Here is a 144,179-nt window from a genome sequence, read left to right as displayed (position 1 = left end):
AAGGATCAGAGCAAATTGTTCAAGTGCTGTGAGAAGAACTTTTCTTGCAATTTGTTTATTAACTTGCTGTAAATAGAAACTTTACAAATTGATTTTAAAGGACAGCTGTGTTTCTTTTTATGCCCTAAGACATACCAACTTCTTGCCTTCTCTGCTTTTTTCTAAACTGAGTCCTTACTAGTGGGTTTCTTTTGGTTACCATCTATACATCGTGACTATAGGAGATTGATTTTTTTTTTTTGTCTTCTCTAAAGCAAGGGTTGTGTTTGTTTGGATGCTGGGACTTAAAATAGATTCTTCCTGGGTAGCACAATATCACTTATTAAGCTTCGAATCTGTGTGGCAAGGGCACTGTGTAAACATCGCTTTTTTTTAAATTTTATTTTTTGAGAAAATAATATATATTTATTTTATTTTTTAACATCTTTATTGGAGTATAATTGCTTTACATTGTTGTGTTAGTTGCTACTGAACAACAAAGTGAATCAGCTATACGTATACATATATCCCTATATTACCTCCCTTTTGTGTCTCCTTCCCACCCTCCCTATGCCAGCCTTCTAGGTGGTCACAAAGCACTGAGCTGATCTCCCTGTGCTATGCAGCTGCTTCCCACTAACTATTTTACATTTGGTAGTTTATATATGTCCATGCCACTCTCTCACTTCCTCTCAGCTTACCCTTCCCCCTCCCTGTGTCCTCAAGTCCATTCTCTACGTCGGCATCATTATTCCTGTCCTGCTCCAAGGTTCTTCAGAACCATTTTTTTTTTTTTTAGATTGCATATATATGTGTTAGCATACAGTATTTGTTTTTCTCTTTCTGACTTACTTCACTCTGTATGACAGACTCTAGGTCCATCCACCTCACTACAAATAACTCAGTTTCATTTCCTTTTTTGGCTGAGCAATATTCCATTGTATATATGTGCCACATCTTCTTTATCCATTCATCTGTCGATGGACACTTAGGATGCTCCCATGTCCTGGCTATTGTAAATAGTGCTGCAATGAATATATTGGTACTCCAAAGAAGATGTACAGATTGCCAACAAACACATGAAAGGATGCTCAACATCACTAATCATTAGAGAAATGCAAATCAAAACTACAATTAGGTATCACCTCACATCAGTCAGAATGGCCATCATCAAAAAATCGACAAACAATAAATGCTGGAGAGGGTGTGGAGAAAAGGAAACCCTCTTGCACTGTTAGTGGAAATGTAAATTGATACATCCATTATGGAAAACAGTATAGAAGTTCCTTAAAAAACTAAAAATAGAACTACCATATGACCCAGCAATCCCACTACTAGACATATACCCTGAGAAAACCACAATTCAAAAAGAGTCATGTACCAGAAATATTGCTTTTTAATAACTATTGTGTGAGCTGTATGAGAACTACATTGTAATAAGTACACTGTGTAGGGAAAAGATAATAATAGTTTGTAAGACTAGTAATGGTTTTGAGAAATTACATAGAGGAGAAAACAAGTTGGGGAAAGGATGTATTCTAATATATACATTTATATTCTGTTTTTTTAAATAGAGTAACTGACACTTCTTAGTATAGAATAAGAGCTATGGAAATAAATCCACTGTGGGAAATAATTTTATTGCAGGGGTTGCTAGTTACCTACCCAATATGAATTCTCTCCTTTTCCTTTAGTAACAAAACCACAGTTTTATGGGGTGTTGTATGTACCAGTTTAAAAATTGCATTTCCCAGAAACTCTTACTTGTGTGGCCACGTGACATCATTCTGATTGATAAAACATTGAGAGTATCTTTGCTTTCCACATACGCACACCATCCCTTCTTCCCTGCTACCTAGAACAGTGATAGGATATTGGAGCTGAAGCAAGCATCTTGCAACTAAGCAAAATGCAAGGAGAATTTCAGAGACCTCACCTGAGACCATGCGACCTCTCATTATGTAACATAAACAAACCTGAAAATTTTTATAAACTAGTGTCCTCTAGTTCTCTGTTACTCACAACTGAACACAATTTCTGTGTGGATATTGTTGGAATTTCACTTAACTCTATCCATAAAATATGTTCACCTTACTGATGAATATATATATTACATCTTCTTTACTCATTCATCTGTAGATGGACATTCAAGTTCCTTCCATATCTTGGCAATTGTAAATAATGCTGCTAGGAACACTGGGTGCACTGTTCAAATTAGTGTTTTCAAATTAGTTTTTTTTTTTTTTTTGATAAATACTTAGAAGTGGAACTGCTGGGTCTTATAGTTTCTTGAGAAATCTCCATACTGTTTTCCATAGTGGCTGCACCATTTTGCATTCTTACTAACAGTGTACAAAGGTTCCCTTTTCTCCACACCATTGCCAACATTTGTTATTTCTGGTCTTTTTAATGATAACCATTGTAGTTTTAATTTATAGTTCCTGACAGTTAAAGATGTTGAGCATATTTTCCTGTGCCTGTTGGCCATATGTATGTCTTCTTTGGAAAAGTATCTATTCAGGTCTTCTGCTCATGTTTTTAATTGGGTTGTTTGTTATTTTTGATGTTGAGTTGTATGAGCTATTTAAATATTTTAGATAGTAACTCCATTTATATAACAGTCATATTATTTGCAAAATTTTCTCCCATTCAGTAGGTTGTATTTTTGTTTTGTCAGTTGTTTCCTTTTCTGTGCAAAAGCTTTGAACTTTGATGAGGCTCCATTTGTTTATATTTGCTTTTATTTCCTTTGCTTTAGGAGACACATTCAAAAAAAATTGCTACAATTTATATCAAAGAGTGTTCTGCTTATGTTCTTTTCTAGGAATTTTATGGTTTCCAGTCTTACATTTAGGTCTTTAGGTAGATACCATTTTAAATGGTTTATTATATATTGATTATTTTTTCTTTTCAAAATAAGGTACTATACATGGATGAAGTGCTGGTTTAGGAGGCCTGGATTTAGTCCAATTGTTGTGTTCATTATGTAACCTTGGGAGAGTCATATATTCCTAGGTTCAGCTTCCAATTCAAAAATTGTCATGCTAGGTCAAATTATCTACATGTATTAAATGTTTTATTTTGCCAATTATTCAGTGAATAATACATAATACATTTTTAGGTTGTTGGAATTACTATTAAAAAACTTAAATTATAAATTTCAAAATGAATATAAGTAATGAAAATTTTACCAATGGAAAGATTATTTGTAAAAATTTTGGCTGACTTTAATTAATGAACTTTTAGAAATACAGATGAAAAGCACTTACATAATTACAATATTTAAATTAGTTAAAAATACTTAAAATCTCATATTAAATCTCTAAAAAAATGTTTTAAGTGTTTATCTAGGTTTTGAGGTCCCAAATCCATTTCTACTTTCCTCTATCCAAGAGATGATTGTGAAGTTTTGAGAAAGTTAATGCAGCTTTCAAGGATGAATCTTCATGAACCATAGGGAACACCTCAGTGCAGTGAAAGCATATCCAAACTTTAGAATCAATATACATTCTTCAAGGCCATGTTTGCCTTTAAGGGAGCCATGGTCTTTATAGCAGGACTAAATATTTTATTACTTCTATTGTAAAAGCATGTTGTTTGGACTATGGTTAATTCATATATGGAAAAGATGCCCACTAAATTTTTCATGAGGTTTAGCTACTGTGTTTTTATGTTATATGAAATTTAAACCATGACAGAAAATAAAGTCTATGCAGGCTAAGAAATGTTAAAGTTTTAGTAATCAAAAAATATTTTTCATCATTAAAAATATATATAGTATTTTTTTTAAATGAGGAGTTATGGTGTTTTTGAGGTATAACCTCATAAAAAAGTAAGAGTAAAATGATAAAATGAAAGAAACAGGAGAGAAATAACACTGCAAGACTCAGTGGAATTCAAGTAAAGAAAACAGTAAACGTCACATATATATATTAAAAGACAAAAACCCCTATATCAGTCATTTCATAGAAATATTTCAAGGTTAATATAAAGGCAGATATTAACAAATTTTTTATCTGGCATCTAATTCCTGATTCTTTTAGCTCTCTGAGCTTTATGTTATCAATCATAAAAATACCCTCTGCCCAGGCCATAAAATGAGATCTAACGGAAAACTCTTGAGATAAATTGAATTAAGTAAACTATATCTATTAAGTAAACTATATCTATACATCTATATGGCATATAGAGTTTACCATATGTAATATATATTGTATAAAGTATTTTATTATAGTGATATAAGTAAGCTTTATATATAGTGATCTTATAGTAATCATGTTTTAGTACCATTTTCACTTAAACTAGAAATATGTAGGTGTGTTATTCAGTATTTGAAATCATAAAATTTTTATCCTTGTTAATATTTTATTGTTTAAGAAAACAATGCCGAGAGGCTGAGTAATGATAAGTTTAAGATGCTGTCTTAAATAATGGAGCTCCAAAGAAGTTATGGCCAGAAAGGAGACCAGAAGGTGCAAACAGCTGTGTGGAATTGCAGAAAAGAAACCAAAGCCTCAGCAGCAGATTGAAAGTCAGCAGCATGGTGATGAGGAGTTACTAGGGGGAATACTTTAAATAACAGCAGAGGGAGGGAAATGCACACATGAATAAAGAAAAGGGAAAAAGAAAGACACCTGGTTGGACTTGTTTTTTAAGTTGGATGAACAAAGAGATTTACAAAGGTCAGATATTTAATGAATTGACTGCTGTGATAGTGAAACAGATCTGAGCTGTCAGAATTAGATGTCTTAAAACTCAAGAGAAGGGTTGCAGCACAGGTAGGTGTAAACACAGAGAATTCCAAAAATTTTTAATGTCTTTGAAAATATGCACTATTCAAATATGAATTACAAAGCCTTATTTCGTATAAATGATCAAATTAAAGTTGGTATTTGTCAAGGGTTGAAAGTTCATATTTTAATAGTTAATCACACATGTTTTTAAGATACCTTGAGAATACATTTTCTTTTAATTTTAGTTTCTAAGCTCTCTGAAAAAAATAAATAACTACATACAAACACTAACACATAAATATACATTCATTATGGAAAATTCAACACAAGTATATGTAGAAGAAAGTCAACTGTTCCCCTTCACCATTCCTCAATTCCTCTCCCCTGAATGAAGATAACAATTTTTTAAATATGTATTTTTGGAGTATCCTTCTGGATCTACTTCTATATAGTTTTTACTGTGTATTTTTATATGTGTATACATGCACATATAATTTCAGGTTTTATACTATCATATTATTTACATAATTCTGCAATTGTTCTGTTTTTATTTATTTTCTTTAATAAGTTTCTACATCAATGTATATAAATCTACCTCATTCTTTTTAACCCCTGACTAGAATTGTAGAGAATAAATGTATCACAATATATTCTGTCTTCTATTAAAGGATACTTAGGTTGCTTACATATTTTTTACCATAAGAAGTATAATTCCAGAGATTTATGATAAAACAAATTAATTTTTTAACTACTATCCTCAAGTTAGTGGCAAAACACTGTTGAATGTTTGTTCTTTCTTACCTTTCAGAATCATTTATCCTCTGCAAAACTCCTATGATTTAATTTTCACTGCTTGATGTTGGATTAAATGAAACTAATTATGAGAGAGGACTGTTAGGGAAACTGAAAATATGTAAGTATATTCAACAGACACATGTTTTCCAAAATTCCAGTTTGATTTCAAATGTTATGATCCTGATGAACCACTTTATAAAAACAGTGGCATAGTGAACGGAGAATAATTTAGCATTAAGGCTAAAGTGTGATTGAAGTTCAGTTCTAATCAGGAACACTCCGCATGACATTTTGTGCCTTAGGGTCCTCATCTGCAGAGAATAATAATAATATCTACTTTTATTTGATACTGTGTGGATAAATAAGGGATGTTTCTCACCCAAAGATGTATTAAATAAATTTAGTTCCTTTTTTCTAATAGGCACTCAATTAATGCAAAAAAAATGATGTTGAAGTCTGTTGGTTTAGGTTTGTGTGTGACTCTGTGTGTTGTTTATTTGTATGTCACCCCCCAAAAATTAAAATACAAAATACTTCTATTAACGCATCCAATATATCCTTAGTAAAGGGACTAGAAATTAAAATTGGGAAACTAAACTAAAATCTGTCTGAAGAGTTTTTTTTCTCAGTATCTGGATCAGTCAAGTAATCACTTTGACCACTTGCTGTCTTAACCATGAAAACCAAAGCTAGATTGTTATTAAATGTGTATATCAACGAGTAGTTTTCAAAGTGTGGTGCACAGACTAGCAGCATCTTCTGGAATGTTATTGGAAATGCAAATTAAGCTCCATCCCAAACGTACTGAACCAGAAACCTTAGGAGTTGAATACAGCAACACATTTCAGTGTGTCCTCTGGGAGATTCTGATGCGTGCTCAAAGTTGATAAACACCACTGTATATCTTTAAAACATAAATACTAAAATGTGAAATGTTATTCATTTCACTACTTATAACTTTACAAATGAAATACATCCAAGCAGTATATTTTAACATGTCAAGTGAAATTATGAATATTATAATGATAGAGAACTCAAAATAGTGATACACGTTTGGTCTTGCCAAATTTCCCTCCAGATTAGTCTGTTACCTGTGCTTCCTTTTATCCAGGTTTCAGAAATGGCATTCTTACTAAGTATTTTCAGATGCTTATCAATTAGATGAGAGGTTAAATCTGGAATTGTTCTCAGCATCTTCCACACAGCGTTGTGTTCAAATGGCGTCCTGTGAATGGGCCTTAAAAAAACGATTGCAATGGTGTGTTAGTTTCTGCTTTATAACAAAGCGAATAAGTTATACATATACATATGTTCCCATATCTCTTCCCTCTTGATCTCCCTCCGTCCCACCATTGTTCACCAAATTGTTATCCTCTTGCTCCCTGGGCACACAGTTATATGACATATCCAAGCCTTCCTTGAACTTAGATACAGCTATATGAAACTGAGTTCCGTTCAATAGAATATGGGCAACAGTGATGCCTGACATTTCCACGCCTGTCCTTTAAAAGATCTCTCCTGTGTACAACCATCCATTCTGTTTTCCCATCCATTGGCTAAATGGGGGGGACTCCAAGAACTCAGAGAAGGGAAGATGTGAAAGAGGCAGAATGATCTATGTCCTTGAGTTGCCATTTGGATGAGAAGTGACCAACAATGAGTTGACTATTGACTATTAAATAAATTGTAAATGTGTTAAGGCTCTGAAAAAAAAAAAAGATTGCAAACTGAGAGACTACTGCATAAATACAAAGAAACAAACAAACCAAAAAATCCTCAGTTTTTGGGCTTCCAAATTTGTATTTCCTTTTTTTTCAGCATTGCTAAGGATAAGTGATGATGTTCTATTTTGTCTTAGTAATCTTTATAAGTTGTTCTCATTCCAAGATAAAGAGGTACCTCCATGAAACTTTAAACTTTAGGATATTACATAGTGCCTTTACCTTCTTTTTGTATAAAACTAAGTGCTTCAATTTTAAATCTCTCATTATTAGTTGTTATAATAATAAAGACCTCTTTTAGACAATAAAATGATTGACGTCTTATTTTATTCTTGATTTTTTAGGTACTGTTAAAGTTAGAGCAAATGAATATGTAATTTAACATTTGAGAATATAAATTTTAAGTGAAAATGTATATTTAATTTTAAATAAAACATAGTTTTCTTATGATGGATGATACTTATTTACTTTTAATCATTAAATTCACTATTTAATAAATATAATATGATAATCAAGAAACAAAATTCATGTTGATTCTAAGTTTTCAAGGGACTAACCCAGCTACCATGCCATTGCTAAATGTTCAGTATTTTTAAAAAATCTATTGTGAAAAATCAGTTTAGCAGTAGAAAGGGAATTCAGAGTACTCAAATATATGTAGGTTTGCCAGAAACAGTCCCAGTTTAGACGTAATATTCTGCTGGCTCATCTGTTATGCATGTGTTTATGCATGCATGTTTACCGATCACATTATAAATTGGGTTTGCTTGTTTGTTTCTTTTGGTATTGTTGTGTGTTGTAGCAAAAAAAAAAAAGTTGGAAATGCACTAATTTAGTAGATAATTTTAAGAAATACTTTTGAGAAAACTAGCTCCCCACTTAATATCATTTAAAAGTGTGTACCTCAGATGTAATAATAAAAAATTAGTATTCAGGAATGGCATGGTATTATAACCAAATCCTAAAAAAAGTCATTGATTTAGCAACCAAACAGGGGATGATAAGGAAATAATATCACAGATTTTAAAATGGACATACATTTTTAGTGGCAAAACATTTGAAATATCAGTTGCCTGAAATAATTTGGAAGGAAGACCAAGTGCCTAAGAAACTGGCTGCTTCACAGAAAATAGTTGGAAAAAGTTAGAAAGTTATTCGGTTTTGTTTGCTCAATGTTAGTCATTCATAACAATGTATTCTTAGCTGGATAAAACTGACCAGTTATCAAACATAAATGAAAAGGAATAGAGAAGATCCAGAAATGTGTGACATGATTTTAAAAGCCATGTCATTAGATGAATATAATAGTCATTTTTACCTGTATGGATGAGTAGACTAATGTTTTTCATCAAATTGGGAAGTTTTGGTTATTCTTTCTTCAAATATTCTCTGTCCCTTTTCTCTCTTCTCTCCTTCTGGGATTCCCATTGTGTTGATTCTGGTATACTTGGTGGTGTCCCATAGGTCTCTGAAGCTCTGTTCATGTTTTTCATTCTTATTATTTCTCTTCTCTGACTGGATAATCTTAATTGATATATCTTCTTCAAGTTTGCCAAACTTTTCTTCTGCCAGATCAAATCTGTTGTGGAACCTCCAGTGAAGTTTTTATTTCAGTTATTGTACTTTTAAACTCCATAATCTCCATTTGGATCTTATTTTGCACTTTCTTTTTTTCTTTTTTTCTTTTTTTTTTTTTTTTGCGGTACGCGGGCCTCTCACTGTTGTGGCCTCTCCCATTGCAGAGCACAGGCTCCAGACACACAGGCTCAGCAGCCATGGCTCACGGGCCTAGCTGCTCCGCGGCATGTGGGATGTTCCCAGACCGGGGCATGAACCCGTATCCCCTGCATCGGCAGGCGAATTCTCAACCACTGCACCACCAGGGAAGCCCTGCAGTTTCTTTTTATTGATATTATCTATGTGGTAAGACATTATTGTCATACTTTCATTTAATTCTATAAAGTCTGTATTCCCTGTGTGCAGCTACCTAAATCTCTGTTTATTTCACTTAGTAGTCATCTAGTAATTGTTTGAAAATTTTCTTAAATGCCTGAACCATTAAGTCCCCCAACTTTTGCTGATGGGCAGGCTTTGTGTTTTCATGCTCTACTTTAATTCATTAGACACTGTCTTCTTTATTTATTTGAACCTATTCATAATAGTAGCTTTAAAATCTTTGTCCTACTAAGTTTAACATTTGAATCTTCTCAGGACATTGTTTGCTCTTGACTGTTTCTTTCCCTACATACGGGGCACACTTTGTTGTTTCTTTGCATGTCTCATAATTTTTGTTTAAAATTGAACATTTTAATTAATGTGGCAAATTTAGCAATAACCTTTCCCCTCCTTCCCAGGGTCAAATAACAACAATACACAATAAATGTGTTTTTTTAAGGGAGTTGCCAGACAAATCACAGTGTGGAAGTGCTTTGGGAGTGGGTTTTCTGAGGATCTCCTAACCAGTCTGCCCTTTTAAGAGCTGCAGAGCTGTTAGTTCCAAAAAACTGTTACAGAATTGGAGACAGGAGGATTAAAATAGGTCAAAATAAAAAGCTACAAACCCTGCTAATTTTCTTGAATAAAAACTCTTCATGTGGTTTCATGCATCTGATTAATTTCAGAGTTCTGATAAAATTTGTTTTGACAATCTTTGTCAGTATTTCATTGTTTTTATGAAGGAGCAGATATGCAGAGGTCCTCACTCTGCCATTCTAGAAGCCCTGCACTCCACATAGAATCTTAAATCCTCTGATCGATAGCAACACCCCTAATTTCTTCCCACAGATCAAAGTCAACATAGATGACAAGCAGTAGGAAGTTCATGTGACCACTGTGAGTGGGACAATCAAAAATAGATTGGAAATAAGATTACTAACAGAAGACATTAAAAGAAATAGTGTTTAAAAGTCTGGAAGTCACTCAAAAATTATAACTATTAGCTTGAAAAAAGAATGGGCTTGTAATTTACATATTCTGACTAAAAATGCAAAACATTTTTTCCTTCAACTAACTTAATCTTGCTCTGAAAATCTTATTCCTGTTAAATTCCTATTTTTTAGTTTACTTCTGCCTTTCCTACATGGACACTCAAGAACCTTCAAATACTTGGATTACCATACTTGGAACAGGAAGAAATAAGAGGAATTGTAACATACTGCTCTAACCTCCTATTACCACCATTCTTACATTGATTTTGCTGCCCCACTTGGGCACTGGTCTTAAGGATGTCTGAGACTCTGCCCTGACAAATGATGTGCAGTTCTGAAATTCCCCAAAAATTATTCAGTGGAGTCTAACATACACCCCTGTGATGGCAAACCAAAATATTCAGGTCTGAAAACTTGGCCTCCACTTCCACTCTTTAAACAGAACTTCACTTTTCTTTCGATCTCTACATTTTTTGTTTGGCAGGAACTTTTACATACATCATACCCACTCCTTCTTACCAGATCTTCCTGACCTACTCTTAATGCAGTGAAAGAAACTAGATTAACAAAAAGGGAAAAATTCATATATTGAGAAAAACTGTAATGTTCAAACTATTACTAGTAAATATAGAGTTGTTTAATAGTGTTTTTCTTATCATTATCATCATTATGAATTATCGGACCACTTACAATGGTGTGAAAAAATGTTATTTCCCTTGTATTTTCATTTACTCACCTTTATTTCTATTTCTAGCCCCAATTCCAGTTGATGGCAAAAAGCAACATTGTAAAATATTCCAGGTATTTCAGGCATTACACATGGAAATAAAATAATTATAGGATTCCTTTTCTACTCCTTTCTCTCCTGGTAATCATCTCAAACCTAGGAGCTTATAAAGAGTCATGATAAATTGGTAACTGACTTCTGATCACCAGCATTTATGTGCATTGACATCTGCTGAGTTCTAACTATTATGAATAGCCATTGGAATCCATGCTTTCACTGAATTCCTAAATGTTTCAAGTTGTAGGTACATGTGATCTATATTTTGTAAAGCTCTTGTAAACCTGTTGACTTTTTCACTCTCCACTAATTCATCATACTTGCAAATAAGGAGAGAGCTTGATTGTTTCAGGAAATATCTTTGCAGCTGTGGGAAAATGGTTAGGGCTCTCATAAAGTCTCTATCCCCATAATATTAATAATTTACTCAGATGTGTAGATTAAATGGAGTTTCTGAATTTTTTCTTCAATTAATCTAGTCTTTTTTTAGAATCCTTAATCTACTAGGTTGAAGAGTAAAACAAAACAAAAACATCCTTGCACTGTCTCTTAATAATATGGCAAATCTTGTAATATACTCTCTATTCAATTTAAATATTGAGACTACACGAAGTTCCAACTCTGGATGCCTCACATGGTCTTTTTCAAAGACTTAGACTCTTTAGTAAAACTGCTTAGTTTACCAGAGTTACTCCACTCACAATACTTCTCCCCAGGAAGGGATTCAAGGGTATAAGGGGATTTATTGGGTCCTTGTGGCAGTCGCTAGAGGAACAGTTGGACAGCATGTGCTGAAAATTTTGCTGAAGAAATAAAATCAACTTATATTACAGGGCACATAAATAGAGCCATTTAACTTGCGTAAGAAGTTTCTCAATAAAAAAGTGGTGAATTGGAACACTCAGGTGCAAGTATGGAGAGAGAGAAAGTAGTGGAATATGCTATAAGAAGCAATATTTAGGAACCAGTCCCCTCCACCATGAATCCTACACAAGCCACTGAACCAAACTGACCCACTGGGGGCAGACACCAAAAACAACGGGAACTACAAACGTGCAGCCTGCCAAAAGGACACCACAAACACAGTAATTTAAGCAAAATCAGAAGACAGGAAAACACACAGCAGATGAAGGAGCAAGGTAAAAACTCAACAGACCAAACAAATGAAGAGGAAATAGGCAGTCTACTTGAAAAGTGATTCAGATTATGATAGTAAAGATGATACAAAATCTTGGAAATAGATTGGAGAAAATACAAGAAACGTTTAACAAGGACCTAGAAGAACTAAAGAACAAACAAACAATGATGAACAACAAAATAAATGAAATTAAAAATTCTCTAGAAGGAATCAATAGCAGAATAACTGAGGCAGAAGAACGAATAAGGGCCCTGGAAGATAAAAGAGTGGAAATAACTATTGCAGAGCAGGATAAAGAAAAAAGAATGAAAAGAATTGAGGACAGTCTCAGAGGCTGCTGAGACAACATTAAATGCACCAACATTCGAATTATAGGGGTCCCAGAAGAGGAAGAGAAGAAGAAATGGGCTGAGAAAAAATTTGAATGGATTATGGTTGAAAACTTCCCTAATATGGGAAAGGAAACAGTCAATCAAGTCCTGGAAGCACAGAGAGTCACATACAGGATAAATCCAAGGAGAACACTCCAAGACACATATTAATCAAGCTATCAAAAATTAAATACAAAGACAAAATATTAAAAGCAGCAAGGGAAAAACAAAAAATAACATACAAGGGAATCCCCATAAGGTTAACAGCTGATATTTCAGCAGAAAATCTGCAAACCAGAAAGGTGTGGCAGGACATTTTGAAAGTGATGAAGGGGAAAAACCTACAACCAAGATGACTCTATCCAACAAGGATCTCATTCAGATTCGATGGAAAAATTAAAACCTTTACAGAAAAGCAAAATAAGAGAATTTGGCACCACCAAACCAGCTTTACAACAAATGCTAAAGGAATTTCTATAGGCAAGAAACACAAGAGATGGAAAAGACCTACAAAAACAAACCCAAAACAATTAAGAAACTGGTAATAAGAACATGATTATTGATAAATGAATGTAAGCATAAATGGATTAAATGCTCCAACCAAAAGACATAGATTGGCTGAATGGTTTCAAAAACAAGATCCCTATATATGCTGTATACAAGAGACCCACTTCAGACCTAGGGAAACATACAGACTGAAAGTGAACGGAAGGAAAAATATATTCCATAAAGAGGGAAATCAAAAGAAAGCTAAAGGAGCAATTCTCATATCAGACAAAATAGACATTAAAATAGATGATTACAAGAGACAAAGAAGGACAATACATAATGATCAAGGGACAAATCCAACAAGAAGATATAACAAATGTAAATATTTATGAACCAAACGTATGTACACCTAAATACATAAGGCAAATGCTAACACCCATAAAAGGGGAAATCGACAGTAACACAATCATAGTGGGGGACTTTAACACCCCACTCTCACCAATGGACAGATCATCCAAAATGAAAATAAATAAGGAAACACAAGCTTTAAATGATACATTTAAAAAGAGGGACTTAATTGATATTTATAAACATTCAAAAACAACAGAATACACATTCTTCTCAAATACTCATGGAACATTCTCCAGAATACATCATATCTTGGGTCCAAATCAATCCTTGGTATTTTTAGAAAATTGATATCATATCAAGGATCTTTTCCGACCACAGGCTATGAGACTAGATATCAATTCCTGGAAAAAATCAGTCAAAAATACAAACACATGGAGGGTAAACAATACAGTATGAACTAACCACAAGATCACTGAATAAATCAAAGAGAAAATCAAAAAAATACCTAGAAACAAATGACAGTGAAAACACAATGACCCAAACCAATGGGATGCAGCAAAAACACTTCTAAGAGGGAAATACGTAGCAATAAAATCCTAACTTAAGAAACAAGAAACATCTCAAATAAACAACCTTAATTTACACCTACAGCAATTAGGGAAAGAAGAACAAAAATACCGCAAACTAAGCAGAAGGAAGGAAGTCATAAAGATCAGATTAGAAATGCATGAAAAAGCAATGAAGGAAACAATAGCAAAGATCAATGAAACTAAAAGCTGTTTTTTTTATTAGTTTCTGCTTTATAACAAAGTGAATCAGTCATACATATACATCTGTTCCCCCATCCCTTCCCTCTTGCATCTCCCTCCCTCCCACCCTCCCTATATCACCCCTCCAGGCAGTCACAAAGCACCGAGCTGATCTCCCTGTGCTATGCGGCTGCTTCCCACTATCTATCTACCTTACGTTTGGTACTGTATATATGTCCATGCCTCTCTTTCGCTTTGTCACAGTAAAAGCTGTTTTTTTGAGAAGATAAAATTGATAAACCATGAGCCAGACTCATCAAGAAAAAAAGGGAGAAGACACAAATCAACAGAATTAGAAATGAAAAAGGAGAAGAAACACCTGACACTGCAGAGATACAAAGGATCATGAGAGATTACTACAAGCAACTCTATGCCAATAAAATGGACAACCTGGAAGAAATGGACAAATTCTTAGAAAAGCACAAACTTCTGAGACTGAACCAGGCAGAAATAGAAAATATAAACAGACCAATCACAAGCACTGAAATTGAGACTGTGCTTAAAAATCTTGCAACAAACAAAAGCCCAGGACTAGATGGCTTCACAGGCGAATTCTATCAAACATTTAGAGAAGGGCTAACACCTAACCTTCTCAAAATCTTCCAAAATATAACATAGGGAGGAACACTCCCAAACTCATTTTATGAGGCCACCATCACCCTGATACCAACAGCAGACAAAGATGTCATAAAGAAAGAAAACTACAGGTCAATATCACTGATGAACATAGATGCGAAATCCTCAACAAAATAGTAGCAAACAGAATCCAGTAGCACATTAAAAGTATCATAGACCATGATCAAGTGGGGTTTATCCCAGGAATGCAAGGATTCTTCAATATATGCACATCAATCAATGTGATACACCATATTAACAAATTGAAGGAGAAAAAACATAGAATCCAGTCAATAGATGCAGAAAACGCTTATAGAAAAATTCAACACCCATTTAAGATAAAAACCCTCCAGAAAGTAGGCATAGAGGGAAATTACCTCAACATGATAAAGGCCTTATATGAGAACCCACAGCCAACATTGTTTTCTCACCACTATTATTCAACATAGTTTTGGAAGTTTTAGACACAACAATCAGAGAAGAAAAAGAAATAAAAGGAATCTTAATCAGAAAACAAGAAGTAAAGCTGTCACTGTTTACAGATGACATGATACTATACATAGAGAATCCTAAAGATGTTACCAGAAAGCTACTAGAGATAATCAATGAATTTGGTAAAGTTGCAGTATACAAAATTAATACACAGAAATATCTTGCATTCCTATACACTAATGATGAAAGATCTGAAAGAGAAATTAAGGAAACACTCCCATTTACCATTGCAACAAAAAGAATAAAATACCTAGAAGTAAACCTACCTAAGGAAACAAAAGACCTGTATGCAGAAAACTATAAGACAGTGATGAGAGAAATTAAAGATGATACAAACAGATGGAGAGATATACCATGTTTTTGAATTGGAAGAATCAACATTGTGAAAATGACTATACAACCCAAAGCAATCTACGGATTCAGTGCAGTACCTATCAAATTTCCAATGGCATTTTTCACAGAACTAGAACAAAACATTTCACAATTTGTATGGAAACACAAAAGACCCCGAATTGCCAAAACAATCTTGAGAAAGAAAAACGAAGCTGGAGGAATCAGGCTCCAGGACTTCAGACTATACTACAAAGTTACAGTAATCAAGACCATATGGTACTGGCACAAAAACAGAAATATAGATCAATGGAAGAGGATAGAAAGCCCAGAGGTAAACTCACGCACATACGGTCGCCTTATTTTTGATCAAGGAGGGAAGAATACACAATGGAGGAAAGACAGCCTCTTCAATAAGTGGTGCTGGGAAAATTGGACAGCTACATGTTAAATAATGAAATTAGAACACTCCCTAACACCATATACAGAAATTAACTCAAAATTGATTAAAGACCTAAGTGTAAGGCCAGACACTATCAAACTCTTAGAGGAAAACATAGACAGATCACTCTATGACATAAATCACAGCAAGATCCTTTTTGACCCACCTCCTAGAGAAATGGGAACAAAAACAAGAATAAACAAATGAGACTTAATTAAACTTCAAAGCTTTTGCACAACAAAGGAAACCATAAACAAGACAAAAAGACAATGCTCAGAATGGGAGAAAATATTTTCAGTGAAGCAACTGACCAAGGATTAATCTCCAAAATTTACAAACAACACATGCAGCTAAATATCAAGAAAACAAACAACCCATTCCAAAAGTGGACAGAAGACTTAAAGAAACATTTCTCCAAAGAAGACATACAGATTGCCAACAAACACGTGAAAGGATGCTCAACATCACTAATCATTAGAGAAATGCAAATCAAAACTACAATGAGATATTGTCTCACACCAGTTGGAATGGCCATCATCAAAAATCTACAAACAGTAAATGCTGGAGAGTGTGTGGAGAAGTGGGAACCCTCTTTCACTGGTGGTGGGAATGTAAATTGATACAGCCACTATGGAGAACAGTATGGAGGTTCCTTAAAAATCTAAAAATAGAACTACCATAAGATCCAGCAATCCCACTACTGGGAATGTACCCTGAGAAAACCACAAATCAAAGAAGTCATGTACCACAATGATCATTGCAGCTCTATTTACAATAGCCAGGACATGGAAGCAACCTAAATGTCCATTGACAGATGAACAGACAAAGAAGATGTGGCTCATATATACAATGGAAATTTACTCAGCCTTAGAAAGAAATGAAATTGAGTTATTTATAGTGAGGTGGATGGACCTAGAGTCTGTCATGCAGAGTGAAGTAAGTCAGAAAGAGAAAAATAAATACCATGTGCTGACACATATGTGCAGAATCTAAAAAAAAAAAAAAATTAAAAACAATATTCTGAAGAACCTAGGTATAGGACAGAAATAAGGACACAAGCATAGAGAATGGAATTGAGGACACAGGGAGCGGGAAGTGTAAGCTGGTATGAAGTGAGATAGTGGCATGGACTTATATATACTACCAAATGTAAAACAGATAGGTAGTCGGAAGCAGCTGTATAGCACAAGGAGATTAGCTCTGCGCTTTGTAACCACCAAGAGGGGTGGGATAGGGAGGGTGGAAGAGATATGCAAGAGGGAGGAGATATAGGGACATATGTATATGTATAGTTGATTCACTTTGTTTTAAAGCAGAAACTACCACACCATTGTAAAGCAATAATACTCCAATAAAGATGTTAAAATATCAATCAATCAGTCAATATAAAAAGAAAGAAAGAAGCAGTATTTAACTGAGAAATAAAGAGTTTTATTTCTTCAAGGACACATAGCTAATGGTGATTAGAAAGAAAATGAAATACTGAAAATTGCTAAGTGAAGAAGAAATCATGCTAACACAAACACACACACACACACACACAGAGAGAGAGAGAGAGAGAGAGAGGAGGAATTCTGAATGCAAGAAAGATTTCATTCAGGAGGAGTTACCAAAAGGCCCATGATGGTCTCCAAAATTGAAAGTAAACTTCAGAGATGCTGATTAATTTTTACTTCTCAGTGACCTATAGATATCAAAGAAAGTATCTTTAGGTCCTATCATAAAGCAATCAATTTTTAACTGGAATTAAATATATTTGGAGATAGAGTTGATTCATATATCTGAAGAGCTGTCAAATTAAAGAGGGATTAATATTATTGTGTCTGGCATTTTGTGTAGAAGGTATAAAGAAGTCACTTTTTTCTAATTAAAAAGCACAATTAAAATATTAAAGAAAATAAAACATACCCTTGGGCATGTATATACAAAATTCAAATATTAGCTCCCTATCAAAGTCCTCCTGCTGTTTGAGTTCAATTTTTCTTTTAATAATAGTTAAAAATAACCAACCAAACAGAAAGCAACAGGGAGCTCAGTCTCATGTACTGTAGGAAACTTGATAATCATCTAATATACCTGAGAATTGGGGGGAAGTTTATATTTCTTTCAATTGTTTCTTGTTGTTCTCCTATTTTCACTGAATACTTAAGCTCTGTTCTGGACAGCAGAATGTGCTGTGGTCGGTTTTAATTTATTTTTACTTTTAAAAAACATTTTATCTTTCCCACATATGATATATCAGATAGAGAACAGATTACCACTTGTTTTTAATTTTGAATATTTTCACTAATGTTATCAAGTGATTCTTTTACAAGGATTGGACAAGAGCAGTGGCGTTCAAACACACACACACACACACAGTCACTTTGTTCAAACTAAATCTTACATAGACTGTATATAAATAAAAGCAGACCTACACTAGTTTAAGGGGTGGAAGGATAGGTCAGTTTCCATATCAGACCCTGTCTCCCCCTACACATCTGAAGGAACAGTGAGAAATCCACAGAGCTGATATAGAATTATAGGAAAATCAAGGTTCCTTTCAACATGGATGTTCTATTATTTTATTTAGTTGATTGTCCAGTGTATTTTTAATTCTTTATATTATCATACACTTACAAGGAATTTTATTTTCTAAATCCAACCTCCTCCTTTTAAAGTAAGAAATCTGAGGCTTAGATATGTTAAGTAAATTGTTCAAGGTCACACAGATAATAAATTGTAGGGCCATGTAGTCTCACTCTGGACCCTCAGGGCTCCCAACCACTTAGCCACCACAGTTAGCCAAATCTTCATTATAGTCGTTTTCATTTTTTTGAGTTATTGGGCTAATTGAGTTAGGGCAGATTCTATTCCAGGTTTTGCTGAGTCTGACAAATAAAATAAAGAACATAAATTTATAAATTAAAAATTTGGAACAAACGTGAATATTTATTTAGAAAGGGAAGTAAGAGTAATAAATTATCATTACATATTTTTAAAAGCTACAGAATTTCAAAACACCACAAAATCCAGAAAAATAATATAGTATTTTTATTAATTAGTTGTATATGCATTATATTTAATTTTCTAAAATTTTTACTACATTTCTTATATATTTTTACCTCTGTATGACACCAATTTTATATCATTTTTATTGAAAAGAATATTCTCTCAAGCTTGGTTGGTAAAATGTTTTTAATTATTCTTAATAATTTAGAAATGCCCCTTTTTTAAACGTTAGAATTCCTGTCATATTTAGGAAAATCTAAGTCCACATTTCTTTCATGTGTGAGCTTTAAGATTTGGAAAGCTCTTCCATGGATTCAATTATCTCGTCATACATTTCGAAGTATGTGCCATTCGACTGCCAACATGTTTCTGGTATCAGGTTGCCATAGGATGGTTGTATATGGTGATGACAGCTCTGACCCGTGTCAGGATGCTCTTGGGTCCACTCAGTGAGTGATAGGGTTAATCTTGACAGCCATTTATACACTAGGAAAGCGAGTAATAATAACTTGAATGTACAGCAATGACTAAGAACCAAAAATTAAATCCCACTAGAACAAAATGAAAACTATCTTTAACTCAAATTTCCCTAAACTGAATCCACAAAATGCCAGAAGCCACTCCAATGCCAGGTGTCATGAATGTGTAAGAAAAGTAAGTTGACAGGTTAAGAGAAAACAATTGATTAAAGTTAAAATGTCTTCCTTTTGCAAACGTTACAAAAAAATTATGAGCATGTGAATACATTTCTAAGGCCTCTCTCAGGTCCGTGGAAGGAACTTAGGCAAATCAAATGACAGGCCTAAAGCTTAAGCTTCATTACCTTTAGGTTATGGTCTGAGTTAAGGTCTAGTCATTAAGCAAAAGAAAGAGTAAAAAGAAAATAGCTTTATAATCAGACTGGATTAAAAACTGAAGGCTTTGAATCTGGAGTGAAAAGAGGTAGAAATTTTATAAAGGCATGAAAGCGAGGAACACAGAGCAAAGTAAAGGTATGAGCCTGAATCAAAGGCCATGGAGGAATTTGCTCAGATTTACAATTTGGGGGAAAAAATGTTGGAAATTATAATGTGGATTATCAGCTGGGAGTAGAATACCAGGGAGTGTGTTCCATTTGTTTATATTTGTCCCTAGAGCACACACCCTGTGCACCAAGCCATCGGAATTCCTCAAGGAACCTAGAAACTTGCTGTAATTTGATGGTATTATGTGTGGGAATACAAAAACATTTTCAGAAACTTCACAGCTAAAATTCCTAAGTTTTAGCAAGAATATAATATTTGATCAAATGTTCTGTGAACCACAGATTATTGGGATAGAAAAATCCAGCTGAAAAGGTCACTTTAATTAAAGGATGCCCACACACATACACTTGGACCTCCTTAATAGTTTTAAAAGCAGCATTTATGACAATAACTATATTATTTAAAACAGTTAAAAATGTGATTTTTCTCCAAATGTCATTTATTTTTATACATTTTCCCCTTACACTTTCAAGTAGTCCACTATAAAATTATTTTCCTGGAATCTAGTGTGTACCTGAATTTTTCTTGTATCATTAATATGTACATCACCTTCTGTCTGACTTTGAATTGCCTAATCAGTCAAGAATGAATGAACAGAATAACAATATATTTTATTTGATTATCCAAATTCAGATGACAAATGTTGATCATTATCAGTTTTTCCAGAAATTAGGTTTGGTCATTCATGAAGAGCAGACATCAGAATTACAGTATGATTTGGATTATCTTTGCTATTCTTATACACAGTTGAAAATTAAATGATTAGTGACAGCAACTGTAACTCTTCTTTTCAAGCTATATATATATATATATATATATATATATATATATATATAATGATTAGAAAATAGATATTTTAAAAAATGTCTCTCCTTGTTGTTTGAAGTGGATGAGCTGGGCTTTTCCATGGGAGAGAATTTAAAAGACATGTACTTCCAAAATAAAATAGCAAATCCCCTTTCATTTCACAGGGACACGATTGAAGAAAATAATAAACCAGTCTGTTGATTGAAATTTTTAGGAGAAGGGATCATAAAACAATTTTCAAAGAACTTAATTTATCTACATATTTATGAATCCAACACCAAATTTGAGAATTTTGAGAATCCTCAGGAAAGGTACCTCATCAAAGAGCACTTTCTTTCACACACTCAGTTCCTGAGACCTGAGTGGTTAACAGTAGCAACACAAAAAAGGGCATAAGTAAGGCCTCAAAATATTTCAAAAGTCACCTGCATTCTCACTTCATAAACCCAGTCAGCATCAGTAAATAAGATAACCATGGTTTACCAAAATAAACAGATGTTTAGATACTCTATTTTAGGTTCTCTACATCTTTTGTCCTTACATATTTGAAAGAGCTGTTTCTAAGACACAAAACTGATGTGATGGATTTCTGTGTAAGAGAGACAGACAAGCAATTTTATCAGGAATCTTAATTATTCTTAACTTAGTCACCTTATTTCTCTTCTTGGTGCTCAGAAGAATGTAATTACTACAAGTCAGAATCAGAAGGCAAGAAATAGCTTCTATCCACATTTGGATTTTTGAGGTCAGCTTAAAAAAGAGCCCCCATTCTTTGGTCATTCATTCATTTCTTTATTTAGCAAATAATTTTGTGCAATGATTAATTTTCAGGTATTATTCTAAATGTTGGCATACAGCAAAGAAAAATACAAATATGTTCCTTGCCTTACACAACATAAAATCCAGTGGGGAAATCATATATTAAAAGAAACTTATATCTGTGAAACTTCTATAAAACTGCTATAAAAGGTAGAACACCATGTTCTATGGAAAGTAATAGAGAGACATATCTAGTCTAGTTGGGTCAAAAATATTCCCCAGAAATGATAGCAATATAAACTGACACCTGAACAATAAGTTGGGCAATGGGGAAAGGGAGGATATCAGTGTAGAAAGTATAAGGAATTGCATGTCCAAAGGTCCAGAGTCAAGTATTCAAGAAACACGGAAGGCCCAGAGGAATCAGATCAGAGAGGTCAATGAGGAAATTGGACAATAAGTGAGGCCCAAGTGACAGGAAAGGCAAAATCCTAGGGGGCATTGTAAACTCTGTTAAGAATTTTAGACTGTGCCATAAGAAAAGGTAAAGTCATCCAAGGGCTTTCACTAAGAGTAATAACTACAGGGATTTACATTTTTGAAAGTTCACTCTGACTATACAGAGGAGGGTGGGTTAGAGTATTGCAAAACTAATGCACTGAGATCAGTTAGAAGGTTATTACAGCAGATTGTACAATGAACAATTCCATCTAGCAGGTCAAGTTTTTAAAATTAGTTTGGAATATATTTAGTAAGCTTAATAAGTCAAGGAAAAAGCAGTATAATTCCATGTCAACAACACTCTTCCATGGGAGTATCACTGATATCGCCAGTAGTATCAATATAATAACTGGGGAGACTCCTTTTGTCAGGATGACTGACTGATAATTCCAGTTTAAAATTTTTTCCAGTCCAAAATAATCTGTTATGTTTAATGCCTTGAATTTGTGACTACATTTCAGTAATTATCAAAATGTTAGCTGGAAAAAATAAAATATAAGAAATACTCTATCATTCCCCACTTTAGAAAATATTTTAGAATATTCTCTATCCTCATCTAATGTTAGGAACAAGGAAATCTACAAACTTAAATTTTATTATGTTAGTTCTAACTTCCATAATCAGAGGGAAAGTATATGCTTAGCAAAACCACAAATAGTTATATGTATCAAATGGATGGATGGGCAGGTAGATACACAGACAATAGACATATATATATATATATATATATATATATATATATAATATTTATATACCTGTATTTCACTATCTATAGATATATATGTATATATCTATATATCTGAAGTAGATGTATATAGATAGATATTGAAATTGAAATTTATATCTACATATGTAATTGAAATCTATATATATATATATTTACAAAATATATACATATATCTGTAGATAGCTGCTATATAAATGTTTTAATTTTAAAAATTAAAAATGTTTTTTGAAGACTGATAATAAAAATGACAATATGGAGAAAATCTCTTAGGTTAGGCATTGAGTAAAAGAAACTCAAATGCATGAGGTTGTCAATTATGTACTTCAATATTTGCTTTCTGGCAGAAAATATTTGACACTGGAATTGATTTTTTAAACTGATGATAATTAATGCATTTCTATTTCTTTCTAGGATGCCTAAAAATGCTTGAGCTAAATTTAATACTTAGACATGGCAAGTAAGTTAGCTAAGGTGGTTATTATGTCTTCTTTCCTAAACTTTGCTTGCTTGCTTCCATTGTAACAACCTTGTCATATGCATGCCTTTAGTAGAAGCCACACAAAACATTTCTGTAATATGGCTTACACTATAAATTTCAATAATAAATTTAAAATAAGAATTTATTTAAATAAATTAAAAATAGGATAGGAATTCAAGACTAAATTTTAAATAGTAATCAAATTTATAGTAAATTTCAAATGAGAACATTGTATTGTGGTCCTTTGACTAAAATGAGATTTAATGGACAGATTTTATTTGGTTTTGTTTTTTTTTCCCAGCAGTGTTATACAATGTTTTTAGAAAAATTCCTCATTTTTTGCGGGAGTTTTTTGTTTTTTTAATTTTGGAGAGAATTGAAGTGGAAATGAATATAGTGTAATGGCTTGGACTATAGCATAAAATGAAGTGGATCAGGAAGTATTTTTGGTTCTTGATTAGATTGGGCAAAGAGAGAGAAAAAATTATTGTAAGACCACCAGTTTCCTGACATAAAATTATAAGTTGGCAGAATGTATTGAGATGGAGAATACTTTAGAAGATGAAAGTTTGGTAGAATGAGCAAGGGTTCAGTTTTAGATTTAGAAAGTAAGATATACCAAGTGAACACATCAAGTAGGTAATGAATTATAAATAAATCCAAAATATTACAGGAAAAAAAAGTAAATAAATGTTTGTAGGCATCTTATGTACTAACAAGGACTAGATTTACCCTCCTACCTGAAACAACTAAAAAATATATATATAAAGTAATGGCTTTATATATATTGAGCATCAGACAAAGGGAAACAGTGACCCCTGGAATCAAGATACAAATGAAGGTAAGAAGAGGGGGATATCACAGGCTTGGGGATTCTCCCTGGTGAGTGAGGGTTTCAACCTACATATTAAGTACCCCAGCCCTATGGTCTGACACTGAGAAGATGAGCCCCTCTTAGCTGGTTTAAATACCAGTGGGGTTACTGGAGGGCTGTAAGAAACTGAGACTCCACTCTTGAAGAGTTCAGGCACAAACTTGCTTACTCCCAGTAACAGCAAAGAAGCAGCAGTTTGAAAACTACCTGGGGCTTTAACCAGATTGCCCAGACCACACCAGCCAGCCTCCAGCCTGCACCAGCCTGCACCAGGCTCCTGCTCCAGTCTCTCTTGTTCTGGTGCTGCTACCCACAAAGGCAGATGCTGCCTTTGCCAATAAGAGTGTGCATACTTGGAGGGAAATGAGCTAGCTTAGACCTGCCTCTGACTAGGGTGGGGGAAACTACCACCCCAGGAGCACCCATCCCTGCACACACTTAGAAGGGAGCAAAACCAGATAAGTAGCATTGCACCAACCCCTCTGGCCCCAGTCTAACCTCTAATAAATGCATGCACACGAGGGAGTGGGGGGGGCAGTGAAAACGATACAGAATTGCAACCTCAAGTCCTCAAGCCCTGACCATTACCTCAACCAAGGCAGAGACTGTCATCACACTCTAGAGGAACAGAACTCCCTCAGGGTTCTTGCTCCTGTTCCTTGTACACTGACCCTACCACCAATAGGTTAGTGATGGCCATTGAGCATACAGTAAGCCCCTGCTTGAACTTGGCTCTGGCTCTAACACCTTCAGCTCCATCCCTACCTCCCACTAAGTCAGTGGCTGCCAGCACACCCCAGGAGAAGATGCTGCCCATGCTCACTTCAGATTTATCTCTCCCACTAAAGCCACTGGGTACAAACAGACTGTATAGGGATTCTCCTACACAGAACACACCTTCAAGACCAGGATAGCTAACTGATTCACCTAACTTCATAGATAGAAAGTTAAAGAAAATGAGAAGACAGAGGAATATCTTTCAACTGAAAGAACAAGAAAAAAATACTTAAAAAAAAAACCCTGAAGAAGCAATTTACAGAGGTAAGCAATTTACCTGACAAACAGTTCAAAGCAATAGTAATAAGAAAGTCAATTGAACTTTGGAAAAGAATAGATAAACACAGTGAGAATTTTAACAGAGAATTGGAAAATATAAAAATGAACTAGTCAGAGCTGAAGAATACAATAACTGAAATGAAAAGTATGCTAGATGGAGTTAATAGCAAATTAGGTGACATAGAACATGTAAGTGATCTGGAAGATAGAATAAGGGAAATTACCCAATCAGAACAGCAAAAAGAAAAACAAATTGTTAAAAATGAGAATAGTTTGAGGGACTTCTGTGATAACATTAAGTGTACTAATATTCACATTATAGGGAATTCCAGACGAAGAGAGAGAAGAGGGTCAAAAAAGTATTTGATGAAATTACAGCTGAAAACTTCCCAAACCTGAAGAAGGAAATAGATATCCAGGTACAGGAAATATAGAACTTTCCAACAAGATAAACCCAAAGAGACCCACACCAAGATATATCATAATTAAAATGACAAAAGTTAAAGATAAAGAGAGAATTTAATGGAAGTAATATACAAACAAAGTCACGTACAAGGGAACCCACATAAGGTTATCAGCTGACTTTTCTGGAGAAATATTGCAAGCCAGAAGAGAGTGACATAATTTATTTAAAGTTCTGAAAGGAAAAAAACTACAACCTGGGATCCAGCTAGGTTATCATTTAGAATTTAAGGAGAGATACAGAACTTATTAGGACAAGCAAAAACATAAAGAGGTCAGAGGTCATCAATACTAAATAATCTTACAAGAAGTGTTTAAGTGTCTTCTATAAAAAAGAAAAGGCTGGTAATTCCCTGGTGGTCCCCTACATTGGAAAGTTAAGAACCCACCTTCCAATGTATGGGGCATGGGTTGGAACCCTGGTCGGGGAACTAAGATCCCACATGCTATGGGGCAACTAAGCCAGTGTGCCACAACTACTGAGCCTGTGCACCACTACTAGAGAGGAGCCCGTGCACTGCAACTAGAGAAGCCTGGATGCCACATGGAAGAGCCCACATGCTGCAATGAAAGATCCGTCATGCAGCAAAGAAGATCCTGTGTGCTGTAACTAAGACCCGATGCAGCCAAATAAATTTAAAAAAAGAAAGAAAGAAAGAAAGAAAGAAAGAAGAAAGAAAGAAAAAGAAAGAATGAATGAATGAAAGAAAAGGCTACAATGAGAAAGAAATTATAGGAAAGGAAAAATTTACTGATAAAGGCAAATATATAGTTAAAGCTGTGGGTCAATCACTTAAATAAACTAGTATAAAGGTTAAAAGACAAAAAATTGTAAAATCTACTATAACTACAATAAACAGTTGATAGACATGAAAATGTAAAATATGACATTGATAACACAAAATGAGAGAGGTGCATAAGAAATGTAGAGCTTTTAGAATGCATTTGAACTGAAGTGACTATCAGCTTGAAACAAGTAGATATAATTCTAGAGCAACATATATGAGCTCCATGGTAATCACAAATCAAAACCTGTAATAGATACACAAAACTGAAGAGAAAGAAACACAAATATAACACTAAAAAAAATCATCAAATGACAGTGAAGTGACTAAAAGAAGAAAAGAATGTGGAAGAACTACAAAAGCAACTGGAAAACAAATAAAATGGAAATAAATCAAACTTATCACCTATCAGTAATCACTTTAAACGTCAATGGACTAACCGCTCCAATCAAAAGACATAAGGTGGCTGACTGAATTTTTTAAAATTTCCCTATATGCTACTTCCAAGAGACTCACTTCAGAGCTAAAGACACAGACTGAAAGTGAGAAAAAGTGAAAAAAGATATTTCATGCAAATGGAAATGAAAAGAAAGCTGGGGTAGCAATACTCATATCGGACAAAGTAGACTTTAAAACAAAGTCAGTAATAAGAAAAAACAAAGAAGGGCACTATATAATGATAAAGGGGCCAATACAAGAAGAGGATATAAGATACATAAACATATATGTACCCAATATAGGAACACCTAATTATGTAAAGCAAATATTAACAGACATAAAGGGAGAAATTGACAATAATACAATAATAGTAGGGGACTTTAACATCCCAATTACATTAATGGACAGGTCATCCAGACAGAAAACCAATAAGGAAACAGAGGCCTTAAATGGCACATTACATCAATTGGACGTAATTAACACTTACAGGACATTATGTCCAAAAACAGCATAAAACACATTCTTTTCAAGTACACATGGAACATTCTCCAGGATAGATCACATGCTAGGTCACAAAACAAACCTCAACAAATTTGAGAGGATGGAAATTGTATCAAGAATCTTTTCTGACCATAACAGTATGAAACTAGAAATCAATTACAGGATGAAAAATGGGAAAAACACAAACACATGGAGACTAAACAGCATGCTGCAAAATCTGGACATAGCTGTGTTAATCATTCTCCCCCCAGAATGACTCTTTAAAATAGGAATATAAAAACAATAACAAAACATCAAGGAGATAAGGGGGGGATGTCATCAGTTAGCAGATAAGAGGATCCATCAATTTTCTATGGGAGAGGGAAAAATGTATGGAAGTGTAGAGACAAATGAAGCACAGTGGAGAAATACAAATCCTAGATCAGTCATAGGAGAGGCAGCTGCATCAAAGGAGATGATCTGCATGCTTTGTAGAACTCAAAGAGACCCTACCCTAGAGATGTCTCTAGCAAATAAAATGAAGGAAAAAAATAGAAGTGGAGTTGCAAACAGAAGGGTTAGTTGAAGGTCATTATTCAGCAAATTATTTCTTAAACTAGAATGAAAACAGAAGGATGCATGTAATTGGTAGGAAGTCATAATTGAGACATCACATAACATAACATATTTGGTGTCATTTTTAAGAAATATTTTCAGAACTGAGGCAAAGTGGTAATTCAGTGATAGTTGTTAACCAAAATGTACAATGTGTTTTCCAAAATACATGTTAAAAATGTATCTGTAGAATAAATTCATCATTATTTCTGGAAACAACCAACTTGTATTTAAAATACAGTAAATAAGTTGTTTTCCTTCACCCTATCTTTCCTAATATTTTTAGAAAATATTATAATCTGTGGGTTTTTTAAATTTCTACATGCCTTTCCTGGCAGTCTCATGTTTGCCTTGATTTCTATTTTCAGGCAGTGACTCTGAGATGTAGGTTTTCACCTCTTCTCTCTCTCAACTATTTTATAGATTTTCCTGCTTAGCTGTCTTACTAATTAATCACAAAAAATAAATCATTCATGTCAACTCTAAATTGCTTACTTTGGAGCTGTTTAAGCATGTTTTCTTTTTCTTCATATTCAGAGTAGAACTACATTTAATCTCTTCTTTAAAAGAGCAAAAATTTAATTTAGTCGATTTTTAAATCTCTTCAAAATAATTCTTTCTCTTGAAAACTATAATCATAATATTTTAATAGTCTTCATACTAATATCTGATGTTTTAAAATGCAGTTTCCAAAGCAAATTCTATACATTCTTATTAACATCTTATGGTTTCAACTAACACCAAATGTAATAAAATTATTTCTTCAATGTTTCCTACTTATTTAAACTCAATTATTCTATTGAAGTCTTTAATCCTTCTGCTTTATGGAAACTAATTATTCAGGGATTTAATTACTTTTCTAGAAATGTTCAAGACCTTGGTTCTAGTTATTTACTGCCATTGAACTGAATCTCCATCTTAGGTTTGGTGAAACACTAGTGCCTTCTGGGTATATTTTGAGGGTAGTGTCTAGAGAATATGACCAATTCTTATACTTCACTGTTATGAATATGATCCAATCCTTATCTTTCTTCTGGATTAATATAATATTTTTGTAAATGTTCCCCCTATTTCACCCCTGCTCCATACTGCAGACAGAAGAGTCCTTTGAAAATATGTCAAGTTTTGTCCTTGGATTCCACTAGGCTCCAAGTAAAAGTCCAAGTCTTTTACAATAAGCCAAGCTATCTCTTTAACCTCACCTTCTAAAGTCTCAAATTCTTCATTACCATTGGTCTCTTTGGTACCCTTCAAACATGCCAAGTAAACTCCCACCTTAGGGTTTTTGCATTTCCTATTTCCTCTGCTTCAGATGTTCTCTTTCAAGGTATCTATATTGTAATGCTACCTCACTTCATGTTTCTCCTCAAATGTCAGCTCCTTAGTAAAACTTTCTCTGAATACTTCTAGATATGATTGAATTATCCACCCCAACTCCTACTAAGACCCATAACTCCCTAATTTTTGTTCATAATACTAATTACATTCAAATACATCATGTATTTTTTTTTTTTTTTTTGCTGTTGGAGATCATCTCCTATTAGAATATAAGCAAAGAAAGGCAAGTTTTGTATTAGGTTCTGTACTATGAACAGTGCTAAGATGCTCAATATATATTTGTGGAATAAATGAATTATTTCACAGTTTTCTTAGGCTACTTCTGCTTACTGATGCATTCTCCAAATTGCTTTCAAGCTTCATGTCTATCAGTTTGCTTAAAGCAAGTGAATTTTACATTAATATCTATCATTACCACATTATATTACATATCTCTCTATATACCTTTCTATAACTACCCAAATTCATGCCATCTAAATCCAAATCTTTTATTTATTCAAATTATCCTCAGAGCTGTCTTCTTTCTAGTATACTAGAAAACTCTGATCATTTTTTATAATACATGTAATTCTACTACACTATAAGGTTTTATAACTTCATTTACTATAACATGATCAATTAATTAAGGAATATGAATTGTATTTATTTCACAATTACCAGTTACAATGTGAATAAAATAGAAAGCCAGAACTTATGGGTAGTAATAAAACTTTAAGTGTTTTGTGTTTTTATAAAAATGTGTGATAAAAATGATAACAATGTAGATTTGTTCAGTGATGTGATAGGATTTAGAATTGTGTAATTGTACTATAAAAAGCAAAAAACCAAAAACTCCAGTATTGGCATTCCTATAGGAAAATATCACCATTATTTTGAGGATAAAATACGCTAAATCCCAATCTTTCTCTTCATTGGAACAATGATTTTATAAAATGATTTTCAATGTTCTGAGGTTTCTTAGGAATAAAACTATTGTCATAGCAAGAGTCTATTCTTAGCAGAACTAGCCATACTATTACAATTAGAATCATGACAATTACTTCTTAAATATTCCCTTTACATTATACTTCCACTTTATATCCCTTTACTGTTTCCTACTCTCTCCACAGGAAAAAAAAAAATTACATATAGGGCTTCCCTGGTGGCACAGTGGTTGAGAGTCTGCCTGCCGATGCAGGGGATATGGGTTCGTGCCCCCGTCTGGGAAGATCCCACATGCCGTGGAGCGGCTGGGCCCGTGAGCCATGGCTGCTGAGCCTGTGCGTCCGGAGCCTGTGCTCCAAAATGGGAGAGGCAACAACAGTGACAGGCCCACATATCGAAAAAAAAAAAAAAAAGATTACATTTAATAATAAAAATAATTAACATCTGAATAGCATTTTGACATTTTCAAAGCAGTTTTACTTATATCGCCTCATTTAATGTTAACAACAATGCTGTAAATTGATATTATTTTCATTATTTAAAGAATGTGGTGAGCCCCCGATTTCAAGATAATACTGATAGTGTCAGACACAACTTAAGCCTAGTTCTAGATATCATTTTTTCCCTGCCCTGTCACTCTGCTTAAGAATAGAGAAATAACATGTTTTAAAATAATTTTATCCAAATGACTGTTGTTTATGGTTATCTTTATTTTTCATAATCTATGAAGGCATCAATGATAAGGTGAATAAATAAATAATATCTGTTGTATCTTGTGTTACAAATATTAAATTAAAACTGAAAAGTCAGGAAATATTCCTAGTAAGAATTTTGAAAAAGTAAGTTTTAATCTGAATTAACAAACTGACATAATCCTTGACAGACTGCCTTCAGTGTAAGCAGGATTTAATTAAGGTTATTACTGGACTAGGTATTCAAATAACTGAAGACTAAGGGAACATTAATAAAGATATACAATCATATTTTCTGGATGAGTAAATCACAATATATTTATTTAGCACTGTCATGTGCAGCTATATTGGAAATGAAGCAAAAAGAAAAATATGCCCCCTGTATATATACTTACCAAAATACGTCCCCATATTTTGAGCCAAGTGGAAAATATTAATAAAAACCTCTATAAAAAAAATTGAGTATGTGTAAAGCCCTGCATTCCACAATCTGTTCACACACCATTGTCAACCTTCATAAATCCACCTAGCAGGGACCCGACCACCAAGTGGTTCAGAAACTGTGGGAAGATGGAAAACAACAGTACTTGTCATTGAACAAAAATGCACCATCATAACACAAACCAAGAAAACAAGTCTGTCTAGTTAAAATTTTGATATTTTATCATAGATTCTTACATTAATTTTTATTTTTCAAAATACTGCATTTAAGATATTTTATCTTGTTTACTGAGATTTTTGGTACACACCCTTCAATCTGGCACCTCATCTTAATCTCAACCTTGTCTCTAGGTACATTTATAAGTATCACGGAAAAAAAGATGACTGAAAAGCTGTAACTATAGATTGAAATAATCTACCTCAACAACAAAAAGTGCATGTTCTATTACACCATAGCATATTAAGCTAATGAGTTCTTATGTCACACTTCCAAATCTAAATCTTAACTTCACAACTTAAGCAACATCACAAGGATGATTACCACAGCATAGTTTGGAGAATATGTCTCTCAACTTGGAGATTATTGTTAGAAATACTATAGATACATTACAAAGAATTAACTCTATAACCATAAACCTGGCAACATTTCCATGATATAGTAGGTAACTGAGAAAAACAATCCAAAGTATATCAGTATTATGCTAATACTGTAAAATTAATGATAATAAATCATTCTGATTATACACACATCTATATAACAATGTGTGACATTTTAAAAAGTTATATTTGAAGAGAAAAAGAGGAAGAAAAGGTGGAAATAAGCCAAATTTCTAAATGACATTTTATAATAAATGTCCATACAAACAGAGCATGCATGTTATGATGTCATTTATATAAGTGTAAATGTGTTTGAATATGGTATTGAAGAGATACTTGAAATGATGGTCACAAAAATGTTAATTGTGATAACATCAAAGTTGTGGGATTTAAGGTAAACGTTTTCCAAGTAAATGTTGAACTTTTCACAATTAATATATATTATTTCTATGACCAAAAATTTTACATAGTTTATAAGATTACATAGCAGCAACTGCATTTGAGCTTCAAAAATGAATTTGAGGTCTTTGTTCAAAATGACAGACTGAGCATGAGCTGTAATTCCCTTAGTATTAAAAAATAAACACAAAATGCATAACTATATACTCTGTTGAAAAAGAAAAAGTATTTTGTGTGTGTGGTGAGGATGCAGAGCTCTTGACACTGGTTGCTCATGGGAAGCTTCTCTCAGAGAAGAATATTTAATGGTAAACAGAAGTATGAGGAAGAGCCAGCCATATATTTTTGTGACAAGAATAGTTGGGAAAGAACTGTCCAAATAGAAATAAGCACATGTGCAAAGATCAGAAATCCTGAGGGAGAAAAGAGAAGCTGACCAGAGATTTGGATAGCCAGAGAACAATGAGAAGGCTAGACTTTGGGAAGAATGGGCAGGGCCAGATCCCCCAAGGTACCTGTGGACTTGCTAAGGAGTTTAGTTTGTTTGTTTGTTTTTGAGTTTAGATGCTATTAGAAGAGCAATGGTAAATCAGTAAGAAGATTTAACTGGAGAACCAATGAACTTCAGTTTGTGCTTTGAAAAGAGTATTCCAGCAGCTATGTAAGTACCAGACTGGAAGGCAGAAGCAGTGGACACTGAGAACCTACAAAGGAGGCTATCACAGTGCCCAAGTGGGAAGTTATGGTGACTTGCTCAGAGATTGACGTCAGTGTGAAGGGGATGAAGCAGACAAAACCAAGATATATTTTGGAGTTAACCCTGAAAAGACTTACTGATATTCAGGTGTAAAAGGGATAGAAAGTATTATGTATAATGCCTACGTTTGTCACTTCAATGAATCCTCGTCTGATTTATGGAGAGAGAAGGAAATGGAAAAGAAACAGCTTTAGAGTAATTGGGAATGAGGCAGGTGGACAAAGGAAACTGAGAGTTCTAGTTTGGGTATGGTAAGTAGAAGATGCCAAAAAGATGTCTCAATACATGAATGTAGAGTTCAGAGAAAGTCATGGTTTATTTGTTTTTGTAATCTCCCAATGGCTAAAAACTAATTTTGTTTCACAAGTTCATAACATTTTACTTGGAAATTTTAACTGTAGAAAGTTCTATTTAGGAAATAAAAGTGTGGACGTAAATTCATTTATAATAATTTCATCATACATGATAGCAAAGAAATTAGGTGAATGTGCATATATAATAAACAATACTACAAAGAAAAGTCAGACGGGATTTGGTGACTTGTTCGATGGTGCTAAGGGCATTGTTTTATGATAAAGTTAGTATTACAAGCTAGAGTTGAAGAAAAGTGTATTATAGAAAGCTCTTTGTACTTTTTCCTTCCTTCTGTTGTTTATACCTATGATAAACAATATATTTACATATTTTAATACCATATTTCAGAAAAATATAAAATTTTTGTATAAAATTAAAACACATAAGGGTTTGTTCTAATAAATAACATTTGGAAATGAATTTTTTATAATACTATTTGCATAAAAATAACTTGAAATATAGAAATACTTCAAAACGACAAAAGTTAATTACCTTATTTTTTTATCCATTCATCCACCCTCTCTTTTGATTGGAGCATTTAGTCCATTTACATTTAAAGTAAATGTATAAAGTATATGTATAGCTGATATGCTTTGTTATAAAGCAGAAACTAACAGACAATTGTAAAGCAACTATATCCCAACAAAGATGTTAAAATAAATAAATAAATAAAAGGAGGAGACCACTGCAAAAATAATAAAAAATTTTTAAAAATAAAGTAAATGTTGATAGGTATGTAATTATTTACATTTTTTTACTTGTATTCTGATTATTTTTGTAGCTCTTCTCTGTTCCTTTCTGCTTCTCTTTTTATCTTCCCTTGTGATTCTATAACTTTCTTTAGTGTTATGTCTACATTTCTTTTTTCTTTATTTTTTGTATATCTGTTACATTTTTTTGTTTGTTTTGTGGTTACTATGAAGGTCATATATAACAACTTGTGTATATAGCAATCTATTTTAAGTTGATAGTGACAAATTTGAGTGCATTCTCAAAGCAACACATTTCTACAGCCCCTCCATCATTTAATGCTTTTGATGTCATATTTTACATCTTTTTATTTTGTGTGACTCAACCATTTTAGGGATAAATGATTTTACTGTGTTTGTCTTTTAACCTTCATGCTATTTTTATAGATGTTTGATCTGCTACCTTTAGTGTATGTTTGCTTTTATCGTGAGAATTTTTTCTTTCATAAGTTTCTTTTTTCCAGTTATGACCTTTTCTTTTCTATTTAAAGAAGTCCCTTTAAGGTCAATCCCCTCAGCGTCCACCACCACGACCCCTCTGCCAGCACTCCAGCACCACCGTGGGCTGGCAATCCTCTATGGGAGGGGGCAAAGTGGCCAGTGTCTGGATGGGTACCTGACGGGGACAATGGGGACAGCAGAGGGGCAGCCTGTGGTCCTGCATACTGGAAAGTGACATCTCCATGGGACCAGCCTGTAGTATCCATGCATTCTAAAGTGGAGAGCAAATTCTGTGTTTATCAGAACACTTCCACTGCTGTACTGAGGGCACATGCATTTTCAGTGGGACTTGAAATTACTGGAGAACTGCTTTTGGTAAAAAGCTGGCAACAATTTCTTTAATATCCATGTCTTAATTTTCTGTTTTGTTGTGTTTTAGAAAGACATCAAGAAACTATGAACAACTTTGGTAATGAACAGTTTGACTGCCATTTCCTGAATAAAGGCTTTACTGCAAGGACATTCTGGACCAAAAAAAAAAAAAAATTAATGAAATTTCTTGTTCTGATGATAAGGCTGCCTTCTATGTTGTAGACCTGGGAGATATTCTAAAGATATAACTGAGATGGTTAAAAGCTCTTCCTCTGGTCATCCCCTTTTATGCAGTCAAATGCAATGATAGCAGAACCACAGTGAAGACCTTAGCTTCCATCAGAACAGGATTTGACTGTGTCTGCAGACCGAAATACAATTGGTGCAGAGTCTCATGGTGCCTCCAGAGACATGCGAATTCTTGTAAACAAGTGTCTCAGATTAAGTATGTTGCCGATAATGGAATCCAGATGATGACTTTTGATACTGAAGTTGAGTTGATGAAAGTTGCCAGGGCACATCCAAAGGCAAAGTTGGTTTTGTGTGTTGCCACTGATGATTCCAAAGCAGTCTGTCACCTCAGTGTGAAATTTGGCACCAGAGTCAAAACCAGCAGGCTTCTTTTGGAATGGGCAAAAGAGCTAAATATTGACGTCATTGGTGTCAGCTTCCACATGGAAAATGCCTGTACTGATCCTGAGACTTTCATGCAGGCCGTCTCTGATGCCTACTGTGTCTTTGATATGGTAGCTGAGGTTTATTTCCACATGTATTTGCCTGATGTTGGTGGTAGCTTTCTCGGATCTGAGGATGTTGTGTTTGAGCTGATTCCTTCAGGCATGCTGCTGGGTGGGGTTGGCTACAAAGCCCAGCCTCAACTACTGCTATTTTGCTGGTCGGAGGGACTAGCCCCGAGCCAGCTGTCTACGAGGCCTGGCTGTAACTGCTGCAGCTGTACTGATAATGCAGGGCTGGCCCCTGAATGACTGGCTGCAAGACCTGATGACATTTGTCACAGGAACACTGGTGTGGGGGGCTGGCCAGGGTGGGAGCTACTTTGGAGGGAGACCAGTGCTGGCAGAGGCTGCCCACCAGGTGTAGCAAGGCTGGATCCCTGGAGCAAGAGCCACGTTGAAGAGGCACTAGTCGTAACCAGGGTGGCCTGCTGGGTGGGGGGGAGGGGGAGTCACTTAGGAGGGGCTGGCCAGGGTGGATGGTTTGGGTGGGGGAGTCCTCAGGGGAATACCAGGACCGAGCACATGGTGTTAGGCTGATGAAGAGTGAGAGAAATGGTACCCACCAGCACCAGGCCAGCTAGGCAGATGGACTGTTCCAAAAAAATGGAGGCTGCCAGCATTTTTGTCCATGGAGAAAGTCCCACCAGATCCCTGCCCTTCTGGCACACTCCCTAAAATTAGCAAATGAATCTCCTTCTTATATGACCTGGATGTTTTTACAAGCCGTTGCCCCTGTGCTGGGACTTGGAGTAAGTAAGTTTGTGTATAAGCCCTTCCAGAGTAGAGTCTTGGCTTCCCACAACCCTCAGGCTCCCCCAAATATAAGCCCCATATTTTTCAAAGGCAGAAGTATGGGGTCTCATCTTCCAGTGCAAGTCTCCCCTGGTAGGGAGCTCAACATGGGGCTAGACCCCTTGATCTTCGGGGGACCTCTGCAGGTCCTTAATTGTAGGAAATCTGTCTTGCTAGTCTTCAGGTTGTTCTCAGAGACAGTTGTTCTATATGTAGTTGTAGTTTCCATGTGTCCTTGGGATGACATGAGCTCAGGATCTTCCTACTCCACCATTTTGATCCAGACACTCTAGTATCTCATTTTTTAAATTTCTCTTTTTTATCAGTAGTTAGGTTAACCTTTTTTATAATGTATTTATTAGCCCATGAATTTTTAATTGTGAATGTACTTGTGAATCAGTGTTGATTTTTCTTTTTTTTTAACTTTTGATCCCCTTCACTAATTTCTCCCACCCCCAACCCTTGCCTCCAGCAACCACCAATCTGTAGTCTTTATCTATGAGCTTGGATTTTTATTTTGTTTTGTTATCTTTTTATTCCATGTATAAGATAGATCAGATGGTATTTGTCTTTCTCTGTCTGACTTATTTCACTTAGCACACTATTCTCTTGAGCCCAAAGCATAGAGAAGAGTTCCCTTGTTGTTGTCTGTGTTGGGCGTATATATGGGTTTTTTTTTTTTGACCTATTAAAAATATAGGCACTCACTTTTATTTAAAAGTACTATTATGTCATTAGTTAGAATAAGGGTATCCTAGTGCAGTGCCTTGATCACAGGAGGCTCCAATAGCCAGAAGTAAGTGCATAAGTAATTTGGGAAGCAAAAATACAGAACTAAGAACCAGTGGCCTTGGCACAACCATGATGCTTTGAAGAAATGGACCAACTGCCTTGGGTTACTTGCAGAGGTACTCTTCAGATGTCATTAGAAACTGTTTCCAGGAGGACAACTTCCACACTATGGCAGATGAAAAAGATAGTCACCTGGCATCACAACCTCAAAAGGCATGACAGAAATTTGTCACATACCCAAGAAGAAGGCAGACATAGAAGTGAGAAGTCCTTCAACTACCATCCTACTCCTACCTCACAAAGCCACAAGGACAGAAGATCCACAGCCAAGAGCCCTGCCCCCCCTGCACCATGCTGCATTTCATCAACTGAGACTGCTTTAATTTCACTTCCTGTAGAGACTAGAAGAATAATTTCTGAATCAGTACATTTTTATATTTTCCATGAATATTTATAGAACTTATATGACTTTTTTTTTTTTTAATGTACAGCTTTGGGACTAAACTAAAAAATATTCTTCTGCTTCATTTAAATCAACAAAGGCCACTTGTGCTTATAAGATATAGTTTGAAAGATCATGCACTGGAAAGGATTTTGGCAAGTATGGATAAAACCTGATTCTATACTTATTTGGAATTCAGCACTAACCTTTCATAATCTAAAGCAAATAAACATCTATTGAAGTACAAGTAAAATGATACACTCAGTTTCTACTGTAAAACTTAGAGTTTGGCAGCTCGTTAACTACAAAGGAAAAAAGATTACTAGAAGCTTTTGAAATAATTGAAAGGAGTAATGGATGCCATAAGCCTCCTCAAATTGTGTAAAAGATTTATAGTTTGATCCTGCCAAATGATAACTGGCACTCTATTAAACTGCGTGAAAAATGAGATATGTTATTTTCTGCATAATGTAACTTGCATAACAATGAAAAGTGTTTGCTAAGGAATGCTTCTGCTTTAGTTCTTGTTCACTCTCTTTAACTCCAGAAAGTGTGTTTAATGTAAACCCTTGGATTGATATTATGCTGACAATCTTCATGTAGTACTATGAACTGATTAGACTAAGCACAAGACTCAGAGTAAAATGTATTTAAATACAGTACCAGAGTATTCATTACTTTGCTGCATGACTGCAGACAGCTCTGTCTTTGGACAGACCCCCAACTCTCCAATTTATCTTGATAATTAACATAACTTGCTATTGAGCATAAACTTCATTGGATAAAAATCAAGCTCTCATTACAGTTTCCCATGATATCTTTGACAACACCACACAGTGATGGTAATTTTGATATATAATATAATCCATTTTACCAAAAACATTTATTGAGGGTTCCACATGTGTCTAGAGCCATTCTAAGAGCTTTACTCATTTAATCTTCTCATGAACCTAAAGACGAGATCCTATTATGAACCCCTCTTTGGAAAAGAGGAAATTGAGCCAGAGAGATGTTATGTAACTTTTCCAAAGTCAAAGCTGGTAAAGTGTGAAATCTATATTTTATGCCAGGCAGTTTGACTGAAGAGAGATCAAATCAAGGCCAAATGGATAGTACTCTAGGCACACTCTGTTCATCTTTTGAGGATCAGACTCTGTCCTCAGTACTTTGCACACAATAACTCATTACATTTAGTAATGAAAATAAAAACAAAAATAAACAAATGGGACATAATTAAACTTAAAAGCTTTTGCACAGCAAAGGAAACCATAAACAAGATGAAAAGACAACACTCAGAATGGGAGAAAATATTTGCCAGTGAAGCAACAGACAAAGGATTAATCTACAAAATATACAAACAGCTCATGGAGTTCAATATCAATAAAACAACCCAATTAATAAATGGGCAGAAGACCTAAATAGACATCTCTCCAAGGAGGACATACAGATGGCCAAGGGTCACAAGAAAGGATGCTCAACATCACTGATTATTAGAGAAATGCAAATCAAAACTACAATGAGGTAGCGCCTCACACTGGTCAGAATGGCCATCATCAAAATATCTACAAACAGTAAATGCTGGAGAGGGTGTGAAGAAAAGGGAGCCCTCTTGCACTGTTGGTGAGAATGTAAATTGATACAGCCACTATGGAAAACAGTATGGAGGTTCCTTAAAAAACTAAAAATAGAACTACCATATGACCCAGCAATCCAACTACTAGTCATATACTCTGAGAAAACCATAATTCAAAGGACACATGTACCCCAATACTCATTGCAGCACTTTTTACAATAGCCAAGACATGGAAACAACCTAAATGTCCATCAACAGATGAACAGATAAAGAAGATGTGGTACCTATATACAATGGAATATTACTCAGCCATAAAAAGGAACAAAATTGGGTCATTTGTAGAGATGTGGTTAGACCTAGAGTCTGTCATACAGAGTGAAGTAAGCCAGAAAGAGGAAAAACAAATATTGTGTATTAACACATATATGTGGAATCTAGAAAAATGGTACAGATGAACCTATTTGCAAGGCAGGAATAGATTCACAGACGTAGAGGAAGGACATGTGGACATGGCGGGGGAGGAGAGGGTTGGACAAACTGAGAGATTAAGATTGATATATATACACTACCATATGTAAAATAGGTAGCTAGTGGGAACATGCTATAAAACACAGGAAGCTTAGCTCAGTGTTCTGTGACAATCTAGATGGGTGAGGTAGGGGGGTGGGAGGGAGGTTCAAGAGGAAGGGAATATATGTATACATATAGCTGACTCACTTCATTGTACAGCAGAAACTAACAAAACATTGTAAAGCAATTATACTCCATTAAAGAAAAGTTTAAAAAAAACCTATTACACAGAATTAACCCAATTTCAGAATTTAAAAAACAAAAAATTATCAGATGTTTAGTAACTTGCTTATAATCATATTATGCAATAATTAGCGAATCCTGAATTCATCTGCCTGATTCAAAAGCCCATGCTATTGACAGGGAGAGTGTACAGCCAGCTTCAGTTTACTCCAACTTTATGAGATGTATTAAATAGAGAAATCACAGCTATTTACACAAGTCAAACTATTTTTTTCTTTCTTTTTTTTTTTTTTGTTTTGGATATCAAAAATCAAATAGACTGCACAGTAAAAGGAAAAATAAACAAATGTGCTAGGAATGAAAATATATCAGTTATACAGACTCTAAAATTACAACCAAACCCTCAGGGTGTTGAAATCCCTCTGGCCCGCCTGAGCTTGTTTAAGAGGAATACTGGTCCTGGGAGTCCATTCAAGCCTCCAGGCAAAGCTCCCTGTGTATAGGCACTTCAAAAAGGAGATGGGGAAGGACAAGAGAAGAACATCAATTTTTTTTTTATGTCAGCCAAAGCACTGTCTACTGCATGCTGCAGAATGCAAAATAAATCAACTGTATCTCTATATGTAGTCAGTTATCAAATATTCCAGGTAACAGTGCAGTCATAATGTGGGGTACCAATGTATCTCTTAACTTTGGCCAAAATGGTCACCTTATCACTGTTACTTTTGGCCTGCATTTTGCAATTACAGCTGACATCAAGTCACCAACTGGTGTTAAGGTTTTTTTTCCATGTTGTTTCCCACTAGGTAAGCTCCATATTTATTTTTCTATTTTCAGATTTTTTGGAATGTATATATATGTACACAGAAAAGAATTCTTTTTGCATAAATTATTCAAAGTCAGCCAGACAGACCAATAATAAAAAAGCTGATTAGAAAAAAAGACTATTGTTAATCAACTTTAAAGTTCAGAAAGCAAATGGTGCATAAACAATTGCTGATAACTCTGCAACATTAACTTGCTTTTTGGAGTAGATTGTTTTTTAAGATAGTGTTCATCTGCTGGTACATCTGCCATTAAAGCTCATGGATACAGAGGCTTTCTCTAAGCTTTACTATCCAAATAACTCCCCCTATGCCAGGGGTCACAAACTCATTTAGCTCTGTACCTTAGACTTCAAAGTAAGTGATTTTCATCAAATTCTAGATCTTGGACCACTTCCTTCCCCCAAATGCACATAGAAAATAAGTATATTCTTCCTCTTTTTCGTACTTCCTGACTAGAATTCAAGCAGGGAACTGCGTTTCTGACTCATAATTGCTATAGCAGTATTCTTCTGAATTTTACCTTTGATAGAGAAACAAAAAGAGAATGACAGCACCATGATTTTCTATTCTTTATTCCCATAACAGACTGAAAAACCCCAACCCCGATTAAAATTAAATTTGTCAAAAGGCATTACACAGCAACATTCTTTGAATATATACCCCTGCAAAAAATAATTTCAATAGCAAACCACAAAGACATATCTATGTGTCTGATTTCAAGTGTATTTTATCAGATACATTTAAACTATCATTGGAATAATTATGAAGCAAACAAATTATTAGTTGCAAAACAAGTGAGAACTTTTCAGTTTCATTTGTAAAATAATGGTAATATTATTCACCTTAAAGAGCTATCATGAAGATTAAATGAGACATTGTGTGCAAAGTATTTAACATAGTGCTGGTACACACTGGGCACATAATAAGTGTTAAGTATTGATACTGAGTAGGACTGTTACCCACACAATCTACTTAAGAGTGATTGACACTATGACTTCAAGTACCACTAAATATGAACAGCTTCCACGTGTGCATTTCTAGACTACAAATATCTCTGAACTTCAGAAAAATATATATGTAACAACTGTCCCTCTCTACTTGGATGTTTCTAAATCATGAGCAGCTCAGTGTGCTGGAAATAGAGCTTTACATTTCATCAAACCAAACATAATTCACCTCCATTCAAAAATCTGTGAGTTGTCCTAGATTTTCTCTCTTTTACATCACACACCTAATGTCTCCTAGTTCTGTTGATTGAACTTTCTAAATATATTCCATGTCTATATCTCCTTATCCATATTACCACTGCCATTGGTGTAGTTCAAGATCTGATCATTTCTTGCCTGGATTCTTGCCATCCTTTTTAATTGTTTTTTCAGCTTCCATGTGTGCCCCCTTCAGCATATCTTCTACACTGCCAGTAAAGCTGCCAAATGTAAATCTGACCATGTTACTCACTGGTAAAATACTTCAGTGACTCCCAATTACCTACAGAATAGAGATCAAATTGTTGAATGTCTGGATCTCTTGGAAGACAATAAATATCACCTTCTTACCTGCCAAATTGGAAAGGTAGTAAGAAATAAAATAAAAAAATGAGAAATATGTAACTAAAGCACCTCATTTATTACTGAGGAAGCTACAATGAATATATAGTTTATACTTGCAGTCAAGTGTGTCTCTTAACCTTGAATCCTATAATCAGAACATTTACCCTTCTAGCCCCAGGCAGATCTAAACTAGAGCAAGTCTTCCTACCCTGGAGAAGGTGCTCCCTGCTGGCAGTACACTTCAAGAGAAGAATGGTTTACCCTAGGAGTTTTACAATTTCAGATCTTATGTTTAAGTCTTTAATCCATTTTGAGTTGATTTTTGTGTATGATTTAATATAAATATACAATTTCATTCTTTTGGATGTGGATATCCAGTTTTCCCAACACTATATGTTGAAGAGACTATTTGAGTATTCTTCGTTCCCTTGTTGACTGGTGATGTACACCTGAGTTTATTTTTCGGCTGTCTATTCTGTTGCATTGATCTATATGTCTGTCTTTATGCCAGATATTAGTCTCGGCAATGACTTCTTGGATATGACACCAAAAGCATAGGTAACAAATACAAAAAAAATAGATTAGTGGGACTGCATCAAATCAAAAAGCTTCTACAAAGCAAAGAATGATGAACACAATAAAAAGGCAACCTATGGAATGCGAGAAAATATTTGCAAACTATATATCTGAGAAAAGGTTAATATCCAAAACACACGAGGAACTCCTCCAACTTAATAGTAAAAAACATAAGTGACACAATTTTTAAAAATGGGCAGAGGACTTTCTCAAAGAAGATATACAAATGGTCAACAGTCACATGAAAAGATACTCAACATGACTAATCATCAGAGAAATGTAAATCAAAACCACAATGAGATATTACCTCACACTTGTTAGGATGGCTGTTACCAACAAAACAAAACAAAACAACAACAACAACAAAAGAAATGACAAGTGTTGATGAGGATGTAGAGAAATTGTGCACTGTTGGTGGACATTTAAATGGTGCAGTCACTATGGAAAACAGTATGGAGTTTCCCCAAAAGATTAAAAATAGTAATACCATAGGATCCAGCAATCCTAATTATGGGTATTTATCCAAAACAAATGAAATAACTGTCTCAAAGAGATATCTGCATTCCCATGTTTCCAACATTATTCCCTGTAGCCAAGATGTGGAAGCAACCTATTATCCATCAATGGGTGAATGAATAAAGAAAATGTAGTATACATATCAAATGAAAATACATAATATATATATATATATATATATATATATATATATATATATATATATGCCCTGAAAAAAGGAAGAAATACTGCCATATTTGGCAGTATGGATTAATCTTGAGGACATTATGCTAAGTGAAATAAACCACTCATTGAAGGACATACTGCATGATACCACTTATATGAGGTATCTAAAATAGTCAAACACATAAAAACAGAGTAGAATGGTGGTTTCTCAGGGCCGAGGGGGGGGGGAATGGGGAGTTGGTTTTCAATAGGTATAAAATTTCAGTTATGCAAGATAATTAGCTTTTAGATATCTGCTGTATAGCATTGATTCTATAGTTGACAACCCTGTGTTTTGCACTTAAAAATTGTAAAGAAAATAGATCTTTACCACAGTGAAAAATCTTATGACAGTGAAAAAAAATTAAGTTTAAAAAGAGGAGGAATTGTGAAGATATGCCAATACTTCCATTTAAATATATCTAAATTTACCTCTCAAAGAGGTGGTTCCACACAACCTCCTTAGAGTAGAGTGAGTTAGTAAGGCTGGGTATGTCACCCGGTGGAGCTCCTGTCACTTGGAAGAAGAATCCGGTATGCTCTTCCTTAACAAGGAGTCTGGCAGACCAAGGCCTTTTTGATCTGGCCTCTAGCAGCTACTCCTATAGCCTCATCCTCTGATACTCCCTGTCACTCAGTGTAGGTTCTGCTATAAATTTCAAAGTGTGTTTCATAGATTGTTAAAAGGTTATAAAACAGGGCTTCCCTGGTGGCGCAGTGGTTGAGAGTCCACCTGCCAATGTAGGGGACAAGGGTTCATGCCCCGGTCCGGGAAGATCCCCCACGCCGTGGAGAGGCTGGGCCCGTGAGCCATGGCCACTGAGCCTGTGCATCTGGAGCCTGTGCTCCACAACAGGAGAGGCTTCAACAGTGAGAGGCCCACGTACTGCAAACAAAAAGAAAACAACAAAACAAAACAAACAAACAAAAAAGTTAGAATCAAAAAAAAAAAAGGATGGTAATAGAAGAAATTCTGTGATCAAGAAATTTTGCAAAGTGCTGGATCAGATAAAGAGCTTTCTTCACTGTAGGTATTTTCAGAACCTTTAATATGCTAATGGGTATTGTGACTTTCCAAGAAGGGGATAGACAATACATGTGTTACCAGATCATCTTACAGAATGTTTTCTGAGGCATACTTTGGAAAATGCTACTGTAGTAAAAACATTTGACTCACAGTTCTGAATATATCTTGTTCTCTCATGTCTCTAAACCACTGGACATGATGTCCCCACTGCTTCTGCTCCTTAACCAACTCCCCACAGCTCTTTAAGACTAGATCCAAGAATCACCTCTTTAACCTGTTTCAGTTCTTAGACTTTCCTCCTTATTTTCCTACTTATGTATTTCTTTAGAGCTTCAGGCTCTTACAGTCATATGAATTTTCACTTTGTATTACTGTTGGTTTCATTTGATTTTCCATCTTACCAAATTGAAGATACTGGAGTGTAGAAAATATTTTATCTTTGTATCTTAAAATGTTAGGCATTTGATAAACCACTGTAGAAAGAAGAATGCACTTGGACTTGGGTGTCAGTTCTAATTTAACATGATGCTCTGTGCCTGCTACCTGCTTGATTCCCAACCCTTGTCTCAACCCCCTGCCCAGTGCCAAATTCCAGTCACCCTGAACTTAATTCTGCTCAGCCCTGTTTCTTTTCTCTCTGGCTTTCCCATATACTGTTCTCTCTTTCTAGAACCCCTTAAATCTTCTGTCCACTGAACCCCTTATTTATTTTTCATGCATTTTAGTCCTTCTAAGATCTCCCAATATGAGATAAGATGTTCTTGTACAGGTCTCAAAGTACAGTATATCTATCTCTAACATATGTTATTGCAATTGCTTATTTAATTGTATATTCTATGTAAATGCAGGGACCATGTCTATCTTGCTCACTAATCTGTCTCCATTGCCTAGCACAGCATCTGATACATTGTAGGTGAGCAACAACTAGTCATTAAGTGAATGAACAATTAGTTATGCTTCTCACCCAGGCTCCACACAATAGTCAGAAATGTTATGACATTTATTTCATCAATGTCCCACTACACTGTCTGTTCTTAGGTAAGGTGATAGGTGCATATTTTACTTTTCTTTTTTCTTATTCCCAATGCGTCTGTCCATAATTTGTCACCTGCATACTGGGATATGACTTACAAATCAGTCCCTACTTCTTCTATGTCATGCCGCAGTCTTTCTCTACAAATTATAGTTTAAAGTTCCCTCAGGTTAACTAGAGCATACAAAAGGCTGAGAAACTCTTCAACAGCTTGTTTCCACTGATGTTAAAATAGTAGGTCACACTATATCCAGAAAATTCATGTGGAAATGGCAGTCTGATATATTTCTTCAGAGAGCAAAACAATTACAGACAAGGAATTTTCTTTCCCAAGAGACTAGTAAAATGCTTTCCCTATGTCACCTTCCAATATTTTATGTTGTGATGAGTGACTACACCTTTTCTATCCAATTAGACAGACCTTCAACAAGCTGAATAGTAAATAGCTAACCAGTCAAGTTAGAAACATACATGAGCATATAACCCTGAACCACTGTTTTTCAAAATTGGCCACATATAAGAATACTATGGAATACCTTCCTCAATAAATGTGAAGGGAATCCTATTAATATATTTATTATCCTTTTATCCAGTGTTTATTGTAAATCGTTTTGATATTATTTTAAATGAGGAACACGGTTAGGTTAAAAACCTTAAAGGGGATAAAACTAATAGGACACAATTTCCTGAAACCACAATGGTTCCCACAAAGCAAAAATATACTGCTTTAGTTAAACTTGAGACCTTATTTTTTATTATATGTTTATTAATGAAAATTTGTGAAATAAAATTCATCTGAAAACCCACTATAGAAATGTTAGAACCATGTGGGGCTGGAATTATGTGTACATATTTGGAATACATAGCAAATAGATGATTTAGTATGGAGGTGGTTGAGAGCTATCAAACTGGAGCTTTCTTGACAAGGAATATAGGATTAGTTCTATACAAAATAGTGAATTAAGTGAAATTTTTATTATCCTAATTTCCAAAATGTCTCCTTAGCCTTCTTCTTTAACTAAGCCTTAATAATTCCTTCCTTCTGTAATTACACTTATATCTCCACCCACCCATGCCATGGCCAACTCCAGATTCTCCCCACATCGATTCACCCTGCATATAACTCACAGATTTTATTTTTCAAAATAAATGCTATGGTGGTAGTCTTCACATTAAACACATTTAAATCCGCTATTGTCAACTCTTTGATATACATACTAGGTCTTTGATATTCTAACCTTGACTTCTCTAACCTAAGTTTTCAGAGTTTAAATAAGACAAAGAAAATGAACTCACTGAAGCTCTAGAAATAGTTATTGTAATAATAACTATTATTATGATGATGATGTTAGATAAATCTTTAATTTTTTTAAATTCCAATTATTAAAGTGAAAATAATATGATGTTGGATGAAAATTTACAATGTACAAAAAGATATATAGAATATGGCCCACACTCTCCCAACCAAAGTTAACCACTATTAATATGTTGTAACACAGCTTTCCACAATCTGTTTTTCATACGCACTTATGTAGTCTAAATTAACAAAGGTATTTAATTTAAAAGGGGCAGAAACACATTTATGATAATTTAAACAATGAGAGTGTATGGGGCACAGAAATATATATGAAAAGTACATGATAAACAGTAATTTGTGTATTTCCGCACCTCATAATGGTTCCCTCGTACTTGGTAATTACCAATATAAGGGTCCTCCAATGTGGCTAGGGGACCATGCATTGGGCATATGTGACTGTGATAGGTAGAGACTGTATATTTCCTTTCCTTGATTTTAATTTTCTTTATGGCACTTAACACCATTACCATGTTCTCAATGTTTGTGTCCCCCCAAATTTCACATGTTGGAGTTCTAACTCCCAATGTGATGGTGTCAGAAGATGAGGCCTTTGGGAGGTGCCTAAGTCATGAGGATGGAGCCATACTACACTTTTTTTGCAGCTTTATTGAAGTATGATTAAAAATAAAAATTGCATATATTTAAGGTGTACAGTAGGATGTTTGGATATATGTATATAGGGTGAAATGATTTCCTCAATCAAGCTAATTAAAATATCCATTACCTCACATAGTTACCATATTTTTGTGTGTGTTGTGAGAAAACTTGATATCTACCTCTTAGTAAATTTCAAATATGTGATAAATTATTAACTACAGTCACCATGTTATACTTTGGTCCCCCAAGAACATGTTTATCTTATAACTAAAAATTTGTACCCTCTGACCAACATCTCATTTCCACCACCAGCCCAGCCCCCAACCCCTGATAAACACCATTCTAGTCTCTGTTATGAGTTTAACTATTTTAGATTCCACACATAATGGAGATAATGCAGTATTTATCTTTCTGTGTTTGGCCATCTCACTTAGCCTAATGTTCTCTAAGTTCATCCATGTTGTCACATATGGCAGGATTTTTCTACTTTTTAAGACTGAATAATATTCTACTAGGTATATATACTACATTTTCTTTATACTCACCTGTTGACGAACTCTTTGGTTGTTTCCATATCTTGGCTATTATGAATAATGATTCAAAGAATGTGAGAGTTTCAGATATCTCTTTAAGATACTTGTTTTATTTCCTATGGATATATACCCAGCATGGGTTCGCTGGATCATACTGTAGTTCTATTTTAATTTTTGAGGAACTTCCATACTGTTTTCTATAAAGGTTGTACCAGTTTACATTCCTACCAACAGTGTCCAATGTTCCTTTTTCTCTATGTCTTCATCAATCTTTTTGTTTTTTTTCCATTTTGTTTTAAATGAAAGTCATCCTAAGAGGAATGAGGTAACATCTCATTGTTGTTTTGATTTGAATTTCCCTGACGATTAGTGATGTTAAACATATTTCATATACCTGCTGACCATTTGTATCGCTTCTGTGGAAAAAATGTCAGTTCACGTTCTTTGAACATTTCTTTTCGGGGTACTTTTTATATTGAGTTGTATGATATATCAGATATTACATACATACATATATATATATATATAGCATTAACCCCTTATTAGATATATGGTTTGAAAATATTTTCTTCCATTCCATAAGTTGCCTTTTCCTTTTGTTGATTGTTTCCTTTGCTGTGCAGAAACTTTTTAGTTTGATATAGTCCCATTTCTCTATTTTTCTTTTGTTCCTTTTGCTTTTTGGTGTCATATCCAAAAAATCTTTCCCAAGACCATACAAAGCAGCATTTCTACTATGCCTTTTTATAGAAGTTTTATAGTTCAGGTCTTATGTTTAAGTCTTTAATACATTTCTAGTTCACTTTATGTATGGTGTAAGATATAGGTCCAGGTTCTGTCTTTTTCTTGTCATTATCAAGTTTTCCCTATATTGTGTATTGAAGAGACTATCCTTTCCCAATTGTATATTCTTGGCTCCCTTGTCAAGTATTAGCTTACTGTATATACACATAGATTTATTACGGGGCTGTCAATTGGGTTCCATTCGTCTAATTATTTTTATGCAAGTACCACACCATTTTGATCATTATAGATGTTAAATATAGATTGAAATCAGAAAGTGTGAGTCCTCCAGTTTTCTTGTTCAGGGTTACTTTTGTTATTCAGGGTCTGGTGTTGTTCCAAGCAAATTAAAAAAAAAATCTATTTCTGTGAAAAATGCCATGGAAATTTTAATAGGAATTGCATTGAATCTACAGATCGCTTTTGATAGTATGGGTATTTTAACAATACTAATTAATCCCCTCCTTGATTCAATTCATTCCCAAGTATTTTATTATTTTTGATGTAATTGTAAATGGGATTGTTTTCATTATTTCCTTTTCAGATAGCTCTTTGTTAGTGTATAGAAACACAACCAATTTAGGGGGGTTGATTTTGTATCTTACAACTTTACTGAATTTGCTCATTAGGTCTATCATTTGTGTGTTCGTGTGTGTGTGTGAAATCTTTAGGATTTTCTTTGTATAAGATTATATTCAGCAGATACTGCTTTACTTTTTTCTTTCCAACTTGAATCCCTTTTATATCTTTTTCTTGCCCAATTGCTCTTGTTAAAACATCCAGTATTGTTAATAGGAGGGGTCAGAGGGACATCCTTGTCTTGTTCCTGATCTTAGCTAAAAATCTTCCAGTTTTTTACTGTTGAGTATGGTAGTAGTTGTGGGCTTTCCTTATATAATCTCTATTATAGAAGGTATGTTCCTTCTATATGCACCTTGTAGAGAGTTTTTATGTTGAATTTTGTCAAATATTTTTTTCATAATCTATTGAGATACTCATATTTTTATCCTTCATTTTGTTAATGTGGGGTGTCACGTTAATTGATTCCCCATCCCTGCATCACACTTGATTATGTTGCATGATCCTTTTAGTGTGCTGTCAAATTCAGTTCAGTAGTACTTTGTTAAGGATTTTTGTGTCTGTATATATCAGAAATACTGGCCTGTAGTATTCTTGGTTTGTGGCATCCTATCTAGCTTTGTTATCAGGTAATTCTGGTTGTACAAAATGAGTTTGAGAGTGTATCCTCCTCTTCCGTTTTTTGAAAGAGTTTGAGAAGTATTGGTGTTAATTCTGCATTAAAGTTTTGTTGGAATTCACCAGAGAAATCATCTGGCTCTAGACTTTTCTTTTTGGGAGGTTTCTCATTACTGACTCAGTCTCCTTACTCACTATTGGTCTGTACAGATTTTCTATTTAATCCTGATTCAGGCTTGTTAGATTGTACGTTTCTAGAAATGTATACATTTCTATTAGGTTATCCAATTTTTTGGTGTATAATTGTTCACAGTAGTAACTTATGATTCACTGTATTGTGATATCAGTTGTAATGTTCTTTGTCACATTCCTGAATTTGAGACATCTATCTTTTTGTCTTAGTCTACCTAAAGGTTTGTCATTTGATCATCTTTTCAAAAAAACAACTCTTAGCTTCATAGATTTATTGTATTTTTTTTTCTAGTCTCTATTTCATTTATTTCTGCTCTGATTTTTATTTCCTTCCTTCTACTTTCTTTGGGTCTAGTTATTTTTCTAGTTCCTTTAGAAGTAAAATTAGGGTATTTGAGATCTTTCCTTTTTCTTACTGAAATTTTTTATTATAAACTTGTGTCTTAGTACTGCTTTTGTGCATCCCATATGTTTTGGTATGTTGTGTTTCCATTTCTGTTTGTCTCAAGATATCTTTTAAGTTCTCTTTTGATTTCTTCTTTGATCCATTGGCCTTTACTAGTATGTTTTGTTTTCTTTTCTTTTCTTTTCTATTTGTTATAATTAACATACAATATTATATTAGTTTCAGGTGAACAACAGTGATTGAATATTTTTGTGTATTATGAAATGATCAAAGCAATAAGACCAGTTACCATACTGCAATATATAAAATTATTACAATATTATTGACTCCATTCCTTAAGTGTACAGTACATCCTCCTGACTTATTTTATAGCAGAAAGTTTATACCTCATAATCCATTCACCTACTTTGTCTGCCCCTCTACAACTCTCCTCTCTGGCAACCACCAGTTTATTCTCTATAACTATGAGTTTGTTTCTGTTTGGTTTGGTTTGGCTGGTAGGTTTGGGTTTTTAGATTCCACATATTAGTGAAATAATATGGGATTTGTTTTTTCTCTGTCTGATTTATTTCATTTAGCCTAATACCTTCTAGGTCCATCCATGTTGCCGCAAATGCCTGAGTAATATTCCATTGTATATATATATATCACATTTTCTTTATTCACTGTTTTGCTTTCCATATGCCTGGAGAATTTGGAGTATTCCGCCCCCCTTCACTTTAAGCCAATGTGTTCTTGAAATTTAAATGAATCTCTTGTAGGTAGCATATAGTTTTTTGTTTGTTTGTTTTAAATTCATTCATTCAATGTCTTGTGATTGGAGAACGTAGTCCATTTACATTTAAAGAATTATTGCTAGGTAAGCTCTTTTATTGTCTTTTTGTTAATTTTTTTAGGTCATTTGTTTCTTTCTCTCTTGCTGTTTTCCCTTGTGATTTGATGATTTTCTATAATGACATACTTCAATTCCTTTATTTTTATCTTTTGTGTGTCTGCTATAGGTTTTTGGTTTGTGGTTAACATGACACTTTCATAAATGTCTTGTAGTTGTAACAGTCTATTTTAAGCTGATAATAACAACCTCAATTGCATATGAAACTATTTTACTTCTGCTCTATTTTGTTTATGATGGCACAATTTAACATCTTTTAAATTGCATATTCATTAACAAGTTATTATAACTGTACTTTTTTCTTTTCAAGTCTATACTAGTATTAAATGTGATTTACACACCACCATTACGTTAAAAGAGTATGTTGAATTTGACTATATACTTGCCTTTACCAGTGAGTTTTGTACTTTTGTTTTCTTGTTACTAAATTAGCTTCATTTCAGTTTCATTTCTCCCTTTTGAATTTCTTTTAAAGCAGGACTAGTGATGGTGAACTCCCTCAGCGCTTTTTCATCTGAGAAAGTCTTTATCTCTCCATTTCTGAAGGGCAACTTTGCCAGCTAAAATATTCTTGCTTGACTTTTTTTTTTCTTTCAGCACTTTAAATATATCATTCCACAGTCTCCTGAACTGTAAGTTTTCTGCTGAGAAATCCACTGGTAGTCTTTACAGGTGTTTCCTTTTGTGTGATGTGTCTCTTTTCTCTTGCTGCTTTCAAAATTCTCTGTCTTTTGACAGTTTGATTTGTCAGTGAAATCCTCTTTGAGTTGAATATTATTTTGCACTTTTGATCTTCATGAACTTGGATGTTCATATCTGTCTCCAGATTTGGAAAGTTTTCAATCATTATTTCTTTAAATAAATTTTCTGCCCCTTTCTCCCTCTCTTCTACATCTGGAACTCCCATATGTAGTTCACTCTATGATATACTATAAATCTCACAGGCTTTCTTAGATTTTCTTATTCTGCTTGATCAAATCTGATGTTGACACTCTATTCTATTTTTCATTTCATTCAATGTATTCTTCATCTCTTGAATTTCTATAATTTTAACGATTTCTATTTGTCTGTTGAACTTCTCATTTTACTCATGTATTCTTTGCTGGTTTCACTGAGTGGTCTATTTGTCGTTTTTTTGTAACTCATTGAACTTCCCTAAAACAATTATTTTGAATTCTTTGTCAGGTACTTTGTAGATTTCCTTTTTAGGGTGTGAGTTACTAAAAAATTACTGTGTCCCCTGTGTGCCTTTGGTGGTGTCATATTTCCCTGATTGTTCATGTTCCTTAAAGTCTTGCATTACTGGCATAACATTTGAGGAGGCAGTCACCTCCTCCAGTCTTTACTGATTGGTTTTGGTTTTCATAGAGAAATACCTTCACTAGTCAGCCTGGCTGGAGATTCTGAGGCTTTCTCACACCTTATCTATGAAAAGACCTGCTCCACACCTCTTGTTGCCTCTTGAGAGGGAATTTTTTAATTGTATACCTTCTCTCAATCCTGCAAAGCCAGACTGGATATTGAGAGCCTCCCATTTGTTTTCCTTAGGGCAGTGCCTGAAATGCTTAAGTGTGTGTGTCTTCTCCCAATCCCACAGAGCTGGCCAGCTTTCTGTGCATGCTTGTTAACCATCTGCAAAGGCTTGCTATCATTGTCCATGGGCCACATGGAGAATTTAAAATTGGGGTAAGGGTGAGGAATACAAGTATTAAGGGTGCTCATGTGCCAGTTGGAAGAGTCACAGGTGAGGCATCCTAAGTGGCTCATGGGTGGGCTTTTTGATGGAATCCACAAACCTTCTGCTTGCCCTTTGATGAATTCTGAGACCAGCATCTTTCTCCCTTTTATAAGCTCAGTATTCTGGGTGCAGCAAGAAAGAAGTGAGCCTCTTTAGCAGCATCCTGCACAGCTGGCAGAAAGGCACTCATTCACTAAGTTCTTACACTCCCCCATGGGAGAAATTACATGGCACTGTGCTCGGCTGCCTTGGGAAAGGGATGATGCAAATGAAGTGACCCTCTTCAATGCATCCATTCTTACATTTTTGGCTCTAATGGTATGCTGGAACTTCTCTGCTAGACTCCTGAACTCCCAAAAAGGTATTCTCACCTTTGGGTGGTTGACAAAATTGATGTTCTGTGGGGAAATGATAATAGAAAATTACTATTCCACCATCTTGCTGATGTCACTCCTAAACATTTTGTTTACTTATTTTGGTCATTAACTGTTGCCTTTCTATGGATTTAAGTATAGAGGATTTTGAAACTTTTCTTCACTGATGAAAAACTTAGTGTTTAGAAAGTGTCTGGTGCATTGTAGATACTCAATAAATATTTGTTGAATAAGTGAATGAATATATGTGCACCCTATCTAAACTGGGTCGAAATGATGCTCTTGGTAGTTTTCAAGTAACTGCAAAGATACAGCAAAGATCAGCCAAGAGGTAGCTGGAAGTGTATTATCTTCAGGATGGTGTTTTTGGAGAACACAGATCTCTTGCTGCCAATGTTACTACAACTTTTCTGCTCCTTGCCTTCCTAAAGCTTCGTTGTCAAGATTTTAAATCTTTGAATACTCAGGTAATTGACCAAGAAGGCCTTAACAGTCCCCTCAGCCTGACTAAATTTTAGACAGGTTTATTCCTGATGATAGACCCCTAACTCCTTTTTTAGAACATTCACTTTAGAAGACAGTAACTGTAAATTCTTTGGACTACTCTTTGAGATGCAAATCTCCCAACTTCTTGCCTGTTTTACAACCCAGGGATGTCTTTCTCAAGGACCTTTAAGCCATCCCTTTGAAATGTAATCAAGAAAGATAGAGCCCCTATCTCCCAGTCTCTGTAGGAAATTAGAAGTCTAACTTCAGTAAGTGCCATTTAGCAAAGACCAATTGTCTCATCAAATTGACAACCTCTTACCAATGCCCTCCAACACTTTTTCACTAGCTCACCCCAGAATTTAAAAACTCTCCTACATCTGTTTCAGAGAAGTTAAGTTTAATCTCTCTCCTCTATCGCGATGGTCTTGACCTCTATTTCAACTGAATGAAGTATTCCTTGCCTGTTTGATTCTGTCCAGTGCAATTTTGCTTTGGCATAATCTTGAAATGAATTGTGTATTTTGCTTAAGCTATTCAGACTTAGTTTTCTTACTTAAGAGAAAGGGAACATAATTCACACTTAAAGAGACAAAGAATCTTAATCAAATATGGTTGCACCCCAGAGGAACTAGAACTGGAATCCCATTTAGAATTCAAGGGACTCTAGGAACGACAGCAGAAGTGGAAACCCATATAGATCTTCACTCTATAGCACAGTCATTTTATGACTCAGTGTTTCTCTATTCCTATTGCTATGGGATTTGTAAACAAAATGCTTTTATTTTTCTATTCTGTATAGCTGATCTCTACTCCATGATTTTTCCTTATTAAGTTACTTCTGTTCCCTCACGATTCTGGCTTATCAATGGTCCTTGATGTTCTTACTCTGTTAATTTACTGCATCATTTCAGCTTCTATTCCCATTACTGCCTGATTCACACTACCATTTTTCTAGCTTGAATTGTCAAGAGAAAGACTCATTTTATCCCTTCACAAAGATCCACCTTGTGCCCTGTTGGCCAGTCTATGGATTGGCTGCCTTTGGATTGAGTTCTACCCCCCAATCCAATTACATATGCTCAGAGGAATCAAGGCACATGAAAATAACACATGTTTAGCTATGGCTACTCAGTCAGGATAGTGTGTGGCGTATGACAATGGGAGACACTCTGGTGGGCATATGTAGTACAGTTCATCCTTCAATTTCCAGTTGTACATACCTTTCCTTTTTACACGTACTGTGTCAAAGATGCTCCCTACCTTACATGATCTCTTATCATAATTCAACTATAAATACATCGCTACTACTCTCAATCAAGTAATAATGCAAAATCATACAAGTCTTCTTCAGATAGAGAAAATGCCATAAATCTACTTGAAAAGGTTCTTGCCAGTAGTCTTATGCTCCTAATCCAGGGGAGTCCCATTTCTCCTCTATTACAGTTGTAATACCACTGATATGTTATTTTTTTTCTTTATTCTGAAATCAGTGAACTCAATGCTACATGTAATTACAATCAACGCATACTATATATTTAGTAGCAATAACAAATAAATAATATGTTCTACCTAAGCATAGAAAGAAAAACAACCTGCCCCTAGATTTCTAAGTACAGGTGTTCAGGCTGTGGACAGGGCGCAGAACAAGAAGAGTGTTGGTTCAACACATATAAGATATTCATGGAACAGCACCACATACTTGTAATATGGATTCTCATGACTGTGGTAACTGGGAATGGTAAGGAGACAGATTGGGGCCTCACTCCGTTTGCAGTGAAATGAATCGTTTGGTCAATTAGATTGTCTTAGTTTCCCATGGAAACTGATCCCCTATGATTAGCAGCTGACTGTCACAGCACTCCACTTCAGGGTGGTATTATCTAGCTTGCAGAGACTTCTGAAAATATGGGCTCAAATTTGTTGTTTTTATACTCAGATCTGGAAATTGTCTGAGTGACTGAGGACATATACCAATTATTATGAGTCAGATTCAGATTCCTCTTCATCAGGACTAGAGAATTTTGGCAGTACATGACTCACAAAAGCATGCTGGGCTATATGTCAGTATTCTCCACAGAGATTCTGCAAGTCTGTAAATTAAAGATTGCAGCATGTTAGTCTATTCATGCTTCTAGATTAGTATTCTTCCTTGGTTGCCACATAACATTCTGATTTCAAATCTAATTCTGCTTCTTCTTAGTTTATGTCTTAGAAAGCTCATTAACCTATTTGAATCTCTGTTCTGTAAAATAAACAATATTGATAAATCTATTTTACAGGATTGCAACAGGGAGTGACCAAAATTAAATGTATAATTATGTATTCATATTTATTCATCATGTCCAACATGTAGTGATCCAAATTAATTTAATGACAAAACAAACCACCTCTAAGGCAAGGAAATTTTTGAAAAATGTAAATGTTTTTATAAAAAACTACTACCTAACATGAAACCAGAGTGGAAGGAAGATAAAATCCTGACATGTTTGCAAGTAAGAAATATAACTCATTTACATAAATTTAATTTTTAAATGTACTATTCAGAATAATAAAATATTTTCCTACAGTACTTACACAAAAGTGAATCTGTTGGCTATTCAAATATATATGAAAGTTACCTATTTGATAGTGTTTTTCCTTCAATATAGTGTTACAATTTCAAGGAAAAACTATTTGGACATGTTAAAAGTAAAAAAAAAAATGGGGGATTGGGATTGACATATATACACTAATATGCATAAAAGAGATAATTAATAAGAACCTGCTGTATAGCACAGGGAACTCCACTTCACTGTACAGTAGAAACTAACACAACATTGTAAAACAACTATACCTCAATTAAAAAAAAGTCTAGAAATTTCAGATACCCTTTTCAGAAAAATATTCTGCATGAAATAGATAAAGAAAATTTATACTGAAAATATAAAACAAGAAGAAGAATTGTTCCACAAATAGTAAAAAAGTGAAAACTTCAGAGGGTAATATAGCTTTAAAAAACACACTTCTATCAATCCTTCAATGCAAAGGAATTCACTTATAAATGCATCTGCCCTGACATTTTCATTTTTTTGTCTAGGGTGATCAAAATTAAAAATTTATCATTCTAGAGGTTGTTCAGAGTTCCATGTACTAAAAAATAAGCCAGATTGTATCATGTTTGAATTCTGTTTGACTTGATAGATTATAAATAATTTATAATCTAAGTAATTAGATAACAATGATAATGATAAATTATTATTCATGTGAAGTTTTTTGAATTTCTAAAAAGAATTTTAGAATTTCTCAAGGTTCAACCAATCTAATAGAAATTACTCAGAATTATTTCAGAAAGTTTTAAGTTAATTCAAAAACTTAATAAGACATTGATAAATGTAGTTAGAAATATACATTGAAATTCTTGGATGATAAGACCACCAGCTGTTATCAATGAACAATCATATTAACAAAATTTGTCACAGAAATAAAAAATGTAATAATTAAAAATGGCAGAAAAGCAACTTTTGTACACACAATGGATATTTAATGAGCAATATACACAGGGCAGATAAACCAATGAAAAATAAATATGAGATTGCTGCTCCCATGGATTATATTTTATCCTGAAAATATTGTATTCTGGGAATGGTGGTTAGAAAATATTAGATAGATAGTTCAATAGATAGATGATAGCTGGATAGATAAACAGACAGGTATACAGAGAAGAAAATATCTGGTAACTCAACATGTTATGTAGAAAAAACTGATTGACTTTGATAGTCAAAATGTCTCTAAAATGACATTAGCCTGAGATACAAATAGTTCTAATGTTAGTCTTATAAAGATAAGGGAAGAGAATTTCAGGAAGAAGGAACAGAAAACACCAAAGGTATAATGGTGTTGGAAGAGATGGTATGGGAGGGAGTATTTTGTAGACATGCAAAAATTTTGGACTTTATTTTAACTGTCATAGTAAACCACTAGAAGATTTAAAGGAGAGATAAACATAATTTGATTTGCATTTTATTTTTAATATTTATTTATTTATTATTATTTTTTTAATTTTTGGCTGTGTTGGGTATTCGTTTCTGTGCGAGGGATTTCTCTAGCTGCAGCAAGCGGGGGCCACTCTTCATCGCAGTGCGTGGGCCTCTCACTATCGTGGCCTCTCTTGTTGCGGAGCACAGTCTCCAGATGCACAGGCTCAGTAGTTGTGGCTCACGGGCCTAGTTGGTCCGCGGCATGTGAGATCTTCCCAGACCAGGGCTCAAACCCGTGTCCCCTGCATTGGCAGGCAGATTCTCAACCACTGCACCACCAGGGAAGCCCGATTTGCATTTTTAAAATGGACTTTTAAAAAATCACTGTAACTACTTTGGTAAAAATGGATTAAGGGAAAGCAAGGGTGGAAGCTGAGAAAAAACTAGGAGGCTATTACAGTGACATGGGTGAGAGGTGATAGTGACTTTCACAATGGTAGTCATAATGGAGATGAAAAGAAATGAAAGCACTGAGGACATTGTTTGGACATATATTTCATAGGACTTGCTAATGGAGGCAAAAGTAAAGCAAAAAGAGGAATGCAGGAATAACTCCTATGCTTTGCCTGGAGCAAGTAAGATGATGGCACAATGCTGACTACAAAAGTGGAGAAGAAAGGAGTACAGGACTGGTAGGAGAGGGAAATTTGCTTCGGTCCTTATAGGTTTATCAGTATAAAGATAACATTTAAAGACATTGGATGCAATGAAGGCACTAAACAACATATGTGCAGTTGAAACTACAATTTAAAACCTGAGACTAAAGATGGAGAAATGACTTACAAATAGCCATTTCATTATTTCAGGATACCTTTTAAGAAAAGTTTCAAAATCACGTATTAGAAAATTGAAAAAGTAAAAACAAAAATAAATATAAACTGATAGCCTAATTCTGGTGCAGATAATTTGCTTAATATTTTTTAAATGATTTAATGACAGTATATAGAAATGGTGTTTACATGAAAATATATTAGGAATTTTAGAAGAGTGAGCAGTAGCAACAGAAATTTTATCTCTCTTGGAAAAAGAAAAAGTCCATTATAATAATTATAAGATGGAGAGTGGTCACTGGACACTGTTATGCTTTGGTAATACATAATCTAAATTTTATTTATATTTAAACAAAATTCCAAAATATTGGGGGACATGACTCCACTTTCCAATGTAGATGCAAAGGGGGATTAGAAAATAACATTTCTAAGTTTTCACTTCAAGACATGTACTACAACCAGAGAATTTTCTATTTTAATGATAAGGTAGCTGAGGTAGCCAATAATAGACAGAGAAGTAATATCCTATAGTCTCTTAACTTACACTGAATACAGAGCCTCACCATTGTGATTAAATATTAATTGGGTCTTTTTGAGAAAATCTGGTACCCATGAACTGGAATGGAAATTAAAGGAAAGATTCACAAACTTTGAGAACTGAGAAATCCCAAAACCTTCTCTATAATTTGTTCTTTCTTAATGAAGATGTAATAATCTCTATTCATTGAGTTTAATCAGTATCTTAAACCCTCACAAATAATTAAAAGGATTTTCAAACACTTTAAACCTACTCAACCTTCATCTTACATAATCTTGTTTACTTTGTTTTTATCCCTGTATATTTAATTGAAGATTATTATTCCAATAATGATTATTATAACTTTATACAGATAATATTTTATTTACATGAATTTTATACAGATTATTTGCCTATGAGTTCTTTCATCTTAAACCTGGAGTCTGGGATTATTTCACTTCCTCCTAAAATACATCCTTTAAGAGTTCCTTTGGTGACCATGTATTGAATTTGATGTGTCTGAAAATGTCTTTATTTGGCCCTGATCCGTAAAAGATATTTTTGATAGGTATAAGTTCTAAAGTTGAAATTAATTTTTCCTTGAAATTTAGAGGTTTTTTAGCCTACTATTCTTTGGTATCCATTATGCTTTTGAGATATCTACCCTCAGCCCATGCTTTTTTTTTTTTTTATTGAAGTATAGTTGATGTACAACATTATATAAGTTACAGGCGTACAGTATAGTGATTCATAATTGTTAAAAGTTATACTCCATTTATAGTTATTATAACATATTGGCTATATTTCCTGTGTTGTATGATGTATCCTTTAGCTTATTTTATAGATAATAGTTTGTACTTCTTAATTCCCTGCCCCTATGCTTCGCATCCTCCCTTCCCTCTCTCCACTGGTAACCACTAGTTTGTTCTCTGTATTCGTGAGGTTGCTTCTTTTTTGTTATATTCACTAGTATGGTGTATTTTTAGATTCCGCATATAAGTGATATCATATAATATCTGTCATTCTCTGTCTGACATTTCACTAAGCATAATACGCTCCAAATCCATCCATGTTGCTAAAAAATGGAATCTTTTTCATTCATTTATATGGCTGAGTAGTATTGCATTTGTATATATATACCACATCTTCTTTGTCCACGTACCTGCTGATGGACACTAGGTTGCTTCCATATCTTGACAATTGGTAAATAATGCTACTATGAACAACGGGGTACATGTATCTTTTTGAATTAGTGTTGTGTTTTTCAAATATACACCCAGGAGTGGAACTGCTGGGTCATATGGTAGTTCTATTTTTAGTTTTTTGAGAAACCTCCATACTGTTTTCCACAGTGGCTGCACCAGTTTACATTTCCACCAAGTGTACATTTCCTTTTCTCCACATCCTTGTCAGCATTCGTTATTTGTATTCTTTTTTTATGATAGCCATTCTGACAGGTATGAAGTGATATCTGTGTGTGTGTGTGTGTGTGTGTGTGTGTGTGTGTGTGTTTAACATCTTTATTGGCTTTACAATAGCGTGTTACTTTCTGCTTTATAACAAAGTGAATCAGGTATACATATACATATATCCCTATATCTCCTCCTTCTTGCATCTCCTTCCCACCCTCCCTATCCCACCCCTGTAGCTGGTCACAAAGCACCAAGCTGATCTCCCTGTTCTATGTGGCTGCTTCCCACTAGCTATCTATTTTACATTTGATTTGCCTTTCCCTGATGATTAGCTATGTTGAGCATCTTTTCATGTGCTTGTTGGCCACCTGCATGTCTTCTATGGAAAAATGTCTATTCAGGTTTTCTGCCCGTTTTTTTAATCAGGTTGTTTTTTTTTTTTTTCTGTCATTGAGTTCTATGAGCTGTTTATATATTTTGGATATTAACCCATTATTTGTCATCTTATTTGTAAATATTTTCTCCAGTTAACTAGGTTGTATTTTTGCTTTTGTAGATGGTTTCCCTTTGCTGTGTAAAAGCTTTTAAGCTGAATTAGATTTCATTTCTTTATTTTGCTTTTCTTTCCTTTGCTTTAGAAGAAAGATCCAAAAAAATATTGCTCTGATTTATGTTACAACGTGTTCTGCCTATGTTTTCCTCTAGGAATTTTACAGTTTCCAGCCTTACATTTAGGTCTTTAATACATTTTAAGTTTATTTTCATATATGGTGTTATAGAATGTTCTAATTTTATTCTTTTACATACAACTGTCCAGTTTTCCCAGCACCATTTATTGAAGAGAATTTTCTCTTTTGAATATCCTTTCCTCCTTTATTGTAGGTAAATTGACCATAAGTGTGTGAGTTTATTTCTGGATTCCCTATTCTGTTCCAGTGATCTAAGTGTCTGTCTATTTGTGTCTTTTGTGTTTCCATAAAAATTTTAGAATTATTACCCCTTGAAACTGAACCACATAATTTATTAATTCTCTATTAATATTTATTTGTCTTACATTTTCTCCACCTTGTGAGCTTTTACTTCTATAATTATTATTATTTTTTAAATTTCTAAAATATCTATTGGGATATTTTTCCAAATCTACCAAGACGTTTTTCTACTGTTCCCTGTATTTAACTACTTTATATAACTTTTTATCCTTTTAAATCTTTCAGTCAAAGTAATTTACATCTTGAATCTGACATTACAATCTCTGAAGTCATTTGAGGAATAAATCTATGGTTATTGTTTCCCTATATCTCAATAATGGTGACTTGTTTCCTTAATTGCTTGGTGATTTTGTTTTTTAATGAAAGTCGAATTTTTAAATTTAATATAGGTTGCTTTAGGCCTGAATTGAGGATGCTGTCTTTTTTTTTTTCTGATGATAAGGGAATATCAAAATTGATTTTATTCTATTTTATTTTATTTTTTTAACATCTTTATTGGAGTATAATTGCTTTACAATGGTGTGTTAGTTTCTGTTGTATAACAAAGTGAACCAGCTATACATAAACATATATCCCCATATGTCCTCCCTCCTCCGTCTCCCTTCCACCCACCCTATCCCACTCCTCTAGGTGGACACAAAGCACCAAGCTGATCTCCCTGTGCTATGTGGCTCCTTCCCACTAGCTATCTATTTTACTTTTGGTAGTGTATATGTCCATGCCACTCTCTTACTTCATCCCAGCTAACCCTTCCCCCTCACCGTGTCCTCAAGTCCATTCTCTACATCTGCATCTTTATCCCTGTCCTGCCGCTAGGTTCTTCAGAACCTTTTTTTTTTTTTTTGAGATTCCATATATATGTGTTAGCATACGGTAGTTTTTCTCTTCTGACTTATTTCCCTCTGTATGACAGTCTCTAGGTCCATCCACCTCACTACAAATTACTCAATTTTGTTTCTATTTATGGCTGAGCAACCTAAGTGTCCATTGACAGATGAATGGATAAAGAAGATGTGACCCATATATATAATGGAATATTACTAGGATACTGTCTTTTAAAGGTGTATCTGCATTTTCTTCCCGAGTTCCAGGGAATATAGCCAACCTAGGAATACTTTTGTCTCTTCAAGTTTCCCAAGCTTAATGGAAAAATGTCAGTTCAGCTCCCAACATTTCTGAACTCTTTTGGACTTTTCTTTCCATCACACCATTGAATAGCCACTTTCTCTTCTTATTTCTCACAATTTTATTACTAGCTTAATCCTTAGATTTCTCTACTCTGATATTGCCTCACTTTATTTTATTTTATAATTTTATTCTATGAGAATTAACTTATTTTAGCAACACTTAAAGTGCATTAAAATTTATATTTTTTTATAATTTACCCATGATATGTTTTAACTTTTCAGAAGAATACTTTAGCAGTTATTTTATTGGGAGTATCTATTCTGAGGCACTGAAATAAGTAGAACTAGACTGTTGTCTTAAAATTATGTTTTAAAAACCACAAATAGAAATAAATTACTTTTACTTGACTGATCTAAATAGAAATGTGTGTGTATGACTGATTCACTTTGTTATAAAGCAGAAACTAATAAAAAAAAAAAAAGAAAAAAAAAAAAAGAAAGTGAAAAATAAATAAATAAATAAATAAATAAATAGAAATGTGTGCATGTTTAATAGTAAGCACTAGAGCATATTTATGAATACTGATTTTTAGAGTCCTTGATTGAGCTAAATGTGTTGACATGGGTGCCTTTAATAGACAACCTGCAGGCTTTATGCTATGCTTGGTTAATTAGCACAAACCTAGAACCAATACTTAGAAGAACTGAGATTCTGACACCCCTGGACATATTATGCACAAAGGAGTATGAAGACTTGAAGTTAGGCATTAAGAGTTGGGTATATCATGGCTACAAAAGCAGGTGGAAAATATTGCAAATGAAATGGGTTTCCTATTTCTAATGAGACTTTAGTAACCCTAGGTGAAAATGCCACGTAACAGCTACTCCTCAAAACAACCATACCACTCATTTCTAAAGGTGACCCACTGGTCTTACTTTATTAATTTGTAACCCTGTTTCTTACCTTTGCTCTCTCTTTCCAAATAATTGGATTCCAATGAATGTTGACAAATATATTTATAAATAGACACATTGAAGTGAAAATAAAGACAACTAATGAAACAGCAAAAAGTGAATGCTCCAATTCATTTTATGCAATTAAATTTGTTTCATGGCTAGAGTTTTTGTTTTTTTAACTTTTGCCACCAGATGAATCTATCCAATTTTAAAGAAATAATTACATCATAAATATAATTTATGCACATGACTGGTATTAAAAATATGAAATATTTAGCCCTGAGTACTGTAAAATTTAAAAAGAGATTGTTTCTATTTTTCCAGAATATAAAATATAATTAGACATAAAGTCAAATTTAAAAATTTATGAGTGTTCCTATAGGACCTCTACTAATTGATCTTGTTCTTCATTTTATACATTTGGTTAATAGTATATCTGCTGCTATTCATTTATTTAACATTTTGAATATTTTATATTTTCACCTTTTAGAACCATTATTATTTGAAAATATTATACACAAACACCAATATAGAATCAGTTACTGAAATAAGCTATACTTATGAGGACTTACAAAATGTCTAAACCCAAAGAGTACTAAAAATGTTGCTTCCATGTCCTGGCTACTGTAAATAGTCCTGCAATGAACATTAGGGTGCATGTATCTTTTCAAATTACCATTTTCTCTGGGTATATGCTGAGGAGTGGGATTGCTGGGTCATATGGTCGTTCTATTTTTAGTTTTTGAAGGAACCTCCATAATGTTCCCCATAGTAGCTGTACCAATTTGCATTCCCACCAAGTGTAGAAGGGTTCCCTTTTCTCCACTCCCTCTCCAGCATTTATTGTTTGTAGATTTTCTGATGATGGCCATTCTGACCAGTGTGAGGTGATACCTCATTGAAGTTTTGATTTTCATTTCTCTAATAATTAGTGATGTTGCACATACGTTCATGTATTTGTTGGCAATCTGTATATCTTCTTTGGAGAAATGTCATTTAAGGTCTTCTGCCTATGTTTGTATTGGGTTTTTTGTTTTTTTTGATATTGAGTTGCATGAGCTGTTTGTATATTTTGGAGATTAATTCCTTGTCTGTTTCTTCATTTGCAAATATTTTCACCTATTTTGAGGTTTGCCTTTTTGTTTTGTTTATGGTTCCTTTGATAAAGATGTGGTACATATACAGAATGGAATACTACTCCACCATAAAAAAGAACAAAATAATGCCATTTGCAGCAACATCGATGGACCTAGATATTGTCATACTGAGCAAAGTAAGTCAGACATAGAAAAACAAATATTCTATGATATTGCTTATATGTGGCATCTAAAAATATGGTACAAATGAACTTATTTACAGACAGAAGTAGAGTCACAGATGTAGAAAACAAACTTATGGTTACCAGGGGATAAAGTGGGGAGGGATAAATTGGAAGATTGGGATTGACATATACACAGTACTATATATAAAACAGGTAGCTAATAAGAACCTATTGTATAGCACAGGGAACTCTACTCAATACTCTGTAATGGCTTATATGGGAAAATAATCCAAAAAACAAGAGTGGATATATGTATAGGTTTAACTGATTCACTTTGCTGTACACCTGAAACTAACACAATATTGTAAATCAACTACACTCCAGTAAAAAGTTAAAAAAAAAGAAGTCTAAAAATGGTTGGAAATTCATCTGTCCTAAATGAAATAGGTATTAATTTAACTATAGAAGAATTGACTATGTCCTCTGATTTTTCTGACAATTTAGAAGATAGGTACAAAGAGTTCCTGAACTAGTCTTTTAAAATGTGATTAGCAGGAAGAAAAGTATAGAAACATATATATTTATATAGTTCCTTCTTTAACAAACAAAGAAATCAACACCAAATACAACTTATAGACTTCCATTAAGTTAGTGACTACAGCATACATTTCTGTACCAGTTATATCACTGGAAGTATAGAAGGATGCTGAAATAAGCCTCAGTAAGAGGCTTTATAATCAGAGAATCAATTTTCATGTGACAGTTATATTGCTAAATGGAAATTAGAAAGCTTATTTAAAAACTAAGGTCACTTCCACTCAGTATATTGATTCTGAAAAGCCCAACAGTGAACACCATGTATGAACTGTACAATGTGTAGATGTTTATAAATTAAAATAATTAACAATGTTAACAGAATATTTTTAATGTTCAGAAAGTGAACACTTTAGGATACATGCTCTTTTCATAGTTTTCTTAAAAAACTAAATACTTCTTAAAAATAACAAAAGATTTAGCAGACCCAAAAATTAATTTATATTATTTATGATAGGAAAACAAGGTCCAGGAGTGATTTGGATCCTGCAGATGGAATATGATAATAGCCACCATTCATACTTCCACAAGTTACACCTTCTCTGGGCTTCTTCCCATTTTATCCCATGATTTTTTTTCTTATTAAAGTTTCTGATTCTACATAGTATGGTATCTTGACAACTGAAATGGCTGAGACTTTGAATATTTAATCCATCTCGCATGAATCTTAAGATATTGCTGTAATTTTAAAATTTTAATATAAAAAATTTACAAGGAAATGCCTTATTCCTCTAGATAAAAATTCTGTTGTAATCTCTTTTTCCACGTCATGACTTCAATAAATATCAATCTTTTAGTAAACCATTATGTTTAATATTAACAGATTACCTAAACCATCAAGGCTTTTTTACATTAAATATTTTATAGGATAGTCATCTTCGAGCTCAAAGTTTTATAATCATTTACCATCAGTTAGTGAGGAAAAATAAATGAAGAAGTATCAATTCTTTCAGACCACAATAATAAATGAGAAAAATAAAATCCTTTGAAGGGAGATAGACCTGAATTCACAATATACATACTCTTTCTACCATTTATGATGTGGCTTTCATAAATTTACATAATATTTTTAGTTTCTTCATCAGTTAAATAGGAATGTAAGGAGTATGTGCATGTGTGACAGAGAGAGAGAAATTTAATACAAAGTGTATGAAGTGCTGACATGAGTAGTTACCATGTACCAAGCAATAAATGGGAAAAATATGTCAGCATTAATGTATTACTTTGTGTGTGAGTAATAGGTTCTTGTCTTGGACTAGTTACAAATTTATATTCCTCTTTTTTTAGAGAGCTTGAGCTTAGTAAAACTAATGCAGCAAGTAAAATACTTTCACACCAAGAACTCAGGAGTGCAAATGTAACTTTTGATTTCTCTGAAAATTATTCCCTAATTCAAGTCCTCATTCCAACCAAAAGCAGGTAACATAAAGTCTTTCTGACTAACCAGTCAATTGAGGTAAATACTAAAGCTGGACAGTTCCTTTGGCCTTTTTTCTCAGGGAGGGCTTTGATGCTGCTTACTAGAGAGGAGAGGCTGAGATTTTTATGCAACATTGAAACGTGGAGCCAACCATGAACTTGTAAACTTTTTTTGCATCAGCTTTTCAGTCCATCTCTTAGTCCTCAGGCTTGGTTGTGCTTCAGTCTGTGTCTGCTTCACCCATCCCAACAATGAGGGATCTTGAACTTCACTAACTGATCTAACTTCTTCACAGATCACTGGAAACTTCAGCTACTCTCCCACACCATTCTTCACTGCAGGAATCTGTCCCTATACCGACATATGCCAAATGGTCAGTGTGTTTACCTGATGCCAAATATTGTTCACATGGTACAAGGAAACTAGAAACCCAAGGAATGTGCTGGCTTCCTGAGTACCTGAGTTACAGCTCAGAATAATTCACATTTACATTAAAAAAATTAATTGTAGAGGTCACACTGACTTACAATGTTAGTTGGCCTTTTTCAATGTATTTTATGTATTTTCAACACTTTCAATGTTTGGCAAATACTCTGTTTGGTAATTTCTATTCTATTTTAACATCAAATAATGGAGGTATAAAGCAAAATGTGAAGTGCCTCACTAGGTAGCAGTTTTCAGATAGGAGTTAAAGAAAATACTTCTGAATGCTGTACCATTAGAACAGTTTGGGTACAACTGGGTCAAGGTTAAATCATATACAACAGATAGCTTCCCCTTTCTCTTCCTGTTCTTAGTATCAGAGTGGGAGTTCAGTAAATGTTGATTGTATGATTCTTTCTGCATATAAACCCTACTCCCACGTCTAGCTGAACTCTAAACTACCCAGGCCAAAGGCAGATACAAGCAGCCCAGATAAGACTATAAATATTTAAACAGAGCTCTCAGCTTCTGCTCATTGCAGAAAAGAGTGAGTTTGGAGTTTCAGTCCAGCCTGCTAAGGCAAAAAAATCAATAATTTTGAGAGCAACACAACTTAATCCAGAGTCTTGACAATATTGAAGGTACAGTTCAAAATTATTGACATATGAAGAATAGAAAAACAATGACTAATACACAGATGAAAAAACAATATAGTTGACACTAATATATCACAGATGTTGAAATTAGCAGAAATAATTTTAAAGCAGCAAGTCAAACCATTGTCAAGAAGTATTTGAAAACATAATTGTAGTGAATAAATAAAAGAGAAATCTCAGTAGAGAAATAAAAATATAAAATAAATTAAATGAAAATTACAGAACTAAAAAACATATCTAAAATTTAAAAAAATATATCCTCATTAAAGAGTAGTAGCCAATTGAATGTGAAAAAATAAAGTCAGCAGATTTGAAGATAGATTAATAAAAGTTATCCAGTTTGAAGAAAGCAGAGAAAAAAGATTGAGAACAACTGAACAGAACTTCAGTGATTTGTAGAATATTATGAAGTCATAACATTCATGTACTGGAGTCCTATAAAGAGAGAAGAGAGAAAATAAAGCAGAAAAATAATTTGAAGAAATAGTGGCAAGAGGCCTCCAAAATATTTTGTAAGATACAAATTTATAGTTTCAGTAACCTTAGGAAGCCCTGAACTGTATAAATTCAAAAAAAAATTGTTGTGAAGCTTACTAAAGTGAGATAGTTGAAACTCCAAAGTGACAAGAAAATCTTAAAAGCTATTACCCCAAAAGACACTACCTACAGATAAAAAATATATATATACAAATGTACATTTCTCTTTATAAAAAAATCAAGGCCAAAAGAAACTGGAGCAAATGTTTAAGCTGCAAAAAGAAAAACTGAAAACCCAGGTTTATAAATCCACTGAAAATATCCTGCAAGCATGGAGGGAAACAAAATGAATAAGTGAATAAATCTAAGAGCATTCATCCTTAGCAGAACAACACTATAAGAAATAATAAAGGAAGTTCTAGATGAAGGAAAATGATACCAAATGAAAACTCAAAACCTAGAGAGGAAATCAAGACATCAGAAATGGAGTTTAAGTTATTAAACACAAATGTTTTTGTCTTTACTTAATAATACCACTTATGACTAGCTAAAGCAAAACATAGCATTGTACCATGGGGTTTAAAAATACACACACATGTGTGTGTATGTATATATGTGCGTATGTTTTCTAATATTTAAATCAAGAACAAAATAATTACTCTATGGATCAAAGAAAAACTCAAGAGAGAAACTTTAAACTATCTTAAATTAAATTATAGAAAATAACAAATTATGAGAAATTGCTAAAGCAGCACTTACAGGTAAACAGCTTTAAATGCTTAATAAGAAAAGTAAAAGAGTGTAAGTCCAATATATATAGTAATATCAGATATAGATGTAGTATATACAACAACTGCAGCCAAAGCAGAGTGAGAGAAAATGGGTCTAATATTGATTGCAATGTTTTCACATTTTGCATGGAATAATATAACACTTAACTCTAAATAGAGTGTGAAAAGTCAAAAACATATATTTTACCCCTTGGAGAAACCATTAAAAATATTGCAGAGAAATAGTACTGTAAAACCATTATATAAGTTAAATTTATTTTCAAAAATCAATTAACCCTAAAGAAGTCAGGAAACAAAGAAGACAACAGAAACAAAAAAAAAAAAGGGGGGGGGGATAGAAAACAAGTAGTGAAATGGTAGACAAAAGTCTAAACATGTATAATTACATTAAATTCAAATGAACTGAGGATCCAATTTAAAAATATAGACATGTTCAGAATGTATAAAAAAGCAAGATATATAACTACATACTTTCTTGAAGAGGCACACTTTAAATGTAAAAATAAAGGTTGAAAGGAAAAGAATGGATAGGTAAATCATGTAAGAAAGCTAGAGTTGCATATTAATATTAGTATTAATGAATTAATTAAAGTATACTTTGAGGCAAGAAGTATTGTCAGAGGAAAATAAATATTTTAAAATGAGAAAATAGTAAATTTAGAAGAAAGGCAAAAAAATCATAAATATCCATGGCATCTAACAACAGAGCCTAAAAACACATGAAGAAAAAATTGACAAAATTAAAAGAAGAAATAGACAAATTCACAATTATAGCAGCATAGTTTAACAATCCTCTCTCAAGAATTTAAAAAAGAAAAAGAGAAAAAAATTAAACAAGACATGGAAAAGCTGAGCAACACTATCATCCACTTTGACCTAGTTTACAATTATAAAATACTTATGTCCAAAGGCCACAGAATACACATTATTTTCAAGGGTACATGGAAAATTCACCAAGATAGACCATACACTGAGCCATAAAACAAGTCTAAATAAATTTCAAAATATTTAAATCCTGAAAGAATGTTCTTTGTCCATAAATAAATAATTTACAAATCAATAAAAATAATGTATTCAGAATAAAGGTCAAATATGTGTCAATTAAAAAATCACACTTCTAAAAATTCCACAGGTCAAAGGAAAACTCAAGAAAGAAATCTTTAAATATTTTAAATTGAATGATAATATGAAAACATAAATTATGAAACTTTGTTAAAGCAGTGTAGGAAGAGCATTCACTCTGTCTAAATTTAGTTACATAATAAATAGCTGTTATCATCATTAATGTATTGATAAAAATTTAAATCTACATTTTTATATTAAATGTCAATGTTTTCTTTCCTCTCCTTCCTTTTTTGCCTGTTTTTAATTTTCATTGTTATGAAGATACAAATCTTATGTGCTCGGCATAGTTACACCAGAGGTAAGAGTAAAATTGTGTTAAGGTAAATAAGCTCCCTTTACACATTCACATATTATGGCTATGCACATTTTTAAATATTTCCTGCAAAGAGGACAAATACTTACTCAGTCTTCTTTCAATGAAAAGCAGAACCGAAATAGAAAAATCAGATTAGTGCTATTGATTTGAATAATAGTTTAAACCTCAACATAATCTATATTATTTGAAACCATTATACAGCTGTCAAAAGTCATTGGAGTTTTTCCATTATTATGTCTGTGTGATGTGAGAAATATTTTGACAGCATTAGTAAAATCTCATAACTTGTGAGCAGTAGAGCAAATCAGAGCCATATGTGGATTAAATACAGACTTCCAAAGCAAACAGTTTTGTTTCTTCTAAGAAACTTTGAAATATTTTTATGTGTATATATAGATTTTATATATACATAGGTTTTGTATATGTATGTATGTATGTGTCTATATATATATACAGATTACAAATATATAAGCTTTTTTCAAAAAGGTTTACAACTATTTTTCACTCTTTAAAATAGCTTCTGACTCTCTTAAACTACCTTTAAGATAGTTTAGATTATCTTAAAGATAGGGGTTATATAAATTCTATAAATAATGTCATTTATTTCCATGAGAATCACTTAACTCCAGGATCTATATTTTAGGATTTCTCCTATTGTGTAAACATCATTGCCAGCCTTTGGACTCATGCAACAAAGAAGGGTGAAGATTTATGCTTTGATGGTGTTCTGTGCCCCCATGTATACAAGACACTTAACAGTACTTGGTACACAACAGGTGCTGAATACATTTTTTGAGTGAAAAGTTCATAAACAATAGAGCTATAAACAACTGTGTGAGTATAGGTGTAAATGATAAAAATGAATCTGGAAACCTGTACATGAGGCTTTACTTATTTCTATGAGTAAAGCTTCAAATATATTTCTGTGAAAAGGCAAGTATGAAGAAAAAAATTCAGGGCTTTTGCCAAACAGAAGTTGTAGTCAGGAAATTAGTTAAGCATACAACTATGCCCTTATCAGGTGTGTTAAATTACAAACTTGTAAAAGTGAAGGCAAAGTGACAATAGCTATTTCTCAAGTTAAGAAGCCCAATACTGGGCAGCAGAACCACAGAAATTAGAACATATAAAATGGATGTTCATTAAATACAAAATACAAAATCACACAATAGCTCCCAATTGCATGAAAGCCAAAGTAATTACACCCTACACCTATGATCTCACTCCATTCCAGTAACAACTGGCCTCCTAGTTCCTCCTAGAAATGTTAAGCCCACTCCTGCCTTAGGACTTCTGTGTCTTCTGCACCTAGGCTGTGCTGTCTGCTTGATGGACTAAACTCTCAGATATATTGGCAGAGCTCCCTTCACCTCCTTCAAAGCTATTCCCAAATAATATTTTCTCAGTGAGGCTCACCCTGACCATCCTATTAAACATGTACTACACCTCCTCAAAACCAATGACATTCTCAAATCTCCTTGCACTATTCTAAGTTTTCTTTTTCTATGGCACTTAATATATTCTAGCATATTTCATTTGTACATTATGTTTGTTGTTTATTGTTCACTTTCACCCTCAGAATATAAATGCCACCAGGGCAGGAAGTCTTGTTTAGTTCATTAATGTATACTAAATTCCTAATCCATGGCAAATGCTCAATAAATACGTTTAAATAAATAAAATATACTGAAAATTTTACTTAAGTATTAATAGTCTAAATGTATTTGAAAAAATAGGCAAACATCTGGAATATATTTTGCCTACAATTCACCATTGCTGGTGTATCCTCCAACAATCAATCCATGGACTATGTTAATAGTTGAGGTATTTGTCATTTATCTTATCTCTCACTTATTTGATTCTTAGCTCTGCTGTAAGAAATTGTTCCTCTCTGTAATTCAGTGAAGTATGTGAGAAAGACCAATAATATCTACACACTCTAGTATTTAACTTTTTTTTTTTAATTAAAAAGGAGGCGGATGATCGATCACATTTCGTCTTTGGAAATAAGGTGGCCCTAGGCTGATGATGCTCCCAGTTTCCACTGGCCACAATTTTGAGGTCAATAACTCTAAAAGGTGTCTCACACCAGGTCCAACTCTCCTAGGTTCATTATCTACATTTGAAGTGATCTCAGTTCTTCAAATGGTTCTTATAAATTATGTCCAGATAGTTCATTCTGACATTTACTCAAAGCTGTTTATTTAGTGCCTTCTATGTGCCACACAAGTTGCTAGGTGATGAGGATATATATATAGCCAAAAAGACAAATTCCCTGCTCTCTGGTAAGAAAAACAGAAAAAGCAAGAAAATAAAAAACACATAATAATAAACTGAAATAAGAACTGTTAAGGAACTAGGATTCTTAAAGAGGTGAAAAATGTGTGTGCATGTGTGTGTGTGTGTGTGTGTGTATGTTGTTTTGAGGGGGAGAAGTTAAAGGGCATTACTTTCAGTAACGTTAATGGAAGACTCTACTAGCATGTACAGTTGAGCTCAAAGCTGAAGGGAAATAAGGAGCTGAAAGAACAAATTCTATTCAGACAGGACTATGTGAGCAAAGTGTGTGTAATAAGTTTGACTGCTTGAGAAATTGAAAAATAGACAATTTGTTGGAGTATAGTGAGTGAAAGAGAAACAACATCAGTAAAGGTTGGAGAGGTGAGCAAAGACCAAACTTGTAAAAGCTTATAAGGCTATAGTGGAAAGCTTCCTTCTTTTTTCCATCTGTCCTGGAGGCATTGGGAAATTAGAGAAGAGATAATAGCAGGTGTGAACATTCTTGGTACTATGTGCAGAGTGAATTGGAAGGCTGTATAGAGTAACGATAAGCGTTATTGCATTGGCCTAAATAAGATTCCTGAACTGGAGAGGAGGTGGTAGAGTTAGATTGACCAGATTTGACATACTTTCAGATATAAAAAGAATATGACTCTCTGATAGGTTGATACGGGCATGAAGAAAAGTAAATATCAAATATGATTGTTTTCTACTTTAAGCCCCCAGATTAATGTCATTTACTGAAATTGGAGGACTATATGGGAAGAATAGTGTGCATGAGAGGAAGAAAGGCACACAGATTTGTGAGGCAGGAAACAAAATTGAGCCTGTGAATTTTGAGACCTTTGAGACATTTAAGTCAACATGTCAAAAATGCAATGAAAAATATCATTTTGGTACCTCAAACTTTTTAAAGATTGTATAAGATATGGGAATGGAATAACAAAGGAATATAGACAGAGAAGAGAAAGAGACCCAGGACAAAATTATAGTTAGTAGAGAAAGAAAAGCAAGCAAAAGAGGTTAATAAAAATGGCCAGTGAGTTAGGAAAATGTCACAGAAACAAATGAGGATACTGTTCCAAGGAGAGGGGTTCTAAATTCATCCAGAGTTGGAGTTTTGACAAACAAAACTATCTAAGGATTGTGGTACTGGGCAATAAAATGTGTTTGTAATGATGAGCTGGATATGGAGGGAAACAAGAATAGGAGGGGCTGATGGATAGTGAGAAAGTAAAGGAATCAATTCATCAAAGGTAATGTCAAACATGGACAATTGCAGAGAAGCCTCTCTAGGACTTAAGCAATGTCTTTGGCCTTTGAGAGGTATGAGAAAAGATAATAAATAGCAAGTAAAACCTACTTTCCTCATTTCAAATTTATTGGATCCCAAATTCTGGGTACCTATGTCATAAGCTCTCTAGTGGGAACTCCCATCTTAAGAACTATTTCACATGTCCAAACACCATGTATTTGTTCTTTTCCACTTAATACCACTCTGTGAACATGCGTGGCTATTTTTTCACATCTATGGTGTGGACTCTGCATTCCACTATTTTTTTTTTTTTGAAGGAAGACTTCAGGAACCGGGAGCAATTTAAAATCTGTCCTTTCCTTTCATACTTTCATATTTATTAATTACCATCAAATATAATAATCTCAAAGGGGTTGAAATTAACATTAAATGCAGTGGATATCCTAATTTACACAGTAAACAAAGACAAGGTTATGTGTGTGTATACACACACACACGCACATACATATGTGTATGAAGTAAGTCCCCTACATACGAATGAGTTCCATTCCAAGAGCACATTCATTAGTCCAATTTGTTTCTAAAAGTCCAACAAAGTTGGCCTAGGTACCCAACTAACACAATCAGCTATATAGTACCATATTGTAATAGGTTTATAATACTTATCACACAAATAATACATAAAAAGCAAACAAAAAATAAAGAAAATATTTTAAATCTTACAGTACAGTACCTTGAAAAGCACAGTAGTATAGTACAACAGCTGGCATACAGGGGCTGACATCAAGTGAACAGGCAAGAAGAGTTACTGACTGGGGGAGGAAGAGGAGGTGGGAAATGGTAGAGATGAAGGATCATCAGCAATAAGAGATGGAGGGCAAGCTGCAATTTCACTCATGCCTGATGTTGATGGCACAGGTTCTGGTTCCTTGCTGGATTCAATTCTATCTACCCTCTTGAAAAAATGATCCAGTGATATCTGGGTGGTAGCTCTTTTTTCCTCATCATAGATAACATGGTAGCACTGGATTGCATTCTGAACAGCTGTTGCAACCTTCATGTACTGTTCTACATTCCGGTCCTGTACCTCAAAAACTAACAGTCCCTCCTCAAATAAAGAAAATCCCTTTGCCATTTCCAGCATCGTGTATCTCTTTGGTTCTTCAGTTACTTCTTCCTCTTGTCTCTCTTTGTCCTTCCTCTGGGCATCCAATTCCATCAGGTCTTCATTAGTAAGATCCTTGTGTTGCACAGCAAGGAGTTCAATGAAGTCGTCCTCTTGCAGATCTAGCTCCAGCTTCTCTCTGAGGGTCACTAAATTGCTGAAGACCTCATCTACCTTCTCAAATCCACGAAATTATGAACAAACTGTGGGCGAATCTTCTTCCAAACCCCATTCATGGTGACGGCAATAACCTCATGCCAAGAAAAGTCTATGTTTTCTATGGCCTTGTAGATGTTATAGCCCTTCCAAAACTGTCACAGGTTGTGCCTGATTCATCACTCGCCTTTACTGCCTGACAAAAAGTGTGACACAAATAATATTTCTTGAAAGTTGCTATAACTCCCTGGTCCATAGCTTGGATGAGCAATGTAGTATTCGATGGCAGATGCACTACTTTGACATTGGGATGAAAGTCGTCCATGAATGGGGGTGGCCCAGAGAATTGTTGAGCAGAAAAAAATGTTGAATGGGACATCCTTCTCCAAGAAATATTTCTCTACCTCCAGGATAAAATGGTGGAAAAAACAGTCCTGGAAAATGGCCTGTGTGCCCCAGGACTTGGGGTTACTCTTCTACACAAGAGGAAGAGAGCCCTTGGGTATGTTTTTAAGGGCTTGGGTTCTCTGAATGATAAATTACAAGAGGCTTCAGCTTCATATCACCAGAAGCATTGCCACCAAACAACAGAGTTAACCTATCCTCTGCTGCTTTATAGCCTGGCATCAACTTTCCTCCTTTGGTCTGGCATCCTCTTCCAGTACAGTCCTGTCTCATCCACATTAAAAACGTGCTTGGGTAAATATGCTCCTTCCAGAACACTCTTTGACATAAATTACAGCAAGATACTTTCTGACCCACCTCCTAGAGTAATGAAAATTAAAAGAAACAAATGAGACCTAATTAAAAGCTTTGCATAACAAAGGAAACCATAAACAAGATGAAAAGACAACACTCAGAATGGGGAAAATATTTGCAAACAAACAACTGACAAAGGATTAATCTCCAAAATATACAAAGAGCTCATGCAGCTCAATATCAAAAAAATAAATAAACCAAATCAAAAAATCGATGGAAGACCTAAATAGACATTTCTCCAAAGAAGACATACAGATGGCCAACAAACTCATGAAAAGATGCTCAACATCACTACTTATTAGAGAAATGCAAATCAAAACTACAAGATTCCATATATACAATGGAATATACTCAGCAATAGAAAGGAAAAAAATTGGGTCATTTGTAGAGACATGGATGGACCTAGAGACTGTAATACAGAATGAAGTAAGTCAGAAAGAGAAAAACAAATATCATATATTAATACATACATGTGGAATCTAGAAAAATGGTATAGATGTTATTATTTGCAAAGCAGAAATAGAGACACAGACAGAGAGAACAAACATGGATACCAAGGGGGAAAGGGGTGGAAGGAAAAGGGAGATTGGGATTGACATATATACACTATTGATACTATGTATAAAATAGATAACTAATAAAAACCTACTGCATAGCACAGGGAACTTTACTCAATGTGCTGTTGTGACCTAAATGGGAAGGAAATCCAATAGGGGATATATGTATACGTATAGCTGATTCACTTTGCTTTACAGTAGAAACTAACACAACATTGTAAAGCAACTATACTCTAATAAAAATTAATTTAAAAAATTACACACCATCATTAATAATTTCCTGAAGCATTTCAGGAAATTCCCGGGCAACTACCATTGTGGCACTTGCCCCCTCGCCACTTACTTTTATGATATGAAGGTTGGCCCTAGCCTTGAATCAATGAAACCAGCCATGGCTGGCATTAAAAGATGTGCCCTCTGGGCTTCCCTGGTGACACAGTGGTTGAGAGTCCGCCTGCCGGCGCAGGGGACACGGGTTCGTGCCCCGGTCTGGGAAGATCCCTCATGCCGTGAAGCGGCTGGGTCCGTGAGCCATGGCCGCTGAGCCTGCACATCCAGAGCCTGTGCTCCGCAACAGGAGAGACCACAACAGTGAGAGGCCTGCATACTGAAAAAAAAAAAAAAAAAGCTGTCTTTGAGAGATGAAATGAAATTGAAAAAAGGAAAAGAGGTGAGGGAAAAAGAACTAAGAAACAGTCCTTGTATACATTCACTGTCTTGCAATTTAATGGATTGCTTATGTATAGCTAATGCTGGGCTAATAGCAGTAGTTGCCAATGCTCAGTTGTTCTATAAAAAAGATCACGTCATTTGACTGAAAACTTGAACCTAAATTAAGGCACTCACAGTAAGGTGCCCAAAGAACAACTAGTAAAACAAAGTGGCATCCTGAACTTCGTAGAGAAATTTATATGCACATGAGGAATTTTACATCATGCACACTTTTTCACCAATAACCTTTTCAAAAACTACTGAGTAGTATGCTGCAAAGAAGTGCTAATAGTAGCTCACTTTCTTTGAACATTAATCACATTGATTAATGCATACGTAATATCTGCTTCTTTAACTTGGCTAAATATTACACTCTTTTATTCCTACAAGTGATGTCAATGTTACATTTTTCTGATTTTTTTTTCATTTATTTTGCACTGAACTAAGAGGTACAGTGCTGCATTTTCTTTTTGAGGTAATTAAGAGTTATAGATTAACTTTCTATGTTAAATACAATTAGATAAACATACATTTTTTTTCCTTGTAAAATAGCCAAGTTCTACTTGCTTAGTCAACATAACATTAATTTAGCACCTATTATTAGCCAAGTATTCTACTGGCTACTTTACAAATTCATCTTCAGTTAATACTTTCAAATTTAAGGTGAGTTATAATCCTCATTTGACAGTAGAGGGAACAAAATCAGAAAGGTTAATTATCTTGCCCAAATGAATGCAGGTCTATAAAACTCAAAAGGTCAAGCTATTAATGTTACATTATCTCCCAATATTCTATCATGGGGTGTTACAGATGCTGTGATTGTTCCCACTAGACTTCCCTTACCTGGCTGCTACACCCATCCCTAGCTACTGTCAATGGCTCACACTGAAACTCTTCTCGAAGAACTGTTCTTGACAGGCATGAGTCAACTTGCTCAAAGATACACAGGTGGTTCTGTGTCTACCCTCTGCCTGGGGCAACCCGTGGCTAATGCACAACTCCTTTGCTCCTGGACAGAACAATCTTGTTAATGCAAATTATGCATCAGAACCCCCTTTGAAATCAGGCTGAACTATATTTGAAACCATATCATTACCTAGCTTCTTCCTTTATCCTGACCTCCTTCCCTCACTCCCTTACAGGCTTTTCCTGACAGCCCTTCCTCACATAGGAATCCCTTTTCCAAGTTTCAAGAGTAAAAACCTGACCTAAGACAGTTGGTGGCAGGAGTGTCTAGAGAGTAGACTCTGAGGATAGGATTTTAAAACTGAATTTCTCATTGGCCAAATAGCAATGAGGACCCCACCACTGATCATAGATGACATTTGAAGCATGATAAAGCAGGATAATTGCTGAGACTTTCACTGTAGTGATCTAGGACAGGATACAGGTTACAGATGCACTAGTTTATTTAGTGTCTTTGGTGTTTGATAGATACAGGGGGAAAAGTAACTCTAAAATTAGTGTGCAGTTGAGTGGATATGGCTGAGAGCTACTAATGCATTAGAGAGGAATGACAGGCTCCAATCAGTTAATTAACAATTTAAAGCAAATTCTGGGAGTCAGAGTGCCTCCTTGGCATGGTTTAAAGAGACTACCATCCACTGCAGTTGGAAGGCTAATTAATCATAGGCATTAATTGCAAAAGTAACAGAACATCAGAAAAAGCTGAATTTTCACCTAAGCAATGCTCGTATGCCAAAGTTAGGACTTACTAGAAAGACTGGAACCTTGAAATTTGAGATGCGGATACTTGTATAGCTGTAGTGAAGAAACGGGCAATTTTAGGTTACCTTGAGTCTTATGAGCTAGAAGAAATACCTCCACTTCCCCTTGACAGAATTAAGAGCATCTCCTCTTGTTTAAAAACTATGTAAAGGCCTCAAAGCAGGTGTCTTATAAGACATTGCTTTCCATCTATAATGTTGCAACTCTTCTTCTGTCTGCTAGAACAATCGTGAGGGTCAAACCTCCTGAGGGTCAAATAGCCTGACAGCAGATGAACTGCTGAGCCCACTAAGGGAGAAAGTAATTTTATGATGAAGGAGTTTTAAGATCTAATGAGTTTTGCAGTAGTTTTGCAGGAGCTTATCTGGAAATGTATCCTGAGAGTGCTGAGTAGAATGTTAAATGGGATAGAAGAAATTCTGTCAGAAATAGGTCATTCTCCAATGACTCTGAATTCAATTCCCTGGCAATTGCCCTTAGAGACATTTTAATAACTAGAAGCTCCACTAGAAGATCAGAGAAGGCAATTGTCTACATTAAATACAGAAGAGATTTCAGAACAGTGGTAGCAAGAATGAAAAGGCTCAGAGAATTGGGTGTGCTAGAGTGGATCCATTATAAAAGAGTAGAAGACTCTGCACCTGATGCTATTCTCAGGAGCATCCAGAAGACATTATACTTATCAAGGCAGTAATGAATGTCTTCATGAGGGAGGCACCAATAATTTTGAGAATTCTGTAGTGTAGAGATAAAGTTGCAGAACTTGTTTCCCTGTTATTAATGGGGACAGTAGCTTCCCATAATATCAGAGGACATATGACATCACTTAATTGTCAGAGAAAATGTGAGAGTTACTGTTGCAGACAAAATGATCTTAATGATAGCCAGGGCTGGACCTGACACACAGATCTATGGAGATGGCTCACAGAGCATGACATTCCTAGAGGAAGTATAGATGAGCAGTCAACAAGAGTATTGCTTAATATATAATCAACAGAGATCAAGAATGAATGAACAGAAAGCTGATCAGCTTCCCCAATAGAAAATCAGTTTACTGCCCAGTTCTCAAACCTGTACCAGTTCTCAGACGAAGACTGCATTGACTGAAAGAGAGTCAGATGTCTTTGAAGAATACTCAGCAATACTTTGGCAAATGTATACAGAAGTGATCTCCCCCAGTCCATCACCAAAGATACCCCATAACCAAGGAAGTGTTAAGGAGAATACTTATATTTTTCAAGAACATATGGATATAGGATTTTAGCTGATAATGATATTATGGGATCAGAAAATAAATGGAGTCCTGGCCAAGGTTTATCTCACAGTTTTTCACTGGGTCCTTGTGCCCACTTAGCAATCATTTTCAAAGCTCTTGAATGTATTTTTGAAATGAACTTTCATAGCAGCTGTCAGAACCTTCACATTGATTCTTTGGCTAGTGGTTTAAGGATTATTGTTGTAGGAAAAGATAAGTAGAAGTTCCTGAAACAGACAAAGCTAGTAAATAAAAAAATACATAGCAAATTCTGGAGTTAGTTGCAGAGCTTAGTTTTACCCTCTGAGAGGCAGGGGTGGTGGTCGTCCTCATATCTAACTTATTTCATCAATCTGTCCCATGCAAATGTAAAAATAAAAAAAAATAAAGAGATAGATCATGGTGAATGAAAATGGACTGCTAAAAACTCAGCTTCATGATAGCCCTAAAGCAGCTGACATAGCAGATGTGATATCTTTACTAGAATGGATTCATATTGCCAGGTATAAGGTGTGGAGCTATTCATCCAACAAATGAATCCTTTTCCATATCCATTAGGAAGATCAGAAAATGTTACTTTCACATGTGATGTATAACATATATATTTTATTGTTATTTTGTCCAAAGGCTAATTTTAACCTTCTTTCACAAGGTAGTGCAAAAGGACCTAAATTATCTGGATACTGGAAAGAACATCAGATAGGCCCATGATATTATTTGTATCACGTGAATTGTACTTGATGAGCATGAAGTGACATGCACTCTGGATACCTGGTCAGATAAATGTTCCAGAGGACAGGAGATAGCTGTTAAATCAGTAAACCTTTCAGGAGTTCCCTGGTCTGGGGCATGCTTCCCATGTAAAAAACAAGTCATTACACCTTGTCTCACCCACCAAAAAGAAAGAAGTATTTGGTAGACCTTTTCTGATCTATTTTTTAGGTGTTGCAGAAGGTCATTATTTTTTTTTTTTTTTTTTTTTTTTTTTTTTTGCGGTACGCGGGCCTCTCACTGTTGTGGCCTCTCCTGTTGTGGAGCACAGGCTCAGGACGTGCAGGCTCAGTGGCCATGGCTCATGGGCCTAGCCACCCCATGGCATGTGGGATCCTCCCAGACTGGGGCACGAACCCGCGTCCACTGCATCAGCAGGCAGACTCTCAACCACTGCGCCACCAGGGAAGCCCAGAAGGTCACTTTTGAGTGAGGTGAAAAAGAGTATGTAAGTACATCCAAGCTACCCATATGTTTAAGTCATATTCCAGCAGAGTCCATATATAGAGGTATAAAAATTCTGTGTGGCCTCAGATACATGGAATCAGAGACAAGATGGCAGAGCAGAATGACTTGAGCACACCTCTCACAAAAACACCAAAATCACAACTAACTGCTGGGCAACCATTGATAAAAAAGACTGGAACCTACCAAAAAATGATATTCTATATCCAAAGACAAAGAAGAAGCCATAAAAAGATGGTAGGAGGGGTGCTTTTGTGATATACTCAAATTCCATCCCCACCAGGTGGGCAACTCACAAACTGGAAAATAATTATATCACAGAGGTTCTTTCAAGGGAGTGACACTTATGATCCTCAAGTCAGGGCCCCTAGCCTGTGGGTCTGGCAACAAAAGGAGGAACCCCCAGAGCACTTGACTTTGAAGGTCAGCAGGGTTGAAATACAGGGGCTTCACAGGACTGGGGAAAATAGAGACTCCACTCTTGGAGAGTGCACATAAGTTTCCACATGCACAAGGACTCAGGGCAAAGCAGTGACTCCATAGTATCCTGAGCCAGACATACCTGTGGGCTTTGGAGGGTATCCTGTGGAGAAGGGTGTCAGCTATAGCCCACTGCTGAGACAAGGAAACTAGTGGCAGAGGCCCCTAGGGAATATTCCAAAGTGTGATCTCTCCTAGAGGTCATCATCTTGCCCCTGATATCTTGCCCCACCCAACAATCTGCAGGCTTCAGTGCTGGGATGCCTCAGGCCAAACAACCAACAGGTTGGGAATACAGTCCCACCCACCAACAGACGGGTTTCCTAAAGTCATCCTGAGCCCACAGCCAAATCTAGGCATGCCCCTTAACACAGTCTTGCCCACCTGAGGGACAAGATCCTCCCCCACATACCAATAGGCAGGCACCAGTCCCTCCCACTAGGAAGTCTGAATAAGCCCTTGGACAAACCTCACATACCAGGGGCCAGAAACCACAAGCAAGAACTACAATCCTGCAGCCTGAGGAATGGAGAACACACACACTGAAAGTTAGGCAAAATGAGAGGGCAGAGAAATATGTTCCAGATGAAGGAATGATATAAAACCCCAGAAGAACAACTAAATGAAGTGGAGATAGGCAATATGCCTGAAAAAGAATTCAGAACAATGACAGTAAAGATGATCCAAGATCTCAGAAAAAGAATGGAGGCACAGACTGAGAAGATACAAAAAAATTTTTAAAAATGTTTAAAAAAGAGCTAGAAGATTTAAAAAGAAAACAAACAGAGGTGAACAGTACGATAACTGAAATGAAAAATATACTAGAAGGAAACAATAACAGAATAAATGAGGCAGAAAAACAAATAAGTGAGCCAGAAGACATATTGTTGGAAATCACTGCCATGGAACAGAATAAATAAAAAAGAATGAAAAGAAATGAGGACAGCCTCAGAGACCTCTGGGACAACATTAAGCACACCAACATTCACATTATAGGGGTCCCAGGAGAAGAGAGAGAGAAAGGGACTGAGAATATATTTGAAGAGATAATAACCAAAAACTTCCCTGACATGGGAAAGGAAACACTCAAGTCCAGGAAGCATAGAGAGTCTCATACAGGATAATTCCAAAGACAAACACACTGAGACACATATTAATCAAATTAACAAAAGTGAAAGATAAAGAGAAAATATTAAAAGCAACAGGAGAAAAGCAAAAAATAAGATAGAAGGGAATCCTTATAAGGTTATCAGCTGATTTTCAGCAGAAACTCTGCAGGCCAGAAGGTAGTGGCATGATATAGTGATGAAAGGGAAAGGCCTACAACTAAGAATACTCTACCCAGCAAGGCTCTTGTTTAGATTTGATGGAGAAATCAAAAGCTTTACACAAAAGCAAAAGCTAAGAGAATTCAGCACAACCAAACCATGTTTACAACAAATATTAAAGGAACTTCTCTAGGTGGAAAAGTCCACAACTAGAAACAAGAAAATTATGAATGGAAAAACTCACCAGTAGATGCAAACAAACAGTAAAGGTAGGAAATCATCCACAAACAAATATGATATCAAAGCCAGCAATCATGAGGAGAGTACAAATGCAAGATATTGGACATGTATTGGAAATTAAGAGACCAGCAACTTACAACAGTCCTGTATATATATAGACTGCTATATCAAAACCTTGTGGGAACCACAAAGCAAAACTCTACAATAGATGGCCACACAAAAACGAAAAAGCAATCCAAACACAACACTAAAAGTAGTCATCAAATTACAAGAGCAGGGAGCAAAAGAGGAAGGGAAGAAAAAGAACCTATGAAAACAAATCTTAGACAATTAACAAAATGACAATAAGAACATACATATCAATAATCAGCTTAAATGTAAATGGATTAAATACTCCAACCAAGACATAGTCTAGCTGAATGGATACAGAAACAAGATCCATATATATGATGTCTACAAGAGACCCACTTCAGATCCAGGGACACATACAGACATAAAGTGAGGGAATGGAAAAAGGTATTCCATGCAAATGGAAATCAAAAGAAAGCTGGAGCAGAAATACTCATACCAGACAAAACAGACTAAAAAATAAACACGGTTACAAGAGACAAAGAAAGACACTACATAATGATCAATCTGAGAAGACATAACAACTGTAAATATACAAGCACCCAACATAAAGCATCTCAATATATAAGGCAAATGCTAACAGCCATAAAAGAAGAAATTGACAGTAACACAATAATAGTAGGAAAGTTTAAAACCCCACTTATATCAATGGAGAGATCATCCAGACAGAAAATCAATAAGGAAACATACAACTTAAATGACACATTAGACCAGAATGAGTTAGTTGATATTTACAGAGTATTCCATCCAAAAGCAGCAGAATACACATTTTTTTCAAGTGCACATGGAACATTCTCCAGGATAGATTACATTCTTAGCCAAAAAGTGAGCCTCTGAGAATTTAAGAAAATTGAAATTGTATAAAGCATCTTTTCTGACCACAATGCTATGAGATTAGAATTCAACTACAAGAAAAAAACTGAAAGAAACACAAACACATAAAGTTTAAACAATATGTTACTAAACAACCAATGGATAACTGAAGAAATAAAAGGAAATCAAAATATATAGAGAGATAAATGGAAAAGAATACACAATGATCCAAAACCTATGGGTGCAGCAAAAGCAGTTCTAAGCAGGAAACAATACAATCTTACCTCAGGAAAAAAGAAAAATCTCAAATAAGGCTTCCCTGTTGGTGCAGTGGTTGAGAGTCCGCCTGCCGATGCAGGGGATATGGGTTCATGCCCCGGTCCAGAAAGATCCCACATGCCGCAGAGTGGCTAGGTCCGTAAGCCATGGCCACTGAGCCTGCGTGTTCGGAGCCTGTGCTCTGCAACGGGAGAGGCCACAACAGTGAGAGGCCCATGTACCAGAAAAAAAAAAGAAAAAAAGAAAAATCTCAAATAAACAACCTGACCTTATACCTAAAGCAACTAGAAAAAGAAGAACAACAAAATCCAAAGTTAGTAGAAGGAAATAAATCATAAAGATCAGAGAAGAAATAAATGAAATAGAGATGAACAGGACAAGAGAAAAGATCAATGAAACTAAAAGCTGGTTCTTTGAGAAGATAAACAAAACTGATAAACTTTTAGCCAGACTCATCAAGGAAAAAAAGAAAAAGGGAGAGGATTCTAATTAACAGAATTAGAAATGAAAAATGAGAAGTTACAACTGACACCACAGAAATACAAAGGATCATAAGAGACTACTACAAGCAACTATATGCCAATAAAATGGACAACCTAGATGAAATGGACAAATTCTTAGAAAGGTTCAATCTCCCAAAACTGAACAAGGAAGAAATAGAAAATATGAACTGACCAACCACAAGTACTGAAATTGAAACTGTGATTTAAAAACTTCCAACAAACCAAAGTTCAGGACCAGATGGCTTCACAGGAGAACTGTACCAAACATTTGGAGAAGAATTAACAGCTATTTTTCTGAAACTCTTCCAAAAAGTTGCAAAGAAAGGAACACTCCCAAGCTCATTCTATGAGGCCTTCATCACCTTGATACCAAAACCAGACAAAGATACCACACAAAAAAGGAGAAAATTGGAGATGAATGTCACTGATGAACATAAATGCAAAAATCCTCAACAAAATAATAGCAACCCAAATACATTAAAAGGATCATATACTATGATCAAGTGGGATTTACCCCAGGGATGCAAGGATTTTTCAATATCCACAAATCAATCAGTGTGATACACCACATCAACAAACTGAAGAATAAAAACCATATCACTATCTCCATAGATGCAGAAAAAGCTTTTGACAAAGCTTTTGACAAGATTGAAGCTCTCCAGAAAGTGGGCATGGAGGGAATGTACCTCATCATAATAAAGGCCATATATGACAAACCCACAACTAACTACATTCTCAAAGGTGAAAAGCTGAAAACATTTCCTCTAAGATCAGGAGCAAGACAAGGATGTCCACTCTTACCACTTTTATTAAATGTAGTTTTGGAAGTGCTACCCATGGCAATCAGAGAAGAAAAAAGAATAAAAGGAATCCAAATTGGAAAAGAAAAAGTAAAACTGTCACTATTTGCTGATGACATGATACTATATATAGAAAATCCTAAATATGTTACTAAAAAACTAGCAGAGCTCATCAATGAATTTGGTAAAGTTGAATTATACAAAATTAATATGCAGAAATATCTTGCATTCCTATACACTAATAATGAGAAATCAGAGAGAGAAATCAAGGAAACAATCCCATTTACCATTGTATCATAAAGAATAAAATACCTAGGAATAAACCTACCTAAGGAGACAAAAGACCTGTACTGTGAAAACTATAAGACACTGATGAAAAAACTCGAAGATTACACTGACAGATGGAGAGATATACCATGTTCCTGGATTGGAAGAATCAATATTGTCAAAATGACTATATTATCCAAGGCAATCTACAGATTCAATGCAATCCCTATCAAATTACCAATGGTATTTTTCACAGAACTAGAATAAAAATTTTACAATTTGTACAGAAACACAAAAGACCCCAAATAGCCAAAAGAATCCTGAGAATTAAAAATAGAGCTGGAGAAATCAGGCTCCCTGGTTTCAGACTATACTAGACAACTACAGTCATCAAAACAGTATGGTACTGACACAAAATAGAAATATAGGTCAGTGGAACAGGATAGAAAGAGTAGAAGTGGAACTTCCATGGTGGTGCAGTTGTTAAGAGTCCACCTGCCAATGCAGGGTACATGGGTTTGATCCCTGGTCCGGGAAGATCCCACATGCTGTGGAGCAACTAAGCCCATACACCACAACTACTGAGCCTGTGCTTTAGAGCCCGTGAGTCACAACTATTGAGCTGCATGCCACAACTACTGAAGCCCACACACCTAGAGCCTGTGCTCCACCACAAGAGGCGCCACTGCAATGAGAAGTCAGCACACCACAGCAAAGAGTAACCCCCGCTCACTGCAACTAGAGAAAGCCCATGTGCAGCAACAAGGACCCAATGCAGCAAAAAATAAATAAAATAAATAAATTTGAAAAATGACCTGTCTAAAAAAATTAAAAATAAAACACCGAAAAAAAAAATAGTAGAAGTAAACCCATGCAACTGTGTTCAATTAATCCATGACAGAGGAGGCAAGAATTTAAAATGGAGAAAAGACAGTGTCTTCAATAAGTGATGCTGGGAAAATTAGACAGCTACATGTAAACAATGAAATTAGAACGTTCTCTAATATCATACACATAAATAAAATGGATGAAAGACCTAAATGTAAGACTGGATAGTATAAAACTCCCAAAGGAAAACATAGGCAGAACATTCTCTGACATAAATTGAAGAAAGATCTTTTTTGATCCACCTCCTAGAATAATGAAAATAAAAACAAACAACCAAAAAAACAAATGAAACCTAATTAAACTTAAAACTTTTTGAACAGGAAACCAGAAGCAAAATGAAAAGACAACCTACAGGATGGGAAAAATATTTGCAAATAAAGCAACCCAACAAGGGTTTAATCTCCAAAATATACAAACAACTTATGCACCTCAATATCAAAAAAACCAAACAACCCAATCAGATAATGGGCAGAAGATGTAAAGAGACATTTCTCCAAAGAACACATACAGATGGCCAAAAAGCACATGAAAATATGTTCAGCATTGCTAATTATTAGAGAAATGTACATCAAAACTACAATGAGGTATCACCTCACAACAGTCACAGGGGCCATTATTAAAAAATCTACAAACAGCAAATGTTGGAGAGCATGTGGAGAAAAGGAAACCTTCCTACACTGTTGGTGGGAATATAAATTGATAGATACACTATGGAGAACAGTATAGAGATTCCTTAAAAATCTAAAAATAGAGCTACAATATGATCCAGCAATCCAACTTCTAGACATATATTTGGAGAAAATGATACATGCACCCCAATGTACATTGCAGTGCATTTACAATATCCAAGACATGGAAGCAACCTATATGTCCATCAACAGAGGAATGGAGAAAGAAGATATGGTACATATATACAATGGAATATTACTCACCCATAAAAAAGAATGAAATAATGCTATTTGTGGCAACATGGACAGATCTAGAGATTATCATACTAAGTGAAGTAAGTCAGACAGAGAAAGACAAGTATCATGTGATATCGCTTATATGTGGAATCTAAAAAAATGATACAAATGGGAATTCCCGGGTGGTCCAGTAGTTAGGATTCTGTGTTTTCACTGCCAGGGCTCAGGTTCAATCCCTGGTCAAGGAATTAAGATCCCACAAGCCACACAGCAGGGCCAAAAAAAATAAATAAATAAAGGGAAAATTTTAAAAATATAAAAAAATGATACAAATGAACTTATTTACAAAACAGACACAGACTCACACATTTCAAAACCAAACTTATGAAACCAAAGGGGAAAGTTGGGGAGGAGGGATAAATTAGGAGTTTGGGATTAACGTATAAACACTACCTCATATAAAATAGATAATCAGCAAGGACCTACTGTATAGCACAGGGAACTCTACTCAATATTCTGTAATAATCTAATAGGAAAAGAATCTGAAAAAGAATGGATATACGTACTTGTATAACTGAAGCACTTTGCTGCACACCTGAAACTAACACATATTGTAAATCAACTATATTCCATTATATATTAAAAATTAAATTATAAAAAATAATAGGTGAAGAGAAGAATGCTAGATAGCATGAAAGCATAGTATTCCAACCAATAAACAGTATTTATATTCTTCTAGAAAAAATAAATTGTGGAATCTCTGGCAAGTCCCAGCAGGACACTCACAGGGCAGTACCTAACATTCTAAAGCAAGTGCATGCCTGCCACAGAAAACTATACATCTTTTGAAAGTACTGTTACTGTACATAGCCCCACTCAGGGGTGGCCCTGAAGACAGTGGTGAGGAGAAATCCACCCAAAGAACAGAACTTCAAACAGTGTCAGGTCAACCACTCTTTTTTTGTAGAGAGAAAAGTAGATAAGAATACAAACAGATTTATGAGCAGTGACAAGTGATTTGGCTGTTTGGTCAGACAAAATTGGAATATCATGGACAAGGAGGTCTGGGTAAGAGGCATTCTGTAAACAAACTGCAGGACAGTTTTTGTTCTTTTCTATTACCCATTGTCTTCGAGACTTTTTCATTGTAAACCAAGGTAAGCTATAAAATGTCCTCATACAAGTGAGAAAAGTCATTATTATCATAAAGACAGGAATACATTACAGGTAAACAAAAGGCAAGTAGTCTCATACATATGAAGAGGGTACCAAAGCTCCCAATATATGAAGGAGATCAAGAAAATAAAAATGATCCCAGGATCTGAATGAGGATTGCTTTAATGTTCACACAGCAAAAACTCTTAACCTTTTCCTCTCCTGCACTCTCCAAATCTCCTTTAATTCTTGGAAAATCTGGATAGTAAACTACCTGGAGCATTGGTTCTTAAGAAATATGTATTAGATGGGCTTCCCTGGTGGCGCGGTGGTTGGGAGTCCGCCTGCCGATGCAGGGGACGCGGGTTCGTGCCCCGGTCTGGGAAGATCCCACATGCCGCGGAGCGGCTGGGCCTGTGAGCCATGGCTGCTGAGCCTGCGTGTCCAGAGCCTGTGCTCCGCAACGGGAGAGGCCACAACAGTGGGAGGCCCGCGTACCGAAAAAAAAAAAAAAAAAAAAGAAATATGTATTAGAATCATCTGCAAGCTTTTGAAAGTACACAAACACCACTAGCCATGATCCAGACTCACTAATTTATAATGTCTCAGATTGGACCTTGTCATTTGTGTAATTTAAAAGCCTTATAAGAATACTTTCACAATGTATACATCTATCAAATCATCACATTGGACATTTTAAATATATTACAATTTTTGTCAATTGTACCTTGATAAAGCTGGGGTAAAAAAAAAAAAAAAAGAGTGATTCTGCTATATATCCTTATCTGAAAAGTACTATTTGAACAAATGTCAAATTGTTTACCCAAATTTGACCTCAGAACCCTATTTTTCATATAATAGAAAACATTTTAAGAAACATCTTGTTTGAAATCATAGCTTAAGATTTTACTTTAAGCATATTCAATATGCTTTAAAAACTATCTTGAAGACTAGGCAGGGAGCTTAACAACCACATATAGGATATAACATTTGTGGGAAAGTATGATTGTTATGTCAATTTATCCAAAACCTCTTGGAATATAGCTGTGGAGAACTACCTATACGCAAGATTATTATGTCACTAACAGAAAGAAGAGAGTTCCTTAACCAATTTATATAAATATTGACATGATTTCACTTTTAAATGAAACAAACAAATAAATAGAGGGGTAAGTAAGTATGCTATTTAAAGAGATACACATATAGCAAAAAAAAAAAGAAAAAAAAAGAATTGATAGCAGAGATATTAAGGGCATTCAAATTGCTCAGGTCCTGTGGGTATGTTGCAGAGTACAGGTTGGAATAAGCTGCTCCTAAGCAAGAGATGTTTGGGCCTTGGGCCTTCCTGGGAGGTCAGCTCCAAGTCAAGACTTGTTCCATTGGGAACACATTCCAGTGATGCCAACACCACAGTGCTGAAAGATGAGTAAAAGGAAATGCCCCAACAAAATACATTATTGAGACATAATCATTCATCAGATATTTATTGCATATTCACTAGGTAATAGGGATACTAGGATATACATATGGATGTGATTTCTACTTTCCTGAAGCTTATATTTTTACAGTAAAAACAAATAAACCAATTTCAAACTAAATAGTACTAATAAAAAACAAACAACCAAGATGCTGAGATAGAGAATAATGGACATGGGAGATGATAACTTTGTAGCAGTGGTTGGAAATGGGCTCTCTGAAGACAAAATACTTAAGCTGAGATGTGAAAGAAGAGCATGATAGGCAAAGAAGCCAGGATGGACAGCATCCTGCAATGTGAATGTGCTTTTATACTCAAGAAATGAGTAAAAATTAATATTGCTAGAACATATGGAGCACAGGGAAGGTTGGTAGGAAATGAAGGGAGAGGTGGCAGTAGAGAGATAACACACCTTCTTGTAAGCTATGGTTAGGAGATTTACTCTAAGTACAATCGGAATTCAGATTTAGGTGATAAAACAAAGATTTTAATTTTGTATATATTACTTTTGAGATACCAGTGAAATATGCAATAAATGCATAAAAACAGGAGCTTCTCAGGATACAGAACAACTATCTTCAGAGTATGGGTATACGATAATAAAAACCAACAACACAAACAATGAAGTTGGAGAAAAAAACAGTTAAGTGTGGTTTGCATTCTTGTCCTGGAAGCTGGAAGACAGGAATGAGGGAACAGAAAGAGGGTAGAGAAATAAACACGTATGGAATCTGAATGAAAATGTTGCAAAGTTCAAGATGGCTCTTAAACACCAGAAAATAATTAACAGTTTTTATTTGATTATAACCTAAACATATTTTCTGTAGAAACATCTACCATTTGTCTCAAACTTTAACAGTAGAAAATCATTTACATTTAACTCTAATGTAGGGTGTGACAAGGGAACATCAGAGGAAGAACTGCTGCCACTGTAACTGATTTTATATGGCAATAAGCTGTCAAGTGATAGCTCTGTCAAAGATATACTTTGCCTCCGGTCCCAACTGGTAGATTGAACTATGTAACTATATGACAATGTAAAGAATTTCCCCAAATGACAAAATAGCAATATGTGCATTGACAATGACTCTTCTGCTATGAAGATACTGGGACCTCCCCCGAGAGAAAGCAAAGCAAACTGGGCCTCAGCTTCATTAGGGTTAGAGCTGGCACCCAAAATATGTGACCAGAAATTTTATTGTCCATATCCAAGATCCAATCTAAAAAAGGGCTCAGCCTAAATGCAGAATCTGTAAGGATGAAGGCATAACAGCCATACTCATTGTTGGGGAGGTAGTCATGCTTTTGTCCTGGGGGAAGACGCTCCAGATTGAAAGAGGACGTGTCCTTTAAAGAGCTGAACAAGATGTGAAGGTCCCAGTGAAAGACTTTTGCATTCAGGATATTGAAGAAAGTACAGCAAGGTTCTGACATAAATATGGGATAATTCATGTCTATGGAATCCCTGGTAACTCTATTATCATATAGTATATCCAAATTGTTTTCCATCTGTTCTTTATTGTGTACCCAATAAGATGAAAACCTGAAATCGTGATTCTTTTGCTAATGTCCCTATTAATTTTAGGAGAAATTTAATTCAGGATATTCATCTATCATCAAAAATATGTGTCTTTTGAAAGAGAAGTTTTCACAATTTTGATTTGGCAAAAAACCTGTGCATTTTCTTTTAGATTTAAAACAATTTCTTTCTTTTTTTTTTTTTTTTTTTTTTTTTTTTTTTTTTTTTGGCTATGCCCTTCAGCTTGCGGGACGTTAGTCCTCCAACTCGGATCGAACCCAGGCCCCTTACAGTGGAAGTGCAGAGTCCTAAGCACTGGACCTCCAGGGAATTCCCTGCCTTTAGGTTTAAAAACAACCATTTTGTCATAATTTAAATGAACTAATATTTCATAAATACTCAATCTCACTGATATTTATCAACCAATTTTTGTGGGGACTAAAAAATAAATTGTTAATCTATGGGAAATCTTAACAATTGGTATCTGATGTGACTTTTTCAAAAAGTATTTGAAAATGATTTTTTCTGAGACATTCTAATGCATAATGAAAATCGTTTTGATCTTTAAAATCAATTGAAATCTTATTTCATTGTTGTACCTCTAAAGGACAAAATAAGGTAAAATAAGTATAAAAAATTCAACATAATAGAATAAAAATTATTAAACTAAATCTATTAAATAACAATTTTTCCCTGTGTAATGTCTTTAAATTGTTTTATGTATGAAATTACAAAGTTATTTAGTAAAGCATACATTCTATAACAATTTATATTTCATAAATCAAGCATAGAGTATTAGTTCTTTACATTTCACTTGGGTGAAAATAATGCTTCATTTTATGGCCAATAATAGTATTTACACTAATAAGAACATAAATGAAAAAGTACACAAATATAACAGGGAAAATACTAGACCAGAACACTAACTCTCTTTCCTTGAGTTCTTATTATTGACTAGATAGCCAAGTTAAGAAGTGGGCTTGGTGTCCTGCTCAATTCACACTAACACTTCCATACCATCACTTCTCCACTCTCCTGTGAAAGTACATTTTCCTTGGAAATTGGACACAGATCTTTATTCCATCTTACTGGTCTCATCAACCAATTCATTGTGCCTACACCTCAATCTCTGAATATTTGACTCCACACACCCAGTTTTCTTCTCCATCTGAGGTTCTGACAGCATTCTTAGCATTTCTAATCCATGGGTGGAAGTCATTCAATAGTCTATATGCTCATATATTTGCCCTACTCATTTCCAGTTGCCTTAACCCCCACTAATTTCCATAACAATTCTTGAAACTTGTCATCATTAAGAAGTGCTCTAGTTCTGAAATATTAAACTCAAACAACCCAGCTTCAGACACTAACCTCCAAATATTTTTGGCTCTGTTGTTCACCAACTGCCATTAAACTTTTTGATCTGGCTAGGAGCCCCAGTCCTTGCATATTTATATATTGTCATTATCTACTTATCCAAAAGTGCATGGCCCAAAATGACTAAATAAATCAAGTCTTTTCAGTGGACCTTCAATTCTCTTCTCTTTTCCATTCCTTTCCTCTCTCACTCTCTACACTTTTCCTTGGACACCTCAAAAACACTGTGGCTGGCTGTAGTAAAAATCTGTATGCTGATGTTTGCTAAATCTCTACCGTTATCCCAGACCTATATACAGAACTATAAACCTATCTACCTAACCATTTCCAAACCTAAACTCATCTTTTCCCAACTTTGGTCTTTCCTAAGTATTTTATCTTTGTAAATGATACCACCTTAAAGCCTATTGCCTTAGACTTCTGGGCATTTTCCTCATTTCCTGTGAGTCCTTCTCTCCCTATATTTGTGTCTCTATCATTTGGCAAGTCCTGTTGCCTCTACATTTCAAATATCTTTCAAATGTATCATCTGTTTACATAACCACTAATTATAAACCATTTCATGCCATCACCGTCTCTTATTTGGGTTACAGCCACCTCCCAGTGGGTATAGCTACCTGCAGCCTTGCCTACAACAATATTTTATCCACACTATAATTAAAATAGCTTTCTAAAACACAAATCTAGTCAGGTAACTTCTCTGTTAATGACAAAATGTGAATTTCTACAAATTCCCACCATCCCGTCTATCTGTCTTTCAGCATCTTTACATACATAAACTGTGTCCCCTCATACTTCTACAAGTAGACTATGTCTACTCCTATATAAAGTCAACCCATGTCCCATTCACCTACTTAAGGACCTCTCTTCTATCATCAAGTTTGCCCTCACCAACTGATTATATCCATCAGCATAAAAAACCCTAATCTTTTGATTCCACTTCCCTTTCTGGCTACCTTGCAACAACAAATTACCTCCAAAAGTACTGTCTCAATACCTTTTCTACTATTATCTTGATTTTCTTATTTAACTCCATGTGGATAAAGAACAGATTCTGTAAGATTTTAACAGACGATTTTTTTTTAATTGAGACTTCTTAATGGCGTAACACATGTACTATGTTCTATGTTCATGAAATTCTGTATACACTTAAAAAGAATGTTGATTCTGGCTTCCCTAGTGGTGCAGTGGTTGAGAGTCCACTTGCTGGTGCAGGGGATACGGGTTCATGTCCCGGTCCTGGAAGATCCCACATGCCATGAAGCAGCTAGTCCCGTGAGCCGTGGCTGCTGAGCCTGCACGTCCGGAGCCTGTGCTCCACAACGGGTGAGGCCACAACAGTGAGAGGCCCGCGTACCGCAAAAAAAAAAAAAAAAAAAAAAAAAGTTGATTCTGCAGTTGTCATGTCCTATAAATGTCAAAAAGATGAAGGTGGTAGGTAGATCCATTCGTATAGTCAATATCATCATTGACATTTTGTCAAGCTCTATAATTTGTTGAGAGATGTGTAAAGTTTTCAGTTATAAATATGATTTTGTCTATTTCTCCATTTTAGTTCTGTCAGTTTTTCTTCAAGTACTTTCAAGTTGTAATATTATGTGAATAGACATTTATAATAGTACCTTCCTGAGATATTGACCCTTTTATATTTATGAAGTGCTTTTATCTCTAGTAATACTACTTGTTTTATTCTTTAGATTTTTAAAATTGATTTACAAGAGTGTTAAAACTTTTATGTATAAAATATATATTGCAGCTATCTTTTCATTTTGTTCACCTTCCTTTATTTTTTAAATTGAGGCAATGTTGGTTTATAACATTATGTAAGTTTCATGTGTACAAAATTATAATTTGACTTCTGAATATATCATACTTCAGTATGGTTACCAGAAAAAGTATAATTTCCATGTGTCACCATACAATTGACCCTCTTTACTCATTTTGTCCTTCCTCTCTGGTAATGCTCAATCAGTTCTCTGTATCTATGCATTTTTTTGTTTATTTGTGTATTTTTTTTAATGTATTCTACATAAGAGTGAAATCACATGGTATTTGTTTTAGTCTGACTTATTTCACTTAGCATAATACCCTCATGGTCCATCAATGTTGTTGCAAATGGTAAGATTTCATCTTTTTTATGGCTGAGTAGTATTCCATTGTGCTTGTGTGTGTGTGTGTGTGTGTTTAAGTGTGTGTATACGTATATGCATAGCATATTTTCTTTATCCAATTATTCATTGATGGGCTCTTAAGTTGTTTCCATATTTTGGCCATTGTAAACAATGCTGTGATGAACATAGGGAATCATACACTTTTTGAATTAGTGTTTTTGTGTTCTTTGGATAAATACTCAGAGGTGGGGTAGCTGAGTCAAATGGTAGTTCTATTCTTAATTTTTTGAGGGATCTCCATACTGTTTTCCATAGTGGTTGCACCAATTTACATTCCCACCAACACTGTATAAGTGTTCCCTTTTCTCCTTGTCCTCTCCAACATTTGTTATTTATTGTCTTTTCAGTAATATCTATTCTAACATGTGTGAGGTGATATCTCATTGTGTTTTTTATTTTCCTTTCCCTGATAGCTCGTGATGTAAATCATCTTTTCATGTACCTGTTGGCCACCTGTATGTCTTCTTTGGAAAAATATCTATGCAGATTTTCTGCCTTTTTTTTTTTTTTTTTTTTTTTTTTTTGCAATACACGGACCTCTCACTGTTGTGGCCTCTCCCGTTGCAGAGCACAGCCTCCAGACGCGCAGGCTCAATGGCCATAGCTCACAGGCCTAGCCACTCCGTGGCAGATGGGATCTTCCCAGACCGGGGCACAAACCCGCGTCTCCTGCATCAGCAGGCAGACTCTCAACAACTGCACCACCAGGGGAGCCCTCTGCCCATTTTTTATTTGTTTTTTTAAATTTCTTTGTGGTTGAGTTGTATGAGTTTTTTTTTTTTTTAAATATTTTGGATATTAACCCATTATCAGATATATGGTTTGCAAATACCTTCTCCCATTTGGTACATTGTGTTTTATTTTCATCATAATTTCCTTTACTGTGCAGAAGCTTTTCTGTTTGATGAAGACCCATTTGTTTCTCTTATTTCCCTTGCCTTTGGACTAAATCCACAAAAACGTTGCTAAGACCAATGTCAATGAGGTTACTGCCTATGTTTTCTTCTAGGAATTTTATGGTTTGAAGTCTTACATTCAAATCGTAAGTCCACTTTAATTTTTGTGTATGATGTAAGACAGTGGTCCAGTTTCATTATTTTGCATGTCACTGTCCAATTTTCCAAACACTTTTGAAGAGACTTTCCTTTCTCCATTGTATGTTCTTTGTTCCTTGTTGTAAATTAATTGCACATATATATGTGGGTTTATTTCTGGGCTCTCAATTCTGTTACATTGATCTGTGTGTCTGTTTTCTGCCAGTACTATGCTCTTTTAATTACTATAGCTTTGTAGTATAATTTGAAATCATTAAGTGTGATACCTACAGCCTTGTTCTTTTTTCTCAAGATTCCTTTTGTTATTTGGGAGTCTTTTACGGTTCCATAATTATTTTAGGACTTTTTGTTCTGTATTTGTGAAAATGTCATTGGCATTTTGTTAAGGATTGCATTGAATCTGCAGATTGCTTTAGGTAACATGGACATTTTTAAAATGTTAATTCTTCCAATCCATGAGCACAAAATATCTTTCCATTTCTTTGTGCTTTCAATTTCTTTCAACATCTTATAGTTTTCCTCGGTTAAATTTATTCCTTGGTATTTTATTCTTTTTATTGAGATTGCAAATGTGATTGCTTTCTTGATTTCTCTTCTTGCTAGTTTGTTTTTAGTGTATAGAAATGCAACAACAGATTTTGCATATTGATTTTGCTTCTTTCAACTTTACTGTATTCATTTATTATTTCTAATAGTTTTTTTGGTGGAGTCTTTAGAGTTTCCCATGTCATGAGCAAGTAGTGACTATTTTACTTTTTCCTTTCCAATTTGGATGCCTTTTATTTGTTTTTCTTGTCTAGTTGCTCTAGCTAGGACTTCCAATACTATGCTAAATAAGAGTTGCAAGAGTGGACATCCTTGTCTTCTTCCTGCTCTTACAGGGATCGTGTTCAGTTTTTCACCACTGAATATGTTTTTAGCTGTGTGTTTGTAATATATGGTCTTTATTATGTTGAGGTACATTTCTTCTATACCCATTTTATTGAGAGTTTTTATCATACATGTGTGTAGAGTCTTGTCAAATGCTTTTTCTGCATCTATTGAGATAATGGTATAATTGTTATCTATTTGTCAATGTGCTGTATCATATTGATTGATTTGTGGATGTTGTACCATCCTTGCATCTCTGGAATAAATCCCACTTGATCATGATGTATGATTTTTGAAATGTATTGTTGTTTTCAGTTAGCTTATATTTAACTCAGGATTTTTGCATTTATATTCATCAGAGATATTAGTCTATAATTTTATTTTTCATATTTTCTTTGTCTCGTTTTTGTATCAGGATAATGTTGGCCTTGTAAAATGAGTTAGGAAACATTTATTCATCTTCAACATTTTGGAAGAGTTTGAAAAGAACAGATATTAAATCTTCTTTGAATGTTAGGTAGAATTCACCTGTGAAGCCAATTACTCCTGGACTTTTGTTATTTGGGAAGTTTTTGATTACTGGTTTAAATTCCCTACTGGATTTTCTGTTTCTTCATGATTCAATCTTAGAAGGTTGTATGACTCTAAGAATTTATATGTTTCTACTAGGTTGTCTAATTTGTTGATCTTTGGCTGTTCACAGTATTCTCTTATAATTCTTTGTATTTCTGTGGTGTTCATTGATATTTCTTCTCTTTCATTTCTGATTTTATTTATCTGAACCTTCTTTCTTTTTTTCTTAGTGAATTTAGCTAAAGGTTCATCAATTTTGTTTATATTTTCAAAGAACCAGCTCTTAGTGCCATTGATCTTTTCTATTGTCCTTTAAGTCTCTATTTCATTTATTTACACTCTTATTTTTATGTTTTCCTTCATTCTACTGACTTTGAGCTTTGTTTGTTCTTTTTTCTAGTTCCTTCAGGTGTAGGTTCAATTGCTTATGTGAGACTTTTCTTATTTCTTGAGGTAGGTCTGTATGGATTTTAGTATACTGTATTTTTATTTTCATTTGTCTTCAAATATTTTTCTGACTTCTCCTTTGATTTATTCGTTGACCCAGTAGTTGTTTGGTATGTTGTTTAGTCTCCACATATCTTGATTTTTCCAACTTTTTTCTTGAGTTGATTTCTAGTTTTATATCATTGTGGTCAGAAAAGAACTTGATATGCTTTTAATCTACTTAAATTTATTGAGATGTGTTTTGTGTCCCAACATACGGTCTATCCTTGAGAATGTTCCAAGTGCACTTGAGCAGAATGTGTATTCTGCTGCATTTGTATGGGAATGTTCTGTATAAATCTATCAAGTCAATCTAGTCTAATATTTCATTTAAGGTCAATGATTCTTTGTTGATTTTCTGTCTATACGATCTGTCCATTGATGTACGCAAGGCATTAAAGTACCCTACTCTTACTGTGTTGCTGTCAATTTCACCCTATAGGTCTGATGATAATTGCATTATGTATTTTGATCCTCCTGTGTTAGGTGTGTATATATTAATGTGTTTTGTCTTCTTGATGGATTGTCCCCTTTATCATTGTATAATGTCATCTTTGTCTTTTTTTTTTTTTTTGGCTTAAAGTCTCTTTTGTCTGATGTAAGTATGGCTACCCTTGCTTTCTTTTGGCTGCAATTTGCTTTGAGTGTCATATTCCATCTTTTAGTCTATTTTGTCTTTAGGGCTCAAATGAGTCTCCTGGAGGCAGCATATAGTCAGGTCTTATTTGTGTCTTTTGTTTGGTGAATTCAATCCATTTACATAAGGTGATTATTGATAGATGAGGGCTTAGTTCTGCTATTTTATCTTTTGTTTCCTTGTTTCTCTATACCTCTATTGTTTCTTTTTCCTTGTGTTTCTGCATTTTAGTTTGATAGTTATCTATGATGTTTTTCTCAGTTTCCTCTTTTTTTTTAATGTTTCATGCCTCTGCTCTTCATTTATGTTTTGTGGTTACCATAAGATTGGATAAGATGTCTCATAGATAATATAGTCCTTTTCTGCTGATAACATTTTTCTTCATTTGCCTATATAGGTCCTCTCCTTGTCTTCTTCTCTTTTTATGTCTCTGTTGTCTCAAATTACTATTATTTTTTTATGTTGTGAGTTCATTACCAGATTGAAGGTGTTATTGTTGCTCTTATTTTTCTCTTTAACCTTTATGCTATAATTAAGTGCTTAACAACCCCTTTTGATATAAATTTGTAATTTCTGATTCTGCTTGTTTATTTATAATGTTACTCAAAGTTCTGTGTACTTTTGTCTTTTTGCTTTAGGTAGAAAAACTCCTTTCAACATTTTTTTGTAAGGCAGGTCTAGTGGTGATGAATTTCCTTAACTTTTGTTTGTCTGGGAAAGTCTTTATTTCTCCTTCATATCTGAATGATAACATTGCTGGATAGAGTATTCTTGGGTGACAGCTTTTTTCTTTCAGAATTTTAAAAATGTCATTCCACTTCTTCCTGGCCTATAGAATTTCTGCTGAGAAATCTGATAGCCTCACGGGGGTTCCTTTGTAGGTTACTATCCTTTTTTCCCTGCTACCTTTAAAATTCTTTATCATTGACTTTTGACAGTTTTAATACAATGTGTCTTGGAGAAGGTCTTTTTGCTTTGAGATAATTAGGTGTTCTTTTAGCTTCATAGACTTAAATATCCAGCTCCTTTCCCAAGTTCGGGAAGTTCTGAGCTATTAATTCTTTAAATAAACTCTCTGTTCCCTTCTGTCTTCTCTTCTTTTTCTGGGATACTCATTCTGCTTATGTTGCCTTACCTGATGGAGTTGAATAATTCTTGTATAATTTCTTCCTTTCTTAAAAATCGTACTTCTCTTTCCTCCTCTACCTGAATCTTTTCTAAATTTCTACCTTCAATCTTGCTGATTCTCTCTTTCTTATGGTCTGCTGTAATTCAGAGCTTCCTATTACATTTTTCATCTTATTTATTGAGTTTTTCAGTTCCAGAACTTCTGTTTGTTTAGTTTCAATCTCTTTGGTAAAGTATTCCTTCTGTTTCTGAGCTCATTAAATTGCCTTTTTGAACGTTCTTTTTAATAGTTTTTTAAATTGAATTATAGTTGATGTACCTTTTTGAGTTTTCTTGTAGCTCATTGAGTTTCTTCATGACAGCTATTTTGATTTGTCTATCTGTTAGATTGCAAACATCCATAACTCTAAGTTTGGTTCCTGGAGAATGATCTCTGGTGTGTGTGTGTGTGTGTGTGTGTGTGTGTGTGTGTGTGTGTTACCATGTTCCCACGTTGTTTTCATGGTGCTTGATGAGTTGTGTTCCACTGCTGGCACATTTGAAGTAGTGAACACCTTTCTTATTTAGGTAAAATTTTTTCACTTGATTCTAACATTTGATTGTAAAACTTCAACAGGTTTGTAATTAGAGGCCCTTCTTTTCCTCTTCAGTAGGTGTCACTATAGCACAAGTTTTTGGTATCTCTTACCTGAGCTTGCCTCTGGCTATATTTGAGAGTTTGCACTTTCACCCCTCCACCACCTCTGCCAGAGATATTGCTGGTGCTTTTGTTGGAACTGCTTATGCCTCTGGGGTCACTGTTGCCTTGCTGCTGGCAATGTCACTGTTGTCCCTGGTGCTGCTGCTGGAGGCACCAGGATGGCAAGCACCTCGGCTACATCCAGAGTTGCCTGGGTCCAGGCACTGCCATTGAATTTTGGAGGGGAGGTGGGTTAGGGGAAGTAGGCTGGGTTGTGGGCACCTCTGCCATTCTGGAGTTGTCAGATTTACAGATGCTACTGCCGAGAGCTAGTGTCATGGGCCTGTCAAGGCTGGAGGGACCTGGGTCACAGATCTCACTGCCATTGCTTCCCAGTTCCCTGTGGCTGCAGGCACCAGTGCAGCCAGGTGGCTGGGTGCTGCTACTGGGTTCTCTGGTGCTGTGAACTCAGCCACCATAACCAGGAGTCTGAGATAATGGTAACCACCACTACTATTTCCCCATTCCTCCTCCTCTGTGTGTTCCAGTCCACCAACCTTCAGACGTACAGACATTTAGATCTATCCAGCACACTGGTGTTTTTTTGGAGAGGAACCTTTATTGAGTTATGGATATTTTACCAGTTGTAGATTAAAGGGGAGAGAGGAAGGGAGCTTCTCATGCTGCCATGATGCTAATGTTGCAATATTACTTGTTTTTAATACTAGAATATTAATTTGGTTCTTTTTCATAGTTTCCCTGTTTGGATTCCCCATCTGTTAATTCATTATGATTCTGTTTTACTTTCAGTTCTTGAACATATTAATAATAATTGCTTGAAAGACCTTGTCTATTATTTCCAACATCTGTATCATCTTAGAGTTTCTATTGACTGATATTTTTATTGAGTAACATTTTCCTGCCACTTTTTGCATAGTAGTATTTTATTCTGTGTTTGACATTGTGTTGTATACATTGTAGATACACTGTATTTACTTTCCTCTGAAAGGTTTTGAGGTTTTGCTCTAATAGGCAGTCAGATTCAAATTGCAAAATCTATCTCCTGCAATAGGCAGAAGCTGAAATTTCTGTTCATTTCTTTCTTACATCTACTGATTTTAGTAGAACTGGAAACTTCCCTACATGAATAGTTCAGTGGGAAAACAAAGATTTTGGTTGAGGTACTACATAGAATTTAAGGCTCACCCACTCTATTTTTCCACTTAAATTTTCCAGATACTTTGCCAGATCTGCACTCTAGCTGCTGACAACTTAAGCCTTTAAGACTTGGATTTCTTCTATCCTGACCTCAGATTGAGAATTCTATCAGGACAAAAAAAAAAAAAAAAAAAAAAAAAAGTTGCAAATACACAAATCTCATCTGATATTGTTTTCATTTTTAAAGTCAAATTCCCTCCAGTTTCTGCCTGTTTTTTTGGTTTTTCCTCTAGTCCTTCAAACAGATGTTTTCTATTAAAACATCTTAAAATACTTTAACCAGATATAATTATTGTTATTTGTGTATTAGTTAGAATGACAAAGCTTATCTAGTACCAAAAGCCATAGCCTCAACTCTACAGAAACTACTTTTGTTAGCACCACCAATAGCCCCACATTACTAGGTCTAATGCTTAATTCTCAGTCTTCAACTTAACCCAAACTTTCAGCAGAATTTGACATGTCCTCCTCTTAGAATCACTTTTCTTACTCTCCTGTCTTCCATCTACCTAATTGTCCTTTTCTTCTTAGGCTCTTTTCCTGATTCTTCATCTTCTTCCAGAACTCTTAGCTTTAAAAATATGCCATGAATCAATTTTGCAACATCTATTTTATATCTACAAACATTTCCTTGACATCCAATCTAGCGGCTTTAAAAATAACCAAATGTGTAGCTATTCTCCCTGAAATCCAGACATACATATCTAACTCCCTGCTTACCATCTCCACGTGAAACATCTTCCTTGGATGTTCTATTTTCTCATATTCACATTCAGAATATCAGAAAATATTAAGTGCTCAATGCTCAAAACATAGTAGACAAAGAATATGTGTACTATTTGCCTCTGAAATTGGTCAAATCCACCCTGGTCATTATTGCTTGTTTTGATATTGCAACTTTCTCCTTATTGATTTATCAACTTCTACCATTGCTCTTCCACTATTTTTCTCAAGTCAGTAGCTAAGTCATTCCTTTAAAATATAAAATAGCTAATATTACTTCTCTGGAAAAAATTATTTTTGAAAATATAAAGTAGAAATATTATTTCTCTGTTCAAAGCTTCCCATTTCATTTATATTAAAATCCAAAGTCTTCACAATGACCTAAAGAGTCCCATATGGTCTGGTCCCTCTCTCTTGGCTTTGACTATTCTCCTATCTGTTTAGTATGTGGTTGTCAGTCTCGATAATTTTTTTCTAAAAATACACTCCCTTAACTTTGTGCCATATTTTAAATCTATTTTTCCACAAGAGCACTGATATTCTTACTTCAAATATAATCTATTTATTTATTATATTTAGTCTTCTCCCACTACAATGTAAGCATGAGGGTAAACATTTTTACTCTTGCTGCTTGTTTGTTTACTGTTATATTCTTAGAATAGTGCCTAACACAAGTTTGGTAATGAATAGTTGTTGAATGAATAACTAAATAAATGAAGCAAATCCTACCTGACTTCTCTCTGATCTTTGGAAATAGTCCGAAATCCTAATATGTTTTACAATCTTCAGCAAACTATTGTTTCTATATACCTCCAAAGAGCTTCATGTCTCTAAAGTAGTCCTTCTCCTCACATGCATGATTTAAATTTCATCTTTCAAAAAGTTTTCTCTTACTTTTTTAGGACCATCTTAACCCCAGCCTAGATTAGTTTTATCTTGTTCCCAGAATACCTGTTACTCACTGTAGTATTTGTTTATTCAACCAAAGCTTAAAACTGTAAGTTATTTATAGCAAGATCACCTCTCTTTTATGTACTATTTTATTCCAAATAGTTGGTCAAATATTTTATTTGTCAAAAATAAAACTTGAAATGTGTTGTTATTGTTAACCTGAAGTTTTTAGAAGCGAGTAAACTAAGATTTGCTTATGGCTATAAAACCATGATGTGAATAAAGTAGTATCTGAACCTAAAAGTCTGTCTAACACCATATTCTTTCCACATGAAGTATTCATGAGTTATATAATTTTCTTATAAGAGTGCTTTAATAAAAATTTATCATAATATATTACACCTTTTTTCCAGTATAGATTATTGATCATCCTTAGGAATTTTTCATTGACGAAATGAGTTTTTTCCCTATAGTAATATGCAAAGGATGGCATAACTATGTTATATTCATCTTTAGATACATATTTATGGATCATCAATCTTCAAACCATTTAAAATACTTTTTAAGGGTGTGTATCACAACACAGTCAGAATTATGATGACTCCAGTGGAATTTGACAGACCATGAAGTTAATTTACCTGTTAAGGTGTCAAGAGTGCAAATCTCCTTAGTTGCTGATCCTTGCAGGAAACTAAAAAACACCTGAGGCAGGAAGGAGGAAAATTTGAGGCAAAGCACAATCAAACGCCAGTAAATCTGATCAAATTTGTAGTGGCATGTGTTGCACTAAAATTCTTCACAAAAAGACAAAAAGCTCAACATGATGTAAACTACTGAAGAACAAAGTCAAAAATCATAGTTAAGATGTTACTCTTCCCTACAAGACATCAAAGCAGAACACTGCTTCCTGACCCATTGTGAAGACTATAATTATTTCTAATGGTCTCTAGAGACAGGGCATGTGCTTGTCAAGTAAAGAAACATAAATGCTTTTCTAGGTATACATTGAAGTATTTTATATGAAAAGACAACAGTCTTTGGAGGCAGACACACTTGGATATGAATCAACCTTACCAAGTGGGAAGTATGTCATCTCATACATGTTGCATAAACTGTGAGCCTCAGTTTCTTCTTTTGCAAATTACAGAAAAAATTTTTACTCCTCACACTCTTTTTTAGGTGCAGCTAATAAATCAAAAATTAGTTTTAAACAATATAAGTACAAGATTAAAAGAAAAAATTACATGATATCAAAATCAGAATAGAAATGGAAAAGCAAAATGAAGTTTATACACACAAAGTTCATTTCATAAGGAAATTAAAGAAAACCCAGCACTTTCCTTTACCCCAAAAAGTTCAAAATAGCCTATAGGCTTTTTCCCTCACTAAAAGTGAACTGTTGATGCTCAGGAAGTGCTCTGGAGAGGGTAATGTCAAATGAGAAGAAAGTCATGTGATTAAGGGAGCTATATCTACTTCCTGGTATACCCTGAACTCCCTCTTGTTCTTGCATTAATTTCCACGTCATCCAGTGCTTCATGCACTACCCTTTGGTACTTAAATTTGCCTTCTCTCAAATTTCCTTTTAATATGTTATCACCACTATGCACATCTTTGTAAACTGAAGACTTAAAGAAAAAAGAATCAGAATCAAAAGAAACAAAGCTCCCTCATCTTGGTCGGCTCTGTGAACTTTTCAACCACACTGACTCCATTTTCTGGCCTGTGATCTGTAACTCAGCAGCTAATTGATTGTACTGGAGGTAAAATGTATGGTTTTCCTATTCTCTTTCCATCTGGAGGGCAGAGAACTTGTAGAAGGGAAGTGCCCTGTTGCACATTTGTAGCTTTGCTAAGTTCTCTCTCAGATTCCTCATACTTAATTATGCTTTTCAACATTAAAAATAGACCTTTACATTAAAAATTATTCAATTTCCCTGCAATGGACAGAATTGTGTGCTCCCAAAATTCCTGTGTTGAAACCTAACTCCCATGTGACCGTATTTGGAGTTAGTAATTAAGACAAAATGAGGCCATGGAGTGGGGCTCTAATTTGATAAATGAGCATCCTTATAAAAAGACACCAGAGTGCCGCCCCACATGAGGACACAGCAAGAAGATGGCCACCTGCAAGATAGGAAGAGAGCTCTCACTAGCAATTGAGTTAGCCAGCACTTTGATCTTGGACTTTCCAGCCTTCATAACTGTCAGAATATAAGTTTCCACAGTTTAAACGACCCAGTCTATATAGTTTTTGTTATAGCAGCCTGAGTGACTAATATAGCTCCTGTTTGACTTCCCACAAAACAGTTCCTTTATGTGATGTTTAAAAACTACTGAAAGGACTAATTGCCTCAGAGTATAAGGATGAGTCTAGAGGCAGAAAAAGACGAATTGCTTAATACTTGTTACCTAAGAAACTCTGAAGTTTCATTCAATAACACAAAAAAGCAAGGGATGTTTCAAAGACAAAAGCAAATACATAACTGTTCATTCATTCACTCAGAAGGTAATAATTGAGCGGCTGTCATAGGCCTAGTAAAAAGCACAATAAGATTACCACTTATCAACAGGCAATTTAGTAGAGAACATAGACATATCTAGTAATTATGAGGAAAAATCACAAATTAAAAATAAAACTTATTTGTTAATTGTTATAATAGCAGAGAAGAAAACATCTAAAATAGTTAAAGGAAAATAAGAAAAACGATGATATTCAAATAGGAAGGTATCAGAAAAGTACAGGCTTGTCTTCTAATCAGTTTAGTATGTTCAATATAGGCCATCAAGTGTATTATCTTAAGCAAGCAAGCGGTTTTCCAAGAATCCAAATTTAAACTAAATAATCTCTTAAACTCCAAAAGAGAGTGAAAGGTAATTCTAATTTGCAGCTCCTAGGTTATTTTGTTTTGCATTTTTCACTTTGTAAAAACAAACATAGTAGGAAACAAAATTAACCTTCATTTAATCTGAAGCTTTCACTATTTAGGTAAAGAGGGTATGCTACTGTGAGTATGATGTTCTAGTAGGTTATAGACATCTAATCACAATGCATAAATTATTTTCATGGATATAAAACAACTGGACAGGGAAAAATTCACTAATAAGCTGACTTCTGGAATAACTCTTAGGTTCCAGCAGTCTCTGTTCACACAAGGTTTACAGTATCAAACAATTAATAGTAATAACAACGGGACCAGGTCATCCATCATTTCAGAGAGCTAGACATAATTTGAAAATTTTAAAAATTAGCGTTCTCATTATGAAATGAATAAATGCATAAATATGATATTTATTTCTCTTTTTATGGTTATTTAGCCATTTTAAGTAACCCTAACCAGTAAAATAAAAAAATAATTATTTAAATTTTATTTTATTTTTATTTGTTTTTCTATTTTTAACACCTTTATTGGAGTATAATTGGCTTACATTGTTGTGTTAGTTTCTGCTGTATAACAAAGTGAATAAGCTGTACATATACATATATCCCCATATCCCCTTCTTCTTGCGTCTCCCTCCCACCCAACATATCCCACCCTCCTAGGTGGTCACAAAGCACTGAGCTCATCTCTCTGTACTGTGCAGCTGCTTCCCACTAGCTATCTATTTTATATTTGGTAGTGTATATATGTCCATGCCACTCTCACTTTGTCCCAGCTTACCCTTCTCCCTCCCCGTGTCCTTAAGTTCATTCTCTAAGTCTATGTCATTATTACTGTCCTGCCCCTACGTTCTTCAGAACCACTTATTTTTATGTTTTAGATTCCATATATATGGGTTAGCATATGGTATTTGTTTTCCTTTTTCTGACTTATTTCACTCTGTATGGGAGATTCTAGGTCCATCCTCCTCACTACAAATAATGCAATTTCGATTCTTTTTATAGCTGAGTAAATTTCCATTGTATATATGGGCCACTTCTTCTTTATCCATTCATCTGTCAATGGACACTTAGGTTGCTTCCTTGTGGTTGCTATTGTAAATAGTGTTACAATAAATATTGTGGCACATGACTCTTTTTGAGTTATGGTTTTCTCAGAGTGTATGACCAGTAGTGGAATTGCTACATCATATGATAGTTCTGTTATTAGTTTTTTAAGGAACCTCCATACTGTTCTCCATAGAGTTCGTATCAAATTACATTCCAACCAACAGTGCAAGAGGGTACCCTTTTCTCCACACCCTCTCCAGCATTTATTGTTTGTCGATTTTTTTTTTTTTTTTTTTTTTTTGCGGTACGCGGGCCTCTCACTGTTGTGGCCTCTCCCATTGCAGAGCACAGGCTCCGGACGTGCAGGCTCAGCGGCCATGGCTCACAGGCACAGCTGCTCTGCGGCATGTGGGATCTTCCCGGACCGGGGCACGAACCCGTGTCCCCTGCATCAGCAGGCAGACTCTCAACCACTGCGCCACCAGGGAAGCCCTGTTTGTCAATTTTTTGGTGATGGCCATTCTGACCGCTGTGGGGTGATACCTCATTGTACACTTGATATCCATTTCTCTAATGATTAGTGATGTCGAGCATCCTTTCATGTGTTTGTTGGTAATCTTTATATCTTCTTTGAAGAAATGTCTATTTAGGTCTTTTGCCCATTTTTGGATTGGGTTCTTTGTTTTTCTGATATTGAGCTGCATGAGCTGCTTGTATATTCTGGAGATTAAACCTGTGTTAGTTGTTTCAGTGGCAAATATTTTCTCCCATTCTGAGGGTTGTCTTTTCATCTTGTTTATGGTTACCTTTGCTGTGCAAAAGCTTTTAAGTTTCATTAGGTCCCATCTTTTTAATTTTTGTTTTTATTTCCATTTCTCTAGGAGGTGGATCAAAATGAATCTTGCTATGATTGATGTCATAGAGTGTTCTGCCTATGTCTTCCTCTAAAAGTTTTATAGTGTCTGGCCTTACATTTAGGCTTTAACCCATTTGGGGTTTACTTTTGTGTATGGTGTTAGACAGTGTCCTAATTTCATTCTTTTACATGTAGCTGTCTAGTTTCCCTAGCACCACTTATTAAAGAGACCCTCTTTTCTCCATTGTATATTCCTGCCTCCTTTATCAAAGATAAGGTGACCATATGTGTGTGACTTTATCTCTGGGTTTTCTATCCTGTTCCATTGATCTATATTTCTGTTTTTGTGACATTACCATACTGTCTTGATTACTGTAGCTTTGGAGTATAGTCTGAAGTCAGGGAGCCTCATTCTTCCAGCTCCATTTTTCTTTCTCAAGATTGCTTTGGCTATTCGGGGTCTTATGTGTTTCCATACAAATTGTGAAAAGTTTTGTTCTAGTTCTGTGGAAAATGACATTGATAGTTTGATATGGATTTCACTGAATCTGTAGATTGCTTTGGGTAGTATAGTCATTTTCACAATGTTGATTCTTCTAAGCCAAGAACATAGTATATCTCTCCATCTGTTTGTATCATCTTTAATTTCTTTCATCAGTCTCATAATTTTCTGCATACAGGTCTTTTGTCTCCTTAGGTAGGGTTATTCTTGGTATTTTATTATTTTTGTTGCAGTGGTAAATGGGAGTGTTTCCTTAATTTCTCTTTCAGATTTTTATCATTACTGTATAGGAATTCAAGGGATTTCTGTGCATTAATTGTACCCTGCTACTTTACCAAATTCATTGATTAACTCTAGTAGTTTTCTGGTAGCATTTTTAGGATTCTCTATGTATAGTATCATGTCATCTGCAAACATTCACAGTTTTACTTCTTCTTTCCTGATTTGGACTACTTTTGTTTCTTTTTCTTCTCTGATTGCTGTGGCTAAAACTTCCAAAACTATGTTGAATAATAGTGGTGAGAGTGTGCAATGTTGTCTTGTTCCTGATCTTAGTGGAAATGGTTTCCATTTTTCACCACTGAGAACCATGTTGACTGTGGGTTTGTCATATATGACCTTTATTATGTTTAGGTAAGTTCTCTCTATGCCTACTTTCTGGAGGGTTTTTATCATAAATTTGTGTTGAATGATTGTATGGTTTTTATCATTCAGTTTGTTAATATGGTGTATCACATTGATTGATTTGCATATATTGAAGAATGCTCGCATTCCTGAGGTAAACCCCATTTGATCATGGTGTATGTTCCTTTTAATGAGCTGTTGGATTCTGTTTGTTAGTATTTTATTGAGGATTTTTGCATCTACGTTCATCAGTCTTATTGGCCTGTAGTATTCTTTTTTTCTGTGTGACATCTTTGTCTGGTGTTGGTATCAGGGTGATGGTAGCCTTGTACAATGAGTTTGGGAATGTTCCTTCTTCTGCTATATATTGGAAGAGTTTGAGAATGATAGGTGTTAGCTCTTCTTGAAATGTTTGATAGAATTTACCTGTGAAGCCATCTGTTCCTGGGCTTTTGTTTGTTGGAAGATTCTTTTTTTTTTGTAGTATGTGGGGCTCTCACCACTGTGACCCCTCCCACTGCAGACCACAGGCTCTGGACACACAGGCCCAGTGGCCATGGTTCACCGGCCTTCCTCTCTGCAGCATGTGGGATCCTCCAGGACCAGGACATGAACCTGTGTCTCCTGCATCGACAGGCGGACCCTCAACCACTGCGCCACCAGGGAAGCCCCTGTTGGAAGATTTTTAATCACAGTTTCAATTTCAGTGCTTGTGATTGGTCTGCTTATATTTTCTATTTCTTCATGGTTCAGTCTTGGAAGGTTGTGCTTTGCTAATAATTTGTCCATTTCTTCCAGTTTGTCCATTTTATTGGCATATGTTTGCTTGTAGTAATATCTCATGATCCTTTGTATTTCTGCAGTGTCAGTTGTTACTTCTCTTTTTTCATTTCTAATTCTATTGATTTGCCTCTTCTCCCTTTTTTTCTTGCTGATTCTGGCTAGTGATTTATCAATTTTGTTTATCTTCTCAATCAACGAGCTTTTAGGTTTTTTGATCTTTGCTATCATTTCCATCATTTCTTTTTCAATTTTTTCTGATCTGATTTTTATGATTACTTTCCTTCTGCTAACTTTTTTTTCTTCTTCTTTCTCTAATTGCCTTAGGTGTAAGGTTAAGTTGTTTATTTTAGATGTTTTTTGTTTCTTGAGGTAGGATTTTATTGCTATAAACTTCCCTAATAGAACTGCTTTTGCCGCATCCCATAGTTTTCACGTCATCATGTTTTCATTGTCATTTGTCTCTAGGTATTTTTTGATTTCCTTTTTGATTTCTTCAGTGATCTCTTGGTTATTTAGTAGTTGTATTTTTTAGCCTCCATGTGTTTGTATGTTTTACAGTGGTTTTACTGTAATTGATGTCTAGTCTCATAACATTGTAGTGAGAAAAGACACTTGATACAATTTCATTTTTCTTAAATTTACCAAGGCTTGATTTGTGTCCCAAAATACAATTTATCCTGAAGAATATTCCATGATCACTTGAGAAGGATGTGTATTCTGTTGTTTTTGGATGGATTGTCCTATAAAAATCAATTAAGTCCATCTTGTTTAATATGTCATTTAAGGTTGTGTTTCCTTATTTATTTTCATTTTGGCTGATCTTTCCATTGGTGAAAGTGAAGTGTTACGTCCCCTACTATAATTGTGTTACAGTCAATTTCCCCTTTTATGCTGGTTAGCATTTGCCCTATGTATTGAGGCGCTTCTTTTTGAGGTGCATAAATATGTAAAATTGTTATATCTTCTTGGATTGATCTCTTCATCATTACATATTGTCCTTCTTTGTCTCTTGTAATAGTCTTTATTTTAAAGTCTATTTTTTCTGATATGAGAATTGCTACTCCAGCTTTCTTTTGATTTCCATTTACATGGAATAACATTTTCCCTCCTGTCACTTTCAGTCTGCATGTGTCCCTAGGTCTGAAGTTGGTGTCTTGTAGACAGCATATATATGGGTGTTGATTTTGTATCCAATCAGGCAGTCTATATCTTTTGGTTAATGCTTTTAATCCATTTACATTTAAGGTAATTATCAATATGTATGTTCCTATTACAATTTTCTTAATTGTTTTGAGTTTGTTTTTGTAGGTCTATTACTTCTCTTGTGTCCTGCCTAGAGAGTTCCTTTAGAATTTGTCATAAAGCTGGTTTGATGGTGCTGAACTCTCTTAGCTTTTGCTTAACTGTAAAGGATTTAATTTCTCCTTCGAATCTGAATGAGATCCTTGCTGGGTAGAGTAATCTTGGTTGTCGATTTTTCCCTTTCATCACTTTAAATATGTCCTGTCACTCCCTCTGGCTTGCCGAGTTTCTGCTGAAAGATCAGCTGTTAACTTTATGGGGATTCCCTTTGTGTTATTTGTTGCTTTTCCCTTCCTGCTTCCAGTATTTTTTCTTTGTATTTGATTTTTAATAGTTTGATTAACATGTCTTGGTGTGTTTCTCCTTGGATTTATCCTGTATGGGACTCTCTGTGCTTCCTGGACTTGACAGACTCTTTCCTTTCCCATATGAGGTGAGTTTTCAACTACAATTTCTTCAAATATTTTCTCAGTCTATTTCTTTTTCTCTTTTTCTTCTGGGACCCTTATAATTCAAATGTTGGTGCATTTAATGTTGTCCCAAACATCTCTGTGACTGTCCTCAATTCTTTTCATTCTTTTTTTCTTTATTCTGCTTTGTGGTAGTTATTTCCACTATTTTATGTTCCAGGTCACTTATCCATTCTTCTGCCTCAGTTATTCTGCTCTGGATTCCTTCTAGAGAATTTGTAATTTCATTTATTGTGTTGTTCATCATTGTTTATTTGCTCTTTAGTTCTTCTAGGTCCTTGTTAAACGTTTCTTGTATTTTCTCCTTTCTATTTCCAAGATTTTGGACATCTTTACTATCATTACTCTGAATTCTTTTTCAGGTAGACTGCCTATTTCCTCTTCATTTGTTTGCTCTGGTGGGTTTTTACCTTGCTCCTCTATCTGCTGCATATTTCTCTGTCTTATCATTTTGCTTAATGTACCCTGTTTGAGGTCTCCTTTTTGCAGCCTGCAGGTTTGTAATTCCCATTGTTTTTGTTGTCTGACCCCAGTGGATAAGGTTGGTTTAGTGGCTTGTTTAGACTTCCTGTTGGAGGGCACTGGTGGCTGTGTTCTGGTAGATGAGGCTGGATCTTGTCTTTCTTGTGGGCAGGACTGCACCTGATGGTGTGTTTTGGGGTGCCTGTGCACTTATTATGATATTAGGCAGCCTCTCTGCTAATGGGTGGTGTTGTTTTCCTATATTGGTAGTTTTTTGGTGTGGGGTGTCCAGTACTGCAGCTTCCTGGTCATTGAGTGCCACTGGGTCTTAACATTGAGGTGCAGATCTCTGTGGTAGCTGTCACCAATTGATATTACATCAGGCTGGGAGGTCTCTGGTGGTCCAGTGTCCAACTCAGCTCTCCCACCTCAAAGGCTCTAGTCGGAGAGCTGGCTGGAGCACCAAGACCCTGTCAGCCTCACAGCTCAGAAGAAAAGGGAGAAAATAAAGAATGAAAGAAATAAAATAAAATAAATAAATTTATTAAAATTAATTTTTTAATTTATATGTTATAAATAAAAGAAGAGAGCAACCAAAGCAATAAACAAATCCACCAATGGTAACCAGTGCTAAAAACTATACTAAGATAAACATAAAAATCAGAAACTAGTCAGTTGCATACAGCAAACACCAAGACTACAGTTGCTCCCATAGTCCACTGCCTCAATTTGGGATCATTCATTATATATTCAAGTATTCCACAGATGCAGGGTACTTCAAGTTGATTGTGGAGATTTAATCCACTGCTCCTGAGGCTGCACAGAGAACTTTCCCTTTCTCTTCTTCGTTCCCACAGCTCCTGTGGTTCAGCTTTTGATTGTCCCTGCCTCTGCATGTAGGTCGACCTCTGGTGTCTGTTCTTCGCCCAGACATTAGGGAGTTAAAGGAGCCGTTGATTACTGGACTCTCGCTCATTGTGGCCGTGGGGAGGGAGGTGTACAGAATGAGGGGCTAGCCTGTAGTGGGAGAGGCCAGTGTGATGTTTCAACACCCTAGGGTGTGCCGTGTTTTCTCCTGGGGAAGTTTTCCCTGTATCACAGGACCCTGGCAGTTGCTGGCTATACAGGCTCCCAGGAGGGGAAGAGTGGATAGTGACTTGTGCTCACACACAGGCTTCTTTGTGGCTGCACGAGCAGCCTTAGTATTTCCTGCCTGTCTCTGGTGTCCATGCTGATAGCCTTGGCTCACGGCTGTCTCTGGAGCTCGTTTAGGTGGTTCTCTGAATCCATTCTCCTTGCACACCCTGAAACAATTGTTTCTTGCCTCCTAGGCAGTTCCAGAATTTTCCCAGACTCCCTCCCATTTAGCTGTGGTGCACTAACCCCCTTCAGGCTGTGTTCACGCAGCCAACCCCAGTCCTCTCCCTGAGATCTACCTCTGAAGCTCAAGCCTCAGCTCCCAGACCTCACCCGCCCTGGCAGGACAGCTAACAAGCCTCTCAGGCTGGTAAGTGCTGGTTGCCACTGATCCTCTGTGTGGGAATCTCTCCACTTTGCCATCTGCACCCCTGTTGCTGCACTCTCCTCTGTGGCTCTGAAGCTTCACCCCCCCCACCCACACCCTGTCTCCACCAGTAAAGTGTCTTCCTAGTGTGTGAAAACGTTTCCTCCTTCACCAATCCCTCCCAGAGGTGCAGGTCCCATCCCTATTATTTTGCCTCTGTTTTTTTCTTTTTACTCTTACCTTACACAGGTACGTGAGGAGTTTCTTACCTTTCGGTAAGTTTGAGGTCTTTTGCCAGCATTCAGTAGGGGTTCTGTAGGAGTTGTTCCACATGTAGATGTATTTTTGATATATTCATGGGGAGGAAGGTGATCTCCACGTCTTACTCCTTTGCCGTCTTGAAGGTCCTCCTAATTTAAATTTTAAAAAGTACTGGAGAAGAAAGAAACATCAAGGAAAATAACAGGAAAAGGAAGAATTTGCTCTAACACCTGAGAAGAGTTTCACCTAAGAGCTTAAGCTTAATATTTCCAAAGCTTGGGCCCTTCCTACCTGTAGTAACATTCAGTTCTTATTATAGCAGCACCTTGTAAAGAAGAGAAAAGAAAAGCTAAAAATTGAATCCACTAGTACCTTATTCTGGGAAGCCTGAGCCTTTAATATCTTTGCTTTCCGAAATTCCTAGCACATTCATCAGTGGACCAGCCCAAACCACGTGACATCCTTTTCTCCTGTAATTAAAGGGAGAGATGAGAAAGGGGGTTTGTCATAGATGTCACCTGCAGCAAATCAGAAAGTTATGAAAGACACTGTGTAGAAGTTTGTTCTGAAGTGGATCCAGCCATGATTTCAATAGTTATTGCAGGTCTAGTATGTGCTAATATGCCTAGAAAGGGATACAGCTTTTTAAACAAATGATAATAGGGTTTTAAGGAAGCATTTATAGAGAAATTAACCTAGTCCTTGGAGTTAGTATAGATAAAATGACATTCAAATTGAGAACTAAGGAAATGGAAGTGGTTTCTTATCATAAATATGGTAGAAGAATAATATCTGGGGCTGAGAGGAGAGAAAGTGAGAGGACACTGGACAAAATTTTTTTAAAAGTGAATTACTGGAACTGAAGAAGGCCAGAATGGAATAGACCTAGAACACTTAAGGCACAGATAGGAGAAGAAAATGACGTAAGTTGAATTTGGAAATATAGTCAAGAGGCTTATAGTCAGTGCTAAGCACTGGGATCTTCAGGCTAAGAGTGAAACACTTGAATCTCATTTTTTAGAAGTCACATAAACTTCATGAACTGAACATGGAGAAAAAAGACAGGGGGCTTCCCTTCCCTGGTGGTGCAGTGGTTGAGAATCTGCCTGCCGATGCAGGTGACACGGGTTCGTGCCCCGGTCTGGGAAGATCCCACATGCCGCAGAGCGGCTAGGCCCGTGAGCCATGGCTGCTGAGCCTGCGTGTCCGGAGCCTGTGCTCCACAACGGGAGAGGCCACAACAGTGAGAGGCCCGTGTACCGCAAAAAAAAAAAAAAAAAAAAAGACAGGGAAGGAGGACAAGAGTCACTATAGGGAGACTAACTGGATAACAATTACCATACTTCAGGTGACAAGCAACCCTCCAAATAGAAGTATGGCAGCAATGGGGTGAAAAGAGGTGGATGTATTAAATATATTGTTTAAATGAAATTAATGCCCCACATAGCCTAGGACTGCATTAAACACTGATCAAAGCTTTGAAAACCATGGCACTCTCTACTGCATTTTTTGAAGGAATGGCTTGAGAGCTTTACACATTACTTCTCATGGAAATTTCCTTTAAAATCCCCTGTAGATATGCTCCCTCTCTGTGATGATTAATTTTATAGGTCCATTGGCTTAGCTATGGTACCCAGTTATCTGGTCAAACAACCATTTAGAAGTTGCTGTGAACATTTGCTTTATTTATTTTTTTAAAATTTTTATTGGAGTATAGTTGCTTTAAAATATTGTGTTGGCTTCTACTGTGCAGCAAATTGAATCAGCTATACATATAAATATATCCCCTTTTTTGGATTTCCTTCCCACTTAGGTTACCACAGAGCACTGAGTAGAGTTCCCTGTGCTATACAGTAGGTTCTCATTAGTTACCTATTTTATACATAGTGTCAGTAGTGTATATATGCCAATTCCAATCTCCCAATTCATTCCACACCCCCTTTCTTCCTTGGTATCCATACATTTGTTCTCTACGTCTCTGTCTCTATTTCTGCTTTGTAAATAAGATTGTCTATACCAATTTTTTTCAGATTCCACATATATGCGTTAATATATGATTATTTGTTTTTCACTTTCTAATTTACTTTACTCTGTATGACAGTCTCTAGGTCCAACCACATCTCTACAAATGACTCAGTTTCATTCCTTTTTATAGCTGAGTACTATTCCATTGTATATATGTACAACATCTTCTTTATCCATTCCTCTGTTGATGGACATTTAGGTTGTTTCCATGTCCTAGCTATTGCAAAGAGTGCTGCACTGAACATCAGGGTGCATTTGTCTTTTTGAATTATGGTTTTCTCTGGATATATGCCCAGTAGTGGGATTGCTGGGTCACATGGTATTTCTAGTTTTAGTTTTTTAAGGACCCTCCATACTGTTCTCCATAGTGGCTGTATCAATTTACATTCCCACCAACAGTGCAAGAGGGTTCCCTTTTCTCTGCACCTTCTCCAGCATTTATTGTTTGTAGATTTTGTGTTGATGGCCATTCTGACTGGTGTGAGGTGATATCTTATTGTGGTTTTGATTTGCATTTCTCTAATAATTAGTGATGTTGAGCATCTTTTCATGTGTTTGCTGGCCATCTGTATGTCTTCTTTGGAGAAATGTCTATTTAAGTCTTCTGCCTATTTTTGGATTGGGTTGTTTGTTTGTTTGTTTGTTTTTTTGCTATTGAGCTGCATGAGTTGTTTGTATATTTTGGAGTTTAATCCTTTGTCAGTTGCTTCATTTGCAAATATTTTCTCCCATTCTGAAGGCTGTCTTTTCACCTTGTTTATGGTTTTCTTTGCTGTGCAAAAGGTTTCAAGTTTAATTAGATATGATTAACTTTTAGGTCAGTAGACTTTGAATAAAACAGATTACCCTTCATAATGTGATTAGGCCTCATCCAATCATTTGACAGTATGAAGAAAAAAGACTGAGGTACTTCCTCTAAGAAGAAATTCTGCCTCCAGCTGCCTTATGTGGGACAAGCAAGAACTTCCGTATTATTGGGAATAGATAAAGCCAAAATAGGACTCAAACTGCAACATCAAGTCTCTCCCAGGTCTCTAGTCTTCTAGTCAGATATTGGCCTTGCCAGCTCCCACAATCACATGAGCCAGTTTTGTAAAATAAATCTTTATCTCTAAATACATACATCTTATTGGCTCTTCTTCTCTGCAGAATCACAACTAATACACTCTCTTTTCTACCCATGACAATCAGTTTTTCTTGTCAACATGCTGCTGTCTCCCAGCCATAGAGAGTTTCCATTCATTTCCTTCTGCCAAGTCCCTAACCACTGCACAATGCCAGGCTACTTACTCACTTTCTCCCAGCCAGAAGGGGTCTCAGGCTTTCTATTCCCATCTGCCTTTTGCTGCTCACAGGTGGCCAGAAAATTAACAGCTCCACTCATCCTCAACAACAAGCCAAATTCCCCACATATGGGAACCCCTTTTATTGAATGCGTTTCCTATAAGAACTGGCCCTTTTACCAAATTCTCTACTGGAAAGGAGTTGCCAAGATTTCAAAAAGAAAATAACATACAATTTTTTAACATCTTTAGAAAATAATATACAATTTATCCTAGAAGTCAGAAGGTGAAAATACCATGTTTATTCATACATTAATAATCCTTAGTCCCTGTCACAGACATTTAGGAGATAAAAGCAAAAGACTCAATGATAAGATCAAAATGGTAGACATGAATGAAGGAGAGAGGAGGAATAGAGGTGAGTCCCAGGTTTCTGTCTTATGTAATTGTTAGTGGAAAAAAAATGCACTTCATTTTACTAGGGAAGTAATAGGTTTGAAATCACGAGATTTTGGATAGTTGAAAAGAACTGTTGAGGATGTTGACTATGGGTGGCCATGAAACATCCAATTTTAGAACTGATAGATGGACCTAGAGGTCAGAAGAGAGGTAATGTCTGGGGATATAAGTCTATGAGATGATGACTTATAGACTCTTGGTAGTCTAGGAAAAATGAATAGAGTAAGAAAAAATCAATAAGCTCTAAAAAATTACCAAAATTTAGTAGTCATGTACAGGAAGAGGAACCAAAACAGGAGATAAAAATGAACAACCAAATAGGTGAGAGGGAGGGGAATTTTATTTTATACATATATTCGGTTATAGAATATATATATTATATTATAGACTCAATTGCATATAACTATGTTACTCTAAAAGCACCTTAGCTGTTAATTCAGTAGAATATTGGAAACGGATGTATTCTGATGAATTAATATAGTTCCAATCACTTCCTCATCTTTGGCAGATGTTGGTGAACACAGCATTGCCATCAGTCAACCATCTTAGAAGGTTATTAACTTCCACACAAGGCAGTTATTCACAACAAATTAACATTCTCCAGAGGGCATATTAAAGAATGACAGAAAGGAAATAATCTTATTTCAAGCTATCTTTTAAAACATGCCCTGTCTTACACATTCTCAAATCACTGCTTGCTTATCTTTTGTGAATTATTAATCCCCCTTGCTCACAAACTGCACAGTATTTAAACCATAATTAAATGAAATAAAAACTTTACATTCCTTGAAAGTGTGTACCAGAAGAACCATGTGATTAAAAATTAAAATATTATAAAGAAGTATTCACTTTACGTTTGTATTTCCGAAAATAACAATAAAACAGAAGATTGGGACAAATAAATTTAAAAACAAAGAAATATGTCCAACCAGAATTTCCTATTTATATCTGTAAATTAAGACTATCTGAATATCCAATCTGAGGAATTGATTAGCTATATTATCAAAATCTACACATTACTAAACATTACTAAGAAAAGACATTTGTATGAACAAGTGACATTTTCAATACTATCAAAGTCTAATACTATAAAAATACTTTTAAATAGAAGGAAAGAAAAAGCAATCCTTTGGGAAAAAGCAAGAGTAAATTGTAACTCCAAACCCATTTTCTCACCCCTCACCTATCCTCAAATTTTTCAATATTATTTCAGTCCTATGAGTCTATAAAACTGATCTTTACAGAAAGATGGGTCTTCAATTACCAAATTCAATAGCTGCTTTCAGTCTTCATTCTTCCAACTTTCCATAAATTAACTGACACTTTTTATTTTTCTCAAATATATTCCTTAATCCTAGACAAATTCAGACATACCTTCAGTAAGTCACTATGTCCTGGCAATTTCTATGTGCTAATTTTAATTAACCTCTTCTTTCCATTGCCCACTGCCAGAACTGAACTTAATGTCTCTCATTAGGAATATACAATAATATCATTAGATTTTTTTTCCATGTCCCCCTGTCCCATCTCTTAACTCACATACACACACATGCACACATGCATATGCACACACATTTGAGTCTATCCAATATGGCTGGAATATAGTATTTATTTATACTTAGATACTTTGACCACGTGACTCTCAAGATCATACTATTAGTGACAGTCACTGACTCTAGAATCAAGTCTATAGTCTGCCCAATACTATTCACAGCACTATTAGATCTAGTTCCACCTGCTTTTTCATCTGTGATTCCATCTACTTCACTTCATAGATCCATCTTTCACATAAGACTCCCTGCCATTCCCTGAAAATTCTATGATCCTTCCTGATTTCATGCTTTGATGTTTCTTCTGTCCAATTTATGCTAAGCCGTTTCAAAGCCTAACTCAACTACTTTCTTCTATATGGAGTCTTCCCTAAATCTCTTCCATCAAAGTCATATCTTCTCCTGTGTTCACTAGTTACTATATGTTACTCATGTAGCCCATATCACATTTAGCTATATATATATATACTTATGTTCATGCCATATTTCTTTTACAAGATTGTCAGCTTTGTTAAAATAGAAATTCATTTTTGGTCATATTTCTGTCCACCATAATACTTAGAACAATATAAGTGCTTAATTACTTTTGTTATATTACATTAAAATTTTCAATTTATATTCAAGAGTACTTGGCTCATAGACATCTTTTTTTTAAGTACACTTTACCTTTAATATAAAGAGATATGGGGTTGATGAAAACATTTTATAACAAAATGCTAGTAAAACCAGTGTCAAATTTACTTCTCCTCAACATTTTTTTAATATATATTTTATTTATTTTTATTTTTTTATTTCTTTGACTGCATTGGGTCTTAGTTGCAGCATGCGTGATCTTCGTTGAGGCATGCTGGATTTTTCGTTGCTGGGCATGACCTCTTCATTGTGGCATGTGGGCTTCTCTCTAGTTGTGGCATGAGGGTTTTCTCTTCTCTAGTTGTGGTGCGAGGGTTCCAGAGTGCATAGGCTCTGTAGTTTGTGGCACATGGGCTCTCTAGTTGAGGCGTGTGAGCTCGGTAGTTGTGGCTCTTAGGCTTAGTTACCCCATGGCATGTGGGATCTTAGTTCCCTGACCAGGGATTGAACCCACATCTCTGGACTGGAAGGTGTATTCTTTACTACTGGACCACCTGGGAAGTATCCTCCTTAATAAATTTAATCATACTACTACTGCTACTTTTAACATATAAATTATTTCCTTCAAGTGTGATTTAAATTTTTCTCAATTAAATACTATTAAAAGTTAATTTAGTTTGATTTTTAAAAACAAGCACTACTAAAAAGAGTCGTAAGTATGAATGGCACAGTACAGAAAAAGCAGTAAATTAAACAATAATTTATAAAATGATTTATAAATATCACAAGTGCTCTTTTCAGATTATCATGACAGACATAAGCCATATGAATATACAAAACATCCTATTGTCCTCAGTCAGGCACAATATAACTAAGACTACTTAGTTTTGCTACAAAAAGAGATTTTATTGGGCATTTCATGTCAAAGGGGCCAAGTGAGTTACAATAACCTATCATTAGCAGTGCATTAACCTCTAACATTACTTAATATTCATAATGTTAGTAGGTAGTGGTGTCAAAGGTGAAACATTTGAAAAATGTCTTTGAAACAGAGGGGGAAAAACTAATATGCTTTTTAATCTGAAAGTTACATTCATAAGCAGGGATACATACAACCTGGCCTTTGGAAAGGAGGATAGAACTGTTGCAATCAATTTATCACTTGAAAAAACCCATTATTTAGTGACAAATGACTTTATGTGCACATAATGTGACCACAGCCATTTTCTGTTTCAGAATACACATGAGGTAATGAAAAGAGCTCAAAGCCAAAGCAATTGTATTCTCTCCCAGGCTTCACCACCTGCTGCCTACATGACCTCTGTCAAATCATTTAGCATCTCTGGTCTTTGTTCCCTCATCTGTAAAATGAGAAAGATGAACTCAATGATCTCTCACATAATTCTAAGCTCTAAAATCCTGACTCTCAGGAATATATTTCAATAGAAGAATTTCCAAAATTTGTCTCTTACGATATCCCTCAACAACATGCTTACTGATATTTTGCCATATATTGTCATATTTTGCACTACTTTTTAATGTAGATAGTGAATTTTCTCCATGCACTCTAAATCTCCACAGTGACCAGTTTGGTACTTTATACCCACTGGGCACTCAAAAATTATGTAGAATAGATACTAAGAAGTGTTCTACTAGCAACAAGTTTTCTGCCTTCCAAGTATTCCTGATATTCATTCAAATAAATGCCACTTCCAAGAAAGAATTCTGTGATTTAGACAAATCCAGGAAGCATATTACATCCCATTGGGGACAGTCATTGGTTCAGGGGTAGGCATGTGACCAAACCTGAATTGAACAGAATGACTCGAGTTTTTGCCTTGAATGCTGGGACTTGTTCCTTCCTTTGACAGTGTCATATCTAAATGTAAGGTGTGAATAGCTTGGCTGGACAAAGAATTAAGCTGACTCTCAAAGGAAGGCCAAGGGCAGTGATTGCAGAGGAATCTCACTGGAGCACTGTTAAACATTATGAACCTCTTGTTCAATTGGTGCATAAAATTCTTACTGCCTCTGGATTTTTGGTTTTATGAGAAAGCTCATTTACTTTTCAGTTTAAGGTGATTTAAGTTGGATTTTATTTTACTTGCAACAGAAGTATTCAAACGCAGGTAATTAATGAACTTTAAAAGGATCCAATTAGTAACATCTCGTGGAACTCTCAAATACTGACTACATGACATATATTATTAAACTATTTTGTTTTGTTTTATGGTTTAACATCAATTCTATAATTTGTATTTTCAGCAAATATAATCCCATAATTTAAGGAGTTCTTTCATTTTTCATAAAGCCATTTTGAAAATAAATAATGCTTTGGCCTTAAAAACAGGCTTATACTATTTGTATTGCTCAAGGGACAATATTTCAAAAGAGTAATATCTGAAAATCTGAATATAATAATCATTGCTTCAGAAATATCTCCATATTCTTGTTAAAAATATTCCATTCCCTACCTTTATACCTTATATTTCTACCATGCAAAATCTTATTTGAATTCTGCTCAGCATATATAAAGCCAGAAAGAATGTCTCTCTCATGCTCTAACAATCAGAAAAAGCCAACGAATCTATAAAAGTATATTTTTTAATAAATTAGAGAGCTGAGGTTGCAGAACAAAAAACACACCTAAAATCTAAGGAAAGCCAAATCTGTCAAAGGAGATAAGCACATAAGTGAGGCAGAGGATGAGAGAAAGAAGAGGCACTGGGTGCTATACTGATAAGAAAAATCATTTAAAATATTCTAAAAGGGTGTGAGTAAGGGCTATGGTGAGATTATAAAACCATTAAGAGCTTCAGACTCAAGGACAGTTCACATTCACTTGCCGACTCTTCATTGATCATCTCACCAGAACCTTGGGAAAGATTCTAGTGGCAGCACAGAATAAAGAAACTGAGGATAACCATACAGACTAAGGGTAACCATAACAATAAAAACTGCAAATGCATCTCAATCTTCCATTCCAAAAACTGAACAAAGAAAAAAGTGAGCCCTACTTCTAGCGTAAATACTATTTACTATTCATCTTACATACATGAGAGCTTACCAAGAACAAACTTTGAGAAACATGAAGTAGGAAGGAAAAGCAAAACACTGGTAGAAGACAAAGAAATCAAATGAACCAGATCCATATATGATCCATATGATTAATAAGGTGATGATTGAAATAAAAAGCATGGTACAGATAAGAAGAACACTTTCAACTGAGTCATTGGATACTCATAATAGCTGAGGAGATAATTAATGAACTTGATGACAGGTCAATGAAATTACTCAAACTAAAATCCAAGGAGAAAAAAGCGTTTTCAAAAATTCAGAATAGAATATCCAGGAGTTGTGAAAAAATTCCAAAAGGTGAAGAGAAAGAGAATGGGGCAGAAAATATACTTAAAGAGGTAATGATTGGCAAGTCTTCAAAAATAATAAAAGCCATCAAAATACAGAGTTAAGAGGATTCAGAAAACACCAGGCAGGATAATATTTTAAAGCTACCTAACACATTGTAGTCAAATAGTGGAAAATTTTTTGAAAAGTAAAAATCTAAAAATTGGCCAGAGAAAAATAGCACATCCCATACAAGAATTGTAATCATTTCAATTTGAAATTATGCAAACCGGAAGACAGCAGGATAACATAAATAAAATGTAAAATTAAAAAAAAATAGGTTAACTCAGAATTCTATATCAATGAGAACATCTCTCAAAACGAAAGAGAAACAAAGGTAAAATAAACATATTTGGGGGCAAACAAAGGCTGAAATAATTTATTTTCAGCAGTCCTGTGCTACCAGAAATATTAACTCAATTTCTTCCAGTAGAAGTATCATAATGCCAAACAGAAATTTAGATCTACATAAACAAATGAAGGGTTCTGAAAATAACAAATATAAAGATAAATATAAAAATTGTTGTTAATTGCTTTAAAAGACACTTATTATCTAAAGCAAAAATAGTATCAATGTATTGTGGATTTTGAAACATATAAGATATAGTATATGAAAATAGAAGTATAAAGAATTATACAGAAATGGAAGTATGCTGTTGTAATACTTTAAAACCACGTGAAGTGGTATAAATAATATTTAAAGGTAGATTGTGACAAATTAAGATTGTGCATTGTCAACCCTAGGGGACCACTAAAAAGTTTTTAAAAGATCTATGATTGATAAACCTATAGGGGAAGTAAAATGGAATCATTTAAAAAACTGAATCCAAAAGAAAATTCTAAATGTGAAAAAAATTAAAAGAACAAATGGAATATGTAGAAAACAAGTAGAAATTTGGTAGGTTTATTCTAACTGCAACGATACTTAAGTGAAATATAAATGGTCTACACACCTGAATTAAAATATAGAGATTGAATTAAACACACACACACACACACACACACACATGTAGAATTCAGGTATATGCAGTATACAAGAAACCTACTTAAATAAAGAGACATAAATAATTTAACAGTAAAATGAAGGGGGAAAATATACCATTCAAACATTAATCAAAAGCAAGTTACAGAGGCTACATTAAAGCAGATAAAATAAATAACAAAATAAGGAATATTACCAGGGTTAAGAGGAACATTGCAGGATTATAAAGGTATCAAGATCTCATTAATATGCTAAATGTGTATTCTTCTAATAGCAAAATTTTAAAATGCATGAAGAAAAAACTGATAGAACTGAAAGGAGGAATAAACAAATCCACAATTATTGTTAGAAACTTCAGTAATCCTCTCTCAGTACTCAAAGAAGTACATGGGGAAAAAATTAGACAAGACATTGCATACTTGAATAACATTATCAAACTACTTGAACCAATTTACATTGATAGAATAATCCATCCAATAACAACAGAATGCACATGACATGTTAATTAAGATAAATCTTAATTAAGATAATTTAAGTAATAAAGCAAACCTAAATTAGAAACAAAACTGAAAACATACAAGGGAATTAGATTAGAAATAAATAACAGAAAGATATTTGGAAAATCCCAAATATTTTGAAACTAAGCAACACACTTCTAAATAACCTATGAGTCAAGAAGAATCAGTAGGAAAAATGAGGAAATATTTTAAATTAAATAAAAATGATAACATAACATATCAGAAATTATAGGATGCAGCTAAAGCAGTGTTTAGAGAAAACTTTAGAGCAATAAGTACTTATTTAAAAAACAAGGATAGTTTTGAATCAATGATCTAAACATCCATCATAAGAAACAAGATAATAAAGAGCAAAATAAACACAAACCAAGAAGAAAGGAGTAAAAAACAGATAAAATTGATAATATAAAAATAGAGAAAATAAATGAAAGCAAAAGATGGTTGTTTGAAAAATTATGAAAATTGACAAATGTTTAACCACAACAAAGAAAAATGAAAGAAGACACAAATTATAGATATCAAGAATGAGAAAAGACATTAGTACTTGTAGATCTTACAAGACATTACAAGAATATTCAGTTAATATTATGACCAACATTATGGCAAAAACATATTGAATACTTAGTTGAAATGGTGGAATTCCTTGAAAGACTCAAACTACCTCAGTTTACAAAAGTAGAAATAGATCACCTAGATATATCTGTTAAGAAAAATAATTTGTAATTCAAAATCATCCCACAAAGAAGACTTCTGAGAAAGTTCACTGCTGTGGCAAATCCAACCAAATATTTAACAAAGAAATGATACAAATACTACATAATCATTTCCAAAAAAACAGAAGAAAGTTGACAATCTACTTCTAGGAATTATATAAAAATTTAGTGCCCTAAAATGTCCTAATTAATTTTTAAAACAAACAAAATTGGAAGACTTACCCTATTTAATTGCAAGACACAAAATTAAGACAGTGTGATATCCACGAAAGAATAAATATACACATCAATGAAGTAAAATACAGAGTTTAAAAATAGACATAAAATTTATGTTCAATTGATTTTCAACAAAGTGCCAAGAACTGCCAATAGGTAAAGGAAATTTTTTCAATAAATATTGTTGGAACAATTGGATACCCATATGGACAATATAAACACTGACTTTTACCTCACATCATACATAAAAATTAACTCCAAATATATCAAAAATATAAATGTAAAAGTTAAAACTGGAAAAACCTTGAAGAAATTCTTTGCATCCTTGAGTTAGACAAATATTTGTTAGAAAGGATATAAATATCACAAAGCATAGCAGAAAAACCTAATAAATTGGATTACATTGAAATCAAAATATTCTGCTCTTTGACATATATTTTTAAAGTGAAATTGCAAGCCATAGAATGAGGAAAATATTTGCAATACATTTGTCAGACAAAAGATTTGTATCCATTTAAGGAGTTCCTCCTAACTCAATAAGAAAATTTAAAACTCTATTTGAAGACATGTACAAAAGAAGATATACAAATGGCCAATATGCCCATGAAAAGTGTTCAACATCAGGAGTCATCAGGGAAATGAAATTTTAATGCTTAGTCAGATGCTACTACACATGCAATAGAATAGCTAAAATTAAAGAGTGACATTACCAAGTGTAGATATGGATGTGAAGGCAACTGAGATTTATATACTGACAATGGAAATGTAAAAGAGTACAGCCACAATAGAAAAGTATTTGCTCATTCCTGAAAATGTTAAAAAATATCCTTCCGTGAACTGTGGTCATAAGTATTTATAAAAACTTGTACACAAATCTTCATAGCACCTTTAATCACAAACCCAAAATTAGAATGAACATGAATACACAATGAATGAAAAAACAAAATGTAATATATCCCTATAATAGAAAATAATTCAGTATTAAAAAGAAACAGATTACTTTAAAATATTGATGATCTCAAAATCAGTATGCTGAGTGAAATAAAGTAGACACTACATAGTATATATTGCATTATTCCATTTATATAAATATCTTACAAATGGAAACAAATCACAATGACAAAAAAAAAAAAAAGCAATGGGTGCTTTCCTGGGACCAAGAGTGGAGGAAGGAGTATACTGTCTGTCAGCCCATCGGGACAATGAAACTTTTAGAAGTGATTCTTTTTTATCTTGTGTTTGTAGTTTCAGAGTTTATAATATTTGTCACAACCTATCAAATTATATACTTTAAATGCATGCAGTTTATTGGAACTTATGCCTACTTAAAACTGATACTAAAGTAATTCTCAATAAATTCCTAAGAGCAGACACTATGCAGATCTATAGACCCCACTTTACTTATGGTATTCTGGAATAACCCCAAATCAAGCAAAAATAGCTTTAGATAATTCACAGCTCTTTCACATACTAGGATCTCTAATGGTATTTTCTGTGGAAGGACGTTCTTAAACACAAACAAAAGAGTTAAAGCCACCAAGGCTATATTAGTCGCTTTTAGCCACCTAGCCCCAACTATAGTGGACTTGTCAGAACTGGAGGAACCCAAGCACATGAGTATCTTTGATGAAGAATTCAGGGATCCAGTGTAATGATTCCTCTCAAACTAATTGTGTCTATTTTCTCAAAGGAGACATTAAAACCAGAGTCTGGTCTCTGCAATTGTTCCTAGGTATTTTAAATTACCCTCATGGCATGTGTTCCTTGTTACTTTGCTTGGAATAGGTATTTTATCTACAAATGCACTGCTTTGGGAAGTGAAACCAACTACATTCATACAGCTTGCAATTCACATCAACAGTACTATCCCAGCAACCTCTTCCTAACAAAGTAAAATTGCATATGAATTCAACTGGTGTTTCAGGAACTTACTGAAAATACTCATAAAAAAACAATAGATATGCCAATAGAATGGGCAACCTGGAAGAAACGGAAAAATTCTTAGAAAGGTAAAACCTTCCAAGACTGAACCAGGAAGAAATAGAAAATATGAACAGACCAATCACAAGTAATGAAATTGAGACTGTGATTAAAAATCTTCCAACAAACAAAAGTCCAGGACCAGATGGCTTCACAGGTGAATTCTATCAAACATTTAGAGAAGAGCTAACACCCATCCTTCTCAAACTCTTGCAAAAATTACAGAGGAAGGAATATTCCCAAACTCATTCCATGAGGCCACCAAAACCCTAATACCAAAACCGGAAAAAGATACTTCAAAAAAAAAGAAAATTACAGACCAATATCACTGATGAATATAGATGCAAAAATCCTCAACAAAATACTAACAAACAGAATCCAACAACACATTAAAAGGATCATACAAGGATCATACACCATGATCAAGTGGGATTTATCCCAGGGATGCAAGGATTCTTCAATATATGCAAATCAATCAAAGTGATACACCATACTAACAAACTGAAGAATAAAAGCCATATGATCATCTCAAAAGATAAAGAAAAAGCTTTCAACAAAATTCAACACCCATTAATGATAAAAACTCTCCAGAAAACAGGCATAGAGGGAACTTACCTCAACATAATAAAGGCCATATATGATAAAAACCACAACCAACATGGTTCTCAGTGGTGAAAAATGTAAACAATTTCCTCTAAGATCGGGAACAAGACAAGGATGCTCACCCTCACCACTATTATTCAACACAGTTTTGGAAGTTTTAGCCACAGCAATCAGAGAAAAAAAGAAACAGAAGGAATCTAAATCAGAAAAGAAGAAATAAAACTGTCACTGTTTGCAGATGACATGATACTATATATATAGAATCCTAAAGATGCCACCAGAAAACCACTAGAGCTCATCAATGAATTTGGTAAAGTAACAGGCTACAAAATTAGGGCAGAGAAGTCTCTTGCATACCTATACACTAATAATGAAAAATCTGAAAGAGAAATCAAGGAAACACTCCTATTTACCACTGCAACAAAAAGAATAAAATACCTAGGAATAAAACTATCTGAGACAAAAGACCTGTATGCAGAAAACTATAAGACACTGATGAAAGAAATTAAATATACTGCAAACAGATGGAGAAATACACCATGTTCTTGGATTGGAAGAATCAACATTGCGAAAATGACTATACTACCCAAAGCAATCTACAGATTCAATGCAATCCCTATCAAACTACCAATGGCATTTTTACAGAACTAGAACAGAAAATCTCACAATTTGTATGGAAACACAAAAGACTCCGAATAACCAAAGCAATCTTGAGAAAGAAAAATGGAGTTGGAAGAATCAGGATCCCTGACTTCAGACTATACTACAAAGCTACAGTAATCAAGACAGTATGGGACTGGCACAGAAACAGAAATATAGATCAATGGAACAGGATAGAAAGCCCACAGATGGACCCATTCACATATGGTCACCTTATATTTGATAAAAGAGTCAAGAGTATAGAATGGAGAAAAGACAGTCTCTTCAATAAGTGGTGCTGGGAAAACTGGACAGCTACATGCAAAAGAATGAAATTAGAACACTCCCTAACACCATACACAAAAGTAAACCCAAAATGGATTAAAGACCTAAATGTAAGGCAAGACACTATCAAACTCTTAGAGGAAGACATAGGCAGAACACTCTATGACATCAATCACAGCAAGATCCTTTTTAAAACACCTCCTAGAGAAATGGAAATAAAAACAAAAATAAACAAATGGGACCTAATGAAACTTAAAAGCTTTTGCATAGCAAAGGAAATGATAAACAAGATGAAAAGACAACCCTCAGAATGGGAGAAAATATTTGCCAACAAAGCAACTGACAAAGGATTAATCTCCAGAATACACAAGCAGCTCATGCAGCTCAATATAAAAAAGAACAAAAAACCCAATCCAAACACGGGCAGAAAACCTAAATAGACATTTCTTCAAAGAAGATATACAGATTGCCAACAAACACATGAAAGGATGCTCAACATCACTAATAATTAGAGAAATGCATATCAAAACTACAATGAAGTATCACCTCACACCAGCCACAATGGCTGTCATCAAAAAATCTGCAAACAATGAATGCTGGAGAGGGTATGGAGAAAAGGGTACCCTCTTGCACTGTTAGTTGGAACATAAACTGATACAGCCACTATGGAGAAGAGCAAGGAGGTTCCTTAGAAAACTAAAAATAGAATTACCATATGGCTCAGCAATCCCACTACTGGTCATATACCCTGAGAAAACCATAATTCAAAAAGGGTCATGTACCACAATGTTCACTGCAGCACTATTTAAAATAGCCAGGACATGGAAGCAACCTAAGTGTCCATCGACAGATGAATGCATAAAGAAGATGTGGCACATATATACAATGGAGTATTACTCAGCCATAAAAAGAAATGAAATTGAGTTATTTGTAGTGAGGTGGATGGAACTAGAGTCTGTCATACAGAGTGAAATAAATCAGAAAGAGAAAATCAAATACCATACGCTAACACATATATATGGAAATTTTAAAAAATGGTTCTTGTGAACCTAGGGACAGGACAGTAATAAAGATGCAGATGGGATTGGGAGGGTGGGTGGGATACCTAAGAGGGAGAGGATATAGTCACATATGTATACATAGAGCTGATTCACTTTGTTATACAGCAGAAGCTAACACAAAAATGTAAAGCAATTATACTCCAATAAAGATGTTAAAAAAAGAAAAAGATAGCTCAAGTAGTCTCATGGACTCTTCAAACTTACTTAGAAATTCTTGCTTCAATATTCTTGTCTCTCTGGGTCTATGACTTATAAAAATATTATATCCTGAATCTTGCCCAACCTTAACCAAGCCCATCATTGAAAAGAACCTTATTAAGCCATGTCACTCAAAGCCTCATAAATATCTTGCATTTGCCCTACCCGTTCTGAGAAACTACTAAGCACTATTAAGATAGATACCTCCCCTTCTGTGGTAAGCCATTAAAAAAACAAGCATTTAACAGCTTTTGACATCAGCAAAGTAAAGCAGCTTCAGAATGTTCAATTCCTCATTCAAATCATGGACACTGATCAAGACAGCTTCAAAGAAACCAATTTATATAATCTCTATATTTTTCACCATGAATGTTTGTCCTTAAATTTCTCAAATAAATCTCTCAGTTACATTTTCCTGACATAAGTCACTCAGAGCTTTATTGTATTTAACTAACTAGGTGAGTAGCTGTAATTATAATTGCAATTCTAATTAATATTTCCTTACACTATCTAATATTCATAATAATTAGGATACCTAATAATTTAAGTTATACAAACCACCAATAATATCAGTCAAAAGTCCTACTTGGAGAGTGACTATATCTTTGGGACAAACTGTATCAGGCCCTTTTAAGATACCATCCAGATGTAGGCTGTAATTATTGCTATGGAATCACCACTTTGTGTGGACTCTAGAAACCAGGACATTTCTCAGAGGTTTAATAAGAGCTACTTCCTTCCCTGTCACTCAACTTCCTCTGTAGTTCTCACTCACTTCATGCTAGGAGCATTATACCTTTTTCTACATAAGGGGTAAATCTCTGCCTTCCTCTCTCTCAGCATAACTGCACTTTCAGAAATGTCTTGAAGTTGCTGCATGTTTAATGTATACTGAGTTATGCCACTGATATGTGTATTTTTCTTGAGGATGTCACTGGAAATTTGAAAGACAGAGGCTACACCCATGGGCTAAAGAAGTCTCTCTCAGAGAGCTATTTAGGCCAAAATAACAAGATAAACAGAAAAATATTCCAAAACCCTATGTACATGCAGTTCAAAAAGGAAGAAATAGAAATGGCATATGGACATACTATATGCTTTTACCTCATTAACAATTGAGATGTACAGATAAAAGCATTCTGTATTATGTGCTTTTATGTGTCAAAGAGTGTTCTACGAGTTTTACAAATATTGTGTTTAATCCTCAAAAAAATCTCTGAGATAGTTATAATTATTATTCCCATATATACAGATAAGCAATTGAGACATACAGACGTTATGTATTTTTTCCAAAAGAATAAAGTAATTGTAAGGGCCAAGATACATGCTCTTAACTACAAACGTATAATGCCACTCAATCCCTAGAGCTAAAAAAAGAAGAGGAACCAAACTTCCATAGATGCTTCCGGAAAACGGAAAATGGGGAAACATTTCATAGTTCACTTTATGAGGCCAGTGTAACCTTAAAAATAAAACCTGACCAGGACTCTGTACAGAAAGGAAAATTAAATACAAAATTCACTCATGAAAATGAGTCAGAAGAATCTTAAATGAAATATTGGCAAATTTATCCCAGCAAGAATCAGAAAGATAAGACCAAGTTGGGTTTATAATAAGAATCAATGATGCTTTAATCTTCAAAAACTTACCAACATAATTCACTATTGAAGAAAAAAGACATATGATCATCATAATAGAAAAATAGTTCAATCAAATTCAACAATCTTAACAAAAAACATTAAGAAACCAGGAATATAAGAGAGTATCTTTATTATGATAAGGTAAACATATCTATTTAAAACAGTTATCATAGATAAAGCTGAACACTTTCTCTCTAAGAGACACAATGGCATTTGATAGTTGTCATCATTCCTAATGAGAGTGGATTTTAAGTCCAATATTTTAAGATAAGGAAAAGAAATAAAAGGTATATAAAGAGGAAATAGAAAAAAATGCTTTCATTGGCAAATGGTACGATTTTGTATTTGTAAAAAATACAAAATAGGGGCTTCCCTGGTGGCACAGTGGTTAAGAATCAGCCTGCCAATGCAGGGGACATGGGTTCGAGCCCTGGTCCAGGAAGATCCCACATGCCACAGAGCAACTAAGTCCATGTGCCACAACTACTGAGCCTGTGCTCTAGAGCCCATGAGCCACAACTACTGAAGCCCACACCTAAAGCCCATGCTCCACAACAAGAGAAGCCAGTGGAATGAGAAGCCCTCACACCACAACCAAGAGTAGCCCCCGCTCATCACAACTAGAGAAAGCCCACATGCAGCAATGAAGACCCAACACAGCCAAAAATAAATAAATTAATTAATTTTAAAAAATACAAAATAATCTAAAGAAAATTTAATAAAATAACTGTTAACATTACTAGATACAAGGTCAATATCTGAATCAATTTTACTTCTTTATTTCAAACAAAAATATTTTAAAAGATACTATGTGCAACAGTATCAAAAATAAATAGATCTAAATAAAATTAACAAATTCAAACAGAAAAATAAAACATTATTGAGAGAAAATAGAAAAGGCCTATTAAGTGGAGAAACAAATTATTTTCATACATGGGAAGAATATATAAAGCTGCAAGTTCACCCCTGATTAATCTCCAGGTTGAATGAAATCCCAAATATTTTCAGGTGGATTGTAAATCTTAAAAGAAAGATAAACCATAAGCTCTGGAAGGTAACAAAGTATGTTTTCTAAAGCTCTGGTAGAGAAAGATTTCCTAAACAAGACACAGAAATTGTTAACCAGAAAGGAAAAGATCAATACATTAGAGTATATTAAAATTTAAGATAATGTTTATTAAGTGATAACATTAAGAGACTGAAAAGTAAAGCCTCACAGTGGGAGAAGATATTTGCAACACATATAACCAGCAAGGGGCTTATACCCTCAATAAGAAAAAGACAATTTAATTTTTAAAATGGGAAAAATATTTGAACAATTTTCATTAAAAATCATATTTCATTTGTCAATAAACAAGTGAAAAGACACTCAAACTCACTCATCATCAGAGAAAATCATAGTAACTAAACAATGAGATATATCCACCCCCAACAATATGGTTAAAATTAAAAACTGATCTCTCACTCTCTGTCTCTCTCTCTCTCTCTCTCTCTCTATACATATATATATATATATATACATATATATATATATATATGTATATATATATAAATTGCAGAATTCTCTGCAATTATTAATCACTGTATTTTATGTTTATTTCTCTCCCTCTCACCTTTTCCTCCAACAATACCAAAGGTAGTTTTTCCCTCCGCATGCCAGACAGAAAGAAGACTCGAAAAAGCTTTAATGCTCTTCAAAAGAGAATAATCTGATATATGCTGGATAGGACTAGAGCTGTGAAAAGAGAAAGAAGGTAATGGAACAAAGACTGAATCAGAGAGTAGGGTGTAAACAGAGAAGAATAATCAGAGAGGCAGCAGAAGGAGCCTCTTCTCTCACAAGGACTAGGTGGTGAAGGGGACACCATGCCCAAATGTCCAGAAGTTTGGACACCCCCTTATTTATTGTCTATGAGCATCCAGCTCTCTGACACCTCCTGAACGGAGAGTGAGGGATTACATATTTATTTGGAGATTGAGACATCAAATAAAATCCTCACCCTCCAACAAAAATGAAACTGACAGAACTAAATGGTAGCACTCCTAGGAGTTTAGCAACTGTGTACACAACACCGCTCTTAGGAATGCGTGAGTGAGTTAATGAGCAGAGGAAGTTGGAACATTTGAGCACAGACTAAATCTCACATAAATGCCAATATGAGATTTACCTACACCTAAAATGCTAAATTTCAAAAGCACTAAAGATTAAGACAAAGTTGAAGTGAAATAAAAATGGCAATTCCAGTGGATCCCTAGAACTTTTCATTCTAAGTTTCCACTGTTCACTATATTTGTTACTGCCTGACATAAGCATCCACAAAATTTCTTCTCTATGGTTGTAATTATTCAAAACTATTTTTTCAAAAGAGTAACAACAGCAAAAGCAGCCATGGTAACAGCAAATAAATGATGGAATAACACCAAAATCATTTCGATAATACAAAAGATATAAATAGATAAGTTTACAAAGCAGAGATTTGTTTATTCATTCTAAAAATCCTTCATCTTTGCACCAAATTAGCAGGTGTAGCTAATTTGAGAACAAGACTAGTCTGTTTTTCTCACTTCAACCAGGTATTTTCTTGGTTCATATGTCTCGAGTAACACAGTTTTGTTGAAGATAATTTCTGCACTTGCAATATTCCTGGGCAATCCCAAAAGTGCTTACTATATTTCTTTCTGTGTGAGAAAGTCTTACATTAGGCTAAGAGATCTGGAGCTTTACCTACTTCAAGCGTACAATATTTAGATCCTTCTAGTGCACTGCCTTCCTGGCCAAGAATACTTTAGGAGAAGGGAAAAAATTAAGTGAGAGGAAGTGGCTTGGCTGAGAAGGGAAGAGAAAATAGCTTTATTTTCAGATTCTTTAAGTACATGTTTAATGATGTTTTACATATGTTGAACATCAAACCCTAAACAGGTTCTGACAAATTATATTTTTCCTCTTATTTATTAAGTTCATAGATGAACTTATTGATTGATACAACCCTTTGCTCTAGAAAAGATTTGAAATTAGCTCATCAAAACACAAACTAGAGTAACTATATAAGCTCAGTCTCACATCCTGGCCTAAACATACATAAACTGAGCACATATAAACATTGGCACATTGGTAAATTATTTAATCACCTGGAACCTTGGTTTTCTTATGTTTTTTAATATGAACACAAAGGTTTGTTGTGAAGACTAAAATTAAGTGAAAGTGGAAAATCAACTAATACTTCTTTCTCAGACCCCTTAACCCATTCAAAGTGAAAAAAAAAAAAACTAAGATTTTTTTCTTACCATTTTAAGAACATATTACTTAAAACATTATTACATTCATTTATTGAAAACATATTTTAAGTGTCTCCCACATGCAAGTGATTTGTAAACTAACTAAAAGATATCAGAATGTGATGAGTTAGACAGCATCCATCTACAAGTGATTCTGCTGCTCTATGAGTAACCCAATAAGTCAGGCTTGCTTTTTGTTGGAGGTCAAAATCACAGATGCAATTTTAAAAGCAATTAAACACTGCAAGAACAGATGATTAATTGTTCACACCTCAGCATGCTTAATGTGTTATCAAAGTCTAATTTGCTAAAGCTATAGAGGAGATTATTTGTTGCATCTTTTTAGAGTACTGTATAATAGTTACTCAGTATTTTTTTGAATAATTATTTCCAAGACAAGCTCAGTTGATAACTATTCTTAGGTCAAATTAGTCTCTCCTATTTGTGAGTGATTATTTAAATTCTTTATTGGAGAGAAACATGAAAATGAAAGGATAGTCTTAGTTCTCCTCAGGTGAAAACCCTAAGTATATTAGGAGGTATGAAAAAAATTTCACGGAGAAATAACACACTGGTGGAGATCAATCACATTTTAAAGAGGCAAATTTTAAAAATACAAGGTTATGAGTTAAATAATGAGTAAATACAGATGGTCTTTGTTCAATAATTTTAACTTGTGATGAATGAAAAAAGAAAGGAATGCTCTGAAATCTCTAAAAGAAAGCCTATATTTACCCTGGAGAAAGGTGGGGAAAAGATTTAAATTTTGTGACTAAATACAATTGGATTTCACTTTAAAGCTCCCTTATTGGTCTTGTTTTAAATTTTTCAAACATTAAAAAGCTGTAAAGGAACGCTGTATGTCATTTAAAACTGCCATCAGTAGCATCTTCAAAAATAAAAGTAGAAATGTTATACTTAGGCACAGCAAATGTTTTCTGGTAACATCAGGGGGGTTAAGATCTCAAGAGCACAGTCAAAATACCAACAGTAGAATTAGTAATGCCATAGTAACTGCACAATTATTAGAGTGGACCTTTATTTTTAAGGCATACCATATATACACATTGAGAAATGCTTGTGTTTTCTCCTTGTACTCTTTACCCATTTTTCCTCAAGCTTATTCACTGGAATTAATACAGTCAAATTATCAATTTTTAAAGGATTTGTTCACATATGAGGCCAACTTGTAGCCATGCTTAATTTTCCATCTCTAGAGAAATGAGCTCAACTCTCAAGTGCATGATCATGTAGAAGAGATGATGCCCCGACCAATGATGGCAGCAAACAAGTGGATTGTACCTAAGTTAAAAATACAGCCAGTAGAATCATTTTTTCCAAACCTACATGAATCACAGAGTCATGAAATTTTAGATCTGGAAGGAACCATCAATATTATCTAATCCAAAACTTTTACTTTACAAACAAAATCCGGAAATGCAAATTCCCTAGCTTGAAGACATGAAGACGTAATTATATTATAAATTGTAACAGTTAGTAGATCATAGGAAGTAAAAATAAAATACATTTTAACAATTGTATGAACTTACACAAACATACAGATATATGATTTAATCACGCTTTTTGAAAGAATTATTAGTTTTCAAAATATTAAATTACAATCTAATAGAGGCAGTTTGCAGAATTTGTAAAATTCTAAATACATTAGTTTATCAATAAATCAGGCCATAGAAATGTGTATAACTTCCATCTGGAATTAAGATACATAAGGCTGTACATTAAATTTAAAAAAATCACCTATCTATCAAAGTAATAACTACTCTAGAAATAAGACAAGAATGTCTGTAATTATTCAGTTGAAAGGTTTGGGAATACCTAAAGCTCTGATCAAAGTATCTGGGATATTTCTTTAGGGAGGAAGGACTGGAATAAAAAGAGATGAGGCGCCCTAGTGGATAAAAAACGGAAACCCACCAAATTTATAAGGCAGCAGCACTCACTCCTCCAGGGAAGAGAATGTTCTGAACCATAGATTTCAGCTCTCTTTTTCCTGGGAGTAGGATATCTTATGTAACATCCAAATAACTCTTGTTCTAATTACATACAACCTTCTGATTATAGTTCATCTTTTTTTTCCAGTCACTTAACAACAGTAATAAAGATCACTAATTGACTGACATAAACCTAGTTTTCATGACCGTTTTGAGTATGTTGGCATTTTGGTTTATACATCACGTTCTATGAGATTGGTATTGTGACTCTATGTCTGAGGATTTGCCACCATCATGCTGACAACACTGTGTAACTAAAACTAAAAGGATGAAGTCTAGCCCTGGTTGTAGTGAATTCCCAAAGGTTGTTGCAGGACTGTACTGAAGTTCATAACCTCCAGTAATCTTCACTTCCTTCATGACCTCTAGGAATCACTGTGCTTTTTTCTTTGAAACTTAGATATAGATTAGTAGGGAAAAGCCACATATTGGTTAGGAATATGTGCTTTAGAACTAGAGAGAGATGGATTCGAGTATGGCATGCACATTTATAGGCATGTGTCTTTTTGCAAGGACCAATTTACTCCTAAATTTGGTGGAAAATTTGGAGGACAATTTTAATGCCTGGACAAAATATAAAAATATTTACATGGAGGCATCAGAGGGTTAATAATGCCACAAAGAAAAGTGTACTCAGTATTTGGAGTTGCCTTTCCCTTATAAATCTCTCAATTCCTATAGTTTTGAGATGGAAAATGGAGAACAAAAATTAGAATCCAGGCCTGCTAAAGATGTGCCCAGTAAATATGCAACAAATTGGTTGGTAGCCCAAAAGGTTAATTTTCAGAGTAAAGGTGAATTAGAATTAAGACCACAGAGGGACTATGGCCCACTGTTGAATCATCTCAATTCCTTAAATTGGATTAAGAAGTCCATATTTCTAGTGCTCCTCAAAGCCCACCAGAAGCAACGTAAATCATATCTGGAGAGAAGAAACATCTCTAATGCTCTCAGTGTTTCTATGATTTTTCAAATACAGTGGTTGGCACATTAAAAAAAAACAAAAAATCAGGCCCAGTTGGAGAAAGATACCATAAACAAAACAAAACAGCAGAAAAACAGACAATAGAAATAAATCCACAACTCTAGATATTAGAGTTATCAGACATAGGCTGTAAAATAAACTTTGCTTACTATGCTTCAAAGAGACTTGGACTTCTTCAGAGAACTGGAAAATCTATAAAAAGCATATGGAAGATTTGAAATTACAAAAATGAAAAACACAACAACCAAATTAAGAACTAAATAGATGGTAGTAACAGAAGAAAAAACATAAATATAGAATTTATGAACCAAAAATAATCAAAATAAAATAGCCAGAGTGAAGCATGCAGAAAAAGAATGAAAGATATAGAGAATAAGAGTTACAGAGGATACATTGAGAAGGTCTAACATACATGTAATTGTTTCTGCAGAAGAAGAGAAGTGAGTGAAAGGAACAGAAGCAAATTTTTAATAGATAGTGTCTGTTTTACTGAGCAAGAAAAGGCAAGCCACAGATTTTAAAAGCCCATGGAAGATAAAACAGAATTAGTAATAAGAAACCTACCTACAACACAGCAAAATCTAGAAATCTAATCCTGGAGAAAATGTCTTATAAAAGTTAAGTAATAACATTTTCTAACAAACAAACAAACTGAGTAAATTTGTCACTAGAAGACTTGAGCTAAAAAAATACAAAAAAAACAAAAAAGAAAACAAAACAAAACAAAAAACTAAATAGGTGTTTTTCAGATAAGTAAAATTGGATATATGAATAGAAATAAAAGGCAACAAAAAATATAATACTGACTTTTTAAAATAATAACATATTTTGTAGTAAAAATATAGAGACTTTAAAGGACATGAAAAAATAACATGTTTTTTAGGGTGGAGTACAGTGGATTTACAGTGTTCTAAGGCCCTTTCCTTACCTGGGAAGAGAATAAAATGTCAATTAACATTACACTTTGACAAGTCAAGGATACATGTGGTGATTTCTAGAGAAACAAATAAAGATAAAATAATAATTTTCAAGCTAATATACTGGAAAATTACATACGAAATATCCAAATGAGGACAAGGTAGGAGAAAAACAGAATATAGAAAATTTTAAGCAGAAAGCAAGCGAGATAACTGATTTAATACTAGGTATGTTAATACTTTGATAAATATCAAAGGGCTAACCCCTATAGTAAAGGTTACACAGAGTAAAGGTTGCATGGGGTAGAGGGGGAATTTTCAACTTTGTTTCCAAAAGTAAGATTTTGCTGAAGATAAAAGCCAGTGTAGTAATAGTGTTATGGGGAAAAGGGTATAAAGATTTTAGAAGGAAAAAAATTCTCAACATTCACAGATAATAAGATTGTGTATAGTGAAAACAGAGAGAGTTACAGATTAATTATTTGAATTAACAAGTGAGTATAACAAGGTTCTACATATATTGCCATTTGGTCAATATACCAAAATCAGCCATATCCATATAGTAGCATTAAATTAACTGAATATAAAATTTTTAAAAACATACCATTTATAATAGCATCAAAATATGAAACCTCTACAAGTAATTCTAACAAAAGATATAAAGTCCTATTCTTTTATAACTATAAATGTTATTGAGATAAATTTTGAAAAATTTAAATAAATGAAAGGATAAACTATTCATGAGTTGGAAGACATACTGAAAAGATGTCAGTTTTCCTCAAATCAATATATTGATGATGGAATCTCAATTAATATTCCAAATCTTGATTCTAAACTTTATGTGGAGATTCAAGGGATAAAAATAACTATGATTCTATTAAAGTTAAAGAACAAGATTTGAGAACTTTTTGGATATTAAGTATAATTATAAAATTAAGTAATTAAGATGATACAATCTCAGCAGAAAGCTATGCCAATAGACTGTAAGAGAATAGAAGCCAGAACCAACGACTCGAATATATGACACCTCACTAGAGCAAAGATAGTACTGCAGAGGATTGGAAAACCCATGGCCTATTCAATAAATTGTCCTTCAGCAACTAGATATCTATATGGGGCCATATGGACCCTGTCATTACAATTCTTGTAACAGTGATCCAATCAACACTTCTTTTTCCAGGAATACAGTCCCTGTGTTAAGGAAGTTTGAATGAATTTATTTATTTTTATTTTTGGCCACGTTGGGTCTTCATTGATGTGCATGAGCTTTCTTTATTTGCAGTGAGCAGGGGGTACTCTTCATTGCGGTGAGTGGGCTTCTCATTATGGTGGCCTCTCTTGTTGCACAGCACAGGCTCTAGGCGCATGGGCTTCAGTAGTTGTGGAGCACGGGCTTAGTTGCTTTGCGGAATGTGGGATCTTCCTGGACCAGGGATCGAACCCATGTCCCCTGCATTGGCAGGTGGATTCTTAACCACTGCGCCACCAGGAAAGTCCCGGTTTGAGTGAATTTAAAGGCAACTATCACTATTGTACCACTCTTACATATTCTTGTCTCTAGAAAATTCCAAAGTCGCTTGAACTGTTCATCGTGTGATATGGCTTCTAGGCCACTCACTATTACTGTTACCTTCATCTTGATAGGCCACAATTTTCCAGTCTCTCTTCCAAAACACTCAACCAAAAGTGAATACATGCTTTTAGTGGATCTGATCTGCACTATAATTTCTTGTGTTTCAGTTGTTATACTATAAATATAGATATATATTAATTTTCTCAGCAAACACATCAGTAGATGCCTTGTACTAAAATTACTAGCAACCAAAATCCTTTTTTTCCACATGTATTATATTGATATTAAGACTTATATTCTCCTTTGTGAATTGGGGAGTTGCACAATACTTTTAACCTAACATTAAATCCTATTAAACTTAAGGGGAAAATGAGGTATAATGTATAAAGCACTTTAATGTAGTACCTGGTTTATAGCAAGCAATCAAAATACTGTTTAAAAATGTCATATTTTCCTTAGTAATTTAGGCACCTTCTAGGAAGAAGACAAACAAAGCTCACTTACATGCAAACACACAACACAAATACACACACAGACATAGATGTGTCCATTTTTCTCATGCCTAAAATTACAGTGTTGAAAGAAGCTACCATTATCAAGAATTACTCACTGAAATTAACTTTGCCTTGGAAAACAAAAAAGTATAAACCTACACGGCAACTGGAAATAACCCAAGTTTTAGTTGCAGACTTCTCTGGTTGGCTAATTTTCTTTTTTTAACATCTTTATTGGAGTATACTTGCTTTACAATAGTGTTAGTTTCTGCTTTATAACAAAGTGAATCACTTATACATATACATATATCCCCATATCTCTTCCCTCTTGCATCTCTCTCCCTCCCACCATCAAGGTGACCACAAAGCACCGAGCTGATATCCCTGTGCTATGCGGCTGCTTCCCACTACATATCTACTTTACATTTGGTAGTGTATATATGTCCATGCTATTCTCTCACTTTCTCCCAGTTTACCCTTCCCCCTCCCTGTATCCTCAAGTCCATTCTCTAGTAGGTCTGTGTCTTTACTCCCGTCATACCGCTAGGTTCTTCATTACCATTTTTTTGTTTGTTTTTTAGATTCCATATATATGTGGTAGCATATGGTATTTGTTTTTCTCTTTCTGACTTACTTCACTCTGTATGACAGACTCTAGGCCCATCCACCTCACTACAAATAACTCAATTTTGTTCCTTTTTATGGCTGAGTAATATTCCATTGTATATATGTGCCACATCTTCTTTATCCATTCATGTGTCGATGGACACTTATGTCGCTTCCATGTCTTGGCTATTGTAAATAGTGCTACAATGAGCATTGTGGTACATGACTCTTTGAATTACAGTTTTCTCAGGGTATATGCCCAGTAGTGGAATTTCTGGGTCATATAGTAGTTCTATTTTTAGTTTTTTAAGGAACTTCTATACTGTTCTCCATAGTGGCTGTACCAATTCACATTCCCACCAGCAGTGCAAGAGTGTTCCCTTTTCTCCACACCCTCTCCAGCATTTATTGTTTCTAGATTTCTTGATGATGGCCATTCTGACTGGTGTGAGATGATATCTCATTGTAGTTTTGATTTGCATGTCTCTAATGATTAATGATGTTGAACATTCTTTCATGTGTCTGTTGGCAATCTATATATCTTCTTTGGAGAAATGTCTATTTAGGTTTTCTGCCCTTTTTGGATTAG

The 144,179-nt window shown here is 34.7% G+C and overlaps 1 pseudogene across 1 annotated transcript; it reads left to right on the top strand.

Annotated features, from left to right (window-relative positions):
• Positions 1 to 35,122: 35,122 nt before the first annotated feature.
• On the top strand, positions 35,123 to 36,024 carry LOC307065321 (ornithine decarboxylase-like; annotated as a pseudogene). The gene has a single exon. The product of its transcript is annotated as an ornithine decarboxylase-like (transcript).
• Positions 36,025 to 144,179: the final 108,155 nt, after the last annotated feature.

The sequence above is a fragment of the Hyperoodon ampullatus genome, assembly GCF_949752795.1.
Source record: "Hyperoodon ampullatus genome assembly, chromosome: 17".
Lineage (NCBI taxonomy): Eukaryota > Metazoa > Chordata > Mammalia > Artiodactyla > Ziphiidae > Hyperoodon > Hyperoodon ampullatus.
This window is presented reverse-complemented; position numbering and strand designations above follow the sequence as displayed.